Source organism: Macrotis lagotis, chromosome 2 (genome assembly GCF_037893015.1).
Source record: "Macrotis lagotis isolate mMagLag1 chromosome 2, bilby.v1.9.chrom.fasta, whole genome shotgun sequence".
In the NCBI taxonomy this organism is placed as follows: domain Eukaryota; kingdom Metazoa; phylum Chordata; class Mammalia; order Peramelemorphia; family Peramelidae; genus Macrotis; species Macrotis lagotis.
In genome coordinates, this window is record NC_133659.1 from 54723264 (window position 1) to 54867442 (window position 144179).

At 36.9% G+C, this 144179-nt stretch overlaps 2 protein-coding genes and 1 long non-coding RNA gene across 6 annotated transcripts; 1 reads left to right on the forward strand and 2 right to left on the reverse strand.

The window, feature by feature from the left end:
- Positions 1 to 2299: 2299 nt before the first annotated feature.
- Positions 2300 to 35588, forward strand: HSD17B7 (hydroxysteroid 17-beta dehydrogenase 7). Of its 2 annotated transcripts, XM_074221869.1 has the most exons (9): positions 2300 to 2963; positions 14515 to 14718; positions 22426 to 22518; positions 23579 to 23693; positions 28538 to 28732; positions 31035 to 31139; positions 32480 to 32536; positions 34126 to 34224; positions 35102 to 35588. In XM_074221869.1, exons 1-9 carry the CDS (start codon positions 2929 to 2931, stop codon positions 35192 to 35194), a joined length of 996 nt encoding a protein of 331 aa, XP_074077970.1. In that variant the 5' UTR covers positions 2300 to 2928; the 3' UTR covers positions 35195 to 35588. The 2 variants fall into 2 exon arrangements, with proteins under 2 accessions (XP_074077970.1, XP_074077971.1); XM_074221870.1 differs by lacking the exon at positions 31035 to 31139.
- Positions 35278 to 58969, reverse strand: CCDC190 (coiled-coil domain containing 190). Of its 3 annotated transcripts, XM_074221872.1 has the most exons (7): positions 58486 to 58969; positions 51696 to 51805; positions 44792 to 45000; positions 44640 to 44696; positions 42509 to 42707; positions 41668 to 41797; positions 35278 to 39432 (listed from the first exon to the last, which is right to left on the reverse strand). In XM_074221872.1, the coding sequence occupies exons 5-7, from the start codon at positions 42693 to 42695 to the stop codon at positions 38814 to 38816; spliced, it is 936 nt and encodes a 311-aa protein (XP_074077973.1). In that variant the 5' UTR covers positions 42696 to 42707; positions 44640 to 44696; positions 44792 to 45000; positions 51696 to 51805; positions 58486 to 58969; the 3' UTR covers positions 35278 to 38813. The 3 variants fall into 3 exon arrangements, with proteins under 3 accessions (XP_074077973.1, XP_074077974.1, XP_074077972.1); XM_074221873.1 differs by having other exon boundaries at positions 41668 to 41794; positions 44640 to 45000; XM_074221871.1 differs by having other exon boundaries at positions 44640 to 45000.
- A 9733-nt stretch (positions 58970 to 68702) lies between these two features.
- LOC141511000 (uncharacterized) lies at positions 68703 to 96573 on the reverse strand. Its single transcript, XR_012475230.1, has 3 exons — positions 96536 to 96573; positions 69493 to 69534; positions 68703 to 68772 (listed from the first exon to the last, which is right to left on the reverse strand). It is a non-coding gene; the product is annotated as an uncharacterized LOC141511000 (long non-coding RNA).
- Positions 96574 to 144179: the final 47606 nt, after the last annotated feature.

The window sequence follows — 144179 nt, forward strand, 5'->3', positions numbered from 1 at the left end:
TGTTATATTACAGCTTCCTCCCATGCAGATATTTGTTCCCTTTTTCCACATTTTTCCAAAAGACTGAAACCTGGAAACAAGATCGACCAAGGAAGCAGAGGGAATCAAGAAAGCAAGCAAGGGAGCAGAGCAGAATCATGAAAAATGAATCCCTTCTGCATTGTATTTGGTAAATGATCATCCAACCTTTGCTTGAAGATCACCCAGAGAATGGCAACTGCTACCTCCTGAGCCAGCCTGCACTGCCACTATTGAATAGTACATGGTCCTAAATCTGGCACTTTGAAATTCCAATTCTTTTCTCCTAGTTCTGGGGCATAAAAATGAATAATGAAAGCCATATATGAGGTTATATTGTCCCTCACACCTTATAGTTATCCCCCAACCCAATGGGTTTAGTGTTTAGTAAATCTTAGTTTGTAAGTTAATATACATGAATTCCCTACTGTATATCAGACAGTCCAACAGGGACTTACAATCTAAAGGAAAAAGACAATACTCAAAAGGGAATTGAAAAGCTGGGCGTCTTGGGAGATAGTGCAGTGGTGAGGAATAGTTTCTACCCAGGGGGTATGATAAAGAGTCCAGACAATTGGGGGGTAAAAAGAGGTGACTGGCATAGGTACTTTCCTTAAATGGAGGTTCTGGTAGGATCTGTATGTTGTCAAACCTCCATCTCCATCCTTCAATCAGAAGAAATAGGTGCCCCAGGGAAAGAAGATATTGATGAAGCCTGAATTGATCTTGCAGGATGAAAAAGAGATTCTTTGGAATGAAGGAGACTATCTTGAGATATGGTATTCAGAACCAAACACAACAGGTTGGAGGGGGGGGGGAGAGGAGCAGATGGATCAGGAAAGAACACTAATGAAGTATTGTTCCACTTATATACTTTTCTTAGATTGATAAGATTATTTTAGATTCCTTGGCAAGTTGCATCACGGGGTTTGAGTATGTTATAAGAATGTGGAAATGCAGTAGGTGGTGCAGTGGACAGAGCACTAAGCCCTGAGCTCAAATCCAATCTTAGATATATTCTAGCTGTGTGACCTTGGGTAAGTCACTTAACTGTATCTGTTCCAGCTTCCTCATTTTCAAAATGAGCTGGAAAAGTAAATGATACACCACTCCAGTATCTCTGCCAAGAAAGCCCCAAATGGGATCATGAGTCAAACTCAAGTTCAACTGAAAAAACAAGAATGTGGAGATATGGACCAAATATATGGATGAGAAAGAACCTGAACAGATGAATGGAATAGAATGTCATTGAGTGGTGGGGAACAATGAAATATGGGAAGACTTAAATGAACTGGTCCCAAGTGAACTGAGGAGGACAATTTTATACAATCATATCCTCAAGATAATTAACTTTTAGGTTTTTTTTCTCTTTTTTGGCAAGGCAATAGAGTTAAGTGATTTGCCCAAGTCCACACAGCTAGGTAATTATTAAGTGTCTGAGGCCTGATTTGAACTCAGGTACTCCTGACTTCAGGGCTGATGCTCTATCCACTGCTCCATGTAGCCGCCCCTATAAATATTGAAAAAATTAAAATTGCTGATCAAAGTAATAAAGGGTTCCATGATGAAACATGTTTCCATCTCCCATCAAGCAGCGGGACTCAAGGTTTGCAAATCTCTCTATTCTCACAGCAATCTTATTTTACAATTGAAGAAACTGAGGCAGATGGGTTAAGGGATTTGCCATGGGTCAGGCAGCTTGTAAAATGGCTGAAAATAGGATTTGAACTCAGATCTTCTTGATGCCAGGTCCAGCAACCCATCCCCTGCAATCCCTAGAGATCTCTTGTATTTTTGGACATGGCTGGCTGATGTAGGGAGTTGTTTTCCTTGGCTATGCTATATTTTTTAAAATAGTTTTTATTTATTTAAATGCCTACTTTTTATAAACCTTCTCCTTTGATGTTCACCCCCCCCCCCCCCCCGGGAGATAAGAGCTGTTATTACTCCATGCCTCCACTGTACAGGTGAGGAAACTGAGGCAGAAACAGGTTCCAGACCCTAACCATTGCGCCCTCTGGCTGTTTCTTTCTTACAAGGCTTGCTTTTATTTACTTCTTTGAAATGAGGAGAGAAAAACGAATGTTTATTAATTTAAAAATAATTGATTAAAGAAACAAAACAAAGACAGGAGTCTTAGGGGAGAGTCCCTGAGCTCCAGGTGTGGCCATCGGGACCCGCCTCCCCTCTGACGTCACTAGCCCCCGCCCACTATGCCGCGTGTAAGTCCCGCCCCAGAAAGCTTTGCTTCTGGGAGCCCCTTAGGCCCCGCCCCCTCCCCTCCACGTGGATGCAGACCTCTGGGCACTTCGCTGGTGACCCCGCTGCGCGGCTCTGGCCAAATCACTTCCCCGTTTCCCGAAGCTCCCTTGCCTGTAAAATGAGCTGGAGAAGGGAATGACAAACTGCTCCGGCATCTTTGCCGAATGGAGTCGGACACGACAGGAAGAAGGAATAATCCCCATCGCCGCCCCTCCGGGCATCCCGCACACCCCTACTCTGGAGTGGATTTCAGCCCAGACAAATAGCATCGCTGGGCGTGCGCAGGCGCAATGACGTTCCGGAAGCTGAGGCTCCGATTGGCTCCAATTTGGCGCCCGCCTCTCGTTCCACCTGCCGCTTCACCCATCAGCGCTTTATGTAGGCGGGATATTGGATTGCGATTGGTCAGAATGGCAGCGAGGCTACTAAGGGGAGGGGGGACACTCAGAGCGGATTGCCATTGGACAACTAGGAAGCGCAGCGCGTGGTGGGGAGAGGAGAAGCAGGGAGAGCAAGACGGGATTGGTGGGCCGAGCAGGTGGGCGGGGCCAGAGTGATCTGAAGCTTCCCCGGTGGGGTCAAGGGGCAGCTCCATCCCAAGCTCCTTCATCCCTGGCTGCTGTCAAACACTGTCTAAGGTCCGAGGCGATGAAGAAGGTGGTGGTGGTCACCGGGGCCAGCAGGTGAGCCGGAGCGGAGTGTGGGGCCCTCGGAAACGGGAAGAGGGGAGTGGGGAGCGGGCAGGGAGGAACTGGAGGGAAGGGGTCAAAGGTCACCCAGGCCCCCCATCCCCTCACCTTCCCTCCCGCGGCCCCCCAAAGGGCAGCAGCCGCCCATTTGGGGTCAGCTCCAGTTGCAAAAAAAACCCCCCAAAAACAACTCTTAAAGTTAATGTTTTTTCCCAGTAAAACCTGCATTTAACTTCTCCCATCTCCCCACATGTCGCTCTTGTTGCCAGAAACCACTTTGCTCAGGACCTCACCCAGGCGCCGGAATGATACTTGTCAGCCCCAAGAGGGGCTGATTTCATCCTGCCTGGGACTTAGCTGGGACTCTGCCTCAGTTTCCTCACCTGTAAATTGGGGCTGATGACAGCACCCACCTCCCCAGGGTCCTTGTGAGGCTCAAAACCTGAAGGCCTTGGTACCGCTGAAGCAAAACAAAGCCCTCCATTGGCTCTGGCCATCAGTGTGTGCCTCCAGCTGCCCACCCGGTGCTTCACTTCTCTGCCAGGAGCTGGGGGCTTCCTCCTCATCTGCCCCCTGGAAGAAATCCTTTTGGGGATTTGAAAGCCTTGATCACCCTGCCCCCACCTCAGTTTCTCCTTCATGTTATTTCTTCAGCCACTTTACCTCAGAGTAGAGAGCCTTCAAGAGCAGCCAAAGTTCCAGGAAAGTTCCAGAGTCTAAGGGGTGGCTAGGTGGCCCAGTGGATAGAGCACCGGCCCTAGAGTCAGGAGGACCTGAGTTCAAATTTGGCCTCAGACACTTGATAATGACCTAGCTGTGTGGCCTTGGGAAGCCACTTAACCCCATTGCCTTGCAAAAGCTAAAAAAACCAAAAACCAAAAAAAGTGATAATAGTAACAAGAGAAACAAAAACTTTCTCCCCCCTTTTTTATTTTTTTTATTATATTTATTTTCAACCTTCATTTTTATTTATTTATTTATTTTTGCAAGGCAGTGAGGTTAAGTGACTTGCCCAAGGCCACACAGCCAGGTAGTTATTAAATGTCTGAGGCCAAATTTGAACTCAGGTACTCCTGACTCCACAGCATCACCTAGCTATCCTAACATTCATTTTTCCTCAGATTTTGAGTTCCATATTTTTCTCCCTACTTTTCCTAGTACAACAAATAATCTTATTTGGATTATACCTGTAGAATCATTTTAAACTGAAAGAAAAATCAGAACAAAAAGGCAGGTACTATTTTAAATATGAGGAAACTGAGGCAGACAGATCGAGTGACTTGCTCAGGGTCTTCTGAAGTTGAATTGTAATGAAGGTTTTCTTGACTTAAGACTCAGAGTATTGTTCTCCCTCATCACCTTTAACCCAAGTGGACCAAGAAAGACCTACCTCACCCACACCACCTACATCTCCAAGGTGTTCTTGAAATGAACCTTGAAGGAAAGAATGGATTACAAGAAGCTTAAGTGAGAAGGAAATGCCTTGTGGAGGCATTGTAGGTGGGAGATACAGGGAAAAGGTCGGTTCAAGGTGTGGAGTAACATGGAAGGAAACTGGAAATGTAGGAAGGAACAAATGTGGAAAAATGTAAATGCCAAACAAAGGAGTTAGTCTTTAGTCCTAGAAGCAATAATGAGTCACTCAAGTTTATTGATCTGTTGTTGAAAAAAAAATGATGGGTTGGAGAAGGGAGAGGCTTGAGTCAAAGTTACTTAAGAGGAGCTCTGGGCAATAGTCCCAGCAAGAGTTGATGAAATCAGATATTAGCTGAGTGAATAGAGAAGAAGGGACACCTTCAAGAGATGGTGTGGGGTTGCTGGAGTTATTTCCACTTTTCAAGTTATCAAATAATCAATGCAACTAGTACAAAGTTCTAACTATACTACATTATATTATATGACTTCATCAGAATTGCTCTGTAGTTTATCTAAATAAGCTGCAAAGCTGCACATCTGCTTTCCTTTTGTCTGTTTTTTCCTTTGTACTTTTCTTTTTTTATTATATATTTTATTTTTTCTTTTTCAATTACATATAATAGTAGCTTCTACCACTCACTTTTTTTGCTAGGTTTTCAATTTTACAATTTTCTCCCTGCTCTATCCATTCCCTCCCCCCTCCCCCCCAACAGAAGGTAGTCTGATAGAATTTACCTGTTTCCATGATATGCATAAATCGAAATTGAACGTGTTAAGAGGAAAAAAATATCCCTAAGGAAGAAAGAAAATATTAAAGATAGCAAAATTATGTGGTGCTTAAGACAACTTTTAAAAAATTGAAGGTAATAATTTTTGGTCTTTGTTTAAACTCCACAGATCTTTCTCTGGATACAGATGGTATTCTCCATCACAGATTCCCTAAAATTGTTACTGATTATTGCACTGATGGAGTAAGGAAATCCATTAAGGTTGATCATCACCCCATGTTGTTGTAAAGGTGTACAATGTTCTTCTGGTTTTACTTATCTATTTCAGCATCAATTCATGCAAGTCTTTCCAGGTTTCTCTGAAATTCCGTTCCTCCTGATTTCTAATAGTACAATAGTGTTCTATCACACACATATACCCCAATTTGTTTAGCTATCCCCCAATTGATGGACATCCCCTGGATTTCCAATTCTTTGCCACTATAAACAGACCTGCTGTGAATATTTTTGTACAAGTGATATTTTTACCCTTTTTCATGCTTTCTTCTCAGTATAGACCCAGTAGTGGTATTGCAGGATCAAAGGGGATGCACATAGTTAATTGCCCTTTGGACATAATTCCAAATTGCTCTCCAGAAAGGTTGGATCAGTTCACAGCTCCACCAACAAAGCATTAGTGTCCCAAATTTCCCACATCTCCTCCAACATTGATCATTGTCCTTTCTGGTCTTTTTGGATAATCTGATAGGTGTGAGATGGTACCTCAGAGCTGCTGTAATTTGTATTTCTCTAATCAGTAATGATTTAGAGCAATTTTTCATATGGCCATAGATAAGCTTTGATTTCCTTGCCTAAAAATTGCCTTTGTATATCCTTTGACCATTTTTCAATTGGGGAGTGGCTTGTTTTTTTTTTAAATAAATTTGACTCAATTCTTTATATATTTTAGAAATGAGTCCTTTGTCAAAAACACTAGTTGTAAAAATTGTTTCCCAATTTGCTACATTTCTTTTGATCTTGGTTAGAGAGTGGTTTTGTTTGTGCAAAATCTTTTTATTTAATGTAATCAAAATTATCCAGTTTGCTTTTTATAATGTTCTCTATCTTTTCCTTGGTCATAAACTGCTCCCCTTTCCATAGATCTGACAGATAAACTATTCCTTGTTCTCTTATTTTGCTTATAGTACTGGTCTTTTATGTTTAATCCTGCATCTGTTTTTAACTTCTCTTGGTATAGGGTGTGAGATATTGGTCTAAATCCTAATTTCTGTCATTTTGTCTTCCAGTTTTCCCAGCAGTTTTTATCGAAGAGTGAGTTTTTATCCCAGAAGCTGCACTCTTTGGGCTTATCAAACAACAGGCTACTGTAATCATTTCCTGCTGTCTCTTTTGCACCTACCATTTTCCACTGTTTCACCACTCTTTTTCTTAGCCAATACCAGACAGTTTTGATGACTGATGCTTTATAATATAATTTTAGATGTGGTAAAGCAAAACTACCTTCTTTTGTAATTTTTCATTAAATCCCTTGGTATTCTTGACATTTTGTTTCTCCATGTGATAATGATAATTTTTTTAGCTCACTAAAATAATTTGTTTAGGAAGTTTGGTATGGCACTAAATAAGTAGTTTAATTTAGGTAGAATTGTCATTTTAATTATATTAGCTTGGCCTTTCCATCAGTAGTTCATATTTTCCCAGTTATTTAGATGTGATTTTATTTGTGTGAAAGTGTTTTATAGTTGTTTTCATAGAGTTTCTGAGTCTACCAGGTAGACTCCCAAGAATTAGATGTTATATGATGATTTCTCTTTCTAACTCTTGCTGCTGTATCTTGTTGGTAATATATAGAAATGCTGAGAATTTATGTGAGTTTATTTTTATCCTGCGACTTTGCTAAAATTGCTAATTGTTTCTAGTAGTTATTAGGTGACTTTTTTAGGGTTCTCTAGGTATACCATCATATCATCTGCAAAGAGTGAGAGTTTTGTTTTTTCCTTCCCAATTCTAATTCCTTCGATTTCTTTTTCTTCTCTTATTGCTGAAGTTAACATTTCTTATACAGTATTGATTAGTAGTAGTGATAATGGGCATCCTTGTTTCACCGCTGATCTTATTGAGAATGCTTCTAGTTTATCCCCAATGCATATAAAGCTTGTTGATGGATTTAGAAAGATACTGCTTATCATTTTAAGGAACAGTCCATTGATTCCTATGCTCTCAGGTTTTTTTTTTTTTTTTTTTTTTTGTAAGGCAATGGTCTTAAGTGACTTGCTCAAGGTCATACAGGTAATTATTAAGTGTCTGAGGCCAGATTTGAACTCAGGTCCTTCTAATTCCAGGGCTTATGCTCTATCCCCTATGCCACCTAGCTGCCTCTCTCTAGTGTTTTTTGTAGGAATGGAAGCTGTATTTTGTTAAAGGCTTTTTCAGAATCTATTGAGATAATCTTTATTTCTCTTAGGTTTGCTTTTGAACAAACAAAAGACATGAATGAACTCAAAGAAAACAAAACAATCCAAGTAAATAATAGCTATAGCATTCTCCAATTTTGATAGTTACTATCAAAAAAACAGAATTAATATCATATTCCAGGCTCTTTGATCCCTTAATGTTGCTGCAGCCATTTCCTGTGTAATCCTGCCTGTAACTCCTTGGGATTTTTTATTATTTCTTTCTACTAGTTTGGCCACAATATTACTTGGTATTTTCATTTTGGGGATCACTTTCAGGAGGTGATGGATGTATTCTTTCAATGACAATTTTGCCCTCTGGTTCCAGGATATCAGGGCAGTTCTCCTTCACAATATCCTGAAGTATGGAGTCCAGGCTTTTTTTTCCCTCTTCATAGTATTCAGGAAGTCCCTTGATTCTTAAATTGTCTCTCTTTTCAGGTCTTTTGTTTTACCAGTGAGGTGCGTTTTCTTCTATTTTTCAGGATTTAAAAAAAAATTTATGTAACAGATTCTTAGTGTCTCATGAAGTCATTAGTTTCCACAGATTCTGATCTTTTTTTTTTAAGAGAAGAGTTTTCTTCATTTACTTTTTGAATCTCCTCTTCTAATTGGTCACTTATGGTGTTAAAGAAGTCGTCTTTTTCCCATTTGCCTGGTTATGTTTTTTGAGAGAATTATTTTCTTTTTGCATTTGTCCAATTGTATTTTCAAAGAATTTGGTTTTTTTTTTGTGAGATGTCAATTTTCTCTTGTGTTTCTTTTCTCAATTTTTCCATTTGATCTTGAACTGTTTTCTGATTTCTTTTTTTGTATTGTAATGTTTTATATCACCTACCTTTCCCAATATATATTTTTACTACTTTATATTACTTATGATAAAGAAGAAATGGAGTGGTGCAGACCCAAGAGTCGGGAGTACCTGAGTTCAAATCTGGCCTCAGATACTTAATACTTACTTAGCAGTGTGACCTTGGGCAAGTTACTTAACACTATTACCTTGCAAAAAAAAAAAATAAAAAGGAAGAAATAAAAAAAAATAGTTCTGCAAAACTAGCCAACACATTGAAAAAAGTCTGATATAATATAGTGTCATGATCTATTCCTTCTGAAGTTCTACTGTCTGTGATCTATGTTCACTGATATGTTCACTACCTCTTCAATAATATGTTTCAGAATTTTGTCAAGAATTGAAGTTTGTGAACTCCATTCCTTTCCAAAATCAGCAGGTCATTTGACCTTCAGTCCTGCAATATGTTTCTTGAACTCCATAATCTTTTAAAGATGATTGGTAATAGCTATAGTCACATTGGTTAGTTTTTTCAGTTCATTTGGTCCTAATAACTTACACCTGCCAGGCATAGTTGGCGCTTTCTTATTGTCTCCTTGCTTATTTTGAGAATCTACTCCCAATTAGTTATATTCTGCCCTTGCTAAAGAATCAAAACTCATTATTCTTGGTAGAGAAAATAGAACCTGTATGTCAGAACAGTTCTATTTTCATCAGTTATCATTGACTCATCTACACTAACCAGGAAACCTGTTTCTTCTTCAATCTCTCTCTCTCTCTTCTCCAGTATAGTTGAAAATACTTTTTGTGGGAAGTAGGAGAGAGAGGGTATGTGTGTGTGTGTATATGGAGGTGAAATCCTTTGCTTTCCTGACCCCCCTTAGGGCATAATGAGACTTAGTAGTGCTGACACTTCTTATGCATCATTTATCATGCTCTTGGATTTCTACCATTGCTTCTGTCTTCTCTATTTGTCTTTTAAAGATCTATTGTATTGTAAGTTTCTTGCACATCCACATTAATTTCATTAGGGATTCATCTTTTTTTCTTCATCAGAATAATTTCCTTTTGTATCTTCAGAATTACATTCATGAGAACTTTCCATTCCTTCTAGGCTATCTTTCCCCCATATTATTTTACCCATGGAATCCTACCCATCCTTTCTTTGAATCCTTTGAATTGTGTTTTCCCTAAGGAAATATAGGGTTCATGTTAGACTATTTCTGACTTTCCTTTTCTCCTCCTTAATGAGTTGGAGGCCACTACTTTCCATAATTTCCACCCTAGGTGAGAATATCCATAATATTCAGAAGTTTTCACCTTGTGAGTACCTCTGTATGAATGGAATTAAGTCAAGCCAATAGAATATTAGCTACTCCCCTTTTGTCTGAGAGATTAGTTTGAGCAATTGTCCATGTAATTCTTGTCTCAAATCATTATTATCACACCTTGATGCCAAACTTTTGATTTATTTCCTTTTTCAGCCCAGATGTTCTGTCATTATAGTCCATGAGCAATATTGCTTCTGTATCTGCCTTCACTGATGCTAAAAGGATCTCCATCATGCTTCACCCACCCTTCTCCCTTCCAAGTTCCTAACTTTCCTTAAATGATTATAGCTTCTTACTCTGAACTTACTCATTACTCTGATACTATTTCTTCTTCCCTTTACTTTCCAAAAGTGTTTTATTTCCCCAAGTGTCCATGATAACCTCTTAGGATATTTTTTTCCTCTTTGCTTTTAGGCTCTTGATTGTAAGGGTCTATTCTAATCTCAAGCAGTTGCTGTCCCCATCTCATAGATCTAGTATACTTTAAGAAGAAGTAGTCAGTGAAACCATAAATCACCTGTTGATCTCACCCATGGCATGTTTGAAACCATTAATCACCTGTTCACCTGTTGAACTCACTCATGGCATGCTTTAGAGTCTGGAGATAAGGGCAAGAAAGCTGTCCAGAAATCAAGTTATGAACTAACTAAATGACATCATTGTTCTTTTTTTTTTTTTTTGGTTTGTTTGTTTGTTTTTTGCTTTGGAGACCTTTTTGAGATAATGATTGTTTGTTTGAGATGATGAGCCCTTCTGGGAACTCTTATGAAGTAATTTTTAGAGTCTAGGCAAGATCATGAGAGCAGTCTCCTCTCTGGTAGACTAAACAGGTAGACTTTGTCAGTTTATAGTCAATTAGTGCAACAGGTGAGTTGAACTCTTTCCCCAATTTCCTTTTCTTCCTCCTTCATTTGTTTAATCATTTCTGATGCATGGAGACATTGAAACAGAGCCATGGAAGTTCAGGGGAGAGGTAACATCTTGCTTTCCTATGTCATTGTCCAGGAACTCCAGGTATTCTTAGAGCTATTGGAGGCTATCCTCTTGACCCCCAATTTGCAGCATTCCATTTTCAGCCATCTTGATAGGTCTCAGTTGGCTGCAGAGGATTTTCTTCAATCATTTGACTGCTTCAGTTTTGAGCTTGGATTTTTTTTTTTCCTTTGCTACTCTGTATACTCATTTGCTATGTACAAAAGCCACTGATTTTGAACAGCCTTTACAGCAAAATGTAGGAAGTAATTTTAGAGCCATGAGTTTGGTTACCTTGCTTTCCACTGATTCAGAGTTCTAGGTCATGTTGCTTGTTTTCCCTTTTTTTGTATATTTTTGTATTACTGACAGAGGACACAGGTGCCCATTTTGAATTTTGTCTCCTGTGAACTTGTGGGTGTCTCAACTGCTAACCTTTCTGCATTCTAATAATCTAGCATTCTACATCGACTGTTGTCCCCATTCTTGAAGAGGACCAAAATAACCATCATGAAGTCAAGGGACAGACTTTCTGTTTGTGGCTGATCAGACAAATACCAGCCCGGCTCCATTACAGGTTGGGCATAAATAGTCCACATGAACATTTCCAGTGGAGCTGTCTCTTTTGCTTTGCTCATAGAGCATATACCTTCTTTTATGCAGTTGTGCCAAGATGAGCTATCCTTTGTCTTCCATATCCTCCAATCAGATATATTTTTTTTTGCAAGACAATGGGGTTAAGTGGCTTGCCCTAGGCCACACAGCTAGGTAATTATTAAGTGTCTGAAGCTGGATTTGAATTCAGGTACTCCTGACTCCAGGGCTGGTGCTCTATTCACTGAGCAACCTAGCCCCCCCCCCCAATCAAATCTATTTTTATAGGTATACATGGACAGTATTCCTGTTATTCCTTTTTCTTTTTTTGGTTTATAGACCTCTTGATTAGATTCATAAGACCCCAGGTTAATATATCTAGCCATATTTAGATAAATTCCTTCTCTTGCTAGGAGCCTGTCCCTTTTATTTTATGGTCCAGAAATTCAAATTTTATGCTTAGACACCCTCTTCTGAGTTAACTTCACTTCCCAAACCTAATTTTTCTCTTCTGAATCCTTGGGCCAATTGTGATTTAAAAAACACTCATGCCCCTAAGAATTTTAGTTTCTTGCCCAGAACTTTCTAATCCTTAGAAGTACTTTCTAAATTCATTTTTTGAGCATCTTTATGCCTGTGAGAATCACTAAAAGTGAGTAACATTCATTTGGTTTGACAAATCTTGGGATGTTATAGTTACATCTTCGATATATGCTTTTGGAAGACAAAATTCTCTATTAGTGTGACGGCCTCAACAAATATGACTCTAAAGCAGAGATGTCAAACAGGCTGCCTCTTGAGGCCTACCACACTCCTAAGTGCAGCCTGAACTAGATTAAAATGTTATCGAGGGATATTCAACAAAACATAGATAATGCTCCAATTTAAAACAAAGTCAATGTGCAGCCCACAGGTATCCTTTTGTATGGATTTGTGATCCCTGCTTGTATTTGAGTTTGAGACCACTGCTCTAAAGTCCAAGTATCTCTTCTGCTCATATCTCCTTCCTCTCATCCTTCCTGACAGCACCTGTAGTCCTATAATTATTTCTTGGGTTGGAAATAACTGTCTCCCCTTATCCAGCATCCAGCTACCTCCTTTTTAGAAGACCTTCAAGTTTATTCCTTAACTCTGTCGAAGAATTGATTCAGAACATGCTGTATTTTCTTGCTTGGCCAAAACATTGCTCTTTATTACATGGAAGCCAACCTTCAGACACATTAACTAATACCAGAGGCAGGTGTTTCATTTGAATTGAATATCGCTGAGCAGTTTTAGGGGGGTTTTTCCATCAAATTACACACACATTTTCCATTGTCTGCCTAAAGGCAATAGTTTCCCTTGGGAAACCTCTTTCCCAGTCTATCAGGCCAGCCAAGACCCAGCTACCCAGGAATAGTATGCACTTGCAGGACTGTTGAGCTGTCCAGCATAGGTTCAGTTAAGTCAGGTCTGGAGGACTGATTTCCCAGCTCCATGGCCAGTGGATCTCATGCTTTCATTTGTCATTATATTGATTAGGGTGATATATAATGAAGTTCATAATAATAATTTGGTTTCCAGAGATCCTTTTCATAGCCAGGCGCTGGGCTGGGAAAACTGTGAACAGAAGCCAACTGTCAATCATGACAGGTCCTGCCCTGAATGATGTTGCTGGTGTTGTAACATGTGTTAGTTTAATCTGCCCTGTTCTTTTCTATGCTCAGTCAACCTCCTTGGATGGTCACAAATGATAGCATATTTGTATTGTCCTGCAAGGAGAACTTGTCCTGGGAAGATCACTCCAACCCTGAGTCTGATTGTGCTCTGACCCACCTGCCCACTTATAATCTGATATCAGTAAAGTGGAGCTTTTTGCACATTGGTTACTGACAAATAAAGTAATTGATAAACAACTGCTGACTTCCTGGTACCTGTTTCTGTCCTGCTTTGTCATGCCAGGCTCAGAGCTGGCTTGGTAAAAGCTCGGTGAGCAGTGTGATGTGTTCTGCTCGCTTGACTCAGACCAGAATTCTCTCCACCTCATTCAGGCACTATGGAACACATTTCATGTGCAGGGAGCTTTGAAGGGTGATGAGGACAAACAAAAGTAGATCCTGCCTTCTGAGAGCAAAGAGAACACAAGCAAATACATGCAGAATTTATATAAGCGAGACAAAATAATTTGAAAGGCTAGAGAGCTCAGGACATCAGGAGTGCTCTCTGGTGGCAGATCATCATTTTGATAGCTTTTTGTTAATAGTCAATTTAGGTCTGTTTCTATATACTTTGGAAGAAAAGACAATGAATGACATGCTGTCCTTCGTACATGAAGATGATGCTATTGACTCCTCATCCTTAGAGACAAGAGCAGGATAAATAAAATCCAAAACCTGAGGGGCTCTGGTGATTCTTGTGCACCTACAAAGCCATTCAGCTTCTGCAGGACTGTTGAACAGATTGTTTTCCTTTTTTTCTACGATGCAGGTCTGACCATGCCTACCTACCCTTTCCCTCCCTGCCTTTATCAAATTTCAGGGCCTCTCTGTGATATCCAGGATCAAATATAAATTCCTGTTTGGCTTTTTTTTTTTTTTTTTTTTTTTTGGTTCTTGCTTTTTTGCAAGGCAGTGGAACTAAGTGACTTGCCCAAGGTCACAAAGTTAGTAAGGATCATCTGAGGCTGCATTTGAACTCAGGTCCTTCTGACACCAGGGCTGGTACTCTATCTATTGCACCACCTAGCTGCCCCTCTGTTTGGCTTTTAAAACCCTTCATTTCCTGGTCCCTTTGCTGCTTTTCCAGACATTTTCTACACTCTAATGATACCAAGCCCTGGAGGTTTTCGCATGAGAGAAATCATGCTTGAATCCAATTATTTTCATCTATTGTCCCCGCCATTCCTGGAATTTTCTCCCTCTTGGATTTTCTCTGGCTCTTTTGGATTTCAGCTGGAATCCCACCCTCTGTAAGAATTCTCTTCCAGGCCTCCTACACTCCAGTGCTTTTTCTAGGAAATTGTATTTTGACCTGAACAGATCTGGTTTGGTATTGTCTCCTCAGGTAGGGGCTATTGTTGCTTTCTTTGAATCTCAAACGCTTAGCTTAAGCAGGTGCTTCATAGGTGCTTGCTGATGTGACATGGTGTTCACAAAGCTCTTTTGTAGGTTTTCTGTTTGCTCTCTTCTGCAATGGGCTGCACCCCTCTTAGGAAACAGAACTTCAAATGGGCTAATCTGGAACTTTGTCCTGATACGTTGTGTCCCTGACTTGTCATTGCAGTGGCATCGGCCTGGCCCTCTGTGGGCGGCTGCTCTCTGAAGACGACAGACTTCATCTATGTTTAGCCTGCAGAAACCCGGGCAAGGCCGAAGCGACCCGCGCCTCCCTGCTGTCCGCTCACCCCTCAGCTGAGATCTCGCTTGTGCACTTGGATGTCAGCAACCTGCAGTCTGTGTTTCAGGCCTCAAAAGAACTCAAACTCAGGTCTGTGCTTCGGAGCTGGGTCTCTGTTCTGAAGCACAGGAGTGTGTGCTTTTTAAAAAGAGAATGGCCTGGCCAGAGCATCAGCAAGCCTTCAGTTGTACCAGCAGCAATGCTGGTAGCCAGGCTCTGTGCTGAGGCCCACTTGGCAGTGATCGTCTGGGATGTTGTGAGATAAGCCAGGGAGTATATGTAATCGAGATAAACTAGAATCCTGTCCAGCAACATCAGAGATGAAGTGAGAATGTCCATTGTCATTTCTCCCATTTGACGCAGTATTAGAAATGCTGACTATAGAATTAAGATGAGAAAAAGAAATTGAGGGAATTAAGCACAGGTAAAGAAGGACAATTAGAACTTTTTTGCAGATGATATGATAAAGAACCTAAAGAACCCTAAAGACAGAACTAAACAATTAAAAATAAAATCACAAGGAGAAAAAGAATGATTGCATGTTAAATTTTTAACATTGGAATAATATTAGGAAAGTTGGTGCATTACTGCTCTGAAAAACAAGTTAAACCTTAGTATTGGGAAGACACATGACTGAAGAAAAGAACCCTCGCCTTGAAGTCAGATCCTTAGTTTCTAACTGAAATCCTAAACAGTTGATTGAAACAGAACTACAGCAAAGTTTCAGAATATAAAGTAAATCAATGCAGGTCATCAACTTTTCTGGATGATGCCATTTAACCTCAGATATTTGACACCCACTAGTTCTGTGACCTTGGGCAACTTGCCCTCCAAAAAAAAGATAGGTCTTATTTGGGACAGTTAGATGGGGAGTGGATAGAATACCAGCTCTGAGTTCATTTCAATTCTATGAAATGCCTATAAAACCAGAAAAAAAGAGACAAAGAAATTCCATTTTAAAATAACTATGGAATCTGTCAAATTCTTGGTAGTTTACTTGCCAGGTCATATATTAGAACTACATAAAGGCAACTTTAAACTTCTGTTTACAGGCTTAATAGTTGGAAAAATATAAATAGGATTAGTCAATGCAATAAAAATGATGAGATTGCTCAAATTAATTTAGCTGTTCAATGTCATACCAAATTACCAAGGTTTTACTTTATTAACTAGAAAAGATAATGTTGAAATTCATATGGAGGCAAAAAATGTATAGGTGGGATATGAACAAACAGTTAAAGGGAAGAGATCCTGGCTATCTGTAGCCACTGAAATAATACTCATCACTAATTCAAAAATACAAATTGGAGGAATTCAAAGATCTCAACTCCCAGCCATCAAATTGTCAAAGATGATAAAAAAGAGAAAAGACTAGAAAGGTCCCTAGGAGGATAGATACATTAATGACCCTGTTGATGATGGTACCTGTGAATGGGTCCAGTCATTCTGGAAAGCAAGTAAGAATGTTTTATACTTTATACTAAGAAAAGCATACCCTTTGACCTAGGTATAGCACTGTTAGGCCAATACCCAAAATAAATCAGAGAAATCCAGAAGGTCTTATACTTTGAAAATAAATTGTAACAACCTCTTCTCATTGTTTCCCCCAAATTTGGAAGCTAAAGGATGCCCATTGATTAAGGAATGATTGGATAATTCATAATCTTTGAATGTGATGGAGTACTATGGTGTTCTAAGAAATTAGAAAATAAATCATTTCCAAGAGACATGGACGAATTTTCATGAACTCAGACCAGGAGATGTGAGTAGATCCATAATAGTTTATGCAGTCATATCAGTATTGTAAAAATGAGCAAAACCAGATTAATTTATACAGTAATGACAGTGTAAAAACAAAATAACTTTGAAAGATATAGGAAGTATGAGCAATGCAATGACTATTTTAGAGAACCAGTGATGCTTATCTACTTCCTGACAGAGAAGTGATATTTAGGGAGTGGGATTTTATATATTTGTATACAGCCAATGAGGAAATTTGATTTACTCGACTATACATATTTGTTAGAAGGATTTTGTTTTTCTTTCTTTTTTTATCCTCAGAACGGGGAGGGGAGGGTAGTAAAAGGGAAAGAAAACAGATTTCTGGTACTTAAAAAAAAGTGGAGATGGGGTCTGAATTGTAGAAAATATATTCACTTTCAAAAGAGGTCACTATCATTAGTTTTGCCTAATTGTATTAGTCTGTTATATAACAGTTTCTAAGGAATAGTGGTAATCTGAAAATGTTTGTAATATAAAAATGAACCTTTTCAATAACCTTTTGAAACTTATCAACCTTTTTATTTTTTTAAAGGATAATTAGGGGTAGCTAGATTGCACACTGGCCCTGGGGTCAAGTAGACATGAATTCAAATTCGACCTCAGACACTTAATATTTACTAGTTGTGTGACCTTGGACAAATCTCTTAACCCAATTGCCCCACAGAAAAAGCAAAAGACAGAAAAGAATAAACAGCCCAGAGACTCATGTAGTGTAGTAGAGGACTGAACTTGGAAGTAGGAAAATATGGGTTCAAGTTCTGCTTTTAATGTTTGCTCCCTGTGGGTCTACCTGTAAGTCATAACTCTCCTGGAGTTGCGATCAGCAATGGCAACAGTGGAAAAATATGGAAGTAACTTATGTGATGGACATTTCCTAAAGAATGTGATCCACCCATGACAGAGCTGGTGGTGTTGGAACACTGACTGAAGCACATTTATTATTATTATTATTATTATTATTATTATTATTATTATTATTATTATTATTATTATTATTATTTTGGAGGGGGATTTGCAGGGCAGATGGGGTTGGTGGCTTGCCCAGGGCCGCATAACTGGGTAATTGTTGGGTGTCTGAGGCCGGATTTGGACCCGGGTGTCCCTGACTCCACTGTGCCACCCGCACCCCTATTATTATTATTATTATTATTATTATTATTATTATTATTATTATTATTGTTTTATTTTATTTTGTTTTATTTTTGGTTTTTGCAGGGCAGTGGGGTTGGGGTGGCTTGCCCAGGTTTACACAGCTGGGTGATTGTTGGGTGTCTGGGGCCAGATTTGAGCTTCGGTGCTTCTGACTCCAGGGCCGGTGCTCTGCTACCTAGCTGCCCCTATTATTATTACTATTTTTTTATTTTAATTTTAATTTTTCCCTCTTTCCTTTACTTTATTGCTCATGAGTTTCTATATTTTTTGGGGGTAGGGGGTATTTTATTTACTCTTAAACAAGAATATTTTAATAATTATAAAAAACATAATTTGTACAAAAATAAAATAAATATAATTAAAAAAATAAGTTAAATTAATGTTAAATGAGTAAGTTAAAAAACGCAACTAAAATAAATTGGTATTGTTCATATATGCCTCTCCCTTTCTCTGCAAATCTTAAGATAATTAGTTGAGGTCATGATGAGGCATTGATTGGGATCCATTTCAGGATTTCTGCCCCAGGACTTTGCAGCCCTGATGAAATCTTAGGTTCAGATCCTCCAGAGGTAATCATAAGGGTTGGGCCATTGATCTTGAGACCTGAGCCTTGGCCAGACAAGAATAGCTCGTGTTCTCAAAGGACTACAAGGAAGAAGAGGTCCTTTTTTAAAGAAACTAGTTGCAGACTGCTCCTCAGTCGTTGTCTTTAAGTTACAGAACATAAAGTATACTTCAGTTTAAAGGAAGCCCAATGAGTGCAATGAGACCTTTTGGCAGCTATCTTCTAGTTTGCTTACTTATGCCATTTTTTTTCTTTTAAAAAATTTAAATTTATTTTTCATTTTACAAAATTAATAATCATTGTCATATACATAACAAAACATAAGAGAGGATTCATAATATTAAATACTAAATTTTGATTTTAAGAAGACCTGTATAATATGTATTATACATTGTGTTCAGAATTGTCTTTTTGTGTCATTTTCTTTTTTTCTCTACTATGTAGTTCAGTTTCTTTCCTCCAGGATGGCTATAATTAAGCATGGATATTTACATCTCTATTTATCCATCCATCCATCCACATACACACACTAATATACATTCTCATATATACATGTATACACACATATAGATATTTTATATGTCTACATATATGTATACATATACCTGCATATTCATACAAATATTCATAGACATATATTTGTTTTGTGTGTATCTCATTTTTTTCAGTGAAGGATCTAGATTTATTTATTTCTATTATTATATCAATTTTGTTGCAAGAGTAAACATAAACCCCCCTGCACCCCAAGAAGGTGAGAAACCTCAAGAATAATGAGAGAAAAAAATGTACTTCAGTCTGTGTTTAGATTCCAATGGCTCTGTCTCAGGGATGAGTTGCTTTCGTTATCATAAGTCCACCAGATAAGTTGCTTCACTATTTTTCCCACAGTTGCTGTTACTAGCTGTATTTCCCTCCACTCTATTCCTCCCTACTCTCATTTATTCTATTCTCTTCTTTCATGTCCTGTCCAAAAGTGTGTTGTATCTGAGTAACCTCTCCTTCAATCTTCCCTCTCTTCTATCACCTGTCCCCCCCTTCACTCCCCCATTCCCCCTTATCTCATCCCGTTTCCTCTCATTTTTCTCTAGAGTAAGATAAATTTCTATACCCTATTAAGTATGTGTGTGTGTGTGTGTGTGTGTGTTGTGTGTGTTATTTACTCTCTGAGCCATTTCTGATGAGAATGAAGGCTCATTCATTCCCCCTTGCCTTCCCCCATTCCACTCCATTGAAAAAAACTTTTTCTTGACTCTTATGTGAAATTTCTTAGCTTCTTCTTCATCTCCTTTCCCTTCCTCCCAGTACTTTCCTTTATCCTCCATTGACTCCATCTTTTTACTATATTATACCATTGTATTACATTACTTCCTGTGCCTTGTCTATATATGCTTCTTCTAACAGCTCTTATAAATGAGAAAGTTCATATATAAGTTATCAATATCTTCTTCCCAAGCAGGAATACAAACAGTTCATTATCATTAAGTTCCTCATAGTTATTCCTTCTCATCCATCCCCTTTATGGTTCACCAGAGTCCTATACTTGGAGATCAAACTTTCTGTTCAGCTCTGGTTGTTTCAATAGGAAAGTCTGAGAGTCCCCTGTTTCATTGAAAGCCCATCTTTTCCCCTGAAAGAGGATGTTCAGTTTTGCTGGGTAGTTGATTCTCAGTTGTCAACCAAGATCTTTTGCCTTCCAGAATATCATATTCCAATCCTACGAGCCCTTAGTGTAGATGCTGCCAGATCCTGTATAATCCTGACTGGAGCCTCAATAGTTGAATTGTTTGTTTCTGCCAGCTTTTAGAATTTTCTCTCTGATTTGGGAGTTTTGGAATTTGTCTATAATATTCCTGGAAGTTTTTCTTTTGGGATCTTTTTCAGGAGGTGATTGGTGAATTCTGTCTATTTTACCCTCTGCTTCTAGGATCTCAGTGCAATTTTGCTGTATTGTTTCTTGAAAAATGAAGTCTAGGCTTTTTTTTTCCTGGTTGTGACTTTCAGGTAGCCCAATCATTTTTAAATTATTTCTTCTTGATTTGTTTTCAAAGTGAATTGTTTTTCCAATGAGATATTTCACATTTTCTTCTAATTTTTTTTTTTTTTTGGAAGAATTTTATTTCTTCCTGATTTCTTGCAAAGTCATCAGCTTCCTTTAGTTCCATTCTGTATTTTAAGGTGTTATTTTCTTCAGAGAACTTCTTAATCTCTTTTTTCAGCTAGCCAATTCTGTTTTTTAGGCATTCTTCTCCTCATTTGCCTTTTGTTTTGCTTTTTCCATTTGGCCTAAACTGGTTTTTAACACATCATTTTCTTCAATATTATTTTGTATGTCTTTCACCAAGCTTTTGATTTGGTTTTCATGATTTTTCTGCATCACTCTCATTTCTCCTCCCAATTTTTCCCTCCACTTCCCTTAATTGCTTTTTTTTTTTTTTTGCAAGGCAAATGGAGTTAAGTGGCTTGCCCAAGGCCACACGGCTAGGTAGTTCTTAAGTGTCTGAGACCGGATCTGAACCCAGGTACTCCTGACTCCAGGGCCGGTGCTTTATCCACTATGCCACCTAGCAGCCCCCCTTAATTACTTTTCAAAGTCTTTTTTTTTTGAGCTCATCCATAGTCTGAGCCCATTTTCTATTTCTCTTGGAGGTTTCGAATATGGAAGCTTTGATTTTGTTGTCATCTGAGTATGTGTTTTGATCTTCCATGGGAGTAAAGTAATTTTTTACAGTCAGATTCTTCTTTTTCTGTTGTTTACTCATTTCCACAGCCCAAGACTAATTTACAGCACTTCCAAGGGTTTGGGTTTTTTTTTTTTTTTGGAGGGACACCCCACTGGGACCTTTATTCCTCCTAGGTCTTATGCTTTCTTGCCTGTGTTTTGATATGTAGATGACCTTAGCACTTCCCTCTGCCCTGGAGCTGTGAGGAGAGGCCCTGCTAGGCTATCTTAGTATGGAAGCCCAAACTGCAACCTGGAGCTGAGTAGAGTCCTGCCCTCAGGGAGAGCAGAGAAATTTATGCAGTCTCCCCTGACCCTCTTACCAGCTGTGGACTGTGCTGTGGAAGTGCAGACTGGTTTCTCCTGATTTTTGCTGCAGGTTCTGCGGCTGGTACTCCTCACTCCACATTCATTTTGGTAGCAGAATTCTCTCACTTCCCCTTCAGGCTGTTCCCAGACTGTGCTGCAACTGGGTCTTTTTCCAATTCCCCGTCCTGGTGAAACACACCTTTCCCGTGGAACTTTTAAGTTATCTTGGATTCGGAAAATGTGTCTGTCAGTCAGTCTTTCTGTGGTTCTGCCCCTCTAAATTTTGACTGGAGTCATAATTTAACGGCCTTTGGAGTTTTTTGGGGAAGAAGTTCCTGGGAAATGTTGCTTTCATGCTGCCATCTTGACTCTGCCCCCCCTACTTATGCCATTTTTATTCTGTCAAGAAACACCTTGTTTATCCCAGTGCTGAATTTTATTATTTATATGAAAAACAGTAAGAAAATGGAAGAATAAAATAAAGGGGGTTCTAGGTTTTTTTTTTTAAGGGAGATTTAAATATGCAACTTTGAGTGTAGTTAGGTCAACTGAAGTTAGGAGAAAATTTGTGTTGTGGAGATGGAATCTTTATATTACATTTCTAGAAAAAGATAAGTTCCTGGATTAGAGATTATATCAATAACTTATCCTGCATTGAGTAGATGTAGCATTTTTATTCATGCTTTTGGGAGCTCTTTCTAAAATCCCAGTTACATGAATGTGGGCTAAATTAAATAGAATTTGGCATTAAAAATCAATGTTCCCTTTGTCTCATTTTCATATTGACTTTGATAATCAGACTCCTCTGGTTGTCAATTATTGATAGGGAAATCAAGAGTACTTTTGTTCGTGGAATGGAACTCTCACTGGCAAGTTCTTATACATGTGAAGACCTGAGTCCAGGAACTGACAATGATGTTTGAACATTTATTTTGACAATGACTAGGTTTTTTTCCTTTTTTTTTGCAAGGCAGTGGGGATTAAGTGACTTGCCCAAGGTCACACAGCTAGGTAATTATTAAATGGTTGAGGCAGGATTTGAACTCAGGTCCCCCTGACTCCAGGGCCAGTGCTCTATTCACAACACCACCTAACTTCCCCCAATGACAGTTTTTAAGAGAAAAGTCTCATAATTTATGTATCAATTGGTGCCATCTTTTTTCAAGAAGAAAGTTGGACTCTGTGCATTTCTCTTTAATGACCATATTCTAGGGTTTCCAAGGAAAGGAGGTATCCTAGTGATGGATTGATCTTTGTATTTTATTTGTAGGTTTGGGCGTCTAGACTACCTCTATGTGAATGCTGGGATTATGCCAAATCCACAGTTCAATTTAAAAGCATTTTTTTCTGGCCTCTTCTCAAGGTAACTTTGATATTTTTCAGATAAATGGATGAACACAAAAGCATTTGTTAAACTCTTTTTATGAGTTAATCACTGTGTTAAATGCTGGGGCTATAAATAAATACAAAACAATATCTGACGTTAAGGCTCTTATAATAGAAAAAAACAATATATCTAGGAAAGTCATGGTTAGGGAAGGGTGTTTTGGTTTGGAAAGTCACAGAGATAGAGAATAGAACCACAGGACAGTTAACCAGAAGCAGTGTTAATGGTATTTTGATTATTCTTGTCAGAGCAATAAGTAAAAAGCAGCAGAGGAGTTGGAGGAGATGGTAATGTCAAGGCAAGAATATGAATATAAAGAGGCATTTTCAGGCTTCTGAGGCCAGCCAAATATTGTGGGCTCTTCCCAGGCAAAAGGCCATGGTCCTGGGGTTTAAGAATGAAGTTTTTCTAGACTGCCTCTGGCAGTCTAATTCAGAGGGTGTATTAGTAGAAACCAGGTAGTGGGGCAAGAATATGACCAGGGGTAAGTAGAGCTACTCAAGAGAAGTTAAGCTTTCTCATTTTTTTGTGCTCAGTTTGTCAGTGATCAGTATATCAAATTGGGTTGGGGATATCAGAGAAAAGTGGAGGTAACTGGATAGAAAGATCATGGTAAGAGTTGATATTAACACCTTTATGAAAGGGAAATTAAATATTAGCAATCATGTCTTGAGTAAAGTGTTTTCAAGGATCTGTAAAATCTTGATGATGCTTTTAGAGTGGCTATGGATGGTTACTGGAAGGGGTGGTTATATCTATCTGAAAGGAAAAAAGATAACATAGTATGCACAATTAAACCAATTATACCCACTTCCCAGCCCTTGAGATGTGTTTCCAAGGAGCATTGTTAATGGAGGCCCTTCTTTTCAGGCCTTCTTGAGTCATTACCCTTTGAGGACCTTAGGTAAACTGAAAGAGAACCAGACTGTTTGTGGTTTGAACTCTGATATTTGAATATTTGTGAGCAGATTTGGTGTTTGATTTGGCACCAAGTGATCCGGTTAAGTCATTTTGATGTTATTTTGTTCTCTTTCAGAAAAGTAATTCATATGTTCTCCACAGCTGAAGGCCTGTTGACCCAAGAAGACAGAGTCACTGCAGATGGACTGCAGGAGGTGTTTGAAACCAATGTCTTTGGCCACTTTATTCTGGTAAAGACAGACTTTTGAACTTTTGCTTAACTAGTGATGGGAAATTAATACTACTTCACAACATTGGTTTTGTTTTGTTCCTATAAGTGAGGATGAATAGGAGTTGATTGTTAAATAGAACTTTTTTCTAGGGAAGAGTTGATTGGTGCCTGGTTTTCTCCCTTTCATTTCCTGGTCCTTTTGTCTCCTTGTATACTGGGAAGTCACAGTCTGATGTTATTTATGAGTTATTGGCATGATGAATTTAATTGATCTTAACTTTCCTTTTCAGTTACAGAACTCAAAGTAGTTTGTAATTCATCATACATTATTGTTTTTAGATAAACCTACCTTCAATCCCATACTGAGGTAGTTTTAGTTACTAGATGGATCTTTTATGAAATGATTTGCTGTCATGAACCCTCAAAGAGAAACTTAAAGAGCAGTTCTGTGTATTTTGAGGTAGCTAAAGTAGTCATAGCTTGGGCGATTCTATGTTTATTTGTATCAGATTTGGAATTAGATGATTAGAGCAACTTGTTTGCAGAAAGAGGTAAGGAACACATTCTGTTGCTCTTCTTTTAAATGTAAATTATTGCTAACATTACATCTCTTAAATTGTATTTAAAATAGATTATTATCCTCAACACTGGAAAACTGCTTCTCCTTATCCTATTTTAAGCATGGTTGTGTGCCTGTCTCATAAAAATAGGAGTTCTTAACTCTTTTTTTCTGTCAAGAGGATCCTCTTTTAAATCTGGTGAAATTTATAGACCCCTTTTCAGAATAATGTTTTTAAAGGTATGAAATAGAACATTACAGAGGAACCAGTTGTAATGAACTGTAGTCATTATATATGTATGTGTACATATAAAACTTATAAATATATTTTATAAATATTTATATATTTGTGTCACATACACACAAGCACATACATTTTTTTGGGTCCAGATTTAAAAACTTGGACATATTGAACAAAACCATTCATTTCTCAGTTTTACCCACATGTTTTTCATCTTTTTGGTTAATTCTGTCATAAGAAATGTTAAATTCAGATTTCTTTGTGTCCAAAATACTCTTGATCACCTATCCCTTGCAACTTAGGGAATATGTTTTCAAGAAATGGGAACTTTCTGTCTTTTTAGATTTCAGGTTGTAAATCTGCCACCAACAGTTATTGGGATATTGGGTTCTCTGGTTGAATGGAATTTTAATGTCTTTCCCAGTTTTGATTATCCATGTTATTGCTTTTGCCCTACTAGTACAAGGAAATAGGAGAAAACTCTCCTGTTCTGAAATTAATCCTTTATCTTCTCCTCTTACAGAAATAGGACAAAATTAAAGCATTAATATACAAAATGTACATGAATTCACTCCCCCCCAATTAGTTTATCTTATAAACAGGTAGGTCCCTTCTAGTACCCCATTTGTCCTGGACTATGCCCTTCATGTCAGTCAAATAGATACTTATACCTTCTGTGTGATTGAGAATTTTCTAATCCTCTCCAGGCCCAAGACTTTGTATTTCTAGTGCTCTAACTTTTCACTGATCCTGTAGACATGTCTGGCATTAATCCAGGCTCTTTGGAACTTCTGCCATGGTGATATCCTCTTTGTCCCACTAGACATTGTCTGATACAAGATAAATTCTAGTATTTCTCTAGTTGTTCCTATTGTTCAGGTCTAACACTTGATCAGTCTTCTCATTTCCTTGACCCAACAACTCCAGAGTCTCGTTTCACATATTAGCTTTCATTTGCTTGCTTTGGAAAAGAAATTAGATCCCTCAGTGGATCAAACTGCTCAAAGCCATCTCTAAAGTGATACAAATGAGGCAACTCAGACTGATGAGTGTGAAGGATAACCTCGAAAGGGAAAAGAGCTCTTAATATAATCACAGAAGTATGAAGTAACAATTTTTAAGAAGTCTTCTTTTTCCCTTTTCACTCTTGAAATCAATATTCTTCTTCTTTATATTTTTCCTTTTTCTTTCCCCCACTTAATATACTGGGAGATGGATTGTTTTGCTCCTATTTTTCTTACCTTTGTTTTATCATGAATACTATTTGTTTAAAGCATTTAAACATTCACATCCTTAGTGTGGCCTTTTGGTGGGAGAGTCTTCTTCCCCTTTCCACCAAAGGCTTCTTATTTTCTTCAAACAAAATAATATGAAGGCTTCTTATGCTTATTTATCTTCCTCTTAATTTCCCTATTGCTTTTGAGATAGGTTTTCAGATCTCATTTGTGTTGCTATAAAACATTTATAGGAAGTAAAAGTTGTAAAGAAGCATAGAACTATAAATCTTAGAGGCAGAAACAATTTTCGAATTTAGAGGACATTTTATCAAGCTCTGTCTAGTAGGCCTTTCCTGTACCACATCCCTCACAAGTCTTTTTTTAGCCTCTGACTACTTCTAATGATAGAGAACTCTCTGTTACGAGGTAGTCCACTTAAGGATTGTGTTGATTATAATTCTTCCTTATGCAGAAGTGAAATGTGTCTCTTTATAATTTTTTTGATTCTTGTTTTTTCTTCTTTCCAAATCCATGAATAAGTCTAATTTCTCTTTTGTATATTGATGCCTCAAATATACGCATTTTCCAGTGAAATTTAGTATATTTGGTAAATAAGATGCCAAGCTCTCTTGTGTCTTTGGTCTTAAAGGTTAGATATATCCTAACTTTATACCTTCTTCATCTTAACATGATTTTTTTTACTGTTGTGGTGCTCCTCTAGATAGATACTTTCTTTTTTTTAGAAAGATTTTATTTTGAGTTTTACAATTTTTCTCCTAATCTTGCTTCCTTACCCTCACCAGTGTAGAAGTCTGTTGGTCTTTACATTGTTTCTATGGTATACACTGATCTAAGTTGAATATGATGAGAGAGAAGTCATATCCTTAAGGAAGAAAAAATAAAATATAAGAGATAGCAAAGATAACAGTTTTTTTTTTCCTAAGTTAAATGTAATAGTCTTTGGTCTTTGTTTAAACTCCACAATTCTTTCTCTGGATACAGATGGTATTCTCCATAGCAGATAGCCCAAAATTTTCCCTGATTGTTGCAACGATGGAATGAGCAAGGTTGCAGTGATGGAATGAGCAAGGCCATCAAGGTTTTTCATCATCCCCATGTTGCTGTTAAGGGTGTACAATGTTCTTCTGGTTCTGCTCATCTTGCTTAGTGCCAGAACTAATATAGTATTCCAGGGCTGGTGTGATAATTGCAGGGTATGTTGGCAGTATCTCCTTAATTATTGTGTATACTTAGCATGTCAGCCCAAAATCATGTTAAAGATAGCAAGACATCATGGGTAGCCTCAAAGCCAGGTCAGCTTAGATCAGATCTGTCCTCTAGTACATACTGATTATTGGTCCCTGATTGAGTCATTTAATCTTTCATTGTCCTGGATAATTCTCCAAGACATAAAGTTGGGGATAGGGAGAGTTTTCTACCTGGAATTTACTTGCTGAATTGAAGCTACAGGTCCAGACTTAAAGAAAACAGCAAAAATCACACTGATATTTTTAGCAGCCATGCCATTCTTTTGTCTTGCTTAGAGTCTTTCATAAGAATTGCTGTCCAACTGAATTATCTCTATCATTTTATATGGGCAGCAGTGTCTTCAGTGTAAGACATTTTTTCTTTGTATTAGTTTTGGGCCTATCCTATTAGATTGAATTTCTGTTGCCCAGTGCATCAGCTGTCCCACTCAGTTTTGAGCTGTCTGCAGACTTAGCATGCACATCCTTTGTATTGTCTTCATTTAAGATTGATTAAATTGCAGAACTAAACTGGCTGAGTCAGTAGCAAGCCTCCAGGGACCTTCTAGACTCATACTGATCTGTTAATTAGTAGTGTTTTGGTTTGATTATTTCACTTAGTTATGAATCCAGCTACTGTCATACAGACTACAAGACATGAAAGACTAGGAAATCCAGATTTCAGCAAGTCATTTTACTGTGTGCATAAAGCATTCTCATGACCTGCTACCCTAGTATCTCTGAGAAAAAAAAATGAGTGGTTTGGCTTATGTTGATGAAGATGCTGATTCATTGTGATCACTTCTTCCTTTTCTAAGTGCTCACAAACCATATATTTGTTGATCCCTATTAGGGTTTTGCTAGTAATGATTATCAGGTTGTCTATTTAGCAGGCAATTTGCCTTTTCCTTTTTTGAAAAGAGATGCTATTTACCTGATCCAGCCCTCAATGCCTTTCTTTTCTCCATCTCCAAAGACCCTTGACCATAGCTACATGTTCTTTGTCTGGGCCACGTAAACTCATATTGTCAGGTTATTCCTCACAATATTGGACTTAATTCTTTCTGATTTTTTTCTTCTCTCTAACTTTGAAAATGATTCTCCCTAACTGAAGCAAAACAGGTTTAAAAATGTTTTTAATATTGATCCAAACAATGGAATGGACCTTTCTTTTTTTATATAGTTTGGGAAACATTTCTTTTTTGTTCTTGATTGAAAACTTTTCCTTTGGGTTTTAGTTTTCTTGACATTGTTACAGGTCTATGCCATTCCATTCTTCTCATTCTTGGTTGAATGGTCTTATAGCTACTCCATTTTATATGGAAATCCTTTTTCTCTGAGCTCATTAGAGGATATCTGGTACACTCAGACATCTCTCTAAGTATTCTCTTTCTTCTTCATTTATATAATATAATTTATATTGTTGTCAGAATTTTGTTTTGGGAAACCTTTCATCTCATAAATGTTAGAAGCCAACCATGCAGACAAGTTGATAGCTGGAGAAGTGATATTATGGGGACTTTCACTGTGTTGCTTATGAATTGTGTCTAAGCCCTAAATCCAGTAGGCCTCAAAAGTATTTTTTCATTTTTATCTTAGATTCGGGAGCTGGAGCCTCTGCTTTGTTGCCCTGACATTCCATCTCAGGTCATCTGGACATCTTCTAGCAATGCAAGGAAATCTAATTTTAGCCTAGAAGATATCCAACATGTCAAGGGCAGTGAACCCTACAGCTCTTCTAAATATGCCACTGACCTTCTTAGTTTGGCTTTGAACCGGAATTTTAACCAACAGGTAAGGAGGTCCTTAAGAGTCTGGGAGATTTAGAGAGAGAGAGAGAGAGAGAGAGAGAGAGAGAGAGAGAGAGAGGAAAATAGCTTCAAATCCTGGCCTAGACAGTGATTCACTATGTGGCTGTGGTCAAGTTTCTCTTATATCAAATAGGGATAATGATCCCAGTAGAACCTCTCTCACAAGGTTAATTGTGAAATGGGATTAAAGGTGACACTTGGTGCTGGGCACTTTTATAACTGTCACAAAAATGTGAGAGAAGAGATCAGATTGCCTTCCTCAAAGGATTGTAAAAGGCCATTTTTATTTTTATTTTTTTTACTATGGATCTGACCTGAGTGCTCCAATAACAAAAATAACTGAAAAAACAATGGTTTGTAATGGATGGAATAATATCCCTATTGTGGTTCTCAGGTTGCAACTGGTGATTCCTTGGGATCTTAAATTTCTATATTAAAATGTTATGCCTTACTAGATTGTAGAGTACATCCAATAGTTATTTGGCTCTTTCTGTTAATGGTGATTACAAAAGTGACTCCAGAGTCACACTACTGAGAGAGCCACAGGTCGGAAGTTTTGGGAAAGTCGTCCTTGTTATTGGACATGACTGCTGACAAGTTTGTGGCAACTATGACTTTTTAGAACTCTTTGCTCCTGATCTAGATGGGGAAATACAAGGAAGGAAGGAAGCAAGATTTCCCTATGTGCTAGATACTATGCTTACTAAAAACAAACCCCTAAGTGTAGATGAAACCAACAGAACTCAGTCTGAAGTGGGCCGACTGTGGGCCTCCCTGTGGGAGCCAATAATCCAGGCTCTACTCCTAGTGCAACTGTAATCCTGGCCAGGTCACTTCATTTCTTTATTTTTCCATTTCTAAAGTGGAAACAGCACTGTCTGACCTGCCTCACTCACCAGGTGAGGAGTAAATTAGATAAAAGTTGAGAGTGTTGAATTCAATTCAGCAAGGATTGCTGCAACCTACAAGGCAAGAGAGGTAGAGCATTGGCATATAGGAATTAGGAGGACCTTGATTCGTGTCTCAACTGTGTGATCCTGGGCCAGTTATTCATTCTTTCATTTTCTCAGGCAATTGTGTGAGACTGTCAGATGACCTAAATAAATAAACAGTTTTCTCACCATAAATTCCTGGTACCATTGAAATCACAGGAAGTGGGAACTGAAAAAAACAAAAGTTTTAGGTGCTGAGGGTTGCAAAAAAATAAATAAATAAAATGTTCCTGCCCTCAAATGGCTTACACTTTACTGGGTAGAAGCAATTTATCAATAAAACAATTTTCCTCTTACAGGAAAATCAGGATAATACAGTTTGTAGGAGGTGGCTTCTGGAATTTGGAGGACTCCCAGCAAAGTTGAGGAGGAATCAGCATTTTTAGGCATGGGAGATGGCTTATAGAAGACATAGAGATGGGGAAATTGGTTGAAATGTAGAGTATACAAGGTGGACTAATGCATAGTATCTCTGGAAAGATAGCCTGGAGCTAGAGGGTAGGAGGCAAAACCCTCCTCAGGCGTCTCGTGGTGGGGGACAGAAGGCACCCTTACTTCTTTCTTTATTTTTTACAGGGCAATGGGTTTAAGAGTCTTGCCCAAGGCCACACAGCTAGGTAATTATTAAGTATCTGAGGCAGGATTTGAACTTAGGTTCTCCTGACTCCAGAATGCTTTAGCCACTGTGTACCTAGCTGCCCCACACCCTTATTTCTTTTAGGCAATCATGTTCATCCTTGGTATTCCAAGAGGACATGGTGTTTGGGTCAAAGTATAATATATTCAATTGTGGCTGATCCATCTAATATGAGCTCAGAAGACTCTATCTCAGGTTGGACACACCTAGACCATTTGAACTTTTGGAATGGAAATGCGTATGCCTCATGTTTCTTTTGTGCTCCTGTGATTCTGCTTTTTGTGGGCTCTCCATGCTGGGGGGTCTTGTACCAGCATCTCCCTGTCTCACAGTAGTATTGGGTTCTTCAGAGAGGAACATATCCTTGTACTTCTTCTGACCACCATGTGAACTATGGCAGATCCTTCCAGTGATTGGCTGGCTGTTGTTCAAGGCATTGAAAGTTTTTCTGACTACAATAGCTCTTGAAGTCAGTGTTCTATGTAAATGGGAAGAATTACAACCTGCATCAAAGCAGGAATAGTCTCATGCTGATCAAATTATAGATAGAGATGTAATAACTATCAGGAAAGAATATCTTAAAAGACTGTTCTTTCATAATCACTTCCTTCTGCCACTCTCATTTCCCTCATTCTCATCTCTTTCCATATTGCCAGGGCCTGTACTCTAGCGTAGTGTGCCCAGGGACTGTGTTGACCAATTTGACTTACGGGATACTGCCGCCTTTCATCTGGACACTATTGACTCCGATAGTATTTTTGGTGAGAGATAAGTTCTTTCTTCATTACTTTTGCAAATATATTAAATTTCAGCACAGGCAAATGTTTTCTCACTTCAATATTAGTATATCCTACAGTTTTAAGAAAATTCAAAGTTTTTTTTTTTTTTTTTTTTTTTTTTTTTTTTAATAGGGGAACCATGCCTCAACCTCAGCATCCTGGCTCAATTTCATCTGACTGTTTACAAGATCAATAAGCTAGTACCCTACCCTAATAGGGCTCATCTTTTTAAAAAGATAATTACCCTACAATACTTTCCCAATTTCCCTGATTTTTAGCAGTTACATAAATCAGCTATTCAGTGTGTTTCTCTCAGTGACACTTAATTCAGTTGTCTGTATGTACATGTCTCTGGAGAAACCTGTCTCCTAACTATGAGTGATTTTGTTGTCCTGAAGCCAGGGGTTAGAATTTCTGAAACAAGTGAAAGAAATCTAGGTATTTTCCTTTAGACTTTTTTTTCTGTTTTTATGAAAATCTCAAATTAAAGCTTTGTTCTAGACTGGATGTTGCCATTTATTGGCAGATTGACCTTAGGCAACTTAACTCTTACTGTGGACTCTGTTCCCCAATTTTGTAAAATGAGAAGGTTGATTGGGATTATTGAATTATGTGACTTAGTCTTAAAGAGACCCTTCTCCTTTTATTCCTTTTCCACGAATAGAGCTTTCTGATACTCTCCTTGACTACTTATATTAAAATAACAATATGAGTTTCGGGTTTTCTAACCTTTGTCCATCTTCAGCTTGGATAATTACAAGATATTAGCTAATTCTTACATGCAAGATAAGGAATGGAACAAATGTCTGCTTGCTTGTTCATTTCCAAGCCAACTAGATCTCCTTTTTCATAAATAATTGATAATCTGGGGAGTAATAAGGTGTACTAATCTTGTTTGCTTAGAGGAGACTATAGCATGTGAAAGAGATTATTTAGCAGCTCTAATTGAAGAATGACCCATTAAGTCTGTTCTTTGAAAAGATTAAACAAAGATTCCAGAATTGAGCTTAGCCTAGGGTAACAGGACCTGAGAATCCCAAATAGTATTGGGTCAATAATTGCTATAAGTTGCCCTTTTGACTCTCTAGTGAGACCATGTCAAGTAGAGTGGAATTCCCAAGGTGCCTCTCATCTCTGAGGAATGGTCAAACATTCCACTATGAAGAGACCTGAGTTTTATTAAAATCTCATCTACTGGAGATACAAGAAATTCTAGGAAGAATTTGCTTTTTCTAGGAATTTGTGTGCTGTAAATTGAACATTATTGTTTTTCAGTGTCCTTGATAACTTTATTAACAAATGGCATTTTTTTCTTTCCTCAGCTGCGTTTTTTTATAAATTCTTTAACAACCACACCTTACAATGGAGCAGAAGCCTTGGTATGTTTCTGAGGCCGTGATGGGAGATGGTCTAGGAGATAAGAGTCTGAAGTTCAATGATTACTGATGGCACATCTTACTGAGATACAGAACCCTTAGAGTGCCCAGGATCTGGAAGGAAAGAAAAGTAATCTCAATATAGTCATCTTGGGAAATGTTTTTGGAATCAGTTTAAATGGTGGTAGAAGACAAATGAATTGTGTAAGCGTTAACCTCTAAGATAGTTTTCGTTTCGCCATCTCTGTAAAAAAATGAAGTCAGGGAAGGCTGTGGGAACTATGCCTTCTGATGTAAGACCTGGAAGAGATGTCTTTGGGAAGTCAGTGGCATGGGTAGCAAAGACACCCCCCAAAAGTTTAATGTGAAGAAGCACTGCTCTACAATTAGAGAAGAACATAAATGGGGCAAACTGCCTGGGAAACTCTGTTACTTTCACTCTGTGAAACTCTCCAAGCACAGTCAGCAGCAAGATGACCTGCGTGAGACAGGAAAGAGAAATTTGGATGGTGTGGGCACCTCCTCCCAGTCTCCATTTACACAGTTACAGGGCCACATAGACAAGTGTTCTTGAAGGTCTACAGTGGATTTAGTCCAGTGCTAGGCATATGGGGATATAGAAGAAAAAGATAGGAAAGACAGGTCCAGAAAACATTATTTAATCAAGTTTTAATTTGTATGTAATAGACAGTAAGTGCCATACTTTACAGAAGGGAGATATTAGAGTGGGCTGGGTTAGTTGAAGGGGGCTTCAGTGTAGGTGGGATTTGGTTTAAGTCTTAAAGTGTTCACAGATTTAGAAAGATTGGAATGTGAAATCAGCTTCTTAAGTACAAAACCATATTACCTACCCTCGCATCTTCTAATTTATTTCTGTTCTTAGTTTCTGATTTATGGGAAAGATAATTAACAGTTAACATGTATATCATATCTAGAGATTTGCAAAGGGCTCTTATCTTACTGGAGAGAAGGTTACAAGTATGTGAGGATAGCTCTAGTGCCTTGGGTAATTTGATTAAATGGTTTGAAAAGATAAAGGTCTGGAAATTTGGCTTAGCTCTCCTATTTTCAAGTTCAGCATAAAAATGTGACTAATAGTAGTTTTTCACTAAATGATAAAATGAAAAACACTTGCAGTATGTCTAATATATGTATTTACAAATGTACATATGTATAGAATATCTATTTGGAAATAGGTCTTTAAGTCCAAGAGTTGATATTTCATTTTAAAAACCATTTGATCAATGAGCTGTACTGTCTTATGGTATAAACTGAGTATTTTTGAAGAAGGAACTTGACTTCAACCCTGGTATTTAAGTAGACCTTGAAGGGCATCCATATCTCATTTAACTTAAAATAATTTGCAATGAAGAATGGTTGGTCACTCAGTCATCTTTCTTCCTTCTCTTGGATTGAATTACTCAACAATTTCATGTAGCTATTGAGCAATTATAGAATCTTAGAGCTGAAAAATTTTGCCAGATGATGATTGATAGGCTTTTAAAACTTGTTCAAAGCTATTTAAAGTACTAGAAGTCAAGATTTACTTTAAGACAGGTGTGACTTATTCTCTCTTTTCTCCTCCTTTCTAGTTATGGCTTTTCCGACAAAAGCCTGAGTTTCTGAATCCCTTGACCAAATATCACAGTGCTACCACAGGTCTTGGAAACAATTATGTAAAGCCTCAGAAGGTAAGCTCTGTTAAAGACAGCGCGGTAACAACAGGAACTGGTTAGATTAGCTGAAAAAAATATCAGTTAGAAAGTTAGGGAGGAAAGTTAGGTATGATCTTCCTTTCTTTTAAAAAAAATTATTAAAATTGTTTTTCTTTCATTGTGAACATGACAAGCATCAAACATAACTATTTCCATAAATATAAGGAAGAGAATAAGAGGCTTGTGTCTAAAATTGTAAATCTAATATGTATAGTTATTCCCATATATATATATATATATATGTATATTAAATTTTAACTCCACTTTACAATCATTGCCTTGCTTATCTTTGATTCTTCCCAAATTCTTTTTTTTTCTTCTGTGTATTTCCAATGTTTCATTGTTCTTTTCATTCTTTTCTCTTTTAAAAAAAAATCATTGTCTTCCTTACCCATATTCCCCTATTCTCTGTCAGTTTTGAAACAAATTTTTGTTCAGTCTTCTTTGCCTGACTTCACTGACTGCAAAGATTATCTGTTATAATTCCTCAAGTTGAATGAATGCAGAATTGGAAGGATTTTTTCCCTAATAAACATAAAAGAAATTAATGTATTTATACTGGACTCACATTTACAATTCTACACTTTCCCCCCAAATTTGGTACTTTTCTTTTATATCTTAGCAGGATGAAGTTGTACTTCCTGTCATCTTCAGATTGCAATGACTTTTCTAAATGAGACCACTCTGGTGAAGAAACTTTCTTTCTTAAGCCCCATATCCTATAGTGCTGTAGCAACACTCTTTGGCCAACCTCTTCAACTTTCTCTTGCTTGCAATTCTGTTGGCTCCTTTTATCCTATTTTTTCCTTCCCCCATGGGACCCTTAGTATCCCTATTTCTGCTTCTCTTGCAGATGGATCTGGATGAAGAGACTGCTGAAAAATTTTACCAAAACTTGCTGGACCTGGAAAAGCGCTTTGGGGCCATCAGAGCCAAGTCAATCTAGCAAGAGTCAAACATGAATTTCTTAGACCCATCAAATGCTTTCATTCTGAGGGCTACAGCTTCCTTTCAGTTGGGTGATGTGCATTTATAGAACAGCTGAAAGATTTTGTCTGTCTCTCTTTGATCTGTGTGTGTGTGTGCTTGTGTGTGTGTGTGTGTGTGTGTGTTTTGTGTGAGATTTTAAGATAAAAGGGGGGGGGAACTCATTTCTTAAACTTCCTGATAGAAATAACTCTTGTTATTTCTGTCACTGCTTTCAATTATAACCTTGAGATTTGACCTCACCTTGCTCTGTGCCTTATTTTCTCCCTCCATAATGTGGTTAAACTATGTGTAACATCCCATCTTTTAGAAGGGAAAAGGTATTTTGTATTTAAATAAATAGGCAACCATCATTTGTAGTGTTACTTTATTCCATAGCTGAAAATTGGGACTAAAGCAAACCTGACTGGACAGATGTTCTATTCTTTTTTTTTGTGAGGAGTAAAGATACTGGCTCTCCTTTTCTTGCCTGGACTGGTCTCTCAGGAGCCCAGTCCCTATACTGATTGTTATGGAAGATTTAACCTTTTCTGTTTATCCATCAAGTACTTCTCCAGCCCCAAACTTTATAGTGGCAGGGGATGCACAAGCAGGTATGACTCCATCCCTCTCAAGTAAGGAGAGTGCATTACTATGTAAAACCCAAGATCCAAATAGAGTAATGAAGTCTTTCAACTATTAATGTCATCTTCCTGAGCAAATCACTTCCCTATCATGAATAAGATTTCCCAGCTTTGAAAGAAGAGTGAACTTCTCCTCTTTGGAGGCTATTATGAGGCTCCAGTGTTTATGTGTTTAAAATGAAGCTTAACTTTTGTGGTATAAGCTGTTCTAGAAACACTGTACTTCCTGGGGATGATCAAATAAAGTTTTCACATGAAGGTCAGAACGTTGTGGTCCAAGTCACTGCAAAGCAGAGGTCATTGGGTTGATATAAGTTGCAGTACAAGAACAACTTATTTTGGGGATAAAGAATGATGTTTCTCAATATTCAAAAAATGATGTGACCCTTTCTGAACATACAGAGTCTCTCATTTAAAAAAGAATAACACGTCTTTGAGTTCCACGTTGTCTCCCTTCCTCCACACCCTATATTAGAAAAGGACACCATTTGATTTAGCTTTATAGAGGAGCCATATAATTCATCATCTATAATCTACTAAGAATTTATTTTATTCTACTTTGTGCTGAAGATTGAAGAACCTGAAGACACATAGAAACTAATCTTTGTCCTTTTTATGATGTTTAAAATAGCTAGTTCTTTTTTTGGTCTTCTTAGAAGCAGCATATCATAGAACAGAAAAAAAATATTAGATTCAGAGTCAGAAGACCTTAGTTTGAGACCGTGTGACCTCAGACAGGTCTTTATTTCTGAAACTTAGTTTTTCCTGTGTAGTAAAATGAAGATAGAAAAACTATTAATTGTTCCATAGGCTTTTAAATAGCAGGATTCTATAAGATTTGGGTTATTGCATCAGTTGAATTTACTTTTCACATGAGCAAACCAGGTTTTCACCAATTTTTTTCTTGTGCTATTGGTTGTTTTTTTGAACCTAAATTTGGTACTTTATATTTTTCCTTATTAAATTTCATAGGGAGGAGTCAGACTGGGAAGCACTTTAATGATGAATTATTACCTTCATTTCTCTATCAAGGTCAAGATGCCTAAGACAGTTCATGTGTCTTAGAGGGAGGCCTAAAACAACAATCCTGACTTCTAGCACCTTTTTTTTTAATATACCAATGTACACAACTGCATTTGGAAATGACTACTACCTGTCTTTTAATGTACTGGCCAAGACTTATGGATGTCACTTATTCTGGGACTAGAATTTTGGTGACTGTCCTTTATGCTTAAGAAGACTTAGCTGCTTTGTATGAACACAAGCCAAGGGTCTTGAAACATGTTCATTTACCTTGTGGAAATTTACAGCCCCTTGAGTGTGGAAAAAAACAAAGTTCAGAGCAGCTCTCCCTCTTTGCAAGCATGGAAAACTACAAACCTCAGTGTTTTCATGGCAAAGTCTCAACCCAAGTACAGTTATGTTTTGTGGGGTTAACTTTTTTTTAATTGATTTATGACAGTTTGTAGCATATTGTTTGGGTTAGCTGAGATTGAAAAAAAATGTTTTATAAAAAAACTTAATAATCAGCTTTTTTCTGAAGCTTTCTACTTTAAATTTGTTTCTCTGCTTAAAGTGCTGTATTGGAAACAGAATAGAAACACTCCAAAACCTTAGCTGCCAATGAGTTGAACAAAGCCAAACTATTCTCTTCTGCTCTGGTTAGGACTGAAGATTTTTGTCATTAGATTAAGGGGTGGCAGGGAAACTGAATTAGAAATAAAGCTCAGAAATAAAGGCAGCAAAGAAAGGTCTTAATTTATTTATTAAGCAAAGTTCTTTAGCCCAGATCATGGGACAAAGAGTGGAGAAAATTATTTGTTTTTCCCTGAACTCAGCTTTCACCATGAGAGCAGATGAGGCAAATATGCCATGGTGGACTGGGGAGGGAATGAAGGATTTTTGTGCCTGCCTGAGAGGAGTTGCTACTTACTGTTTCTTGAGGAGAGATAAGGAGATTCAGGGAGATTTTCTAGGAAATAAAGAGGTAAGAGAATAGGACAGGGCAACTAGGTGGTATGGACCTGGTCAGAAAGACCTCAGTTCAAATCTAGCCTGAGATACTAGTTATGTGGCCCTGGATAAATCACTTAATCCTATTTGCTTCATCTGTAAAATGAGCTGGTAAAGGAAATAGCAAACTACTCCACTATTTTTGCCATTAAAAACTTCAAATGGGGCTCTTGGAGAGTCAGAAATGACCTTAAGTCAGGACCTTAAGCAGCACATTTTGCTTTTGTGGAACTCATTCCTCAGCTGTAGGAGGGAACAGACTCGAGACTTTGCAAGGTCTTTTCTTCCTGAGATGAGTTCCTGATCTATTATCACAATCAGGCTTGGTGGAAAGAATGCAGAACTCAAATTAGGTAAGGACCTGGCTTATCTGATATTAGCCCCTAAATAGTAGACAAGCCACTTTGGTATTCCTCACCCTCAGTTTTCCTCATTGATAAAATGGGGTTTTATGAATATCTCATTATTGGGAGACTACAGTGAAATACTAGGTGCATGGGACTTTGCTCATATCACAGTCCTGTAGAAATGATAGAAAGTATTGTTAACATAGTCTCATGATTGCCAGTTAAGGAGAGATGTTTTCTCACTTGTCAGTAGATGGCAGCACGGGAAGGTCCTCAAGATGGGCATCGTGGAAGACTAATCAAAATGTTTCAGAGATCTCAATTTAGCTTCTTATTGTTAGTATTATTTAGCATTTGTGTGGTAGTAGAGTTTTTCAGAAGGCTTTTTAATGCATTTTTTAGTATTCTTTCTAGTTAATTCTATTAGTCTAAGAAGAAATGAATGTATGGGATTTCTAAATTAGACTGTATCATTTCCTTGTTTTTCTGATTTTTTTTCCTCCTTCCTGCTAAAGATGTCTTAAGGGTACATCTAGCCAGAGATCCTAACCCATGGTATTGACCGAGTGGACCTAAAGGAGACCAAAGAGGCATTTCAGATGCTTAGGCTTTCATCAGACTCATTTCCTTCTCTGGGTGGTAAGCACGATTCATGTCCAAATATTTCCTCGATACTGAGCACCCTCTCAAATTCAGGGCGTACTCTATGGCGGAGGTATCGGGCATTCTTGACCTTTGCAAAGAGTTCCAGGTAGGTTGGCATTGTGTCCACTGTCCGGAGGTAATTGTAAAGAGTGTAGGTCTTGGGATCAAAAGGAGGCATCTCTCTCCCTGAAATGTCTCTCTGTTTTTCAGTATGACTGCCTGGCTTTGGGTCAACACTCCCACGAGGGCTGGCTATCATGATTTCTCTGGCCTCACTTTCCCCTGGGGGAGCTCCAGAGACTTCTGCTTTGCTGAAGGCTCCAGGTCTCTGGAGGTCTGTAGAGATGCCTTGTGGTTGGTTGATGGAATCTCGGTCCTGGTCTGGGTTAATGACTGTGACTGAGCTTCTCCTAGGGGATTTAGGTACACCTTCAAGGGAGCTAGAGGCTCTGGGGCTTTGAGAAAATGCCTCTTCTTTGTTCTTGATGCAGTCTATGGAATGAGAACTTGATATCTTGATGGACTTGGAGGTTTCATATTTCTTGGTTTGGAGCAGATGAGGTTCTGTTCTAGGAAAGGGAGAAAACACCTGTAAGCACCCATGAAGTGAGTCACACTTCAAATCAACAATTGTGTGACACAATTCAGCATCCTTTAGCACATACTTTGGACAAGGCCCATTGAGCTACAAAAACATGAGCAGAAATTAGTGATACAATGGAAAACATGCCAATTTTGGATTAAAATCCCAATTCATCTTCCTAATATTTATTTGACTTTTAGCAAATCATCCTATGACTCTGGGCTTTAGCTTACTTATCTGTAAAATGAGAGGGCAGGGTTAGATTACCTTTTAAGATTCCCTTCCACTCAAATCTTGGATGGGCCAAAGGAGGTGACAGTCTATAGGAATCAGGGCAAATGAACAAATAACCATAGTGAGAGGTAAATTCTAAAGGGAGGCCCAGGCGAAGTGCAATGATAACCTTGAGGGGGAGGTCATTTTTATCTGTTATTTTCAGTTTTTTTCCTGACTCTGAAAGCCTTCTCCATGAAATCAGATGAAACTAGGATGTGGTAATGGTGGACTAGGGAGGGAAAGGAGGATTTTTCTACCTGCTTGAGAGGAGTTCATACTTATTGAATGAAGCTCTTTGTAACCTCAAAAGAAAAATATATTCAAGGAGATTTTCTACGAAATAAAGAGATTATCCTACCAAGGACTTGCCCTCTTCTAGTTCTTTTATCTTTATTCACATCCTCACCTACTCCCCTGATGGACCTTCCCAACCTCATCTTCATTCTTCAATTTCTTCAAGATTCCACTTGGGTGACACTTCTTCCATGGAATATTCCCTGGCTCCTCTAGTGTCAGTGCTGTTTTCCCTATTACATTTCTCTTAGTCCTAGATGACTCCTTTTCAATTATTTTTCACATCAAAGGAGAATGTGGGTTCCCCTACTTTAAGGACTTCAGCACAAGCTGGATGACCAGATAGGTTCCAGGGGAGCTTGCTTGCATGGATGGGTTAGACTCCCCCGAGGTCTGTTTCAGCTCATATTCTGTGATCATATAACTTCTTTGTGATCACTGTAATTGAAAGGCTGAAAAAAACTGGCCCAGATTTAGACCAACAACTTCAGCTTTATTACCGCTAAATAAATTCATATTATCTGCCATCTTTTCCATGAGCCCCTGAAAAGTGGCCAGGGTCTTGGAAATACCTTTTATTGTACACTCAAATTAATAAAACCCCACCAAACATGGGGAAGGCTCGCACCTGTGTACATACTCTCCAATATAGAGAGCTACTGGCTGCTCTGCAGGCAATGCAGGGTATCCTGAACTTCGGACTTGATATTCTCATCTTCATTCTCTTCAGGTTTTCATAGTCTGACACATCTTTCTAGTCTTGTTGGACATACCAATGACTAACTTCTTTTAAAGAGTTTATGAGATCCTGGATCATAGTGGCAATGATTCTCCAGGTTTGTTCTTGAAAAATTTGAGTCAAAGGATTGGTTCATGCTCACTACCCCCGCCTCCCGAGGACAGGGGGATGCCCCACCTCTGCCTCCCTGACATGAAGCAGCCTTCTCCAAGGACAGAGCCCTTGTGCCATAGTTCTGACCTGGGGGGGGGGGTCCCCAGGTTGGGTTTCATTCCTCCAAATCTATTCCCAACCCTTCAGTCTTTTGGCATTTTTCCTCTTAGTTTCCTTTGGGGCCTTAGAGCTCAACTCTTCTGTTGTTCCCCAATTTTTGGCTCTCCTTAAAGTAAATGGTGCCAGTTGCCAGCTTTTAAGCTGTGTAAGCAGTCAGTAAGTCAACAAACTTTATCCAGAGCTTACCATCTTCAAGATCCTCCACCAAGAGGTGTGGATACAAAGAAAAGCCAAATGGCTCCTGCCTTCAAGGAGCTTATAGTCTAATAGTGTACATAACATATAAAATGGGTACATGCAAATTACATGTATGATGTGGGGAAAAGCTCTGTCTAGCATCTGGTACCTGTGGTGCTGGCACAAGCAGCTCCTTTATGAGTCACATGGTAACCTCTGAATGGCAGAGAAGGGGAGACCTAGGGGGTCAGCTGGTTGCTTCCAGTGCATCCCAGGACCCCAGGACAGGGCCTCGATATCTTTTTGAAATTGTTCTTTGCCCTATCACCTTGTACATTCCTCAAAAACAAACTGTGGTCACATTTGTTTCTCCTTTCACACAGTCAGAAGTAAATGTGTTCAATTCATTTGAATAGCATATCATCATATCTCAAGACATTGGGTTTCTAAGCATTTCCTTACTTAATGCCACCAGGTTTGGCAGGTCTGTGCCTCTGACCTCTCTGTAGGGGATTCATAAGAATTTCTGGCTTCTTCTGAGTCCCATGTAGAACATTGCCAAAAGATGAGAACTTTTTCTTGGAATTACCTGCTTTGAATAGAAAGAGAAACAAAACAGCCATCTAAGAAGTCCAAGATCTATGCCTAAGGGTTGTATGTATATAGAATACTAATGCATATTTTATATATATATATATATATATATATATATATATATATATATAATTCTATACATACATACAACTATATAAAATCTCAAAACTTTTATTCCTAAGGAAAGTCCTTGGCCTATTTCTCAATGAGTGAATGAAACATATAGATACTGGGGGGAGAAAAGAAAAGAAAAGGCAATTATCCAAATATTTGCCTGCTTGATTTCTAATATTTAGGTATGGATTCTGAAATAGGTATTGGAATAGGAGAGGAGACAGGTTGAATCTAGACACTGGCAGATAAGAGAAAATGAAATTGAGTCATGACAGTGAAAAGGAGTGGGCCAATTTGGTGGTTGAGAGGCTAAAAACTGAAGAACAGTGAGAGAGGCTTGGGAGGGACCCTTAGGGGTGGCAGGGCCAGTGAGTTCTCTAGAGGGCAGTTGGGATGAAAATGAAGGCTAAGGTCAGACTGAAAGAACCTTTCTTTTTCTGCTTTGGAGAACTAGAGGATAAGCATGTTCCAAACTGTAAACTCCATTGACTGAGGACCCTGAAAAATCAGCTAGTCCCCTAAACTGCAGCAGGTTTGACCAGGGTAGGCAACATGATTGTAAAATGTCACTCATTTCAGTAAAGAGGGATCTTACCCTGTCTTAACCTCTCCAGTTCTTTCTGCAGCTGCCTCTGCTCCCAGGCCACAGTGTTCATGCGACAGAGCCAGCTCTCCTCCAACCTGAGCAGGTGAAGGCTGAGCCTGGCTTCAGCCCGTTTGGCATCCCTCCTCTCTATCTCCCATTGTCTGGATAGGTCTCTTCCCACCAGGCGTTGCCTCATCTTCTGGATGACCTTGATACACAAAAGAAGGGTTGGGGCAAAGAGGATTTCCCAAGACCCAAGGGCTAATCATAATTCTAAAAGCATATCACATTTATAAAGAGCTTTAAGTTTACAGAACTATGTGAAGTGATAGTTCTACTGTTCAAAAACCGAGAGACTGGTGACCCCCTTTGGTCAGGGATTAGCATTTGGGATATAGAATTTAGTGAGACTTATTGTCCTACAAGGGGAAAAAAAATCACAGAATATCTTATTGTTATATTCTTATCTGTTGTTAACAAGCAGTCATTCTGCCAGGTAGAGGAAAAGGGGGCAGCTCAGTGGTGCAGAGAATAGAGTGCTGGGTCTGGTGTCTTTCTGAGTTCAAATCCAGACTCAGACACTTCCTAGCTGGGTGACCTGGACAAGTCACTTAACCCTATTGGCCTCAATTCCTTAGCTGTAAAGTGAGCTAAGGAAGAAAATGGTAAGCCACTCCAGTATCTTTGCTCAGAAAACACCAATTGAGGTCAGGAAGAGTCAGCCACCACAGGAAGTGAACAACAAAAAGCCCCTTGAGGGTAGGTTTTAGTATCCCTAACCCTAGCATGGTGCCAGTATTCACAGTAGGTCCTTAATAAGTCCTTGTTGAATTTTCCTCCCTCCCCCCTTCCTTCCTTCCTTTCCTCCCTTTCCTCAGTCCCTTCCTCCCTCCTCCCTGCCTTGAATTCCTAGAATTTTGATGGTTTTCCCCACATAAATTACTATCTAGTCCCATTTCTAGTCCCATCATATACTTTTGAAATTATTTTTGGATGAAAATATAGTACTTGTACTCATTGCATTAGTATATTGACATTATATAATAATATAAATGAATTATACAATAAATAATATAGCTAATAAATAGAATTATTTAAATCATATCTTGCTAGACTAAGTGGATCATCCATCGAGACTCTTTCAGAGCTGGATTCAATCTTAGCTATTGCTTTCAGATTTGGGGTCATCTAGAAATTTCATAATCATGTGATCAATTTCTTTCTCTACATAACTGATAAAAAATAACTCTACATAACTGATAAAAAAAAGCAGGTTGGGACCAAAGACAGAATGTTGTGGCATATTATTTGACACCTCTTCATTTATTAATATTCTTTGAACTGGTATCTTTACTTCATAGGATGCTTTATTGAAAGGAACTCTTAATTTGGGATCAAATGTTGATTCAATTATTCAAACCTAAATTGGTAGTCTTAGGGCAAATGCCTTAAAACCTCTAGATATCAGATTCCTTTGTACTAAAATAAGAGGAGTGAATTCAAGATCTCTAAGGACAATTCCAATGCTAAATCCTAGGAACCTCTGATACCCACTCCTTATCACCCAGTCCACAAGTCTCCTTTTTCTTTTTAGGTTTTTTTTTTGCAAGGCAATGGGGTTAAGTGGCTTGCCCAAGGCCATACAGCTAGATCATTATTAAGTGTCTGAGGATGGATTTGAACTCAGGTCCTCCTGACTCCAGGGACAGTACTCTTTCCACTGCGCCATCTAGCCACCTCCACAAGTCTCCTTTTTCAAGAAAATATCACTAGAGACTTGATCAAACACCTAGATGCAACTCACATACACTATATTTTTTTTCAGTATTTCTCTGAGCTGCTAGTTATAGTAAACCTATCAGAAAAGAAAATGGGTTTTTGACATGACCTAGAATCATAGGATCAAAACCCTATAGCTGAGAGGAAACAGAAGAGGCCATGTCAGATCGATTTGTGGCTTGACCAACATCAGACACGGGTGTTAGATGTCAGAAGTGGGATTTGAACCAATGATCTTTCTGCTTTATAGTATTTTAAGGGAAAATATTGCAGCCTATTTCCCTGGGAACTCAACCAGAAACCTCCCAGCTACTTTGTGATTAGAACCTCCCTTCAGTTCCAACAAGTAGGTAGCACTTACCTATAAAACACTGGGTTCTCACACGCCAAAGACTCTCCTTGCTGGGTCAAGCTGAGTCTGAAAAAGGAAACTGGTTTTTCTTCAGTAAACTTTGTCTACCAATGGTGGGGGAGGGGTGGGAGTGTGTGGCATGTTTGCTTTTTAAGACTCACCCTCTTTGTCCTTTTAATTCAGAGCCTTTTCTTGTTTTCTTCCCATCTCCAGGAGTCTGGAATGCAGATTTCTCTGGCAGTGGGAACCAGCCCTTTGGAGGAGAGGCTCCCAATACTTACCAGCTAAGTGGGCAAAGCTGCCAGACTTGTTGGGCCTCAGCTGGCATAGCTACAACTGTTCTCTTCCTCCTCCTCCGTGTCCATGGGAGCTGGGGATTAAGTCCAAGAAGTGTTTTCTCTCTTTGTGTGTGTGTGTGTGTGTGTGTGTGTGTGTGTGTGTGTTTGTGTGTCTGTCTCTCCCTCCCCACTCTCTGCCCCATTGCTTTATTCCTCCATGTCTCTTGTCTGTCTCATTCTGTCTGACACTATCTCCTCTCTCAATTCCTAACTCTTTATCTTCCCATGTCTCTCTGTCCACTGTCTCCTTCCCTTTGTGGCTGTGGGTCTCTCTCACTCTCTGTTCTCTATTTTAATCTGGACATCTGTCTCTGCCTCTTATCCAGGCTACTTACATTCAGGGCATTGCCTTGAGATGAAAACAAGCCCCTGGGAGTCCATGATTCCCCAAACAGAAAACTCCTCTGTAACTTCCTGGATTTCCATTCTGAAAATCAACCCCGCAAGACCCTCTCACTCTCTGCATGAGGGCCATTCCTTCTGACATTCAACATTTTGAAGAGTACTACCTCACTCTTCTGCTCTGGTGGCCAGAAATGTCATGGTTTTATCTGCAAAGTTCTGGGTGTGCTATCTTTCCTCCTGCAATTAGCTTTAGCTTGAAGAATCATTCACTCTGCAGTCTCTTTGGTTCACCCTCAGTTTGTTCAACTCCTCTTTGATCCTCAGTCACTGGGTTACTTTGTCCTTCTTCCAAATCCCTAATTTCCAGCCCTAGTTGAATACCAAAGATGATCTTCTTTTGTCATTAAGTCATTAAGACTATTTCTTTCAATTCTTTTGGCCACAAACCAACCTAGGTTATCCTTTACCTTTCTTCCACAATACCCTAAGCAATCTGTGTCTCCTACCTGGACAAAAGGAAAATTCATTTTCCACATCACTGCTAGACTACTTTTTCCTTGGCTTAAGTCTGAACATTATACCAGTCAAAAAAAATGTAGACATCTTCTCTTTAACTAGAGAAAAAAGGCTAGACAAAATTCTCAGTCTGGCCTTCAAGGTCCTGTGCATTATTACCATAACCCACTTTCCCAAACTTTTTTTTTGCTGCTTTATTTTTGAAGAAGAGTGGCCTACTTCGATCTTAAAGGAATCTCCCCTAAAATATTGAAGACTTCAAGGGGTATAGAACTGATGTCACTATATGTGGCTCCTCCTATATTGGAATGACTCTAGTTGTTACCAACTTTTACCCTTATATTAGGCCTATATTTAGCTCTTTTCCACTCTTGACGATTTCTCATTTTCTCGGGATCCAAGCAGAACAAATCCAATTGATTGTTCATGTAACAACTCTCCAAATATTTGAAGAGAGTGATCAGGTTCCTTCATAAAGCTTGCCTTTTTCTAATATGGCATGAACTCGGGATCCTTCACCAATTTGGCTTCCCTTCTCTGTTACTCATTAACGTATCAGTGTCCTTCCTAAAATGTAACACAGGCAACCAAACACAATATTCCAGATGTGGGCTGGCCAGGGCAGACTATCACCTTGTTAACGTGGGCAGCTAGGTGGCATGATGGATGGAGTGCTGAGCTCTGGTGCCCCAGGAAGACTCATCTTCATGTTTTCCTTATCTTTAGTTTCCTCATCTATTAAATGAGCTGGAGAAGGAATGTAAACCAATTGGGTAATTTTACTAAGAAAACCCCAAATGAGGTCATGGAGTGGGATATAAATGAAAATGACTGAAGAACAATTGTCCTTCAATTCAGGATCGTTTTGGCTTTTGTCCTTGTCTTATCACACAGTTGACTCATGTCTAGTTTGCAGTCAGTCCACTAATGATTTATTTTTTCAAATGAACTGCTTTTTAAAAAAATTAAACATAACAGAGTTGTAAGAGATGTTAAGATTACCTACTTGAACCCTATGTTTTGAAAATGTAGAAACTGAATCCTGCCATGTGAAGTGATTTTTTTTCCCTCAAGGTCAAATCTGTTCACATGATCTGATTTTGAGCCTTTCAGAAAGTTTCCTTGTTATCTCAATCTTTCAAAACATCTCTTAGCATTTTTTTATTCACTCAGTCTACTTACTTTTCAATTTTCTCATTTCTAAAACAAATGTCTTTTTTTCACATCTGTCTCCCATAATCACCATGAAGGGCTTTTTGTCATATCTATCATTGGCATATGATCTTTTCCAAGGAAATACTAATATATTTAATATATATATGTATATATATATACATATATATATATATGTATATATATATATATATACAAACAACATTTTGGTTAATTCTGCTTTAATAGGACCAAGGATTCTCAATCCTGATGTATTTTAGAGAAAGTAAAGAATTTTCTATCTTGCTACTGGTGAACATAACAGCACTCCCCAAAGTAAATAGTACAATGAGTAGATGGCCCAAATTTCTGGGACATCATTCAGTATCTGAAGACACTGATTTCAGAAAAATAAACATATATGAATGCCTGTCCCTGGATCAGGGAACATAGGGTCTCTAGGAGAAAGAGTTAGTCTCAGTCTAAATTATTTGGGGTCTACACTACTGCCAACAATGAATAAAAATGAAGGATGCTTGTTCATACTTTGGACTGGTCATTTTTCTGTTCCTCAAGTGATATCAATTCATGACTATAAAAAAAATTCTATGAAAATATGAAGAATTTTCCAGATAACAGCTAAAATACTAATGACAACAATATTTTTCGTTTCAAACTCCCAGGTTTGATCATTCTTAGGGAGTGAACAGTGAGTGATTATTCAAAAGTAAACTTACCTGAGAGAGAGAGATAAGATCTTATGAGTCCAGTGAGTCTGGAAAGATAGACATAGGACCAGTTGCAAACAGCTTTAATAGCTAAACAGAGGAGTTTATCTTTTTTTTATCTTAGAGACAATAAGAAGAAACTAGAGTTGACTGAGAAGGGGAGACCTATATGATCAGATTTGTTCTTAAGCAAAATTCTTTTAATTTCCAAAAATATAGGTTAGTAAAACAAAACCAAAACAAACCAGCATTTTGCATAGCATCTTAAGACTTACAAATATTTTATTTTATCTTTATAATAACCTGTAGATGTAATGAGGAGAGACTTTAGACTGGGGGACCAATTAATATACTTTTACAGTATCTAGGTGAGAGGTAATGGTCTTGTAGAAATGTGATTTGGTAAAGAAAAGGATGGATGAGGTGAAGATTTCAGGATAATGCCAAAGTTAAAGAGACTGGGAGGATGGTATTTTCTTTAATAATCACAGGGAAATAGGTAAGATTGGGAAAGAAAATGAGTTGAATTGTGGCCATGTGAATTTAATTTATCTTTAGGACATCTACTTTCAATGTCCAATATGCAATTAGTGAGATTGGATTGAAGCTCAAGGGAGAAACTGATGTTAAGATATATAAACATTTTTGTAGGCATCTGCAAAGAGATGACATTTAAACCATTGGAAGAGGGTTTTCATTTTCCCTGTCCCCTCTCCCTTCAATTTAGGTAAGGAGAAAGGATAAATAATCTTTTTTTTTTTCCTGTGCCAGAATCAGAAATTCTCTCCCTACCTCTTTCTCTCTCCCTTGCCCCTCCTCTCATGATTGTTTAAGTCCTTAGCAACTCCACAGAGATAAAAATAGGAACAGAGGTACTAGACTAAATAACATCTGTTCACGGATCATTACCAATGCATTATTGAACACATGCACAGAACACAAGCAAAAGGACAGCAATGAAAGATGAATGTGACTATTTAAAATTTTAACTTCTTTGTGAGGTAGTATGCTATAGAATATCTAGTTGTTATTCAATGTAGAGTCAGAAGGATGGATTCAAATCTTTTTTTTGGCACTTTGTCATAACAGTCAAATGGTTTGTATTCTCTGAGTCTCAGTTTTTTCATTTATATTTAATATTTGTGTGGGGTTTGTTTAAATATAAAGACATGACCCCTGGATGGTATGATTAGATAAGATTTGATATCTGGCTTGCCCAGTAGGAAAAAAAAATTGTAGTAACACCAGCAACAACTTAGCTAGGAGAAAGGGCTAGGCAGGGTCCAGGATCACTGAGAATTTTTCCTTCAGTTTCCCACAGTTTTTTTTTTTAGGTTACCTTTATTTCTATTTGTTATCTCCTCAAAGATCCCTGGTCTAGGGGTACAAGGCAGGTTTCCAAAAGAGAAAGATACTTCCTTGATCACAGTTTATAAGGGATAGTAGTCCTTAGTTTCATTCTCAACAGATTAACACCCCCGCTCCCAGCAAATCTCCAAGGAAGTGACTAAGAAAAAGACTTTTGAAAGATGGATTGAAATCTTCAGATCTACAGACAAGCATAGGTATTGATCTCACATTATGAGCTCTGACCTGCAGAGCTTGTATCTCTAGTTCCACAAAAGATCATCATGAATAGTAAATAGTAAGTAAACCAAGTAAATCACTTAGTAAAATAACAACCCCAAATAAAGGGAATTCCACTGATACCAGCAAATATACAAAAGTAAGTGAACTCTTCATCTGAGAGTGATGAAACATCTTAATTCATCCCAAAACGCTTGTAGCAATCTCTAGAACTGTAAGCCCTGGTGGTCAAGATACAGGATGTGATCAGCAGATGTGCATGTATGTAGCTCTGAGGTTTCAATGCACTATTTTAAAATCTCTTTTTTGATCACCTTTGGGAGGTCCTGAATGTAGGTCTTTCTTTGAAGAGTGTCTTGAATCAACTGAAGTAAATCCTTTGGGTACGTTTAAAGTACCGTCCTAATCATTCTCTCAGCCAAACATGATTCATGTCTCTCTAAGCCTACACCATATATAGGATAGGGCTATCCTATAAAACTACCCCAATCTTGAGTGAAAGTAGACTTAGATATTAAAAAAATTAATAATACTTATCTTACAAAGTTGATATAGGGGTCAACTGAGAACATGTGCATACTTTAAAGCAATATGTTATTTTAAGTTACCTTAAAGTAGTATAAGATAAACTTAGTGTTTAGTTAGATCACATTCTAGATCAGGATTTTTTACAAAAAATGTTTTTTTTCTGTATTTTTAATTAAAATTTATCATTTAAAAATTATCTAGTTTTTTTCACTACATAGTCTGCCTTCCTCTTTTGGAAAAAAAAGAAAAGCAAAATAAATTCCACATTGACTAGGTCCAAAAATTCGAGTCTCATTCTACATCAATTCTTTGTCAGGAAGTAGATATCATTATTTGTTATTGGTCCTCTAGAATCATGGCTGATCCTACCTTGATCAAACTTTGTAAGATTTTAATCTTTATTCATTATTACAATATTGATATAGTAAAAATTGTTCCCCTATTTTTCTTCACTCATTTAACATCAGATCATATAATTCTTCAAAGGATTCTCTGAAATCATCTCCAGTCATTTTTAGAGCATATTCCATTACATGATATGGCATTTTCTTTCATTCATTCCTCACTAGATGGACCCACTTAATTCTTCTCTTTTTCCGTATTTAAAAAGTTTTTATAAATACTTTTGTACATATCAGACCTTACATCATTTTTAAAAAACTCGTTTTGTGTGTCCTTGAAAGTCAATTGTTAGACCTTTGTTAGCATTACCCCTTCATAAACTACATTTTCTTTAGCCATCTCCATTTTGTTTTTAGTTATTTTCTTACCACAAAAAAGTTTACTATGAATATTTTTGGATAAATGAGGGGTATTTCTAGCTCTGATCTTTTTGCAATTCCTCCTATTTGTAAAGAAATCGAGGCCCAGAGAAGGGAAATAAAATGTCCAAAACTTTATAACTAGCAAGTATCAGAACCATGAGCCAAACCCAGTCCTCTGCCACCAGGTTCAGTGATGTTTCTATCATATGCCATTATGTATCATTAGCTATATGATGGTAATTGGCAGCCTATCTAACTCAACATCACCTCTTGATTACTTAGCCTTCATTGAATTCCATGCGTCCCTGGACACTTGATGCCAACACGTAGGATATTTGCATAGCGATATTTAAATGAATGGATATAGCTCATCAGGTGTCTCTTAAGTCTTTGCAACAAATTAAGCTTAGTTCTTTTTAGCAGGTGCTCAATATCCTCTCAGCCAATCAGAACTAATTTCTTTGTATATTTTCTCATCACTGAACTATCCCTCTATAAAACCACCCCATATTTGACTGGAAGCCAGGTTATATATACATGATCTCATCTGATCCTCACAACTCTATGTGGAAGATGGTATTATTCCATTTTAACACACTGAAGAAATGAAATTGGGGGAAGCTGAGGACTTGCCAAGATCACACAACTAGTAAATGTTTGAGAAAGAATTTTTTTTTTTGTTTTTTTGCAAGGCAATGGGGTTAAGTGACTTGCCCATGGCTACACAGCTGGGTTATCATTAAGCATCTGGAGCCAAATTTGAACTCAAATCCTCCTGACTCCAGGGCCGGTGCTCTGTCCACTGTGCCACCTAGCTAACCCATTGAGGAAGGATTGGAACACAGGTCTTCTTGACCGCAGTTCCATTATTCAAGCCACTACTCTCATGTTCCCTTAGAAACACCTGTGTTTAAATTTTCCCTTTCTTGTGAAATAGTCAAGAAGTTTTCTGTTTGTCTTAGTGGGTAAGAATGTTCACAATGATAAGTGTTCTTGGAGTGTTTATCTGGCAGTCTGTCCTCTTGGGAAACAATGATAAATATATTTTGTCCAAGAAACTAGTTACAGCTAAGGGGCTTGTGGTTGTATGCATGGTGGGTTTCTTACGTCATCAGATCTTTCATCATTGTCCCTCTGTCCAAGTGATTCACTGTCATGGATTGAGTGTTCTACCTCCTCCACTTTAAAATGAACCATTGTTTGAGCCTCTCTGTAGACTGGTGAGGGAGGAGGAGAACAGAAAGTGAGTGAAATATAGTAGGAGCTTAATAACTATTTATTGAATTGAAGTATCCCACCACCCACTTCCACTCGTTGGTCACTAGCCTATTCAGTAATCATTTAGAAAAGAGTCCTTACTTTCTTGGCAGTTGGGCTGGATCTGAAGTTAGACAGTTATCAGATAGCAAGAGTATCCACTCAGCTCAGAACACGCAGAGTTGTTTAACTAAAGTCACTCATAATCTCTCCATCTGTTTAATGGACACTTTACACAGTACTCAGATCTCCGTAGTGATATGGATCAGCTTTGCATACACAAAGAGACACTTATTCTACTTTTTAAGTTATGGTTAGGAACCCAGGATCAATCATTCCGGTTCCAAAACTAACTTGCTCTGCCATTTAATTTCACTTAATCACTTTGTCACTTAATTGCTTTTGGCTTCTACTTCCGCATCTGTAGAAAGGGAATAAAATTACCTCCCTCACATTGTTGTAGAATGGAAAGCACTTTGTAAAACCTCAAAGCATACTGTAGATATGAGCTATTATTATTACCTATATTAAAAAACAGTTTCTCAAAATCATCAGTTTTCTCCAACTGCTCCAGATAGAAAAATGGATTTTTGTGTGTGCTTGAAGTCTTCCTCCTCTTTGCTTCCACCACCACCACTACCACTACTACCACTACCACCACCACCACCACACCACCACCATTATCACCATCATCATGATTTGAAGCCCTAATGGCCAACAATAACAATTCATTGTTAGTACAGTAATTTTCAGGTGGTATAGCAGGTTGCTAGAAAATATGACCCTTCTCTTATACAGGCATTGCCATTCTTTTAGTTGTCTTTAATTCTTTTTTCTCCTTTACTCTTTCCATTCAATCAGTTTGTCTTCTGGGTCTTAGTTATTCTTCAGGGTATCTAGGTGACACAGTGGATAGAGCACCAGGTCAGGAAGACCCAAGTTCAAATCCAGCCTCAGACATTTACTTGTTGTTTGCCTTAGTTTCTGTGTCTTCAAAATGAGTTGGAGAAGGAAATGACAGACCACTGCAGTATCTTTACTAAGAACACTCCAAATGGGGTCATGAAGAGCCTGACATGACTGAAATGACTGAACTGCTAACAATTTATTCTTCCAAGAACTTCTCCTTCTCTTCTCGTATCACTCAGACATTTTCCTCTCTTAATTTCTCCTTCACTCTTTCTCACACAAAAGGTCACCCTTCTCTTTGATAAAGAAAAGCCCCTCTTTATACCTTTTTAATCCCTTCCCCACGCTCTTTCTCCAGCAGATTTCCCTATCTTTCATCATCAGTCTTTCCCTTTCTATTGATTTATTTCTTGTTGCCAATGAACACACACTCATGTCTCCAATACCTTAAAAAACAAAACCAAATTTTACTTGATCTGATTATCTTACATTTCTCTTCCCCTTAATGAACTTGAGAAATACATATACTTAGGTGCCTCTACTTCCTCTGCAATCTTTCTTTTTTTGACATTATCATCAAACAATCTTCATATTTATCAATATTCTCTTAATTGCCAAACCAAATTGCTTTTTTCCTAACCCACATCCTTCTTGACCTCTCTTTAATAATCTTTGACTCTATTGATCACATTTCTTGAATCCTGTTTCCTCTCCAAGTTTTTCTGACACTGCTTCCTATTGGATTTTCTCTCATCTGCTTTTTCTCAGTCTGCTTTGCTAGAACTTCATTCTCTTAATACAGATTTAATACAGAATATTAAAGATCTATAAGGAAATAGGGAGCTCACAGCTAGATAGATGATAAAACAAGCCAATATTTTTGAGAGGTGATACTCATTAATGAAGTATGTAGATGCTGGAAACAAGGACCTTGGAGGATATTGGTCATTGTCTCCTCCTCTACTTATCAGGAATATTTTAGAGATGATTCTTGTTGAAATATGGGTTGGATTAGATGTCCTATGAGTTTTTTTCCTAAGTTTGTGATTCTTTGACATTCTGCTACAGTGGAAAGAACACCATTTGATGTCAGGGATCATGGATTTGTATCCTCACTTTTCAATCTGGGTATATGACTTGGAAGAAATCAATTACTTCTCTCATTGAGAATAACATTTATTTTTCTCAACTTTAAAATGATGAAGTCAAATTATATAATTTCAAAGATCCCTTCCAGCTCTAAATCTCATCTTCTATCTCTGTCTAGTGACATCCAATATTCATAAAAATGGTTCTGATATAGAGACAAGGTTCGGTCATCAAAGAGAAAATAAATTTATTTAAATTTAAGTCAGCAAAAATTTATTAAATTTTAAGTAAAATGCAAACTGATCAATGCTGGGGATATAAGGACAGAAATAATTCCTGCCCCCAAGAAGCTTACCTTCTCCAGGGGAATACAATATTTGCATACATAAAGGAATATAAATATATATATATATGTTATACATATGAATCTTATTTATTTTTGTCATTTATCAATCATATAACCCACTTGGATTTTGGGGGGGGCAAAGATACTGGAGTAGTTTGCAATTTCCTTCTCCTGCTCATTTTGTAGAAGAAGAGACTGAGGCAGAGTTAAGTGACTTGCCTAGGGTCTCACAGCTAGTAAGTGTCTGAGGCCAGATTTGAATTAAGGAAGGTGAGTCTTCCTGACTCCAAACTGGACACTTTATCGATTGTACCATCTAGCTAACTGTCTCTCCATATATGTGTGTGCAACACATAGACATGTATATATACATAAATATGGGTACATGCATGCCTACATTCCATTAAATATAAAGTCTACTGCATTACATTTATAGAGTATGGCATAGGCACTGAAAACTTTTCAAAAGTTTAGGTATTATTGGATGGTGGAACAAAAAATCTTATTTGCACACACCATAATTCTATGTAGCTGTGTTTTCCCCCTAACTTTAGGCAGTGGTAAAGGAGGCTTCTAATGGGGAAGTTATTTGAATGAAGTATTGCAAATATGTCATACAGAGACCAGGATTCTGCTTTAGTTGATTCCATTAATCAGCTGTGGAAGGGTCTGTAGAATGGACCCAATGATTTCAATTTAAGAATAGCTAACTTTACAAATAGTTCAGTGGAAAGAATGTGTAATTTCAAGCTTCTGCCTCTGTCAACCACTAACTCTGTGTGTGACCTTGGACAAGTCATATAACTTTTATTTGCCTCAATTACTTCATCTGTAAAATAAAAGAATTAAATCACATGATCCCTTGAACTTCTAAACCCATGACCCTATTAAAGGTATGCTGATATTTCTGGTTGATTTTATATATTCCATCTAATCTCCTCTGCAATGCTAGGTATGAGGTCACAAAGATGGGAGAAAGAGATAAGAGCAAAATGTATTTTATACAGACATACTTATTATAAAGCCAAAAAACCCCAAAGTGAGTCATACAACTGAAATTATTATTTCCTTTCCTATGACTATCTCCTACCAACTTGCTGTATGACCTTGGCAGTGTACTGAATTTCTCTGAGTCTTGATTTTCTCTTAGGTAAAATATTTAAATTCTGTCCCACCTCCCCTCTCATCTTCTTGCTCTCTTCCTTGCCACTGTATCCTGAATTAGCTTTCAGAATTAATCCTCTAAGTAATTAGAAGCTAAGAAGCTGGAGGTCATTCCATCTAGCTCCCTACATTAATATAGATCAGAGTTCCCAGACTTTCTTTTTTCATGCAACCTTAGTATCTTAATGATTGTTTTATGGGGTCCCTAGGTCAAAAGAGCTAACTAGGAGTTCCATTTGTTAAGTACTTAGGAAGAAACAATTTAATATTTATGTTATAATAACTTGGTAGTCATTTGAAAAATTAATGCACATAAATTGAAAGGAAAAATGAGAATTTTTACTTTTTTTTCTAAAATAATCACAATTACTACTAATGGAATGCTTGCATTAGTGAAAACCACATTACCTCTCAAATCTTAGAATCACAAAGGACACCACCACCCTTATTTCTTGTTCCACAGTGATTTTAGTTGCTTTTTATTGCAGCGTTGAAAACACAGTTGCACAAAGATATGAAAAACATTTCATATCAGAAAGTTTGAAAAGTTATTGGCAAAACCTCAAAGGACAAGTAAAGAAAAACATAGCTCAAACATTTGAGAATGTCATGTAAAGTAATCTCATCTGATTTAATATTGAAATTGTGAACTAGCAGTTCATGCTGGGTCTGAGAAATGTTGAATATGACTGTATTTTTCTTGAAAACTTAAAACATCCTTTGGATATTAGAGGAAATTTAAAAGATGCTCGTTTATTGATTCATTCCTGATACACAGCTGAAATTTCTGTGTTGAACACTAGGTGTCACTCCTAAACCATCCACTCCTTATATCCTGCTGTAGAAGATAAGACCTTCGGTGAAACCCAAAGTCTATCAGTGCTATCAAAAGATGCCTTATGGAAGGGTGGTGTTTAAAAAGTTTGAGAGACATGATTTATGAATAATTAATTATTTTTTTTAAATAATGCCAGAATATTATTAGTAAAAAGTCAATTATAAAGACGCCTTATGGAGTCCACACGTATAAGCCCTTAGAAGGGTAGTATTTCCAAGGGTGGCAATTGACTTGGTCTGGTCAGTAAGTAAAGGGATGAGAATGTATTATAACAAGAGGTGATCTAATTTATTGAAAGGTTAGGGGGATATTGATTTAATTATGCCGTGTGCTTCCAAATCATCCCCAGCTTTGAGCACTTTAGACCAAAGGACCTATATCCCCCACCCAAGCCTGAGTAGAACCCAATGGGCTGAGTTTCAGCTTAGATTAAATTCCTCATAAGGCCATCTCCAGTCATTCTGATTCATATCTGGCCACTGGACCCAGATGGCTCTGGAGGAGAAAGTGAGGCTGGTGACTTATCACAGCCCCCTCACCCTCATTAAAAAATCAATTCATGTGCATGTCATAGCAACATCTTGCTGATGTTATGGTCTTCTTCAAGAATGAAGAACAAACATCATTATCATCATCATCAAGGTTTGGTGGAATAGCAATACCTATATTGAGAAGAATATTAATTCTATCTACTATCATCAGTTCTGTCTTTCAGAGACTGAGCCTTGCAATGAGGACTTCAGGAAAAAAGAGGGAAAACTTTGAATTCTCTAAATAATTTCCCTCTGATTATGCATCAGAATGCCATATCTAGATTTTAAAGGCATATCCCTTTATGGAAATTAAATTTTTTAGTATCCTGATTATATTGTGCCTTGGTTGATGGTTCATGCTAAAAAATGTGGATAGGGACTGAATCTGTCCATTTTGGTGTGAGGATCTTCTAAATCCCTTTACCAATTCAGATCTAAGAGTTCTTGGCCACTGAAGAGATTTAAAAAAATACCTAGAACACTATGCGATCAAGTGACTTGCTTCAGGGTCAGATGTGGAACTTGAATCCAACCCTTCTTGACTCTGAGTCCAGCTTTGTAGTACTAAGTCATCCTACCATATCTAGCTGAACTGGATGAGTTTTTGAGGTCTTTTTAGGACTAAAATTCTTTAACTTTAATAAAATTATTTAGTTACTTGTTTTACATTTTAACTTCTGAATTATCTCCCTTTCTCCCTTCTCACCCACCACTAGAGAAGGCTACCATTTGATGCAGAATACACACGCATACACAAAGCCATACTAGGCATACTTCTATTCATCTGTTCTTTCTCTGGAGGTGAATTGCACTTCTCTTCATAGATCCTTGGAGGTTGATTTGAGTATTTATAATATTCAAAATAGCTTACTATTTCTCGGATATCTTTAAACAATATTGCTACTATTGTTTGCTATATTCTCTTGGTTCTTTTCATTTTATATGAAGAATTATCCAATATAAGCCAAATATTTTCCCTTAAATCTTGGGATGTGAAGAAAGACAAGTCTATCATAGAGTCTAGCAAGGGCACCATTTCCAGTTCCTGTCCTCTATGTATTATTGTAGTTCATCTGGGTTTCAGTTCTGAGGAAGCCTGACTTTTCTATAGAGTTAATAGGCTCTCCAGTTCTTATATTTACGAGCTTATCATCCCTACCCTAGCTACTCTGGGGAAAATTCTATTATGGTTCTAATCTAGGGTTTTCCTGAAAAGGTATTTCCTGAAAAGTGTATTTTAATCCAACACAGAAATCAATGTAAAATATAAGAAAATCAAATAGAATAAAATAAGATTAATAAATTCATCTTACAGACAGATTATACTCTACTGAGAGGTTAATAGGATGTTACATGGACATAACAGAATTGAGCAATTTTGCTAATTAGTTATTTCACATTTCACCTCTATTGAATAGTCAGATCAAATGCCAACCATCTCACCATGATCTTTTCCAATGGTTTTTCTTTCTCCATTGCCAATTCTTTCCTTGACAGCAGCTCACTCTTGCTGCTGCTGATCCCAGCACAATCAAGTATTTTCATAGTGACTGTAATCTTTCTGACCTCTGAATACCTTATGATCTATTGAAACTCACAATGTAGGGCAGCTAGTTGACCCACCAGCCCTGGAGTCAGGAGGACCTGAATTCAAATCTGGCTTCAGACACTTAATAATTACCTAGCTGTGTGACCTTGGGAAAGTCACTTGACCCCATTGCCTTGCAAAAGCCAAAAAAAATAATAAAAAAAGAAACTCACCATGTAGCTTAGATTTTGCCCTCTCAAGACTGATAAACAGACACCTAACTGAGGAAAGAAACAAATGGGGTCACCAAGGAAAAGGCTTCCACCAACTCTTGCTTACAGTTCAAAATAGTTCTTATTGTTGACCGTTAAGTATTTGCAAGGAACTCTGGCTCAGGAAGCATGGGAGAGGACATAGCCCAATAATGTTATCCATAGCAGAAGTAGGTAGAAGATATTTGCATGTATTCTTTCATGGGGTAGCCATAAGGCTTGGCAACTGAATATTCTTCTAAGCAGAGGAAGGCACCTGCTGTACACATTTTACCATCCCTGGTTCCCTTTGGACAGATAAAAAGGGTATCAGAATTGTCCAAAGTCACATATATAGAGAAAGGGAATGAATTCAGAGCCATTATGACAGAAATCCCTCGTTTTAATAATCTATGTGAAGCTATCTTTGTAAGGGACCACTGTTTGGCTATTGTTCCTATCTCAAGAGGTGGGAAAAAAACTTTGTTTGCTCTTCTGTGTGACTAGAGGTTGGTTCCCTTCTCTATGACACACAGGGTTCTACCCTATGAGGAAAGAAAGACCAAGATGATGAGCATGGAATGCCCACCTCATAGGGCACTTGGGCAGAACCCATGGAAGAGTTGTTGAAACAGAGTTGTCTATGGATGGGGCACCTGAGAAACAGTTTTTTTTTTTAAAAAAACAAAAATAAAAAGATATCTTAGCTATTGTTCTTTTCTCCTGATTTAATTAAACATTTATGGTAATAGCAGATAAATTCTGAGATTAGTGTACTGGAGCCTGATGTCTCAGTGTCTGAATGAATCTAATTGCTTTGGTGTTGTGCTAAATATATATGCATCAGATTTGGCGTTAGGAGAACTAGGTCATTTTCCTAACTGTGACCTTGAGCAAAGCACTTTCTTCAGAACTTCTACTTTTCCATCTGTGAATAGACATAATAATTGTATTTCATAGTCATCTTACTTACCCTACCACACTGCTTACTATCTTAAAAGAGCACTGATGACTTGGAAGGATCTATTGATCTCAATGAGATTCTCCTTGGAGTTTAGATCACAACCCATCCAGGACTTCTTTTCCACTGTGATTCTTGTCTGTCTTTCCATAAACACCTAAAACTACCTACTTAATACCCTGGAGGCCTTTCTCTAAGAGTATGTTAATGTACTTTAAATGCCAGGAAAATATTTGCCTACCATCTGTTCTCTCTGTTTTTCTTATATGACAGGTCCAGCTTACTTTGATAGTGACTTTAATAATAATAATAATAATAATAATAATAATAATAATAATAATAATAATAATAGGATGAGAGGAATAGCTTGGGATACTGCTTAGGTCAGAACTGTGATTTAATCAGTCCAAAGAACTCTTGTGTTCATAACTGCTTCCATTGGTGAAGATGGAATTTCAAGTCCTGACTGATGCATATTGGTTTTCATTTCAATTGATCTCTCAGTGTCCATAAATTACAGATGAGTAGCTGATCTTCATCAATGGAAGCAGTTATGAACACAAGAGTTCTTTGGACTGATTAAATCATAGTTCTGATCTGAAAGCATAAACACATCCAACACTGATTATACTTATATAATTTTTGTAATAAGTATTGGTTTATCATCATTAACCTTGAAGTAGAGCAATGACAGATCTGGGAATAGGATGAAAGAGACAAGTCAATCTCAACCAGATCTTTGCTTCAACTACATCAACAGAAATTGTCCACGTTACACATCTCTCAGCCTTTCTTCTCTCCATACCCCTGGGAAATAACTTTCCACCAGATGCTTTCTACGTACAAGATTTAGTGTCTAGAGCAGCCAGCTGGGGAGAGATTGTCATATGGAACTAGTATCTAATGTCTGTGTCTTCTGATAATGGTTCATCAATGTCCAGATGGCTGCCTCTTTGGCTAAGTGTGAACTGGATGGAGATGCAGTGGAGCACGTAGCTTGCTGGCTGCAGATGCTCTGTCTCTGGGGAGAACATGCAGACAACCGTTGGGGATATAAGGAAGCCACTCTTTATGTCAGGTTCTCACATGTGCTTGGGAATATCATGAAAAGACAGAAGCTTTCCCTATTGTGCCTGAGTCTGACTGTACCTTTCCTCTTTCCTCCATACAAATCATAAGACCAATGAGCAGAAAAGACCACCTAAGAAATATATCTTCCAGAAGGAGTAGACAACCCTCCTGTTTTTGTTTCTTACCTGGGATGTCAGAGAATCGTAGCTTTTCCTTAGGATAATTGGAAACATTTCATCTTTCATTGCAGATTTATTGAGCTCTTGCAATCAAAAGTCTTCACAGCCTTAAGTTTGTGCATATAATTAAAAGAGCTTTTGCTTTTTATCAAGACTAATAAGATCAATGAAATAAATGAAGACAAAATGAAAAGAGAAATGGTAGAGTGGGAAAATATTTATAATCAAATATCACTCATAACACTTGATATCTAAACTATTCAGGAAATTGATTTAAATATCTAACAGGAGCTATTTTCTAGGAGACATGTGGTCAAAGGTATAGAAAACCATCACTTTAAAAAGAAATGCAAACTATAAATAACCACATGAAAACATTCAAATTGCTATTGAAGAAATTCAAGTTTTAAAGATCTTTTCATTTTTGTCTTTTTTTACATGATTTTCAAATTTTTTTGGACATTTTTACATCATTATACCAGCTTTATTCCTCCTCCCCTCTGAGAAAGATAACCTATGTAACAAATTATATTTCTTGAAGACAAAAGAAAAGGACGAAAAAAATCAATGCAACTAATCAATATACCAGAAAAGTCTGAAAACAGCTATAATGTACAATACTTTTAGACCTCCTAGTTCTAGGAATAGGTGAATTAGGAATGTCCTATCCTATTTTTTATTACAAGTCATTCTTGTTCTTTATAACTTTCCAACATTCATTTTTATTTCTTTTTTTATTAATTATTAAGTATTTGAGGCTAGATTTGAACTCAGGGCCTCCTGACTACAGGACCTGTGCTCTATCCACTGTGCCATCCAACTGTCCCCCCAACATTCACTTTTTTGCTTTAATGTGTCATTGCTTTTTTTCCCATTTGCACTGTTATAGTCACTGTAAATATTGGGGGTTTTTTGGCTCTATTTATTTCACTTTGCATCAGTTATGAAATTATATAAGAAAAGTGACTTATAAAAGTAATTACCCTTTGATCCCACTATTGGAAATATATCTGTGGCAAGTTGATGATAGAAACAAAGGTCCACTTTAGACCAAAATATTCAACAGCAGCTACTCTTTGTTGAAGCAGAAAACTGGAAAGAGAATGCCAGTAACTGGGGAATAAATGAAAAAAAGCAACTTGGTATATGAAAGTAATGAAACAATATTGAGCTACAAGAAGTTACAAAAATCAGAATTCAATGAAAAATTGGGTAAATTTGTTAAGAAACTATGCAGAGTTAAATACACAGAATCAAAAGAACAATATTCACAATGATTTCATGAAAATAGCTGAGAAGATCACTAACAGGAATCTTGATTCTGAGTAAGGGAACTGTCACTATAAGTTACAGGAAATGATAAAAAAAATATATTCCCTCCTTCATGGCAAAAAGGTGGTAGGGCTAATAGGATCAAATACTGTCTACATCTTCAGATATAATTTCTTAATCTGAAGCAGCCAATCTTACTTGTGAGGAAAAAAAGTCCAAATTTCCTCATTTGGAATTTGATTGCTTCTTGTTCTGCCTTCTGAGGCCAAACAGGACAAATCCGATCCCTCTCTCATGTACTATGTGGAAATATTGAAAGCATTTAAAGAAGATCCTCTTCTTTCAAACAATGCTTCACTTGATATTGACTCAAGGCCATTCATCACTTTGGCTGCCTTCTCTTGGGTACTAGGGAGATTCTTGAAATACTTCCTAAAATGTAATTCTTGGGATAACCACAATAGTCCAGGTGTGGTTTGACCAAGGTAGAATACATCTAGGGTATTAACTTATTTTTTTCCAGGAATCCTAGCCTCTCTTGATGCTGCTTTCTCAGCATTTGTGACAGTCATGTCACACTATTGAGCGTACTAAGATTTCACTCTACTAAAACAGGCCATTTTTTTTCCAAGTGAACTTTTAACTAGCTACATATCCCCCTACTTACACTAGTGAAAATTAATTTTTGAACTTTACATTTTTCCCTATCACATTTCCTCTTATTAGATTTGGCCCAATATTCTATCCCGTTAAAATACTCTTGATTCTGTCTTTCAGTATGTTAGCTAGATTTTTCAGCTCCATGCCATTGTCAGTAGGATTTTATCCAAGTTATATGAGAGGATATGAGAAAAAGGGAGAGAATCCGGGTTCCCACCCCCGGTATACAATAATGGACAAAACAAGAACTATTCATTTGAATGTTATTGAGAATCAATGAAGGGGAGCAGCTAGGTGGCTATAGCACTGGCCCTGGAGTCAGGAGAAGCTGAGTTCAAAACTGACCTCAGACTTGGACAAGTCACTTAACTCCATTGCCTTCAATTAAAAAGAAGAATCAATGAAGAATTTTTTTGTTCTAGATTAGAGAATTTACTAGATAATTGTGGATTTTCATGCCACTGTTTTGATTTTAGTGATTTAGTGGTTTCATTTTTAGAAATCTTTTAAAAATGTATTATGTGCTTCATTTTTTTGAACTTAGATGTATTTGTTAATGCTTTAATAATGTAGTGAATAAAATAAATGCCATCTGGATTGCCATGGGCAAATGTCGGATGCTTCTGCATTATGGTAGACTTTGTTCTAGGGATGTTGAGGTAGGAAGACTGAGAAACTTTTCAGAGGTGGGAGCGAATGTACCTTGCCTATGAGACATTGAAGAAGGCTGGCCTTATTAGAGAAGAGAAGGGGTTATGGTCACAAAAAAAAATCAGTTTGATAAACTCATGTAGAGCAAAATGATCAAGAGTGTTGAAAGCAGGCATAGGATTTTAGATGTGACACAATAGGAAACAGGAAGGCATTGAAGGATTCTGTACTAAAAGGAACACAATAAACATTAAATGAATGAATGAACATAATAAGAGAATTCTGAACAAGATGGTGCAGTTTCCACTACTGTACATTTCAATGAGTCATTTTCCTGTCTATTCACTTCCCATGAGGTGAATCTAGCATGTTTTTCCACTCATAATGTAGCAGAGCCCTCATTAGGTATCTGGATTCAGTTGTGAATCCGGAAGCCATAGCTGTAGGCAGTATTCAGCTACTCTGAGTTCTATTGGGCAACCTGGACAAGAGTAAGGAAGTTGTGATCTTTGCTCTGTAACTGGAATGGATTAATTATATAGTTCAGGACTTTGCCAAGATCAGCCAGGAAGGGAAGTCACCCTCATATCAGCCACCAACCCACAAAGAGGGAAATAGCCTTAATTCAATTCTTCTGGATGTTATTATAATCAACTGTTGGTCTTGGGATAGATTAATAGTGTATAATGGAAAGAGGTCAAATGTGGGCAGAGGAAGAGACAAATTGAGCCCTAATGCCTTCTTTCCTAATAATTAGAACTATTCATAAGTGGAATGAACCATTTCCAGAGATCCTGGATTCCTCTTCACTGGGGGTATAGTATCATAGATATAGAACTAAAAGGAACCTTGGGACACTTTATAAATGAGAAAACTGAGGCCCAGCCAGGCTAAATGGCTTTTCTAAAGTTACAGAGGTAGAAGTATCAAAGTCAAGATTTGAGCCAAGGTCTCTAACTGCAAAACCTATGTTCTTTCAATTGTGTCACATTGATCCTTGAATCTACTTATAATGCAAGTGGATGTTTCTGTGGAGGATAGAATTGGCCATCAAGAAGAATTGAACAACAAGGAAATTTCTTGAGGAACAGAGAAGCTTTAGTTGAAGGTTATCTCTCCCTCCTCCCTAGGTCAGTGAACTCCCTAAGCACAGTTGTTTCCATTGTTTGTCTTTCTTTGCAACCTCAGTGCTTAGCATAGAATTAACGTTTATTGACCCAACTTGACTTCAAGATTTTTGAAAAGGGGGAAAAAGTGCTTAAATAGGCAACTATGGGGTACATTAGACTTGGAGTCAGGAAGACTTGAGTTTAAATAATAACTCAGTTACTTGCTAGCTGGATGTTCTTGGGCATGTCATTTAAACTATCTTGCAGTTTTTTTGGCTGTAAAATGGGAATAATAATAGCATCTACTTCCAAGGGGTCTTGTAAGGATAAAATGAGATGATATTTGCAAAGCCCTTTGCAATCCTTAAAGCACTATAAAGATATTAGCCATTATAACTAGAAGAGTAGAATGTGAATTCACCATGCAGTCATTTTTCAATCATGTCAGACTATTTGTGACCCTATTTGGGGTTTTCTTAGCAAAAATTCTGGAATGGCTTGCCATTTCCTACTCCAGCTCATTTGACAGATGAGTACTAAGTGAATAATTTGCTGCTGGTGGCTTTGTTATGAGAATAGCCCAGATGAAAGTAATCCATTAAAGCATTCATTTCACCCCAAGATGTTGACCTCCTTTCTCCTTCATCAGGACCTGGTTGGAGTTCTGTCTCTTTTCTGGTATTCTTGTTTCAGACTAATAGTTCACTTGAGGTTGATAGGGAGCCAAAAAGCAGGAAATAAAAAAAATAGCAGATAGGCAAAAAGACAGGCAGTCATCACCATTTGGAATGGAACAGTCAACAATAGCACTGGATAATTCACAAAGAGAAAAAAAATTAAGGTTTCATATCAACTAGTCCCAGCTCTCTTCCTCCCCACTTGCATGCCTTCATTTGTGTTTCTCTAGAATGCCCTCTCCATTTCCAATTCCTCTTTGTTTTTTCATGCTCCATGTCAACACCTCCCTTCTCCCTGAAGCTATCTACTCCAGGCTTCATTTACTCCCTCCTTCCCCCTTTTCCTATTTCTGCCTTTTAAACTTTAATGTAACTCACATTTCAGGCCCTCAATCTTACAGGGAATTGCTTGATAAAGATAGTATCTGATCAACATGAGTCCTACCCCAAGTGTATTTGATGAAATGACAGACTGTTGATCTTTGTCTACACAAAGGTGTATACCTCCTAGGCTAGCCTTTGTGGAAAGACATGACCTAGCTCCATTCTGGGATGACAAGGAACTTCTTATTGGTCATTGAAAAATTAAAAAGCATACTCTCCCAAAACAGATTAGTCCACTAGCTCACAAAGACCATAAAGACATGGGTCACCTGTCTTTAAAGATGACTGAATTTGGAGATGGGGTACAGGTTCTTGTAGGAGTCTTTACCCCATGTAGTGGTGTTTGCTTCATGTCCTTCATTCTTGAAGAGTACCAAATGACACCATATGTTAGCCTAGTCTAGAATTGGGACCAATGTGTCTAGCTGTGACTGCTAAACCAATAGGAGCTCAGAATGTTCTACCATGGGTTGGGCACAAATAGTTCATGTGAAATTTGGGATGGATTCTATAAATTTGTGTATCTTCTGTTTCTTTTAATCCACTTCAAATTAACTTTGCTCTTATGGAACTTAGCTTTCTTTGATGCTGGCATCCCATATTGGCTCTTCTTTTCCAGCATCTACTATGTCACTTCATCAATTCCAAAGTTTCTCAGAGAAGAACTACCCTCTATGCCTGATAAGAATAAGGTTAATTCTATCTGGTATCTTTCTGCCTTTTTGACCATTAACACTCATCTGGATTTCCAACAGAAATGATTAGAACCTCATTTTTAGGACTATAGAGGACAGAGGCACCTACAACAAGAGGCCATGGTGGCTTATATTCAAGTACCAATCATTTTCTTTAAAAGCAGTCTCTGATGACCAACAGGGAGTTCCTGGGTCATTCTAGTATGGAACTTAAGAGGAAGTGGGGTTGTCTTTCAAGGGTTACTGCAGATATGTACTTCCATCATATTTTTATCCACATTAGTTTACATAAAGATCCAGGTTCTGTAATCTCAAATAATGGTCTAAGGAGACCCAGACTCATGTGAGTTCTTTTTACATAATAATATTATGAAATCATTGGGGGGTTAAATCATTATAAATGAGAGTATTTACTTCAAAAGTAGAGGAATATACCCCTAGAAATTTTTTTTTCTGTTTAGAGAAACATTCTTGCCTTCTTAAATTATTATATCATTTTGTCTTGTAGGCCATAGAGTAGAATGGCTAACCTTAACTATCTTATCATATATGATAGCCAACTTCAAACAGCTAAGTTATACAAACTTGATTTTACTCCCTAGAAATAACTTAGTGGGGGGGTGAGTTTTCTGTTTATGGAGGTATTCAAGGCAGAGACTGGATGGCCATTTATGGGCAGTTATTACAGCTGGGATTCATGGTCTGGATAGGTTTAATAGTGTAAAACCTTTGAAGGTTTACCTCTTTGATTCTCCATGAAAAGAACCTGAGACTTAGCAAGGTTAAATGGTTTCCCTAAGACCACAGGAGGGGTCAGTGTCAAGAGCTTTGACTAGATTTCCATTGTATGAGTATCCTGATGCAGTTCTGATTCTTGCTTTGGCTCTGTCGAAGCAGCCCTTTACCTCCCCCCCCCCCCATAGTGTTGAGCATAGTAAACACTCAATTAAAATGTGTAGATTGGCTTATTATTTAAACTGCACCTGTCTCTAATACTATTCTAATGAACATGACTGTGCTGTTTGCAGACACAGGCCTCCTCGGTGATCTAACAGCTGTCTCAGTGCATGTCACTAATTAAAAAAGGGCTGAGGAAGATAATGTAGTTGGGTTAGCATGACCTATCATCCCTGAACATGAACTCTTTAAGGAAATTATAAAAAAGTTCTGTGTTTGGGGGAATTTCCATTGTGGAAACCTTCCACCAACGCAGATACCTACATTTCTCTGACTAAATAGTTAAGTCCTTGGGAGTTGCTTGAAGTTCATAGAAATTTGCCTAGAGTTGGTAAATGAAAGAGGCCGACTGAACCTTAGTCATCCTTATTCACAGATATTAGAGAAGCAGAGGACTCTAGAGTTTAAGCCGTTGAATCTGAATCAGGAAGACTTGCTTTCGAATTCTGCCTCAGTTATTCACTGCCTAAGTGACCCTGGGAAAGTCATTTAACCTCTGTTTGTCTTACTTTTCTTATCCGTAAAATAACAGAATTATACTTGACAGGCTTTAAGGTCTTTGTTAGTTCTAAATCCAAGATCCTTTGATTTTTAAAAGCCATCAGAGACCACCTAGTTCAACCTCTTCATTTTACAGATGAGGAAAGTCCCAGAAAGATTGTTACTTTCCCAAGGCTTCATGGGTTTTACTTGAGTTTAACATCTGGTCTCAGGCACTTATTAGGTATGTGACCCTTGGAAAGTCATTTAAACTCTGTTTGCTTCAGTTTCTTCATCTGTAAAATGAGGATAATAGCATCTATCTCCTGAGGTTATTTTGAGGATCAAATGAGATGATCAATGAAATAACTAATAATAACATTATTATTAGCTATTATTATTAAATAGAAAAGGAAGGATCCAAAGAAGCTGCTGAACCCATTTCCTTTGATCTAAAAGGCAGTACTTTTTTGCTATATGTCATGAATTCTTTTTTTTGTTTGTTTTTTTAAGGTTTTTGCAAGGCAAATAGGGTTAAGTGGCTTGCCCAAGGCCACACAGCTAGGTAATTATTAAGTGTTTGAGATCGGATTTGAACCCAGGTACTCCTGACTCTAAGACCAGTGCTTTATCCACTGTGCCACCTAGCTGCCCCATATGTCATAAATTCTTTTCCATCCTAAAGGTAGGATAATAAAATATTCTTGTACCATAAGAAATAAAAAAGGATGTAAATATTCAAATAAATCTTGGAAAATTTGGATGAATTAATATGGAAGAAAGTGAGCAGAGCTAGGAGAATTATTTTTATAATGACTGCAACATTGCAAAGGTAAAGAAAAGTTTAAGAACACTGAATAACAAAATGAGAAATTCTGATTCCAGTAGGTTAATGATGAAGCATACTTCCCACCCCTTGGTAGAGAGGTTATGGACTATAAGTCTAGAATGAGATATACTTGACCAATATGCAAGACAAATTTATTTTCCATGGAAAGAAAAACAAAAATAAAACAAACAACATACAACAAAAACTTATTAGATTACTGGTTATTGTCCACCCATGCCATCTCATCTGCATCTCTGGGACTTTGCAGAAGTGGACCCATGTTACCATATGCATCTTTCCTCCTCTTCTTAGCTTTCTCCAAGTCTTGGTTCAGCAATCAAGTCCTATGGAGACATGAAGGAGAAAGATGGCATCATAGTGCATAGAACATAAGCCTAGAGCCAGGAAGACCCAAGTTCAAATCCAGACTCAAACACTTACTATCTATGTAATTTTCTTTGCCCATGTCTGCCTCAGTTTCTTCAACTATGAGGTAGGGATAATAATTGCACCCACCTTTCAGGCTTATTGTGGGGTTCAAATGAAATGATATAGGTGAAGTACTTAGCTTTAATAAATATTTGTTTCTGTCATGATTCTTCCCTTTCCCTAGTTATTAATGCTCTATCCCTCTTGAAATTATGTTGTGTTACTTTGTATTACTTACTTGTGTACAACTTGGGGCATGGCTCCCCAGAAGAATGTAACAGGAAGATAATCTGTTGAAGGGAGGGATTGATTTTGATTTTAATTTTTGAGATTGAAGTTCTGAGCCATGCCAATAGTAGGTATTTAATAACCACTTTTTAGATTGAAGTTTTTAACTAAACTGCTGGAGGAGATCCCAAAACCATGTTGACTCTAGTCATTACAAATTTTTATTATCTCATTTTGACTGAGGCCTCACTGTTTCAGGGAAATCCTTACATTCATTTTTGATTCATTTCAATCACATTTCTCATATTGGCCATTCCAATTTCTCATATTGACCAATTTTTTTCCTCTTTCTTGATGTCCCCATGTCCTCCAAAGTCTGTACTCAGAATATGACCTCATCAACTTACCATAAGCAGAGAAGCTTCTCTCCTTCACTTCTCCAAACTTTTCTGTCAAAGAATAAGCATTTGCTAAATTACTATATGGCATGATGCCAAGTTCTGGGGCTACAAAGAACGAAAAAAAGACAATATTAGCCCCTGCCACACAGATATGTGAGACATCAATAAATAAGATATATCCAGAGAAGAGGGAATGTAGATTTAAAAGCAAAGTATTATTCAGTTTTATGTGTTTGTAGGACCCCTTTTGCAGTTTAGGAAGCCTATGAACTCCTCAGAATGTTTTCAAATCCATAAAACTGATTGCTTAGGATTACAAAGTAAAACAATTATACTGAAATATAGTCCATGGACTCCAGGTTAAGCTTGTAGTTGTTCAGACATGCCCAGCTAGATAAGGAGATTAAGACAAACAGGGTTAAGTGACTTCCTCAGAGTCACACAGCTTGTAAGTGTCTGAGGCCAGAACTCAGGAAGATGAGTTTTCCTGACTCTGGGTCTAATGCTTTTTATTTACTGATCCAACTAGTTACCCACCCCCCACCCAGGTTAAATACTTCACGAGGACTGGGATGTCCTCCTATGGAAAGTGGTATTTGAGCTGTATTCTTAAACCAGAGATATCAAGAAGGAAGTAATGAGGAGAATTCTGGCACAGCCAGAATAAACGAATGGAGCTAAGAGATAGAGTATTATGAGAATAAACTAGAACATATATATGATGATTTAGGGGTAGAAAGGTAGTATAGTGAATAGAGTGATCAGATTGGAATCAGGAAGTCCTAAATTCAAATCCAGTCTCACACACTTGCTAACTGCGATCCTGGGCAAATCACTTAACCCTGCCTCAGTTTCCTCATCTGTAAAAGGGGCTGGAGAAGGAAATGGCAAACCACTTCAGTATCTTTGTTAAGAAAAACCTCAATTGAGATCATATTTACTAGTATTGAATAATTATGTGTAATACAAGTTACACATAACTAAAAAAATATATGATCAAGTCCTTTTGTTCAGTTGTATCTGATTTTTATTACTCCTTTTGATGTTGAGTTTGAGATGCCTTAGGAGCATCTGGCTCAAAATGTCAAACAAGCTAGTGAGTGGTGTTGTGGGGTTGGAGACAAGAACAGGACCCATCTGCATCAGAGATTATCCCCATGGGAGTTGATGAGATCCCCAAGGGAGATAACGAGAAGAGAACTAGGACAGAATCTTGGAGATCCCCATAATTCGGGCACATGATCTAATGGAAGATCCAGAAAAGGATACTGAGAAAGAGGGAGCAATGCTCCAGATTAGAACAGAACCAGGAAAGAATAATGTTCCCCAAACCCTGAGAACAGAGTATTAGGGAAAAGGTGATTCTCTACAAAATCCTTCTACCTCTATCATCATTTTTTAGTCCATGTCAATGCTAACCACTCAAGCCCAACCTTGGAAGTACATTGGGGGTCACTGGACTTCTGCATCTATTGTCTGTGTTATTATGGAATAGACTTGGGCCTAGGAGAGAGAAAATCTGAGTCCTTATCCTAGCTATGTTAATTTCTTCGCAGGATGACTATGGTTAAGGCAACCTGAGACTCAGGTTTTTTCACTAATAAAATAGATATTTAAATCACCTGTCCTGAAGGGATGTTGGGAGATCACATAAAGCCAATGAAAACAGTTGGAAAATTCTGAAGTGAATCACCATGCAAACAGAAGTGATCATTGGTGCCTTGCAAACTGATATATTTAATAAATATTTGTTTAATCAATGGATCTGGAGTTTATCCTGAAGCTGTGCCAGGAGGATGAAATGCATGTGCTCCTGAACAGGAATGACACCCATTCAGAGCCAGAAGCTGATCTCATTTCTTATTTTGTGCACATTTTTATGTCTTATAGAGGTGGAAGATCAAGAGATACTGGGTCAGATTGGTATTTTCATTTTCCAATTTATTACTACTCAGGTAATAATATGATTTGTGCTGCAAGATGAACTTGTATTTCTTCAAGAATCATATATAAAAGACTGTTTGATGGTAGGGAGGTAGATTTCCTCTCCAGGGGTATTTCTGGGTTGTCCATTGTGGGAGAAATATGCCATTAGAATCAAAGGGAAGTTGATCTAAGCCAGTAATCAATTCCTTTGTCATAAGAGTTTGGGAGAGTGCTTCGAAGCTGAAGTAGACCTCACTCATCTCCTGTTTCTGTTTCAGAGCAACTAGAAAAAGCAAAATGGTAATGTCCTTAACTCCAATCAAAAGACAGCAGTGACAATAATTTTCATGAAGCAGATCTGTGTCCTGTCTCTGAAAAAGCTCTGAGATAAACTCTGTCCAGAAATTAGTTGGTTCCAATTAATTGGGCTCCCTAATCTTGAGATATTTCCCAGAATTGTAGTTGGAAGAAATCTAGTAGAATGTCATTTCCTTGAGGACAGGGACAGTTTTCTGCTTTTATATTTGTATCCCAAGCACCTGGTCTTACAATAGGGAAGGAAAGAAAGAAGGAAAGAACAGAAGGAAAGAAGGAAGAAAACAAGGAAAGACACTTAAGAAGTCATCTAGTAAAATGTAAATTCCTTGAGGGTAGGGATCATTTTCTGCTGGCCTGGTTCCAACAAAACTCATCCATGAAAACAACTACCGTCCCTGATTCCTAAATTATTTCCTCCTCTGAATTGTTTGTGGTTTTTTTTTTTCCTTTGAAGTGTTTCCACACTTGGTAATAATTGCTAATATTCTTAGAATGCATATGATGTGTGAGACACTTTACAATTATTATTTCACAACAGCCCTGGTAGGTAATATTATTATCACTCTCATTTTACTGATGAAGAAACTGAGATAAACAGAGGTTAAGTTTCTTGTCCAGGGTCACAGTTAGTAAATATCTGAGGCCACCTTTGAACTCATGACTTCTTGACTCCAGATACACTGCTCTCTTAGCTGTGTCACCTAGCTGCTTCAAATGAAACTATTTGTATATGCAGCTGATTCCCCTGCTAATAGGAGAGCACATTTTTGGAAGCAAATCAGGACACATCGTCTGAAAAAGGGCATGATCTTTGCACAGTCTTATCAAAAGTATTCTTTCTTTTCTTGGATCAAGCTTGTCCTAGATTTTTATTCTTAGTCTAACTATAATATATGTAGATTTATGGCTATGGCATCTTCTAGAGTAAACCATAAAGCCCATGAAGAAAAGGGCCATTTTATGTGTTTTTCTGTACAGAAAATAATGGACAGAGAAATATGTTTTATAATTAATCTGTTCTGAGCAGGCCCTAAATTTAACTCTGACCTTCATCCCATTGCTCAAGGCTATTGATCCACCTTTATACCCCTCCTTCATCTCATTATTTTGGACCAAAGTCCTACACTTTTGTCTAAGCTATGGAAACCACTTGAAACCTGATCATACCAACATTTCATTACCTTATAGATAACTATCCCTCATACAAGCCCCTATCAACAAATAATGAATCCCTGCTAGGGCCTGAAAGCTGTTGTCTCCATGTCCTTAATTACATCATCTTTGCTCTTATCTACAAATCCCTAATTTCCTCACCTTTGATTTCTAGGCTACTTCCCCTATTGACTTATCCCTAACTACCTTGTCTTCCTGCCAGTTAAAAACTTGCCTTCTCCTCAGTTGAGTTTTGGTTTCCCCAGCCTACTCTTGGCAAGTGAATTCCCCCAAATAAACACTCATGCCTTTACTGGCTGCTGTTGCCAATCCCTTCAGGAGATCAGTTGTTTCCACCTGCCTTGATTGTCTTTATTTTCCCTCTTCTTTAGCTTCTGCTAGCCAATATGTAATAAATAAATAAATGTATTTTCATCCCTAAATTCTTCTGGGTCAAGAGTTTGTCTTTTAGATGACTTCATTAACATTTGGTTGAAACCCTGAATTCTTCACCCGGCCACATTTTCTGGCAACATTTGTATTACTCTCTGAGCACCTAGATGACCCAGTGGGCCAATCTAGGAATCAGGAAGACTCCCTCTTTGTGAGTTCAAATCTGTCCTTAGACACTTACTAGTACTGAGATGGGGGAAATCACTTAACTTTGCCTCGATTTCCTCATCTGTAAAAAAAGGAAATGAATGGCATATTTCTCTAGCATCTTTGCCAGGAAAACTCCAAATGCATCACAAGGAGTTGGATGTGACTGGACAACAGATCACGTTCCTGGGCCTTGCACAAGCTAGGTAGTTAATAGATGTTATTTGCCAGTGATGTGTGCCCCATAAAGCATAATTCAGGTCAAGTTTGAATCTCCACAGGACTCTCTGACTTTCTCTAAATAGGACACTAGTAATTATTGTTGCTTGAACAGCAGATATCCATCTTAGTCCCTTACCCACCTGACAATAATAATATGGGGATCAAATGAAATGTGAGAAGTCAAAGTCCTTGGAAAAAATGTTGACTTTGTTACAAAAATGTAGGGCAGGATAATTAATATTTATATATTACACAAAACCTGGAATAAGGTTTCTTATCTACTGGGTAAGGGAAATGCAGTTTCAGGGCTGAACACTTGCTCATAGATTTGCAAATCTCATCTTTCTTATGACCAAGGCTGGTATCCTCAAGTCATCACATTTAAATCCTCCTTGGAGATCTCTAATGACTTTGTCCCAAGGCAATATAGAAGTGAATATAGCTGACATTTACATAGATTTTAACATCATTTGATCTTCACAATAATTTAATTAGATAAATGAATTGAAAAATGAATGAATGAAACTCATTTACTAAGTACTCACACAGAAACGGGGCTAGATGGCACAATTGATAGACCACAGGCCTTGGAGTCAGGACAGGAGTTCTAATCTGACCTCAGACACTTGACACTTACTAATTGTGTGACCTTAGACAAGTCACTTACCCCTGACTGCCTTGTATCTAGAACCATCTCTAGTCATTCTGATTCATATCTGATCTCCGAATTTGAATAGCTCTGGAGAAAGTGAGGCTGGTGAAGTAGCACAGCATCCCCTCACTCAAAATCCAATTCATGTGTTGTCATGGTATCATCTCCCTGATGTTATGGTCTTCTTGAAGAATGAAGAACAGACATCAACATTGAAACACAAATACAAAAGACAGTGCCCTCAAGGGGTTTATTTTTCAGTAATGAAGCAACAAATATATGGACCAGAGAAAAGAATTGTGGTTTCTGAACTCAGATTCATTTAATGAAGGAGGAAACTAAGGCATGGAGATGTTAAGTTCCTTGTTTATGGTCCCACAGGAAATGCCAAAAGCAAGAATAGAGTAACCTCTCTTGAGTCCAATTCTAAAAGTCTTCCTACTACACACTATTCGGCTTTAGCAGAAAAGTGAAATAAAGGCCATTTTTTAAAAAGATTACAGAATAGGAAGCAAATTTAAAGGCTATATTATCCTCTCAAGATTGTCTTTCAACCTTTATTTGAATACTTCCAGGAATAGGAGACTCACTCACCACTTACCAAGGCAGTCCATTATATATATTAGGATAGAAATTCACAGTTCCTTTCTTAAAGCCCATGAAATGAATAGTAATCCTATTTGCCTCACTTTCCTCATCTGTAAAATGATGTGGAAAAGAAAGGACAAATCACTTTAGTATCTTTGCCAAGAAAAACCTCAAATAGTGTCATGAAGATATGACTGAACAATAGATGATCTCCAAGGTCCATTCCAGCCCTAAACCATTGTTCTTTTGATTGATCCTAGGATCATAAGGAATTTAAGAGGTTATCAATTTCAATCCCTTCACTTTACAGAAGAGGAAACTAAGGCTGATAAAGGTGAAAGGTTGACTTAAGTAAGGATATACAGTTAGTAAGGGGCAGGATTTGAACTTAGAGCTTCTTGACTCTTACTTAAATAAAAATATTGGACTTCTAACCTTGAATCACCTTATGGAACATCACAGATCTATCCTTTTATAAGTATAAATAGGCTCATTTCAAAAGAAACCTCTGCATTGCCTGTACCAACCACATCAAGAGATCATATACTTTTCCTTGGGAAAAAGTAATAAGAAGGCAATAGGATGGAAAGGAGTAGTTGGAATATGGCAGTGTAAGGGATAGGTTGGGAATGAGCATGAGGATGGCAATGAGAAAGAAAAGCAAGATGGAACCATCATGAGTTTTGCCTTATTGATGTAGAAGTGAAAAAGGGCTCAATAAACAAGAAGGGAGAAATAATTGCATATGCTCTTAAGTATGAGTTTATTGACCAAAGCAAATGGAGTTCTCTATATTTCCCCCCAAATTCAGGCTGTTATTCTTTTTTATGCTTAATTACAAGTGTTTTTAATTAGATGAGTGCCATTAATGGCCAATTAAATTTCAATTTAGAGGTCACATTTGAGTGCTGGCAGCCCCACCTCAGCCTGGGCTCTCCACAGAGTGTCCGGGCTTTCTTCCCAGACCCTGGAACCCATCTGCTTAATGTTGATTTGCCCCATTAAGGAGACTTAATGCTTTTCTAATTGTCTGCCCTGGAGAGGAGCCAAGTCTCATACTTTATGCCTGTTCAGTAGTTTTCACAGCTAGGTATATATGTGTATTGTGGGAAGGGGTTATGGCTGGCAGTATAGGGATTAAGGGATGAGATATGAAGTGGGGCATAGGAAAAATGTTAGTCTTTTCTTATGGCATCATGGGAGTCATTAAAATGACCTGTTATTAGTTCTTCATTCTGTTGAGCTGAATTCTTTGAGCCTTCATTTTGAGAAAGGACCTAGGTGGACTATCCTGAATTTCTCTCTCACCTCTGCTTCTGATTACCTGGACTTTGCCTATTTGTCTAATCTGCCTCCTCACCCTGGAAGTTCCCTCATCCCTATGGTTTTCTTACCCTGAAACATCTTTTTGCTCCTGAAGCCTTTTCTGTCATTGATAAGTTCCTTTGGTAACTCTTTTAAGAAAGGTTAAACATTTTTGTTCTCCCAATTCTGTTTCTGATTCTCTATATTTCAGAGCTAGAGATTTAAATCTCATTTTACAGATGAGGAAACATATCCAAAACAAGCAAATTTTCCTAGGACCATACGGATAGGAAATGATGGAGTCAGAATTCAAACCCAGGGTCCTTGGCTCCAAATATGTTGCTTTTGTTACTGAACCAAGAAGCAATGTTTTATGTTACATTCTTTAGAATATATAGTTGTAATTTCTTCATCTCCTCCCTTTTGGCCATTATCCTCCTCTACCTTATTGATTATTGTTTTTCTCTGCCATCATCATTGTCATTATCTTTCTCTGTTCTTTTCTTTTTCTCCTTCATTCTTCTTACTTTTTCCCCTCTTTCCATTCATCCTAGCTGACACTTAAATAATGCTTTTTTTAACATGTGGGATCTCATTTAATTCTCCTAACATGCTGTGTAGAAGGTACTTCTAATATTCTTCTTCTTCCCATTTTGCTGATTGAGAAACAGACTCAGTGAGAATGAGTGACATCATCATGGTCACTTGATTAATAAATGACAGAAAAGCAAGTTCATGATTTTAGACCCATTTAGTGGTATATGTGTAACAATTCTCCAGAAAAAATATGCAACACACTTTAAGTTTAATTTATATTATCAACATTTTCTCCATCACTTTCTTAAATCTTCAGTCAACAAAACAATCAACCAAATCCTGATTTTGCCAATTTCTGAGGTTTCATTTCTCACACTGAAAATTTTACAATCAACTCTCATGGCCCTCAACTTTCTTGTGCTAGCACATCCTTCAACCTGCCATTCTTTCCATTATAATCATCATCATTAGTGCAGGCTTGTTAGACTAGGCCCATTCATTCAGAGAATAAATATGGTAGAAGCAATAGTCTCACTCCTCCCTGGACACAGCCTAGATTTTTTTCCTTAAAAAATATTGAGACATTGCTTGAACTTGGCTGTCCTGGGGTGTAAAGGCTTAGGTTGATGCTACTTCTTCATTACCAGAGTACAAAGTAGCCTTAAGTATCAGGACAGTTTCACAGGTGTGAGAATCATATTGGGATCTCTTCTCATCTGAAACATTTGAAGTGTGTTCTCTTTGTTAGGTAATTAGGTAGCTTGGTACATAGAGCCTGGCCTAGGAAGACCAGGGTTTAAATCTGATCTCACTTACTTTGTAGTCATGTGACTAGATAGTACATTTAACCTCAAAAACATTTTTCAACTTAAAAATGGAAATAGTGTTAGCACCTTCTTTTCATGGATATTGTGAGAATTATATGATAACAATGGTAATGTTCTTAGCATATAGTACTTAATAGATATTTCTTTCTTTCCTTCCTTGAATATTCTCCTACTTTGGTTAAGTACACCTTTCATTAACATGGTTGAATAATAACTTATAACATTTTGTGGTTTGCAAAGTACATTACATATATCTCATTTATTTATACAACCTTGGGGAGACAGGTGCTATTATTTTCCCTACTTTATTTCCCTGAGGAAACTGAGATCCATACAGATCTGAGGCTGTATTTGAATTCAGGTTCTTCTCACTCCAAGTCTGGAGTCCACTTAGCTGAATGACCTAGGTACATTTCATTTTGTACTGACTTTGAACTTGAACTACTAGGGGATTGGCCCGAGTCATCCCCAGCACAGAATATCAAGATAGAGACAGATAGAAACAGAGTGACTAGAAGTTCATGAGAATCTACTTTGACTCCAAAGAAATTCTCTTTTTTCTGTTTGACCTTATCGTGGTTAGCACATTCAAAGATGCCTGAGCTCCCCAGCATCAAACTTTCCAGCCCTTAACATCTTCAGGCATCCAGAACTGATATGATTCCTGGATATAGACTCTTACCTGTGAAATTATTTCCTTGAGCTTGACCAAAGTGGCAATCTGGGGTAGCAATGAAGCAGAGAACATATGACTTGTATCTTTCTGGAATGTCCTCTAAAAGAGTCTGTATACTCTTATCACTTGCTTGAGGAGGTTAAGTGATTTGCCTCAAGCAAAAGAAATAGTGTTAGGGCAAACATCAACATCATCATCATCACCATCATCATCATCATCATCATCGTTGTCATTATCATCAAAAATATATATGAAGTATCTAATAAGAATAGAAATTATAAAGAAAACTAGATTTACATGAGAAATTGAACGTATTTAAGTGGCATGTGAGAAAAGAATAAATGTTAATGAATGAGTATATGAATTAAAAAGCATTTACTAAATATTTGTGTCAGATGCTATGATAAGTACAGGAATTATAAATACAAAAAGTAAGACTATCTCTGCCCTCAGAGGGCTTTCATTCAAAAAAAAGAAGATGTTTACTGATAAGTAGCACAAAGGTTTGGGGGATTTAAAAGTTTCAGTGGCAGTCTGTTTTATGGCTTGGGACCCTGGAGGCAGAATGGGCAGTCCTCTATATGGCCAAAATTCAGAAACTTGGTAGGGTGTCAGTGTACTCCTGCTCAATTCTACCCTTCCCAGACCTTCTTATTTCTTTCCTGCTTCCCTCAATCTTTTAAACGGGAACAGAGCTGTTCATTCCACCTTTTGATATAAGAATTAAATATACAATCTCCTGGGGAAATAAGTCTCTTCCTCCTAACAGATTTTGTGATAAAGAAAGGAAGGATGAGAAAATAGAGGATGAAGACATAATATGAGGGTATTGAGCATCTGAATGGGTGAAAGCATGTCTGTGAAGGATGAGAGAGAGGTATGAAAGGAGAGAGGTTGGGTTCACTACAGCAATTTTATCCACTTGATAATATTACTCTGGCCCACTTGGCCTTGACTGTTGGTTCAGGCTCAAGAAATAGAAAAAAAAAGAGTAGTTGATGATGACTAGAAATGAGAATTTCCAGTTTGCCAAATAGGTAATGTTACTTTAAGAGTTTTAAAGATGGTTGTGCTATTTCTGTATGATAGGTTACCCCAGGATATCATATTATAAATCATGTGTATGAAGGTCTAAGTGGCAAATTGAGCCAGAAAATCAAGCCATGAGTGTGCATCCCTAAATGCATTTAATAAAATTTACACATAATTTTGAAGGTTTAAGGACAGTGGGATGCCTCATAGATCCTCACATTCACTCTGAAGTATTAAAGCAAGCTTAATATTCTGATATAATTTTTCTCCCTACCCCTTTAATAAGCCCTTTTCAAAGACAAGAAAGATATTCAAAAGATCAGCAATTTGTCTGGTCAGAGAGAATTCTAGATTTTTTTTTAGAGACCACATAGTTTAAGAGAGAGAAACTGCTTTACATTTCTCTGGTTTCTTTAGACTATTGAGAGTAAGAATAGAGAATGGTTGTCCTATATAGTCACCAAATTAGCCTTCAGACTAGTTAGCTGGGAAGACCTAATTCAGTACAGTCCTTACATTTTTACATGAAGAAACTGAGGTTGAGATAGAAAAAAAGATCTGCCTAAGATCAAACAATTAATAGCAGATTCTCTATTGGAGACCTGGGGTAAGAATCTGTTTCCTGACATTGATGTGATATTGGAAATAATCATTGTTTTTCTACAAGTGAAAAGGTTGGACTGGATGGTTTCTGAGGACTCATTCCACTCAAATTTCTATTCTCTTGTCCATCCATTGATTTAGATTTGTATTCTGGATTACTACTATATAGAAATTCCAGGAAGATGCAGCTTGCTTTGAAATAAATAGCTCTCTGAGAGAGAGAGGAACCTCCATTTCTTTCACTGAAACCTTAAAACATTGTTGGACAAAAATGTCTCTGATACAGAGATATGAGGTTATGGCATCTGGGGAGGCCAATGTCATTAGGTAACTGTACACATTGCCGCTTGATGAAGCAAATGTGATTGACATGTTTTTAATCACTTCTGCTCTATGACTGTTTGCTTTGGCCAACAACATCATTTAAATTGAGTCTACTCTTTACATAATGTCTCATTAGAGAAAGCTCTTTAGACCCTACACTCTTTTTTCTCTTTACTTTTTAGAACAAGGTGGTGAAAAGTACACTGAAGATCTCAGTTCTATTTTCAACTTTATTCCTGACTTACTGATGTCCTTAACCAAATGACTTCCCTACTTCATGCCTCAGTGTCCCATTGTATGTGACTGTGGAGATTTACATGTTTTCCCCAGAGATGTTCCCTTTCTTCAATAACTCTCATCTTTCAACTTAAACTGGTCATCCTGAAACTCTTCTTATATCATATCCTTTAGGAGTAGGATCTATGAGCAAATAGGTCAATTGCAGTTAGCCTGGCATGGCATAAATAGCAATGGGATGGGTATTGTCTCATATTGTCTCAGATCTACCTCCAAGTGGTGATACCACTTCTGTGCTTCATTGTCCTTACTTGTAAAAAGAAGTTTGATAAGATGATCTTAAAGGCTAGACAGTTAAAAAAAAGTCTGATGCTGTGACCCCTCTTCTACTGAGGAGTTCTCAACTACTTCTGTCAACCAATAAATTCAAAACTTTGCTGCCTGACTTTCAAGGCATTCAGTAGACTAGCCCCACTCTCTCTACTCAACTTGATACTATTGCTCAACACATATCATGAACTGAAAGTCAGTCTCCTCTTAGAGTGAAAATGCAAGAAACATCCTTGAACAGAAGGCTGAATTTTATGTTCACAGCTTTCCACAAGTCATGTCACATGGGAATTGGGAAAGTGCTTGTAAATCCCATCTTCTGAATTCATTGTATGGATAAGATTAACAGCATTCAAACTCTATAACCCTGGACAAGTAATTTTTGAGACTGTTTTCTTCTCTGTAAAATATTCTTTACTCTTAATAATGCCATCTAGTTCTTCCAGAATAAGATTTCACTCATTCAGACTCATACTGATTTTCAGAGAAGAAAGGGATCTCAGAAGTTATACAACTTGTGTCTTGAGGACCAGATCAGATATCAAATTCTACAAGAATTTATTAAAAATCTACTATTTCCAGGCCTTGTTCAAGGTGCTGGGTGATAGGAACATGATTAAAGTGCCAGTTCCTTTACATATTGACTTCTTTCTAGAATATTCTCTCCCTTTAGGAATGTTTCCCTAAAGAGGATATGAACTATCTATCTCCTCCTTCAAATTTGGAAGTCAGAAGATCAGAGCTCCTTTCCCAAGCTCCAAACAACTACTCAGATTATAGAAGCAAAAACATGGTTTTGGTTCTCAAGGGTTCTATATTCTTTCTTTTTTAGATTAAATTTACTTTTATTCAATTACATGTAAAGATAGTTTTCAACATTGATTTTTTGTAAAATTTAAATTTCCACATTTTTCTGTCTCCCTTACTGTCCTTCCCCCTCCCCATGACATTGAATAATCTTATATAGGTTTATATATATATATATATATATATATACATATATATATATATATATCTATATACATATATATATGTATATATATATGTAGGTACGTATGCTTAAATGTATGTGCGCTCATATGTATACATATGTAAATATATACATGTATATACATATATATATATGCTTAACACATATCCATCCATATTAGTCATATTGTGAAAGAGGAATTGGAATAAATGATGGGAAGAGGTAGCTAGGTGGCACAGTGGATAAAGCACAGGCTCTTGAGTTCAAACTACCCTCAGATGTTTAATAGTTACTTAGCTGTATGACCTTGGGCAAGTCACTTAACCCATCATTGCCTTGCTAAAACCAAAACAAAATAAAAGGAAAAAATGAGAAAAAAACCAATTTAAAAAGTGAAAATAGTATGCTTTGGTATGCATTCAGAATCCATCTAATTCCCTATAGATGTGGATGCTATTTTCCATTGCAAGTGTTTTAGAATCATAATACTGAGAAAACCTAAGTCTATCATGGTTGACCATCACACAATATTACTATTATTGTGTACAATCTTCTCCTGGTTCTACGCATTCAGTATTTGTTCATGTGTCTTTCCAGGATTTTCTGAGATCTACCTACTCATGATTTCTTACAGAATGACAATAGTCTATCATATTCATATGCCACAATTAATTCAGTCATTCCCCAGTTCCTCTCAATTTCCAATTCTTTGCCAACACAAAAAGAGCTGCTAAGAATATTCTTGTACATATAGGCCTTTCCCCCTTTTTAGTGATCTTTTTGGGTTACAAGGTACACAGTTTTATTGTCCTTTGGGCATAGTTCCAAATTGCTTTCCTGAATGATTGGATTAGTTTGCAACTCCACCTACAGTGCATTACTGTTCTGATTTTCCCACAACAAGGGCTTTATATTCTTTTTAAAACACCATTTTTATTGATATTTTATATTTCCCATTACATGTTATGAAAAATTTTCAACATTCATTCTCTTGCATATTTAAAAGTTACACATTTTCCCACATTTTCCCTTCCCACCTCCCACCCCAGAGGTGAACAGTCTGTAAATGTTGTACATGTGCATTTGTGTTTAATATGTTTATATATTAGTCATTTTGTGTATGAGGAATTAGGACTAAGGGAAAAAGAAAGAAAACATTGACTAGGAAGGAAAAACATATGAGAAGTTTTTAAAAAGTGATCCTAGGATCCATTCAGATTCTGATGGATGGCATTGTTCATAACAGATCTCCCAGGGTTGTCTTAGAGCTCTGAACTGTTGGGAGGAGCTGTATGGATAGTTGATCAATTCACAAAGTTGTTAATGTGTTCAATGTTGTCTTGGTTCTGCTAAGGGTTTTATATTTTAATAGGAGAAGACAAAACACAAAAGCTTAAAAGAGAGCTAGGAAAAGAGGAGTGGAGGTAGAGGTTCTGGGTGGGTGTGAGAAGTGAAAAGGTGATCCAACAAGTTAAGTGGATAATTGTAGTTAGAAATCTACTTCTAGCCTTGCTGTAATGAGGACTGCATCAAATTGAGATTCTTAGAAGTTATTCACAAATCAGAGAAGTAGAGAAATTTTCCATAGGGATGAAAAAACTGCCAGAATAAGAAGGGTTCTGGGGAAGAGGTGGAAAAGTAGTTCAGTCAAAGCCTGAGCTCACTTAGAAATAAACTTGATTGGTATGAAAACTTCCTTAAATGATGGATTCGGAGAGGAACTCAGCATTCTGAAATTCTGTTATTGGAAGGCCAGTACTTTTCCTTCTGTGCCACATTGCCCCTGTCATCATGCTTCTTTATGTAGGCACCTTCTGCCATAGCAAAGGCATCTTCTTTTTGTTAGAATATAGACCTGGCAGCTAAGAGCGCAATCAGTACACCTCTAAATAGACCTCTAAAGACAGATGTCATGCCTTGGTGAGAAGTAATAGAAATGTAGGGCAGTTTTCAAGTACATGCAACAACATTTACCTCAGAGAGAAGGCTAAAAAGGACTCTTTGAACCTGGAATGACCTCACCCAGGGAGGACAAATCACTTCTATTTAATCAGTCTGGCAGTAGAGGCCCTTCTCAACAGCAACTCAACTTTCCAGACATCTCTGCCATTATTTCTGTCCATGTACTCTATTCTCCAGGCAAATTAGATAACATAATATTCCCTAAATGGGAATTACCCTTTCCTGCCATGATATTTTCCATATAACATGCCTCTCCCCAGAATTTCTACCTTTTAGAATCTTGTTTCAAGACTCATCTATCTGGGTGGCTAGGTGGAGTAGTGGATAAAGCACCGGCCTTGGAGTCAGGAGTACCTGGGTTCAAATCTGGTCTCAGACACTTAATAATTACCTAGCTGTGTTCCCTTGGGCAAGCCACTTAACCCCATTGTCTAGCAAAAACCATAAAAAAAGACTCATCTATCTTGATCTTCCCAGTGGAAGTGATCCTTCCTTACCCTATATTTTTTGTATTCATTATTCATTGAGGATCTATGATTTTTGTCTTTGTGGAAATTAATGATAGGAATTATCTCCATGTATAAAATATAGCTTTAAAGAGGTAAGGCTTCTACTCATCAAAATAATCTCAAGTCATAGCAACCTGCTTGAATGTCTTATCCCCAACACCAGACAATAAGTTCCTAGAAGATAGTGATTATAGCTTTGGATATTATGTCTTATCTAATCTCACCTCATCTCATCTCATATTATATCTTTGAATAATGTAATATATCTTTGAATCCCTTACTCCAAACAAGAGTTTAATAAATATTTCCTCCATCAAAATTAATTCAATAGTAAGTTTGACTGGAAAATAGAGTACATGGAAGGAAATAATGGCAGAGAAGTCTGGAAAGTTGAGGAGTTGTTGAGAAGAGCCTCTACTGCAGGGCTAAGGACTTTGCACTGTGTTCCTTAGGCATTGTGACTCGCTGAGGGTTTTGAGCCCAAAGACATATCATTGGAACTAGGATTATCAGAGTGTATATGAGATAAATGGGAAAGATAAAATTGGTATTTAGGAAGATAGAAACCTGGTTAGTCAATGTGAAGAATGAAGGGCATTGTTGGTCTTCACAGGGTGTGGAGGGGGCCCTACTTTGAAATCTCCCTTTGAAAGGGGGAATGGTCCTAGTCAGTCACATAACTGGGAGAGTTCTACTAATTCCATCCTAAAGGTGACAAACTAGATTAGAAGAAACTAGTCCTTAACTGGTCAAGAGTAACCTAGAGTCTGGATCTACTCCTTTGTATATGCTCAGGGAGATCAGTCTGTTCTTGCTCATTAGTATCATGAGCAGGGTGGGGAAATGTATAGGAACCAATGTATCAATTAGATGTGTGACCCCAGCCTATGGCTGGTGTGAAAGGGGCAAGAACAAAGTCTTTCAAAGTGCATAAAAGAGCTTGTATGTTGGGATTTCCTTGTCCCTCTCTCCCACCCTGAGAGGGCCATTTTGTTAAGATACCTTAATAAAAACCATTTTAATCACTCACCATTTTAATCATTCTCCAGCCATTTATAACAGTCAATATAAACCAGAGGTAATGAGGACCTGAAGTACAGAGGGATTGGTGGGAAAGGACAGGAGAGGAGGAATTCGGAAGTAGAATTGTCAAGATTTGACAACTTTATTGTATTTGGTGGTCAAGAGGGAGATATGGCAAAAAATACCTCACAATGGTACACCGGAATGACTAAAGACTGACCGTATCATTATCAGGAGAAAGGGAAATCAAATTTGGGCATAGAGATGATGGGTTTATTTTTGGACATGTTAGAGTTGAAGGACTAGAAGGACATTCAGGTAGGGATATCCCATAGGTATTTAGAATTGCACTCAGAATGCAGGTTAAGTTTGGAAATGCAGATTTGGGAAAGAATGAGGTTGCTTATAGTAGCACTGTGTGGAGAAGAGAAGAACATCAAAGAGAGGAATTTAAGGAAGTTTTACATTGAGAAGGGGGAAGAAAAGGAAGAATGAAAGGAGACAAAGTTAAAATTAAAAGGTAAAACCCAAATTAGTGGAATTTCCTATAATTCAAGGAAGTAAAGAGTGTTCTGAAGAAGGATGTAATCAACAACATCACAAAGGGTGTAGAGATCAGTGAGAATGAAGATTAATAAAATTTTTTGATTTAGTGATGAGTCATTGGTGACCTTAGCTAGATGTTTCAGTTCCCAATCAGTCTTCAAGGCAAACAAGAAACTGGGAAGTTGGTGGGTGGAGAGCTGGTTGGGCAACATGCTTTGACATTTCTTTTATGAAGTTTGACAGTAAAGGATGACAACAAATATAAGGGAAAATTTTATTTTATTTGTTTGTTTGATTTTAGGATGGAGGAGATCCAAGCATATTTTTAGAGAAAAGAAAGGAATCTTAAAAAGATAGTAAGATTGAGAATGCAAATAGAACTAGGAATACCACTGGGGAGGATGCATGAGAAAATGAAATCAAAATTGTCAGGAGAGAGAGAGAGAGAGAGAGAGAGAGAGAGAGAGAGAGAGAGAGAGAGAGAGAGAGAGAGAGAGAGAGACTAGTTCTAAGAAAGAAGAGAGACCATTTTTCATTTTGTCGCTTTGTTCCAGCATGAGAAATTTCAGATTTCTAGAAGCTATTTATATTTATGTTTTTGAAAATTAATTTTAGTCTTACCAATAATTTTTGTATCCAATATCCTGGGTGTTCCTCCCCACCACTATTCAAACTTTACTACCTTGAAAGTTCTGAAATCTTCTAAATTCCAAGAACAAATTCTGAAAACAGCAGTAATAAAAAGCCTAAAGCCTGAGGTAGTGTTCCTCCACTACCTAAACTGGGAACAAAGCCCCAAAATTACATAAACTTCCAGAACAAGAATAGGGTGGCAAAATAAGTAAACAACAACAACAAAAAAGAGTTTGAACATAAAAAGTTTCTGTGGTGACAGGAAAAATCAAGCACAAACTAAGAAGAAGACAATGAAGTCAAAACAATTATTACTGAAATCTCAAGAAAAAGTATGAATTGGATAATGTTCCCCAAAAGTTATTGGTAAAACTAAAATTAATTTTCAAAATAAAATGAGTTGAAGAGTAAAAATTAGGCAAGGAAGAAAGCAAAGACAAATTATGAAAAGAAAATCAAAATCACGATTAAAAAGCCATAAAAATACTGAAGAAAATAACAACTTAAAAATGGAACTGGACAAATGGGGGAAAAAGGCACAGAAATTCACTGAAGAAAATAATTCCTTAAAAAACAGAATTAGCCAAAGGGGAAAATGTACAAAAACCACTGAAGAAAATAACTTCATAAAAATTAAAACTGCGTAACTGGAAGCTAATGTCCTCCTGCGACATCAAGAAGCAATGTCACATGAATAAAATAAATAGAAGAAACTAGGAAATATCTCATAGAAAAAAAACAACTAATATGAAAAATACATTTTTTTCAGGGAGAGATTATTTAGGAATATTTGAATTACCTGAAAGCCATGATCAAAGCCAGGATGGACATCATATTTTAAGAAATTGTCAAGGAAAATTACTCAGATATCCTAGAACAAAAGGGAAAATAGAAATGGAAAAGTCCACTCATCACCCTCTGAAAGAAATCTCAAATGAAAACTCCCAGGAATATTATTGTCAAATTCCAGAGGTCTCAAGTCAAAGAGAAAATACTTCATGCAGGCAAAAAGAAACCATTCAATTTCCATGGATCCACAGTCAGAATCATACAGAATTCCACTACAACATTAAAGGAGCAGAGGGCTTGAAATATCACATTCTGGGAAGCAAAAGAACTGAGATAACAACCAAGAATAACATACCCAGCAAAACTGAATATAATTCTTCGAGGGAAAAATAGATATTTAATGAAATAGAAAACTTCCAAGCATTCCTGATAAAAAGAGCAGAACTGAATAGAAAATTTGGCTTCTGAATTAAAGATGGAAGAGAAGAATGAAAAAGTAAACATGAAAGTGAAATGATAAAGTGCTCAATAAGGTTAAACTGCTTACCATTTTATATCAGAAGATGATATGTACAATTTCTAAGAACATTATCATTATTAGGGCAGTTAAAAGAACTCCAAGGGAGTAAATTAATTATGTTGAGTCGATCTTAAAAAAAGAAAAAAAGTATGAGTTAGAAAAAGATATGTACTGGGATGAGGAAGGGAGAAGAAGAATCAGAAAAATTATCTTGCACAAAAGGCATGCATAGAAGATATAGTAAAGGGAGAAATGGGGAGGGGAGAATGAGCAATGCTTGAACTTCACTCTTATTGGAATTGGATCATAGGGGACAAATACACTCATTTTGGCATGGAAATTTATCTTATTCAACAGTGGGAGGGAAAGGAAATAAGAGAATGGGATGATGATGATAAAAGAGGGATAATTTAAGGAAGTCAATAGATTTTAGAGGAAAGACAGGATGAGAGAGAGAGAGAGAGAGAGAGAGAGAGAGAGAGAGAGAGAAGATTAAACAAGAAAATAGTTTCGAGGCAAATGTACAGTTAATAATTATAACTGTGAATGTGATAAACTCACTTATAAAATAGAAACAGATAGTAGAATAGAAACCATAGAAAATGAAGTAATATCAATAGTAAATATATATGTATATTTTATATATCAAATATCATAGCATCCAAATTTTTAAAGAAAAAATTAAATGAATTATAGGAAGAAACTGACTTCTCCTCTCAAATCTATGTAAATCTAATCCTAAAAAAGAAATAAAGGAAATGCAGAGAATCTTAGAAATGTTACATATGATAGAGTTGTAGAGAAAAATAAATGGGAATAAAAAGGATGATACTTTTCTCTCAACTGAACATATCACCTTCACAAAATTTTTTCCAGTTATTAGGGCAAAAAACCCCTCATAAATGAATGAAGAAAAGCAGAAGTTTTAGATGCATCCTTCTTCAGACTCTAATGCAATAAATTTACATTTAATAATGAACTGTGGAAGCATAGATTTAAAGTCAATTTGAAATTAAACAATTTAATCCTAAAAAATGAGTGGGTCATAGAAAAAAACTATTTCATTAAAGAAAAAGACAATTATAAATTATAAAACTTGTGGGATGCAGTCAAAGCAGAATTTAGGGGAAAATGTGTATCTCTTTTTTTAAAGTTTTTTGTAAGGCAATGGGGTTAAGTGGCTTGCTCAAGGCCACACAGCTAGGTAATTATTAAGTGTCTGAGACTGGATTTGAACTCAGGTACTCCTGACTCCAGGGCTTGTGCTCTACCCATTGTGCCACCTAGCCACCCCCAAAATGTGTATCTCTTAATGTATATGCCAATGAAAGTACATATCAACGAATTGTGCAGGAAATTAAAAAAAACTAGAAAAAAGAACAAATTAAAAATCCCTAATTGAACACCAAAATGAAAATGCTGAAAATCAAAGGAGAGATTAATAAAATTCAATGTAAGAAAACCATTCAACTAATCCATAAGCTGAAACTTAGTTTTATGAAAAATCATTTAAATGTGATTACTTTGTTTAAAAGAAGAAAATTAATAGTATCAAAAATGAATGCATTATAATGAAGATAGAATTATTTTGCCCAAGTATATGCCAGTAAAATTTACCATCTAAATTAAATAGATGGTTATTTCAAAAAGTATAATCCAGATCGATGGAAGAGGAGATAGAATACTTAAATAGCCCTATCTTAGAAACAAGAAATTAAACAAGCCATCTATGAGTTTCCTAAGAAAAAGTCTTCAGAACCAGATTAATTTACAAGTGCATTCTACTAAACATTTAAAGAACAATTAATCCCAATACTATACAAACTATTTGAAAAACTAGGCAAAGATTCCTTTTATGACACAAATATGGTTTTGATAAACCAGGAAGAGTAAAAACAGAGAAAGAAAACTATAAATCATTCCCCTAATGAATATAGGGATTTAAGTTAAATACTAGCAAAGAGATTGCAGCAATATATCACAAACATAATATATTATGACCATGTGGGATTTATACCAGGAATTCAGTGCTACCTCAGTATTAAGAATGCTAACAGCAATAACAAAAACAACAAAAATCATATGATTAAATCAATAGATGCAGAAAAAACCTTGGACTAAACACAGGGTTCTTTTCTAATAAAACACTATAAAGCAAAGGGCTCAAATGAACCTTTCTTATAATGATAAATAATATCTATCTAAAATTAAGAGTAATCATTTTCTATAACGGGGGATTAAACATGAAGTCTTCCCAGTAAGATCGAGAGTGAAACAAGGATATCCATTTGCATGACTATTAATTTATTTTGAACTCTAATTTTCTGGTTAAGGCAATATGACCAAGAAAAATGAAGACATAAAAATAAACAATGAGTAATCCAAACTTTTACTCTTTTCAGATGATAGATGGTATTCTTATTGTCCTCATATAACCTTCACCCTATTGTCCTCATGTAACCTTCCCTTTTGATAAGAATCTTTAACTTAATGCCTTCCCTTTTTTGGTACATAGTTTTTTGTCTGGTGCCTCTCCCATTAGATTGTAAGTCCCTTGACAGCAGGCTTTGTCTTTTACCTTTCTTTGTATCTTTAGTTTTAGCCCAGTGCCTTAAGAATCAGAGATGCTTTAAAAAGTACTTGCTGACTCACTCTCACCAATTTTTTAAAAATTTCCTTAACTTCCTTCTCCAAGTCAATAAACATTTATTAAGAACTTATTATATGCAGACACTCTGAGTAATGATCTCTTGTCTTTTACATGGTTACATGGCTAAAATAATCAAGGGCAGGTTTGGTTGATGTGAAAAAGAGTAAATCCTAGAAAGGACAGTAGGTAGAAACGGGGCAAATGAGGCATCTGAAGAGTAGGGGATAGGATAAAGAGGTGCTAGAACAAGATGCATGAGAGAATTTTGAGGAGAATGAGAGGGGGAGAGGTGGAGAAAATGAAGCAGTTAGAATAGTAGATAGACAATTCAGGACATGGAGTCAGGGAGACCTAAGATCAGATCCAGTCACAGACACTCACTAGCTTCATGACCCCAAACAAGTCATTTAATCTCTATCTGACTCAGTTTCCTCATCTTTACTAATGTACCTCTCAGGGTAGAATCAAATGAATGAAAGCATAATTAAATTTGTAAACAATTTGAAAGTAATTTGTAAACCTTAAAGAAGCATATAAATGTATCTATTATTGTTATTCCTATAAATAAGGAAAGAGCAGTTCAAATTGTAGAGGAAAAAGGCAGAGACTATTATTACTACTAAAAGCTGACATTTAAGGTTTGTGGAGTACTTGACATTTATTCATTCTAGGATTCTAGATTTAGAGCTGGAAGGGAAATTAGAATTCATTTAATCTAACCTCTCATTTTACTGATGAGGAAATGGGAGGCTCACAAAAGTTATTTATCTAAGCTTCCACAGGACCTTTGTCTTATTTGAGACAAGGGACCAAGCAGAGAATAATGCAATAGCAGAACAGATCCCAGGGAATTGGAAGAGATGATACCTGGGGGAGGGGAAAGCATGTTGAATCTAGCATCAGATGGTCATTGGTCCACTTTGAGTTTTATCATTTATTCCCTGAGTGATCTTGAGCAAGTCTCTCTCCAGAGCTAAATATGAGACATAAGGGTATTTATTGATGACCATCATTACTTATTATACAGATGAAAAAATAGAGGCTCAGAGAGGGCAGCAAATGGTCTGGGGTTTAAGTTGTCTCCAGAAATAACTGAGTGGTAGAGAAAATGGTTCAAAGGGGAAGATGAGTTGTAGAAGGGGGTTGAAGAGCCCAGAATTTCTCTCCCCCAAAGCCAAATGTTAGAAGTCACAGGGCACTGGTGAAGTAACAACGAGATCATGGGTGTTGAACAAATAATAAGCTCCTTCAACTGTTCTAGTCTGAAAAGTATTAGGGAGGAGGGTGTAACTGTTTGTATGTGCAGAAGAGAAGAGTGGGTGCTATTGCTAGGAAGCCCATAGCAACCCTATTTGTACAGTCTTGGTGAAGTGGATAAATTGTGAAAGGACTTTTGAAAGAAGGCACACTTGAATTAAGCCTTCAAGAAAACCATATGTTTTGAAGGTTGAGATGAAGGGGGGAAGAGCATTTTTTTAGGCATGGGGAATATAAGTCTTTGCCAAGTCTTGGAAGTAGGAGATACTATAGAAAACAGTAAGGTCAAGATCTTCCAGGGTCTGTTCTAAACTGCCTGAAGGCCAAACTCCACAATGTAAAAGAAAAAAAATAATTTTGTAAGAATGTTATTTAATATGGAGTCATGATGTTTATGGACTTTAAGGGAAATTATTTGCACCAGAATGTAAACTGAGATACTTTCTGACTTAAGATCTATCAATTCATGAAATATTGGGTAAATTCCCAGTCTAAGAGAAGTCAAAAATGACTCCTACATCATGAAACTAGAATGGGAATAGGAACTAGAACTTTGATTTATGGATAAAGGGAATCCCTGAGGGAAACTTTTATCAATATAAGTTATCATCTCTTCTAGAACTCAGGGTTTTGGAGGGCTCTTTAGAGCATGAGAGATTAAATAATTTACCTACAGTCAAAAATTTAGAATGTGTCAGGGGCAAGAATTGAACACAGGTCTTCCCAGATGCCAGATGGCTTGCTATCCATAATTCAAAACTGTTTGTCATTGAAAATTGTGTACTGAAGAATAATTCTAAAAACACAAAGCTAGCAATTATTCTCAGCAAATAGATACCCATTTAACAATTGATACCAGCCTCAGTGGGGAATTCCTAGACATATGGCCCCATGTTTTTTAATTCCTAGTAAAAAAAATGGGAGTAGAAGAGAAAAAAATAAAAAAGATGTCTGACAATTCCTCTCCTTACCTATCAGAAATATTGTTTTCAATATCCCTCTAATTTCAAAGAAGCTGAAGAGTCACAGATGTTTATTGTTCTGTTTATCAGAAGAGGAAAAGGACAAAGATGGTGCCCTGCATCCAGACCCAACTTACACCATCAGTTAGTCAATAAGCTTATTAAGTCAGACTCTGTGCTAAATTCTGGAGAGACAAGAAGAGTTAAAAAGCAAGAAACCAGCCCCTCCCTTTAAGGATTTAACATGCCAATAAGGCTATGCTAAAGTAGATGGAAAGTAATGAGGGTGTGAATACTATCCATTGATGTGGGGAAAAGGAATGGAAAGGACCTTTGCAGAAAGTAATCCAGTCAAATCTTAAAGGAAACCAGTGATTCCTTAAGTTGGAAAGAACATTCTAGTCATGAGGTGAAATCAATAGCATGTAGAACAAGGATGCTGACATATCTTGGAGGACCCTGAGGGAAAAAAGGAAGGACAAACATGGATGCTTCCTTATGGTATGCCTAGACTATATACCGGGGGGATAATCTAAGACTGTCATTCTGATCATGTAGGTTTACCCTTAACCTTTGTAAACTTGAATTACTTGCCATTTTTTTAATGGTCTTTGAAAAGTACCTTGGTGAAAAAAATGTACTGTTGACCTGCAATCAACCTGCTGATGAATGTGCTAGCTCAGCCCTCAGGGAGCCAGCAATATGGCATAGTTGCTGGCAAGCTTGTGTTTTGCTGGTAAAGCCACAAAGTCCCTGGGGTCATTTCTTGCTGAGATGAGACATCGGTGTAGGATTTGAGTGGAGACAAGTGGTTCGAGCACTGAAAATAATCCTAGACAGCTGTCATGTTCTTTGTACCTTTGTGCCTTCTCATTTCCAGTACTTCGCTGAATCTTCAGGTATAATTTTCAAACCTGCTTCTAAACTGATTTCAGTTTGGTGACCTTTGCTGTAGCTCTCCCTCCAGCCTTTTTACACCTTATTCATAATCAGCTGCTCAAATCTAGGGGTATTGGTCTCCTGCCTCTTCCAGGAATAATACTCTGACTCAGCTCCTGTCATTTTATTCCTGGAATGGTCTCCCTCCTCATCTCCACTGACTGCCTTCCCTTCTTCTCATCTTTTATAGGAAGCTTCTCCCAATCCCTCTTAATTCTAGTGGCTTTCTCTTCTAATTATTTCCCATTTTGTTTTTTATATCTTATTTGTTTATTTGCTTTTCCTCCTGATAGATTGTGAACTCAATGGTAGGGACTGTTTTTAATACCAGTGCTTTGGGATAGTTCCTGATGCATATGGGGCACTGAGTGACATCAAAATGCCATGATTATTCTTTGCATCTGGTCATTCAAACAGTTCTGAGTTTACCACTTCATCAACTTTAATGTAGCCCATATCTCTCTACTAGCCTCTCTCCCTTAAAAGCTGTGTGACCCATGATCTAGAGAAGGAAATGGCAAACCACTCCAGTTCTTTTGCCCCCCCCAAAACCCACAAATGGGATCATGACTGTTCACAAGTATAGTAGATAGGGCTGTTAAATACTTTTCTAAAATCTAGGTAAATGATATTTTTGATTTTCTTTCAGTCTCCTAGTGATGTGACCATGACAAAGAGGAAGTGAGGTTACAGTGGTTAGAGGGTGCAATGGCATTGTTGAACAGGTCATGAGATTTCTGGGATCATAATTTCATTTTCTTTGTATCTACCACCAATAACTTAAATATTAAATTCTGATAATTTTTCAGGAATCAAAGTCAACCTTACAGATTTTCAGGCTGTAGATGCTGTTCTCTTCCTCCCCCGCCTTTTTTTTTTGAAAATCAGAATGACATTTGCCCTCTTCTAACCATTGGTATTTTCTTTATTCTCCATAATCTTTTAAAGATCACTGACAGTTTACTTAGTAATCACACCTGCCAGTTCTTTCTATTCTTTGAGTTGTTATTCATGTGGTTCCAGAGATAAGAGCACCAAAGGGAGCTGGATGCTACCTTCCCAGTTTTTACTTATCTAGATCTCCTTTCCTTATTAGATATTTTTGTTCTGTTCCCCCTACCCCTGCCCAGTTCAAAGATCATTTTCCTTGGTAGAGGAAAAAAAAAAGAAAAGTAGAGTAGTTTTTCTTCTCTCTGTCATCCTTTAACCATTATTTCATTTGTCCAAAATAGTGGTCCACTTCCTTTCTTCAAATATCTTCCCTTCCTTTTCCTTCTGTTCTTTTAGATTCCATTTTCCCCAGGCTAGCTATGTGGGGCTTATCCACAGCTGATCTTACCATTGATCATCATGATGATCACCATTTACAATTTGAACATTTACCTTTCCTTAGAAAATCTGATCACTGCTCCTATCTGCAATCTGCTCCTCAGCCCACCCAACATGCAATTCCAGAATTCACTAGCCCTTTACCTCCACCAGCCTTAACCTCCCTGGTAGCTGGGATTACAAGTATGTGTTACCATGCCATCCCTCCTCTATTTACTTATATGGTTTTAGTATCATCTTGACTTTTTTTTTTTTGACTATTGCTTTCCTGACCAGTTCATTCTGAACTTTAGAATTAGTGACACAAGTCCATTAGGAAAGTAAAATAGTTTTATATTTACTCTCTACTACCTGCTCTTGCTTCTAGGTATTAAGTGAGGAAACTAATGATTCTAAAACAATTACAGAGCAATGATATGGATATATGATTGTTTTTTTGTTTTATTCCTAAACTATTCCATAGTCTCAAGCAAGAATCTTGACATATTTCCCTAAGTCATATTCACTTTCCATTCTCAACTTAAACAGTTTGCACAACAAATCCAGGTTGTTATTTAAATTTGAACACATGTACTTTTTAAAACAGAGGGCTACCAAGTGAAAGTTGTGACATTTCCTTAAGGGGTGTGTGATCTCACATCCAAAGAGTGAGAAGATGAACCATGCTCTTTTGCACTCCTGCTAAAATAGTCAAATTTGGGACTTATAAAAATTAATATTTTATTTTTCCCAATTATATTTAAAAAGTTTTTAAAATGTAAAATTTTTAAATTGTTTTAATTTTTTGTTTCACATTCTCTCCCTCTTTCCTCTTCCTTGAGTGGCAAGCAATTTAATACAGGTTTTTACATGTGTCATATTAGTTATTCTGTGAAAGAAAACAAAGACCAAAAAACCCCAAGAAAAGTAAAAAAAATTAAATTTCTTTTTTAAAAATTAAAATTTTAAATGTTGTTTTATGTAATATCATTTTTCTCTCTAATTTTTCCTACTTGAATTCATTTCTTCTTCTTTCATAACATGATCAATATGGATCTATGTTTAGCATGGTTATAAATATACAGTCTATATTAGAGTGCTTTCTGCCAAGAGGAGGGAGGGAAGAGAGGAAGGGAGAAAAATGTAAAACTCAAAACCTTGCAAAAATAATTGAATTGGTAAAAACTACCATTGCATGTAGTTGGAAAAGCAAATGAATACAATATTTACAATAAAAAAAGAAAAATATTTAAAAAAAATTTCAAAGTATGCTTCAGTCTGCATTCAGACTCTAATCAGTTCTTTCTCTGGATGTGAATATCTTTTTTCATTATAAATTCTACAGAATTTTCTTGAATCATTGTATTGCTGAGAATATCTAAATCATTCTCAGTTGCTCATCATACTATATTGCTGCTACCATGGTCCTGATCATTTCACTAAGCATCAATTCATGTATGGCTTTCCAACTTTTTCTGAAATCTGCTTGCTCATCATTTCTTATAGAGCAATAATATTCCATTATATTCATACACTACAACTTTTTTAACCATTCCTCAACTGATAGGTATCCCCTCAATTTCCAGTTATTTGCCACTACAAAAAAAACTGCTATGAATATCACCAAAAGTCAATTAGAATATGAAGCTTACCTGTCAAATTTATGTATAAATCATGCATTCATTGTGACCGTATCTTTGTTAAGGGGGTGAGATATTGGTCTAAATATCCACTCCCCTGTGACCCCCAAAAGCTTATATGCAGTCTTTCTGATTCTTGGTTGTAATCATACTCCTTGCTCTCTGAAATATCATATTCTAAATCTTGTAATACTTTAATGTTGAAGCTGGTAAATCTTTTATTATCCTGTTTTGAATTGTTTCTTTCTTGCCATTTAAAATACTTTTTCTTTGCCTGGGATTTTTTTCTTCAGTGGATTGTTGTATCTCCTTTATCATTTGACCTATTTTGTTTTTTAGAGTAGCATTTTCTTCAGAATTTTCGGTGCCTTTTTTACTAGGTTATTGATTTTTTTTCATTTTTTTCTATTAACTCTCTCATTTCTTTTCCTATTTTCCCCTTTTTCTTTTTTTGATTTCTAAAATTATTTTGAGCTTTTCTAGGAATTCTTTTTTTTTTGACCTGAGATCAACTCACATTTTTCTTTGTTGCTTTAGATGTAAAGTTTTGACTTTGTCTTCTTCTGAGTTTCTGTCTTGATCTTCTCTGTCACCATAGTAACTTTCTATGATCAGAATCTTTTTTGTTTGCTCATTTTCTAGTGTATTTCTGACTTTTTATGTTAAGGTTTGAGGCTTTTCTAAACTTCAGGGTTTTGTATGGCTATTTTCAGAGCTAGTTCTGGGGTACTCTTAAGTTTTCAGTTCTTCTGAGGTATGATTTAAGGAGAGGTATTACTACTTTCCTGGCCTTTCTTCTTATCTGTAAGTGAACATAAGTACCTTTTTACTCCCTCTGCAGCTCAAACTTTGGTGTGCTATTGCTCCTCCTTGTCCTGGACCTCGGATACAGGTCTGTGACCCAGATCTGTGTATGTGAAATGAAATAGAGTCATACACCCATGACTGTAAAGGCACCCCATAATCTTCTTCTGACTGTTTTTCCTAGCCCTTTCCCATATGTCTGTGGGCTGAAAGCACTTGAAGCTGTTGCCACAGATTTCATTACTTCCAAAACCTGATGATGACTTGCAGAGACAGGACCTACTATTACTGTCTTGCTGAGAGTTACTTGCATTAGACAGTGCTCCACTCTGATCCCTGTGAGACAAATATTCCCACTGACCCTCTTAAGTTTTCTTAGCTTGAAAAACTGTTTCACCCTATCCTTTTGTGGGTTCTTCCACTCCAGAATTCATTTTGAGAGATTACTTTAAAGTTGTTTGGAAGGGAATTTTGGAGGCTTCAAGAGTGTCCCTGCCTTTTCTCTACTACCTTGACTCTGCTAGCCCCCCCTCACCCCTGCCCTAACATGAGACTTTCTAAAACAACCATGACTACCCTTCACTGTTGTAGCTCAATATTTCCCCACCCCACACCACACCTCTTTAAGTTTTCCAATTTCTTCCTTCAAAAACTGTATATCTGCTCCTCAGGGCACTTATAATGTAACCCCAACCAGAATACCCAAAGCTCACCACATGGGTATGTAATTATGATGATAAGCTCTGCTTTAGATTTGAGAAAATGTGCTTCCTTCCTTTCTTCAGAGAAATATAGAGCTATAGTATGAAATATCGTATCTTGCTATGGACATACATATAAAAAATACTATCTGACACCATTTAATTAATTGGTTTAAGTGTCATAGGTCGATGGTACCCTGAAACCCACATGTTGCAAATGGATCTTCTAATAATCCTAATGACTCAGATCACTGGTGCCCCCTACTGCTGTTTTTATTATCATCACTTCTTTCTGGGATGGTCCAAGTCCAGTTTAATGTGAAGGAGAAGATACAGACTTTTTCCATTCTCTCTTGGCCTGCTGGAAATAGTACATAACTTCTTCCATTCCTTCATTAAGAATTTTTAAAGGATTTCATTATATGCATTTGGGTGATGTAAGATGGGAGGGTGAGTATAAAGAATATTCCAAAAACCCATTAAAAGGAAAGTTCAAAAATTATAGTATTATCTTAGCATTTATGTACATCTATATGTGTGTATGGATATATATATATATATGTAAAACACTATGTAATTATCAGTTACTGTACTGATGATGAGTTAATCCTGCTCCTCCATGGCAACTACAGGACACTTTATCTTAGTCTTTCTTAATCAAGCAATAAGCATTTATTAAACTCCCATTATATGCCATCCACTACAATAAGGGCTGTGAATGCAAAGACAGGATCTTATATTATAATGATCTTGGCTGTCTCTCCCTTATGGATTGATATCTTCTTCTGAATCAAAATTTTTTTTGTAATATTAGTGCTAAAGTTTGCTTCAGAATAAAACACTGACAAATAGACGGAGGGAAAAGAAATTGTATTTGATCATATCTTAAAGACAAAGCAGAATTTCATTTTATATTACCAAAAAAAGTTACTATGTAGGATATATAGGGTGCATAGTAACTTTCTACTTTGTTCCAGTATAATCCTCCACTTACTCTACTATTATTATTTTTATTTCTTTTTTAGTTTTTTTCAAGGCAATGGGGTTAAGTGGCTTGCCCAAGGCCACACAGCTAGGTAATTATTAAGTGTCTGAGGCCAAATTTGAATGCAGGTACTCCTGACTCCAGGGCCATGCTCTATCCACTGCGCCACCTAGCTTCCCCTATACTCTACTATTACTGAGATATACAAAGACTGAAAATGAAAATTCTACAGACTACTTGCAAATAGCAAAATTTTAGCGAAATGCTTACATTTGTTTTTGAAAACAAAACAATCACATAAAAATGGTGGGACAAGTTCTGCTCTTAGTTGCAGTCACTTCAGATTAAGTATTCCTATAATTCCTATAATTAAAATAAAACAAATCTATAGAAAGTGAAGTTTAACTGAGATGGGAAAAACTACATATCATCTATTAACCCTGGAAGCTCTGTTTATAAAATTATATTTACTAGTATTAGCAAATTATTACCCTCCTCTTCATTGGGGGTTTGACTTTAGGGTGAAGGAAATAACTCATTGGCTGTCATTGCAGTTTTCAATGAAGATAGACTTTTATCTCCAGATTCTTGTGCGATGTGGAACTGAAATCAAAATTCTTTTGAGTTTTTCATACTTTACCTGCTCAGGTAATTGAGTTCCATTTTTTTCCCACCAATTTTCTCTCAGAACCTTTGTCATTTTCTTTGTGCTTATCTTTTGTAGTGCTAGGTCTTTCTACTATACTTATAATTTTTCTCTTCTTGAAAACTATCATTTTATTTCCCTTGAGAGAAATTAGATTTGTATTTAGTTCCTTTCTCCTCAGAATTCTGGGGAGATGCAGTAGAAAAATTTTTATCCTGATCTGCCAGGATTCCGAATTGTCATAATACTGTTTCCTCTGTAGCTTCGAATCTTCAAACTTTCATCTTTCACTGATTATTTTTCTGAAATAATCTAAAGCTCCCCAGTCCCCAATCCTCCCACTCTTCCTCTGCCCTCCCTTTTTCTGTTCCTTTTGCCTTTGAAGTCTCTTTCTTTCTTGTATTAATCTCTATCAAGCAGATCTACTCCAGATGCTTTATCTTTGCACTTTTACTTTTTTTTCCCCCTAATCTTTGAAATTTCCCTATGTCCACATCAGAATAAAATGAAGAAGTCATTCTAGTTTTTTCTCTTGGAGCACTCTATATTGAAATTGTCTTTGTGGGGTTTCTTTGTGTAGTTTGGGATAAACTGGACTATTCTGAGAGGGTTTACAGTAACTAGAACCATTTTCAAGAGACCTAGAACCTAAATGGAAAGTGAAGGTTGAGGAATAGTTTTTTTTTTTTTTTTTGCAGGGTGGGCTCTTTTGAGCATGGGAGCATCTGAACAAGATGAATTCTAACTAGAAAATTGTGATGTTGGTCTATTAATAATATGCTTAAAGACCAGGCCAACTGTCACCCTGATACTTTTGCTAATATATTAAAATTATCAATGAGTTTCAGAAGGTCATACTGAAATATCTCTTTCTGATCATCCTATGATTTGCTTTACAAAGGGCTATTTTTTCACTGAGCCACTTCAGTTTGTTTTGGTCTACTTTTCAAATGATCCTCATCTTTTTGGGAAGACAGATGATTTGCTCTATGGGATTGATAAGTGAGATGAAGATGACTTTGGAGACCTGAAAGATTTGTAAGATGGGTGAGATTGGCTTCTGGATCTCTAAGAGGATCTCACTCTTTATGTTACATTGGTTCTGGCTCTTTAGGAGATACATTCATTGGACAAGGCTATTGGGGTTCTAATCTTTTAGGAATGTATTTTCCCCTTGACCATTTGACACTAAGTGTGAGAACCTACAACCTGGGACAGACCTTTTACCAACCAAATAATTCATCCATTCAATAAGTTTTTGGTAACACCTACTATGCTAAATTACTGGAAATTAAAAAAAACACAACCTTTTTCCCAGAGGAATTAATATTCTATTGGAAATAAATAAGATTTACAGAACTATAAAGAAAAATTTTTTTGGTTTGTTTATTTTTTTAGACGAAATTACTGGCAATCAGGAGCGTGGGCAGTGAGTCAGGAAAGGTCTCATGGAGAACATGGAACTGAGTAAAAGGATATGAATAGTTTTGTGACTTTTCTCACCTAATTCCACAATATTTTTTAGAATGGTAGAACAATTCACAGTTCTATCACAGTTGTAAGTGTTTATGATTTCTTATTGACCTTCCAACATTGACTATTGTTCTCTTTTGTAACAGGAAGTTTGATAAGATTGAGATGAAACCACAGATTTGAATTTGTATTCCCTTTATTATTAATTAATGATTTGAGTGTTTTCAAAGTAATTTAATGTTAATCTGATTTATAGTAATTTTCACATAGTTGTTCATAGTTTCTATTTTCTTGGAAACTTTTTTTTTGTTAATATCCCCTGACTATCTACTGGGTCTTAGTCTTTTATGCTTGTTTCAAGTTCCTATATGCTTTACTTCCCATACTTTTGTCAGAAATATTTAAGGTGAAGCCTTTATTCACTGATAGTATTTCTTATTCTTGTCACATTCACAGAAAGGCTTTTACAAAGTAAGTTATCTATTCTACCTTTCTGTGTTCATCAGTATTTTGGTTATAAATTCACCCTTTATCGTAGTTGTGAAAATTTCTCCTTTAGTCACCTCAATTTCTTTTTTTATATTTATGCTATTTGATTTTTGACTCCACTCTCAAAAATTCCATGTTTAATCAGTTGTATAATCTTGTCAATTCTCCTTTCATGGCTTCTATCACATATGTTCTTTTTTTTTCCTGAATTCCTACCATAACCATCCTGTTTCAGACCATTATTGTCTCTCACCTGGTCTATCACAATAGCCTTCTAATTGACCTAGTTGCCTCACATCTCCTTTCTCCAAGCCTTCTCTATTGAAACTTCAAAATTTGAAATTGGAATTTGAATCATCCTTTCATCATGGTTCTCTTCCAAATTCACTACTAACCTCAAGAAACTTCAGTGACTTCCTATTATCTCTCAAAAACACAGGCAACTAAGCTATTTAAAACTCTATAAAATCTGTCTTTTAATTCTGATTATAATTTTTCCTTCTCATACTTTCTATGGTCTAGCCAAACTGACCTGCTTGCTTATTTCCTTTATTATTTGATTCAACTTATTTCCTCTCCCAAACTTGCAATATTGTCCCTTACCAGCTCCACTTTTTGGGATCCTTGGGTCCCTTTAAGAATTACATCAAGTGTCTTCCTTCAAGAAGCCTTGTCTGATTCCCTCAGTTGTTAGTGATTCTCCTGTATTACATCAGGAACTGATGTTTATTATCAGTAGAAATGGCATCAAAAAAGAAGCATTAACATCTGCTTTGCTGCTGTACCCTAAGGACCATGGGACCTTTCTGTTTAATATAGCTGAAACTTTCCATGTGCATTTCCTCCCTTATTAATGCAGAGACCTTCTTCCTTTTCTATTTGTAGCTCAGTGCATTCTATATATTAAGGGTTTAATAAATATTTCTTTTATTTATTCCATTTTATTTATTTTGTTCATGGATTTTATTTATTTCTCTTTGCAAATGTTGAATTCTCTCAGCAGTATGTAAACTTCTTGAGGGCAGGAATTTTTGTCATTGTTATTGGTTTTATATCCTTAGACTTGGCACATAGCAGGTACCTAAACATTTGCTTATTTGATTGAATTATTTATCTCTTTTTATGATGGATGTGAAGAGGCTGAAATACATTAAAACTAAAATTATGGAGACAGAAAAGGTAGTTATAAAAAAAAGGGCTGATTAAGAGACAAGAACAAGGGATAGCTAGGCAATGGATGATATAATAGCAATGTCACAGAAAGAGAAAGTTACTCTTCCACTACAAGCACCCTGTCCTAAATTTAAAGATGTATATGAACAGGAGACCCACAGTTTCATCAGGCATAGAAATGCTTGGGATCTGCATCAAGGGGAGGAAATAGTCTGACTGAAGCATCATAGATCCTTTTCAATGTTGGATTACAATCCTACGATGACATCGTTTATATAGCTTTTTAAAAAAAATCATGTCTCATGTTTCAGTACAACACAGAGGAGGCAAAAGCAAGGCTAACAGTAAGAGATAAGGAAAAAAAGGGAGCTCAGGATGAAACCAGAAAATGATGAGTTAGAGGGGACAGAATGTGGATCTGTGATTCAGGACTATTACCCCACCACTGATGGTAAAACAGCTTTTATGACTGGGTCAGTGGAGGTGAGATTCAATGGCACCATTCTACTGAGAGAATATGCTTTTTGCAATCAATTTGGCTGAATCCTAGGAGGAAGGCAAGCTTATTGAAAAAGATATTTTCCATCTTTACTTTGGCAATTTCAAATCATAGTCATCTGGTCATAGAATGTCAGAACTGGAAGAAGGGATTATATTGAACTCTCTCATTTTACACAGGAGGAAACTGAGGATTGAGAAGGCTAAATTATGAATGCTTCATTTTAGGAAGTACATTGACAAATTGGATTAGATCCAGAAGGAATTGATTTAAAAAAGTATTCGTTATTTGAACATAAACAATTAGCATTTCCATGTACTAAACTGAGTAATATTATTGGATATGAATCCACACAATTCTATTATGAATAAATTGATTTAAGTATATAAAATTTATTTAGTTATTTCAACCTTCTCACCTCAAGAAGAGATAAAATGAGGACTGAGAAGGAAGTTAATGAAATTCATTTAATTCTACATTATTTTCAGAACTACCCTATTCTGTTCTGTTCTATTCTGGGTATTTTCTTTTAAATACTTTAATGATCTTTTTCTCATTCTTCTTTTATGGGCACATTTTTTTCTAACTACCCTTTACCCTTTCAGATCTTCACTTCAATTGATAATCAAATAAACAAAAAACAAAATAGAAAAAAAACCCCAAAGCCCCAAACCCTCATTTTATCTATGTTTGGGAATATCTTTCTTCTTCTGTAATTTGAGTTCATCACCTGTCAGGATTTATTTTATTCATTCATTAATTCATTCATTCATTTTAATTAATTAATTAATTAACTAACTGATTAATTAATTAATTTATTTGTTTTGTTATTCATTTATCCTGTGGAACTACTGTTGGTTATTGCATCAATCAGAGTTCTTCAGGCTTTCAAACTTTTCCTTATAATTTGTTGAAATGAAGTAAATTATTCACCTGGTTCACTTTGCATCAGTTAATCTAAGTTATCATAGGTTTCTCTAAACTCATCTTTATTATTTCATTTGGCATAAATAATATTCCGCTGTTTCCATATAGTATATATTTTTTCAGTTATTCTCCGAATGATGTGCTACTCACACTTTGTTTCTAGTTCTTTAAATTTGTTTGTACATTTGATTCAGAGTGATATTGCTAGGTCAAAGGGTATGTACAATTTAGTGGGTTTTGATGCATAGTCCCAAACTTCTTTCCAGAATGATTGGACCAACTCACAATTCCACCAATAGAGTATCAGTGTGCTTATCTTTATGTAGCTTTTTAAAAACCACCATTTCTCTTTTTATGTTATCTTTGTCAATTTGAGGGGTAAGAGATGGGACCTCAGAATTATTTTAATTTTCATTTCTCTGCCTTTTAGTACTTTGGAATGTTTCTTCAAGTGGCTATTAATAACTTGGGACTTTTTAAAGAACATCTTGTTCACCTCCTTTGACTTTTATTACCCACTGGGTAATTCAAAACTAAATTCTTTGGGGAACTTTAAGCTTAGACAAATTTCCTTAAATATATCGAATATGTTAATGGTTTCCCTTCAAATTTTAGCTGCATTGATTTTGTTTGTGCAAAGCTTTTCAATTTTATAGAATCAATATTATCCATTTTATATTTTATTATCCTCTTTAATTTCTTGCTTAGTCATAAAATAAAAGTTAATTATAATAGTGAAATCATATTATCTATAAATGTGGAAATGTTTATCCTGGCTAAGGGAAGACCTGGGTTGGGGATAAGGACATCATAACTGTCTTCAGAGACTTGAAGGGCTATCATGTTATTGAGATATTAACTTTATTCTTTTTATCTCAGAGGGTCAAGCTAAGAGTAGAGGGAAACATCTATACCAAAAACTGGCCATGTATTAAGGCACAAAAACCTTATAATAACTTCTCAGACCATGATGCAATAAAAAATTACATGTAATAATGTAATAAAGAATCAGGAAAAGATAAGACAAGAACCAATTGGAAACTAAATAACTTTATCTTAAATTATGGGTGGATCAAACAGCAAATAGAAATAATCAAAAATTATATCCAAGACAAAGATAATAATGAGATATCATACCAAAATTTATGGGATGCAGTCAAGGCAGTTTTGAGGGGAAACTTAATATCTCTAAATGCCAATGTGAATAAAATAGAGAAATAGGAAATAAATGAATTGGAAATGCAACTATAAAAGCTAAAAAGAGAACAAATTAAAATCCCCAGTTAAATATTAAATTAGAAATGGTAAAAAATCAAGGAAGAGATTAATAATATTGAAATCAAGAAAACCATTGATCTCATAAATAAAACTAACAGTTGGTTTTATGAAAACCCCCCAATGAAATAGGTAAATCTTTGCTTACTCTGATTAAAAAAAAGAAAGAAGATAACTAAATTACCAGCATCAAAAATGAAAAAGGTGAACTAACCACCTATGAGGAGGAAATTAAAGAGATAATTTGGAGCTATTGTGCCAAACTGTATGCCAATAAATTGGATAGCTTGAGTGAAATGGGTGAATATTTACAAAAATACAAACTGCCCAGATTAACAGAAGAGGAAATAAATTACTTAAAAACTCCATTTCAGAAAAAAGAAATTGAAGAAACATCAGTAAACTCCCTAAGAAATAGTTTCCAGTTCCAGATGGATTCATAAGGAAATTCTACCAAACATTTAAGGAACAATTAATTTTTATTCTATATAAACTATTTAAAAAATAGGGGAGGAAGGAGTTCTGCCAAACTCTTTTTAATGACACCAACATGGTGTTGATACCTAAATCAGGAAGAACCAAAACAGAGAAAGAAAATTATAGAACAATCTCCCTAATGAATATTGATGCAAAAATCTTAAATACAATTTTTAGCAATAAGACTAGAGCAAGTTATTACCAGGATAATATATCATGATTAGGTTGGATTTATACCAGGCAGTCAGGGATGGTTCAACCTTAGGAAAACACTCAACATAATTAAACAAATCAATAGGAAAAACCAATAGAAACCATGTGATTATCTCAATAGATGCTAAAAAAGTCTTTGATAAAAATTCAACATTCATTTGTATTAAACACTTTAGAAAGTTGAGGAATAAATGGAGTTTTCCTTAAAAAATAAATTGTATCTATCTAAAACCAACAACAAATATTATATGTAATGGGAGTAAACTGAGAGAATTTCCATTAAAATAGGGGGTGAAACAAGGATGCCCATTATCACCATTACTATTCAATGTAAAATTAGAAATGCTAGCAGTAGCAATGAGAGAAGAAAAAAATTGAAGGAATCAGAATTGGCAATGAGGAAGCAAAAGTTTCACTCTTTGCAGATAATATGATGGTGTACTTAAAGAACTCAAGAAAATCACCTAAAAATCTCCTTGAACCAATTAACAAAATCAGAAAAGTAGCAGGATATAAAATAAACCCACATAAATCATCAGTATTCCTATATATGAACAACAAAGCCCAAGACCAAGATATAGAAAGAGAAATTCCATTTAAAATAACTATAGGCAATATTAAATACTTGGGAATCTACCTCCCAAAACAAACCCAGAAACTGTATGAGCATAATTATAAAGCACTCCTCACCCAAATAAAATCAGATCTAAATAATTGGAAAAATGTCAAATGCTCATGGTTAGGTCAAACTAATATAATAACTAACAGTTCACTCAAATTAAATCACTTATTCAGTGCCATACCAATCAAATTTTACCACACTAGAAAAAATAGTAACAAAATTCATCTGGAGCAACAATAAGGCAAGAATAGCAAGGGACCTGATGGAAAAAAAAATGTAAAGGAAGGTGACCTGACTTTACCAGATCTAAAACTATACTATAAAGCAGCAGTCATCCAAATTGCCTGGTACTGGTTAAGAAATAGAGTAATGAATCAGTGGATTAGGATAAGTTCAAAAGAAACTGCAGTAAATGACTACAGCTATCTGCTATTTGACATATCCAAAGATATCCGCTTCTGAGATAAGAACTCAATATTTGACAAAAACTGTTGGAAAAAACTGGAAAACAGCATGGCCGAAACTAGGCATAGATCCATATCTCACACCCATACCAAAATAAGATCAAAATGGGTACAGGATTTGGACATAAAGACCAATACCATAGATAAATTAATAGACCAAGAAATCCTCTATCTATCAGATCTATAGAAAGGGGATAAATTTATGACCAAACAAGCATTAGAGCGCATTATAAATTGCAAAATGAATGATTCTGATTACATTAAATTAGAAAGGTTTTGCACTAATAAAATAAATGCTGCCAAAATTAGAAGGAAAGCAGAAAGCTAGGAAACAATCTTCACAACTAGGAGTTCTGACAAAGGTCTCATTTCTAAAATATACAGAGAATTGCATCAAATTTATAAGATCACAAGTCATTCCCTGATTGATAAATAATCAAAGGATATGAACAGACAGTTTTCAAGTTAAGAAATTTAAGTTATATGTAATCATATGAAAAATGCTCCAAATCATTATTATTAGAGAAATGCAAATTAAAACAACTCTGAAGTATTGTCTCACACCTATTAGATTAGCCAAGATGAGAAAAAGGGAAGATGATCAATGTTGGAGAGGTTGTAGGAGGAATGGGACATTGATGTATTGTTGGTAGAGTTGTGAATGGATCCACCCTTTCTTGAGAGCCATATGGAACTATGCCCAAGAAGCAATAAAACTGTTCGTACTCTTTGGCCCAGAAATTCCAATTCTAGTTCTATATCTAGAAGAAATTATAAAAAATGGGAAAAGTGCTACATGTTCCAAAATACTCATAGCAGCTCTTTTTGAAGTGGCAAAAATGGAAAATTGAGGGTATTCCCATCAATTGGAGAATCACTAAACAAGTTATGGTACATACTATGTAATACTATTGTTCTATAAGAAATCATAAATGGTTGGACTCTAGAGAAGCATGGATTCACTTACAGTATCTGATGCTGAGCGAAGGGAGTAGAACCAAGAGAACAATGCATACATCAAAAACATTATGAAATGAACAATCTTGATGGAAGCAGCTCCTCTTGGCAGTCCAGAGAGCTAGGACAAATGTATTTGTCTGTGGACTATATCATCCCCATCTAGAGGAAGAAAAACAAAGCAAAACAAAACACACACACACACACACACACACACACACACACACACACACACACACACACAACTGCAACCCTTCCAAATCTGATGAACACTTTATAACAATTATCTCTTATGTATCTCTTTCCCTTAATCCCAATTCCTCATGCCAAAAATTACTATTTTTAAACATGTTTATCAAAATATGTATGTAAAATACTAACCCGATTGTTCCACACTGAGGGGAGGGGGGTGGGAAGGGAGCAAGGAGGGAAATTTTGTAACTTGGAAATAAGCATATGTATATGAGTGAAGATAAACAAATAAATAAATAAATAAATAAAACAAAAAAAAAGGAGGAAGAAGTTACAGAAAAGTAGACCAGTTGGATACAATAAAAACTTATTCATGACTAAAGTTATTTGAAATTGAAATGAAACAAATTCAAATGTACTTAGAGGTATTGTAGGAAGCATCACTGGAATTCTTCATGAGAAGGTTGGACAATCATTTATCAGAAGTGTTACCGAGGAGATAATTCCTTTTCATTTACAGTACAGACAATACATAAATTGAATCTCCTTTGAGTCTCATGTTCCATGATTTTATGAATAAGTGACTTTCCTAATGTAACATAAGGAATTGACGATGGATGGAACCTGGCCTAGAACTTTGATTACAAGTTAGTTTGAGGAACCTTCTTGTCCTCAATTTCTTCATCTGTATCTAACCAAGTGACATTTATATCCATTCACTTAAATCCTATTCAGTCCAAAACTATCTGGCACTAGGGAGTCCAAAACTCAGTTCAGAGGTTTGAACATGCATTCTGCTAGGCAAAAGTTGGAGAAAATGTGAATTCTCTATGGTTCTCAGAGAATCAGAGATGAATGCCAGACCTGTCTCTCTCTCTTTGGGTTGGACCAACTCATTATCAAGGAGGTATGTGAATTTGTGGACTTATCCAATCAGAACAATTGGCAAACTCACTTCCTTTTTTGAACTAGATATATTTCAGTAATCCCCACTCTACAGAGAATCAACAAAACAGACTTCGTTCTATAAGCAGAGTTTCTAATCTTATAATTAAATTAATGAGGAAATAAACAGTACATGGTACTAAAAGAAAAATACAAATTAAACACCAGCTGGGTGGCTGCATGCTCACCATTCTTCCTGACCTCAGAAATCCTCAGGCAGAGTGACTGATAAAAGCCCTAGAATTCTAAGAAGTGCACAGTTGGATCTTTTTTTGAACAAGGAAAGAGTGCAAACTATTCCATTTTCACAGGGATTTATATACATGGTTCTATTTTAGCCAGTATGATGAAGACATAAAAATTCTGTACTCAGGACCTTGGCTCATCCTGGGATATGGAACACAGGATGCAAATAGCATGGGTCAGTAAAAACAATGCTGACTTTGGAGTTGGAGGACCTAGCTTCGAATACTGCCCTGCCACATCCCTGTGTGACCCATGCTGAGGCACAATCTCTTTGGACATCCATATCTTAGACTAAATGACCTGCAAGTTCTCTTCTAGCTGTAAATCTATGAGTTTAAGGTCAATGCAAATAGGATCTCATGTATATTGTAGGTTTTCCCATTCTCCTGTGAATTACTGGCAGGCTCCCTCAACTACTTTGGATTTTGTCTTGTACATTGACAATCAGGAGGAGTAGAATGAGTAGTCAACTCTATTAAAAAGCAGTGTTACCATTGTTCCTTCTTGAGGCCTTCCTTGACTTTGACTATGATGTCCCTTTTCACCATCTGCACATTCCTGACTGCTTGTTGCTGCTCCCTAGTCAAAGTTGTACCATTTCAGGGCAGATTAGGAGCAGCCAAAGCAAGGGAGTGGAGGGGTTCTACTACACTATGAAATGGAGCTAGACCAGATGGCAGTCCCTCCAAAATCCTGCAATCCTAATAGCCAAAGATGTTCTACCAAAGACAAGACAGATAACATAGTAGAAGAGGCCCTGAGTTGGAGAATTCCAGTTTTAGTCTTGTCTTTATTCATTAACTGGAAATGTGATTTGGGGAAATTTTAATTTCCTTAATTTTCTTTCCTTCAAAATTAGGGGGTTGGTTTAAATGACCTCTAACTTTCCTCTAAGAATATGGATTGAGTTGAGTGACTAATATAGAACCAAGATCACACATTATCCTGGAGATCATTTTTTAAATTATGAAGTTTTAAATTCATAGGGAGGTATGTTTTCTGTCTTTTCTTTCTTCTTTTCTCTGCCGTAATGGAATCTAAAATAGAAGAGGTAGGCTTTATTTATTCAAACTGTGCCCAGTGAGCAGTTTATAGCAATCCCTGAACAAACACAGTGTACAGCAAATCTCTAAGTACAGATCAGAGAAGATGCATTTCTCTTTTCCTGCTGGGCCTAGATAAGCCAAAAAAATTGGGGGAGGGTAAGGTGAAAGGAGGCAAACAACGCATCAAAGTGCAGTAAAGAACTAGCCTTTGCTATGGTGCTGTGTGATAAGAAAAAAGCATTTCCCTGCAGGTATTCAGGTGATAAATCACTTCTAGAAGATGGAGTCCAAGAGAGACAGCCTGGGTATCAGACATGAGGATTTTTCATCTCTTCCAGGAGTAGGGACAGATTTAATTTTTTTTCTTTTTTGCCTTCACGAGAATCCTTTAGAAATGCCACTGTCATTACCAGAAAAAAATAAATTCACGAGTTTATTCACAGGGTTTTATGTTTTGAGGACTTTTCTATTTTGTTGAAAGTCAGGATCATGCTTGGGATAATTTTCCATTGGCCCTGTCTGCAGTTCCATCTCACTTTCTTTTTTTTTGGGGGGGGGTTATCTACTCCCTCTTTGCACCAGGTTTTGCCAGGAAGTTAGTGCTTTGGGTGTCCAAAAACTTCCTCCTTAAAGAGTATAACCTCCTTGAGAGCAGGGACTATTTTTGTAGTTATATTTGTATAGTACCTAGAAGCTAGGTTTAGAACACTGGTCCTGGAATTAGGGAGAACTAAGTTCAAATCTGGCCTCTCGACATTTGCTGGTGATGTGACATTAGCTGCTGACTGCCTTAGTTTCCTCAATAATAAAATGGGGCCAATGAAATAAAATTAAATGAGGCACCTAACCCTTAGTTATTGTGAGAATTCAACAAAACTATATTTTAAAGTGGTTAGCACAGTGTTCTATGTTCTTTTCTTTTTCCTCCCTAGCAATAGTTTGTTGCCTAGAGCTAAGAAGGTGAGAGAAATTTGGGGGTGGAGGGCAATAGCTCTATCAGAGGAGTTTGGACTCTGGCATTGAAGATTAATCAATGACAGTAATACTAGATGAGAAATTCCCATCGTAATTAATTGCAGAAACCAAAAAGAGAGAAGATATGTTTTCTTGAGATAAGTGGAAACTTGATATTACTTTATCTTTCATGCTAAGCCCTAAATCAAACAACAGTCCTTGGCAGATGATGAGGGAATCCTATTGACCAAGGCCATCCCCCAAGCCCAGGTGAACTTTGTGGGCTTTACCTTAGAGGATTCAAGGACTATTCATTGAACATCTTCTCTGACCATGAATATCTTCCCCACTGACTGCCAGGTCATTCCCTTCCTCCTGCCTTGAACACATACACATATTTAGTTTGAATTTGGAATCACTAATCCTTCTTGGTGATGTTGGCTACAAAATGCACCTTGCACATAAAACTTCAATACTCTAATTCTTTTTTTAGTTTTTTTTTTTTTTGCAAGGCAAATGGGGTTAGGTGGCTTGCCCAAGACCACACAGCTAGGTAATTATTAAGTGTCTGAGGCCGGATTTGAACTCAGGTACTCCTGACTCCAGGGTCGGTGCTCTATTCACTGCACCACCTAGCTGCTCCTCAATACTCCAATTCTTAAATGGATCTGTGAGTATTTTCTCCAAGGATGAAGATCAACCTGTGTAACTCTTTTCTGAAACAAGGTCATCGTGGCTTCAAAGTGGTATGGAGGATAGATAGAGCAGTGGATCTTGACTTAGGAAGAACTGAGTTCAAATACAACCCAAGAAACTTATTAGTTAGCTGACCCTGAGCAAGTTGCTTAACTTCTGTCTGCTCAATTTTTTTCAAGAAATACCTACTTTTGAACAAAGGAAATAATATTTGTAAAGTATTAAGCACATAGAAAATACTTTAAAATGTTTGTTCCAGGGCGGCTAGGTGATATAGTAGATAGAGCACTGGTTCTGGAGTCAGAAGTACCTGAGTTCAAATCCGGCCTCAGACATTTAATAATTGCCTAGCTGTGTGACCTTGGGCAAGCATCTTAACCCCATTTGCCTTGCAAAAAAAACCAAAAACTAAAAAAAAAAATGTGTGTTCCCTTCCCCCTTGTACTTATCATTTCATAAATCTATGGCTGAGATATCCCCAAAGTGTTGGAAGTCTTTGTTATAGTCTACATTGCCTTTTGGGTGTTCTGAATTCTGATTCTTCAGAGAATGTGGCATCCCATGACTCATAGTCATTAGTGTTTATCGACCTGACCTATATATGCACTGAAAGAACATCATTTTATGTCACTAGCTTTATGTTTGACTTCATATAACTCATTCCACCTGCCCCTGCTTCAGATACTTTCCTCAAGGACATTTATTCATAGCTCATATTTTCATAGTATCTTACAAAGGATTTTCATTCTAATACTTCTATGGGGTAGGGAGTCAAAAGTAATATTATTCCCCCCTTTATAGAAAAGGACATGGAAAAACCTGTCTAAAGTGTTAAAGCCAAGACTCCAAGTGTTCCATTACTTACCTAAGATGAATAGGTAGATATGAGTTTTTCTTTGATGATTTCAAGTAACCAGACCAAATGAACTTCCCCCCAGAGTACTGAAAAAATGAACAGGCATGATTGTCAAGCTCGTGTCAGTAATTTTTGAAAGATGATAAAGAACAATTGAGGGGCCTCAGGGCTCCTCAGGGAGAAGAGATGGCAGTTTTCTTAAAAGGATAGAGAGAAGAAGCTACCAGTCAGACTTATGAGCTGGACTTTGATTGCCAGCAAAATTCTGGGATTTTTTATTAAAGAAATAGTAAATGAACCTCTTGAGAAGGAAAAGCTGATTACATTTATCAAGAATGGTTCATGCCACACTAACTTCATTTCTTTCTTTTTTTTCTTTGTGATAGGTTACTAAAACTAGTAACCAACAGAACATCTGATTTTGTTTCTTTTCTCACAAAAATTCTCCCAGTTTTCTGGGAGGAGGAGAAATAGTGATACTAGGAGAAATCTGAGTGATATAAAAACAAAAGATATAAATAAATTGTTATTAAATATCTGAAAAAAATATCCAGCCTGAAGGCATGGAGATAGACACAGAGGATTCTTTGCAAGGAACAGAGAGAATGTTAGTGTGACTGGATGTGCAGGAGGGAGAATAATTAATGTCTAAGGAGGTTGGAAAACTAGACAGGGTCAGGTTGTGCAGAACTTCAAAAGCTAAATGGAGTTGTTTTTATTTGATCCTACAGGCAATAGGGGGTCAATGGAACTGATGGAGTAGGGGAATGACAATGTCAGATCTGCACTCAAAGAAAGTCAATTTTCTTTATGTGTGTGGATGTGTGATGGTCCACTGTGAGCAGTATATGTCATGGTCTGGTGTCAGGATAGATGATGTAGGGAGGTCAAGGAGGGGCCATTGTGATTATCTAGGTAAAAGATTTGAAAAGGGACAAAATATGTGAAGTAGGGCAGAATGAGGAGTTCAGAATAATATCCAAATTATGAACCTGAGACACTGGAAGGTGCATTCTGTTCTGTGAGTTCCATTTTAGAATGGACACATAAGAGGACAACTGTGGCATGTGAAGATTATGTGATGGTCCTGAGGATGTTTTGCTCAAAGAAGATAAAACTTAGGAAGAGATATATGATGGATGTTTTCAAGTACTGGAATGACTGGGAGAGGAGAGATTCTACTTGTCTTCCAGAGACTAGTAGAACCAGGAGCAATGGGTATACCTTAGAAAATGTCAGGGTTTCTTGGGTTTGATGAAGAAAAAACATTCAGTTAGAACTGTCTACAAAGAAAATGGCTGCTTCTGGAGCTACTAGGCTGCCTATCTCTGAGGGTCTTCAGGCAAAAGTCTGATTCTATTTGTCAGGTATATAGTTACATGAATTTGATGACTTATGTGATTTCATCCAACCCTGAGATTCAACAATCTCCTCAATTGATAGATGAAAATACTAAGGCCAAGGTTCTGTTCTGTTCCATTCTATAATTATTTGACTTCCAAGATATAGCCAGAGCTGATTTTTTTTAAGGTTTTTGCAAGGCAATGGGGTTAAGTGGCTTGCCCAAGGCCACACAGCTAGGTAATGGCTAAGTGTCTGAGGTCACATTTGAACTCAGGTACACTGGACTCCAGGGTCGGTGCTCTATCCACTGAGCTACCTAGCCACCCCCAAAGCTGATTTTTAAGAGAAATATTATCCCATAGGCTTTGGGTATAACCTACAAGGAGGGAATTCTAAAATTTACTCTCATATATATAAGATTATAGTGACATACCTGAGGATTATCAACACTCTCAAATGCCTTGCTGTTCAGTCAATTCAGTCATTTCTGACACTTTTCCATAAGGTTTTCTTGGTAGTGATACTGGAATGGGTCACCATTTTCTTTTTCAGTGGATTAAGGCAAACAGAAGTTAACAGACTTGCCCAGGGGTCCCATAGTTGTGGCTAGATTTGAATTCAGGTCTTCCTGACTCCAGGTTCAATGTTCCATCCATTGAACTCATATTGCTGCCTCTTTTCAAATACTATTATTGCATTTTCAGCGTCTTATTTAAAACCAGGAACATTTTAAACTCAATTTTAATTGGTTTTAAATAGTTCATCCCGGTGGAGACGCGCTAGTCTATCTATGTGCGTGGATCTTGAGGTTGGGTTCCCTAAATGATCACAAGAATGTCTCTGTTTCCTTGTTTCCCCTTTGGCTCTTCTTGTTACACTCCCAATTAATTCTCTAAGATGTCTCAAGGCTTTGTGGGCACTGGTGGCAAAGAATACATATCCAAGCACACCCACATCGTCAGGAGCAGGCATGTGAGCATACCCCCCCCCATACACACACGTACACAACTGCTATTGGAAAAGGGCAGCAGATTGATGCAGAAGGCTAGGACTATTCTTAGCCATGGAGGAGATGTTACTATGCCACACGTCAAGCTCTTCCCAACGCAGTAGTGCCAAGAGCGGAGGGGGCGGGGAAATGTCTCAGGAGCCACAGAGACGGCTGACTGAACATTTTCTGTGTGCGTGAATGGAATGCAACCTTTAGTAGCTCAGGCATCCTGATGAGTCCCAAGGGAGAGGAGCATCCCGTGGCAGAAAGCAGTGACTCTCTCCTTTGGCTCTCTTTCCTGTACCCGTCATCCTCAGGACAGTTCTTTACTTATCCTTCCAATCAGCCCAGCTCACCTATCTCTCCAGTATCCTCGGCTCCATAGCTCAACCTCCCATTAGAACCTTCTATATTTCCCATGTCCCCAATTCACCAGTCCCTGACTTACAAAGATTTCCACATGTGACCGCTGTCTTCTGTCCATCTCTATCTCATCCTAAAACAGAACCCTTCCTGATAGTACCTTAGAAATAAGGGGAGAACTTAGAGGGTGATTTTTAAATATAATTTTAGAGATGTTGTGATTTTTAAAAATACAGAAGTTAATGGGGGCGGCTAGGTGGCATAGTGGATAGAGCACCAGCCCTGAAGTCAGGAGTACCTGGGTTCAAATCCGACCTCAGACACTTAAAATAATTACCTAGCTGTGTGGCCTTGGGCAAGCCACTTAACCCCATGGCCTTGCAAAAACTAAAAAAAAAAAAAAATACAGTAGTTAAGAGTTCATTTTGACACATGTTGAATTTGTGATATCCTTAGGACTTCCTGTGAAATGTGAAAATTGGTGAGGTGGGACTATAAAGCTCAGGGGAGATTGGGGATGGATATGTAGATTTGTAATTCATTCACTTAGAGAGGACAATTAAAGCCAGGAGACTTGATGAGGTTACTGACCAATAATGAAAGTGTAGAACAAAAGGTTTAGGATAAAATTTATGGGCAGTTAACTTCGTAATGAGAATGTTAAGACTGCAGAGGAAACCAAGAGTATTCACCTAGTTGGAAGGGTCAGTTTAAGGGGCCCAATGGATAAAGTTTTGGGCTTGGAGTCTGGAAAACCTAAGTTCAAATCTGATTTCACTGACTAGTTGTATGACCCTGAACAAATCATTTCACCCTATTTACCTTAGTTCTTCATCTAGAAAATGAGTTGGAGAAGGACATAACAAACCACTACAGTATCTTTGCTAAGAACACCCATATGGGATTATGAAGAATAGGACATGACTGAAGAATTAACTGAAAAAGAGGACTAGATCTATGATGACTCAGTCAGGCAACTTTTCACTAGTCATTTTCCCTTTATATTGGTACCTTTCCCACTCCCACCACAGACCCTTTTCCAGTTCTCCTACCACAATAAAATGAATATTGTTCTTCCTTCCTTCCTTCCTTCCTTCCTTCCTTCCTTCCTTCCTTCCTTCCTTCCTTCCTTCCTCCCTCCCTCCCTCCCTCCCTTCCTTCCTTCCTTCTTCCTGTAATTGCTTTCTTCTCCTTCCTTCCTATTATTGCTTCTTTCTTTCCTTCTATGCTCAACTACTCCGCATCTTACGTTTTTCATCTCTTTTTCTATTCTAATTCCTGGTCAGACAATTTCCCTAATGTCCATTCATACAAATGCCTAAATAGAAGACATAAATATCCCTTCTTTACTTGATAGGCCAATTTCATTACAATTCTGTGATTGAAGGTTATTTCAGTCCTCAATAAAATCTAACTTCTACTTTACAAGATCATTTCTATAGAAAAATTTCTTCTGTATTCTAAACAAATAACTTAAAAACAAGTCACTCATAAGTTGGGAACTGCCTATACTTCCTTCCTTCCTGCTAGTTCCCAATATAATTTTTAGTTGGAGCTTGAATGAGGAATGTATGTTGGGGAGGTAGTTGTGAAATGAGATGGAAGTGCTCTTGGATGATGACTCATTCTGAGACAATTCATCAGAAGCTCATTATAACTCAGGAGTTGGGGAACAATAATAACATTCTCACAAAAGACTTTTGGTATTGTAGGGAGTGAGATGCATGATATATTTTTCTAGGTTTTTGCAATGCAAATGGGGTTAAGTGGCTTGCCCAAGGCCACACAGCTAGGTAATTTATTAAGTGTCTGAGACCAGATTTGAAACCAGGTACTCCTGAACTCCAGGGCAGGTGCTTTATCCACTGTGCCATCTAGCTACCCCAGATGCATGATATTTCAATAGCTGCATGGGCATATTATTTGGCCCTTAGGATAACTAAATCTTTATCATATTGAAGATCTTGGTGATGGGTTTTCTTCTCCTTTCTGCTTCAATGCCCTCTTTCTGCTTCTGCCAGTCTACACCTACTTCCTTGGATAGATATTCTACCTACTATGTGAAAACCTTTTAGATTTAGTCAAACCCTATAAATATTAGATGTACCCTTTCTGAGTGTCAGCTGATTATTTTGTTGTTTGTCTTCTGTTTTCAAAGAAGACCAATAACTTCACAGATGATGCTTTGAGTCATAATTGGATGTAAATGAGCTGCACAAGATCAATTGCCTGGTTTTCTTTCAGTCATTGAAACTCAGTGGCAAGACAAAAGTCTAGACAACTGTTGATGGTCCAGTATGCAGTGGATGACCTTGGTCAATTTGATATCTGAGTAAACTCTAAGCTATGCCTAGGACCTGCTTCAGACCTTCATAGGCTTTGGAACAAATTGTTCTCATCTGCCCTGTTTTTTTAGTACTTTTGGTAACCCTCAACTTGGTTTACCCATTTGCTGAGATGTTTTAATGGTAGATATAGCAGATGTACATGCAATAGCTTGTTACAGATGAGTATTGAGTGGCAGGTAGACATCAAATATAGATGAGCAGCCCTGAAAAAGGCTCAACAAACTCTCAAATCAGAGATGCTGTCTTCTATGAGCACTTGATATGCCCGAGTCAACTGATATTATAGAGACTAATGAATCTATAGGCACATGATCAGGACATTCTGGAGCCCACAGTCTTGATCAGCCTATAATAGCAACATTAGACCCATTTTACAGATGAGCCCAGAGAGAGTGAGGTGATTTTCCCGAAGTCAAAAAAGAAGAAAATGGAGTCAAGTTTTGAACCTAGATCCTTTCACTCCAAACTTAACATTTTTCTGCTTTACTATTCTACCTACACAATGAATATTAACCAAGTTATTCACTTAGTCCCACAATCACCTTCATGGGAATTCAAAGATCACTAAGAATTTCCATCTCTTTCATCAGTCCTTTCTCCCAATGTCATATATATATATATATATATATATATATATATATATATATATATATATATGGCAATCTTGCTAATTTAACATCACAAAGGGGATTTTGGAAATAAATTTAGAGCTGAACTATTTAGCTTTTTCAACTCTTTCATTTCACAGAGATAATGCTATGTGACCAAAATTCATCCATGTGGTAGTGGCCACTCTGGTTCTTGAATAGAAGTTGACCACCTCCAAGTACACTGTTCCTCTATAGTGTTCTTTGGAGAATGAACTTTGCATGCTGGTGAATATTCCAAGACTTGGATTGTTCCTGCTTTTATCTGATTCCTGGAGGTAGAGGAGTCTGAGTAAGTCCCCAAGACTTGCTTCTAGTTTAGTTACACTGGTATCCTGAATGAACTACGGATAGGGAGCACAATTTGCTAAGAATAACAGAGTTCATAAACTGTCTCCAAACTTCTGAGGGCTCTTATTTTCTTACTCTCTTCTCTCTTTCTGACACTCTCTTGGACTGAAGAAAAGACTTCAAGATTATAAGATGAAGGAATTGGGGATGTTTAGCCTGGAGAAAAGAAGACTTAGAAATATTTTCACTGTCTTCTAGAAGTCAAAAAATATGTCATTTGGAAGAGAGATTAGATTTATTCTTCTTGGCTTCAAAGAACATATTTCAGTGTAATTGGTGTAAGCTATAAAAAAGGTAAATTTAGGCTTATTTAAAAAATAGAACAGAGAGAGAAAATGGTTTTTCCCTCACTGGAGTTCATTAAAAAAAAGGATTTATCATAGGAAGTATTTTTGATGGGCAGTATTGGTTAGTTAGGCAGCTAAGTGGCCCAGTGGACAGAGTGCTGCAATTCTGGACTTAGAATTAGGAAGATTCACCTTCCTGAGTTCAAATCTAGTCTCAGACACTTAGTAGCTATATGACCCTGGACAAGCCACTTCACCCTGTTTGCTTCAGTTTGCCTCAGGTAAAATGAGCTAGAGAAGGAAATGACAAACTACTCCATTATCTCTGCCAAAAAGCACCATAGGGGGTCACAGAGAGTCAGACATGACTGAAAAGTGACTTAGAAACAAAATTAGTTCATTAGATCACCTCTGAGGTCCAAATATTTAAACTTCATTCAGTGACCAAGCAGTTACTAGACAAACTGAACTAACCTACATCTATGAGGTGTTGGTGGAGGAAGCCCCAAAGAAGCTGCAATTCAATAAAGAGATGACTCTTTGTTATCTCAGAGAAGTAAAAGGATTTGATGAGGTAACAGTGAATGCCATCTAATGGAGCTTTTGATCATCTCCTCTTGTAGTTCTCATACTGACTATAGCAAATATACATGATGAAGAAAGCCACATCTGGGGTTGGGGGGAGAAAAGGGGTAACAAATATAGTGGGAGTTGAAGAATTAGGATTATTCTATGGATAACAAAATATATTAAACTTATTTTATGTTTTGAGTGTTAGTGATTTAATAGGTATAATGTTGAAAACTGGATTGGAAAATATGGTTTAAGATAAGGAAAGAGAATAAGCTAGAGACTCTTATTCCACAATCAACGCTTTTATAGCTTGGGAAGAAATATCAGAGCTTGGCTTGAATTGTGAAAGCTTTTAAGGTTTCCTTACATGTCAGCATGAGACATTGGAATCAGGTTTTCATGGAAGGAATGTTTTGATGGGTGGGTTGATGGAATGATTAAAGGTTGAGAACAGGGGTAGTGCAGTGGATAAAGTACTGGGCTTATAATCAGGAAGACTCCTTTCTCTGAGATCAAATCTAGCTTCAGTTATTTGCTAGTTGGGTGACCCAGAACAAGTCACTTAATCCTGGTTGCCTCAGTTCCTTGTCTGTAAAAAAAGGAAATGGAGAAGAAAATGGTAAAGCACGCTAGTATCTCTGACAAGAAAAACCTCAAAGTGGGTCATGGAGAGTCAGATATGACTGAGATGAACTGAACAACAGTTGGGGTCACATATTTCTCTTAGTCAAAAAAAGTTGATCTTTCCTGCCAAGGGTTTTCGTAGCGCCACAGTTTTGTATCAACTCCACTCAAAATTCAATAAAAGCAAAACCCATAAATAAGAGAGTAAGCTCACAGAGCTGACTATGTTAAATTTCCTTTAAATCAGTTTTTCTTTTTCTGGGACACGTGTGAACTAGATCTTGTGCTGATTTCATAGAAAGATGACTCAGACTGGGGATTGTCCAAAACAGGACCTCCTGAGAACAAACCTATTGAGATTTTTTTTTTTGCCTAGTTTGCCTATGGTTTCAGTAAATGCATTAGAGAAGGTGCTAATTACATATGATTTGCCAGGAGAGAGCTCCTGCCTATTCTAGAGATTCTCAACTACTTGATGAAACTGGTTGGTTCTCAGTAGTGGAATACAGTTGACACTTGGAGGGCAGGTTTCCAATGTTCTTAAAAAAGGTAAACAACCTCTCAAGAAAAGTAAGGCAGGCTGGCTGAGGAGAAAGAAAAGTGGACTGAGAACTGGACCTTAGCACCAAATGTCACCCACCAGTTTAGTGAGTGAGTCACTTAATTTAACAAGTTGACTTAGTCTATAGACTGCTAAACTTGGAACTGAGAAGACTTGGAATCAAATCATCAAATACTTACTAGCTGTGTGATCCTGGCTAACTCTCTCCAGGTCTCAGTTTCTCCATCTGTAAAATGAGGGCTTTGCACTAGACAGCATACAAACTCTCTTCCAGCTCTAAGTCTATTAGACTGTGAACTTCTTTTGGCCTCAGTTTCCTCATATGTTGGAGAGAAAGCCCTTTCTATTTAAGCCTCAGCTTTCTAACTTGCTTGGGTGGCATAATGAGTTGCTAAAAGGAGTGACAACTTACACCAATGGGAATATATGAAAACACAAGAAAAAGTGAAAAAAATGATCTTATAAATATTTTAAGTGTCCTCTTTAGGGTCATAGGACCAAAGAATGCTACTAGATTTAGATTTGGAAGGGAACTTAGAGAACATCTAATATAAAACCCCCTCAATGACAGTGGACTTGCCCCAGGTCAGTACTGTGCTAGATGTTATAAAGAATACAAAGCATTGGGCCCTACCCTCAAGTTTATGTGAGGCGACAGTGATAGAGGATCACATATTTAGAGCTGGAAGGGATGCCAGAGATTATGTATTTGATCCTCTCATTTCAGAGTTAAAGAAGCTCAGACTCTAAAGGGCAAGTGGTTTGCCCAAGATCACATAAGGAATAAGTGCCAGATTTCAGATTTCAACCAGAAGATAACAAATCCTTTAAAAAAAATTAGGTGAAGGCAAAAAAGCTATATGACTCCGGGCAAGTCATTTTCCCCTGTTTGCCTCAGTTTTTTCATCTGTAAAATGAATTGGAGAAGGAAATGACTAACTACTCCAGTATCTTGACCAAGAAAAACCCAAATTGGGTCACATGTTGGATGTGACTGAACCAACTCAACAATAACAGCCTTGTCTCTAAAACCTAGTACCACATCACCAGGGTCTCCAAACTGGCAGCAGATTCATTCCTGTGGCTCTCTTTATAGGAGATAGAAGGGACTTCAGAAATCATGTAAATGCAGCTTCCTCCTCTTATGGAAAACTGAGGACCATGAGGCATAGTTTTATACATCCAGGAGTGGCAGAGATGAGATTAGAGTATGGGTTTTCCTGACTTCAAACCAGTATTCTATCCATCTATGTCTTCAAAGACATTTTTCATAGATATTATATAACTACAATGCTATCTGTCTTACAGAGTTATTATTATTATTAGTGCTTTATAAATTGCAACATACTGCAATAAATGCAAGCCCTGAGTCTTGGTTCTAGTATTAACCATATTATATAAGATAATAAATAATAATGTTTGTCCTTTATTTTTGAAGAAGACCACACCGTCAGGGAGTTGATGCCATGACAAGTATATGAATTGGATTTTAGTGAGGGGGGGGCTGTGCTAGGTCACCAGGCTCACTTTTTTCCTTCAGAATCATCTGAATCCAATAGTCAAATATGAATCAAGTTGACTGGGGATGGCTCTGGATGCCAAGATAAGAAATGGCCAAGGGTCAATGTGAACAGACATCAGTTTCATGAATCACAAGGATACACTTCAGAAAAATCATATTGTTCCTGTGACATACCTTGAGAATGTCAGACCTGGAAAGAAAGAACTGAACAAATCTGCAATGTGATTATTCCATTTTCCTTGGGGGGGAGAGAGAGAGAGAGAGAGAGAGAGAGAGAGAGAGAGAGAGAGAGAGAGAGAGAGAGAGAGAGAGAGAGAAAGAGAGAGAATTAGAGAGAGAGAGAAAATGAATGAGAATCTCTGAGGGATGGTGCAGTTGTTGCTGAGCCAGGTTTCAGAGCCCCTCCAAACTCCAGGCTCCCAGACAACCTCCTCATTATTATCCAAGACATGCCTGTGCCTTAAGGGGGATGATTCAGATCTGGAGTTGTGCAGGAGGCTTCCTGCCACGAGGCCCTTCCCTCCCCTGCCCCTGTAGCATATCAATTCAGTCTAATGGGTGCTAGCTCATCAAAGATGATTAATTTCCCTCATTCTCTCCCAGACACACATCAGACATAAAAATCAGGGAATTTTCATACATATTCAGGGAATGGCACTATAATTTCCAACTCATCTCTTGGGAGGTTTATGGAAATGAAAGCCTCTCCCCTGCTGGGAGCACCCACCCATCAAAGAGGCTTGGGAGGAAGCCGGTTTGCTCTGCAAACAGTTCAGATCCACTTTGCACCTGGACTGGATTAAAAGCAGGAACCCAAGCAAGAAACATGACTATTCTTTGCAAACCAAATATTGTCGTCACATTTAATGGCATGGTTATTTGTCTTGTCTTTTGCTGATGATGAGTCTTGAGCTCTACCTTAGTCCTGGATTCAAGTTTCAGCATCATTCCTTTTTTGGCTATATGACATTGGGCAAGACATTACCATACCTCTGTGGGTTTCTGTTTCTTCATAGAAATGATAGACAGAATAATGCTTGCATCACTGACCTCACAGTTATTAAATCAAGGAAGTTCTTTGTAAAATTTAAAAATGCTATATAAATGAGTAGCCATCAAAGTCAGAGTGAAGAGGGTAGGGCAGAAGAAGCACCATCATGAATCATATTGATGCTCTGATTAAAGGTAATTTTGTGCCCTTGAAAAATAAATATCCTAAGATGTTCAGAGACAAAAAGAAAGGTACCCAATTTGCAAACTACTCATGTTATCACTTTTCTTCAACAAAGAAGTAGAAACTAGAGAATTGCTAAGCAAATTAAGACACATGAGTAGAATGGAATATTATTGCCATGTAAGAAATGATAAAAATCTGGAGAATTCAACAATGTAAATGAAACAACAAAGAAAAAGGAAATTGAATGCTGTCTGATTATAATGATGAACCTTGACTTCCAAAAACAATTGAAAAACTCTATTTCCTCCTTCTTTGTGCAGTAATGAGTTACTATGATTATAGAATATAGCTAACATTTTAAAATGTTATTAATTATATACATAAAATTATAGTTGTAAATTAATAAATGTACCAACCTTTAAAATATTATCTAATTATCATCAAAATAATTTTAGGGATAGGTATTATTAAAATACCTGTTTTGCAGAAGAGGAAATTGAAGGAGAGGTTAAATGACTTGCTCAAGATCATACAGCCAATGAGTGTAACATGAAAACAAAATATATAAATATAATTTCAAATATATATACACTATGTTTTTTGAAATACCTAGAGTATTTCATATTCCATTTATATAATGCTCCACAAATTACATAGTGCTTAATTTACTTTTGAGGAGTAGAAAATGAGCATTTTTGCATTTTGCTAATTCCCTCACACCTAAGATATTCTTTACCAATTGAAGGTACATAATAGATAGTTTTTGGTTGAATCTCAGAAACTGAATGCAATCACATATTTTAAAAAGTTGCTTTTAATCCTTATAAAATCTTCAACAGTTTATAAAACTTGGTCTGTTCATGTAATAGTCAAGTTCTGGTATATTATTCATAAAAGTAGCAAAAAGCATTTTCAAGTTACTTTCAGGAAAAAAAATCTCTTGTAAAGAGCAAGATATTGCTTGATATTCAAATCCAGAAATCTATGACAAAATCAATGGAAATCATATAATAAGATTTCCAATTTCAAAGTACATACCAATGAAAAAAATTGCATTTTCATTGATCAGTATTTAATTTTAACTTGCATGATTCCTTAACTACCAAACTAGGTCTTCCAATCAAACTCACTTACTTTTGGTTTTTGTGTATATAAAACTTTTCTCCTGTTTCATGAACCAAGAAAGGGTTAAATGCCAGTCTAATTTTGAAATGAAAGCCTTGAAACTTTCACTGACACAAAACCAAAAAATTGTCTTATTATGATCAGTGATATGACTTTCTTATCTACTGTAAAATATTCAACCAGTCATTCTAGGGGGTGGTAATAGGGGTGATGAAGAGAACTTGACTACAGTTCAGAAATATGAAGGAAGAGAAAAAAATTTTTTAGCTAACAAGACACAGAGACATATAGGTATAGATGCCAGAAACTCAAACAGACCCACAACTTATCAGTGTTGAAAATTCCTCCCTAGTCTAACCTTTAGATCTCCAAATCTAGTTAAAATGCATGTCTTTGTCAATCACAAAGAGATAGATGTGCAGCCCTTATAGCCATATAGCTCTAAAATTTGGCCTGCTTCAGTTCTCCCTAGGGCTAACAAAACCATCTTTGGTCATGATAGTACTCAGGAGAAACACACACACACACACACACACACACACAAACACACACAAACAAACAAAAATGACAACAAAAATAGCACTAAATTGTTGTATTTACAGTTCATATGTCTATCTATAGCTTATCTCCTTTATTTATGCTAGGCATCCAGGGCAACTAGGGCTTCTCCCAAAGCCCTCTTTGCCTGAATCTTCTAGCTAAGGACAACTACAATTCTGTTCAAGCTAGGATGTTTTCTCAAACAGGGTAAATGACATCCTGTCTTGCATATGGATTCTATGTAAGTGAGGCTGGACATTGCAAAGTCCCCAATCTCACTCTCTCCTCCAGCCTTTGGTTCCAGTAGTAAGATAGGGATCTGGACACCTGGAGATGGCCTTGGATGGCATGAGAGACTTAGTCTTTTTAAGCTAAGGTCTTTCACAGGTCTCAGTTTGTCTGAGGTCATGCTTATTTAGTTTTAAGACTAGGTAAGAAATGAAGTTCATTATTGATCAATCAGTGAAAACCTGAGTGATTTGGGGTTAAGGAATAGTCTTGAATTTGAATCCCAATGGACTTTATCAAAATCTTATTTCCTTGTGTACTTTTTCAAGGAATTTATATTCCTTTGGGCAGAGCATCCCCATATAAGAATATGATGGAGGAAGGAAGGAAGGAAGGAAGGAAGGAAGGAAGGAAGGAAGGAAGGAAGGAAGGAAGGAAGGAAGGGAGGAAGGAAACCTAGATAAGGATAATCTTTATCCACATTGCTTGGGATTCCCTTAACTAAACAAAACCTTACTTTTGTCCCCTTTACTACAGGCTCAACCTGCTTTCTCTTATAATGAGGAACTCAACCCAAAGAGAGGAGAATTTCAAAGATGAGTGAGTGGAGAAGTGAAACTCCAAAACCAGAGATCTGACACAGATGGGGGGGAATCCCATGAAATCCTTTGGCTTTTCTGAGTCCTTTCTTTCATCATAATCCACCACTGCCACCAAATGTCAACAGGTGACCAAGGCTTAGGTGAAAACCAGGTTTATTACAAGAGACATGAACAAGCCTGTGGAAACTAAAGGGTTTCTAGTCTTTTCAGAAGCTGACATTTTTATAATAGCAGGACAAAGGGAGGAGAGGATACAGGAAGGGGAGTAACATGGGAAAGGGCATAGTGCAGTAAAGATCATTCCCCACAGGGAGGAACAAGGTGATAGAAAAAACTTTATTCTTTCCCCTTGGAAACCATTAGAATATGAAGATTGAAGGTCCATTTATCTGCAAAGGACACTAATCACACAAGCACTAATGTAGCCTGGCACAGTCTGTGGCCTTCCAAGGACACAGAGGGAGTTCACCTTGGGGTGCAAAACCAAATTATGCAAGCTCAGGGGGAGCCTTGTACTTAACAAGTTCCGGGTCTCTTACATGCTCTGGGTCCAGTATTCCTGGAAAATATGGCAACTTAAAAGACCAAGTTCAGGGGACCCCTTAAGACTCTTTAACAAGCCTTATTTCTCAAACTCAACCAATCAAGAGGCAGGTAGGGCAAAGCTGTTGTAGCCAAGTCCTAGGATTTTACCCAGGACTTTTTCATGAATTTTTCTTTTAATGTAACACAGGAACTCAGCCTGTTCTTGTCTCCTCCAAAGGGAGCCCACCTTTAGAAAGTAGAAAGATGCTCACCAATTTGGATTTGTGCTCAGGTCATTCAGATTAGACTTCTCCAGTTTTTCATATTGTTTTACTTTTATTGGAACACATTTAATTTTATTTCACTCTTTTAACTCCATGGCATTCTGAGTTTTCCTGCTATGGTAATAGGCTCATTTGGTAAAAGGAAAGTCATATCAGTAGGATGCCATCTTTCTCTTCATATCCACATTCATTATCTTTTAAATCCCTCTATTCTGATTTCCTTTGTTATATTTATCACCACAGGCCTCTCTTTGGCTGAAATCACCCCCTGGGGCTCATGAAGGAGAGTAGGAGGACCATATTTGGAATGTCCTCTTTTTAATTTCCATTTCTTAGAATTCCTACCTCCCATCAATGCTGAACTCAGGTACTGCTTCCAAAAGGAAGCTTTTCTTCCTGAAATGCCCCCATGCTTTATTGCTAGTGCCCACCCACTATTCAAGTTAATTGGTATTTGTCTAGTGTAAACACCTCCACTCCTTGAGATCAAGGATTCACTCTCATTTTTGTTTTGGTTTTACACAGCAGGAATTTAAAAACTATAAAATGATTTGAATTTTTGAATTCAAATAGTTTTATAAACTAGATTTTTAACCTCCTTTAGGAGAGTTCTTCTTACTCTACCAGGGATCAATAACCCCACAAACAAATGTATATACACGAACTTACACACATATGTACATGTGTTTATATCTATTATATAAATATCGATATGATGTATCCCTTAAAACTTGCTTTTGAGAATCACTCCATGGGGTTAAACTTGTTTCTCACCAATGGAGATCATGTGGTCATTTTGATGCAGAGAATTATGAATGTAGCAGAAACAAATTTTATAAATTTTCAGTGCTACTAAAATCTTGTTTACTGTGGAAGATTGTTTGCTCCTGAGTAAACTGACCCCTGTTGATTGTATCCTGTTTCCCTTTGACCCCGATTGACCCTAATTTCCCCTTCACCTAACCTTGGCCATAAACCTAGTATAACATGTTGAATTTGAGGGTCATACACCTTGGAACAGGAAGGACCAGTATTTAGCTTACCATTGGTGTACCTGGCCCATGATGCAAGACCATTTCCCGAGTGCCACCCCTTGCCCAACCTACTACAGAAGGGTCTTTAACAGGAAGCGCTGCCTTTTCTAGGCTCTCTTCTTCTTTAACTCCAACTTCCATCTAGCATTATGGGTTTTTCTCACACTCTTTCTTAGGTTACATGGAATACCATGAGCCTCCCCAGGTCACACAGCTAGACTAGGTGAAGCCTCATGGCTGCCTGTCCTTTTCTCTCTCACACTCTGACTCAAATTTGACCTAGCAGGTCATCTTTCTCTGGTCCAGGAAGCTCTCTGACTGTCTTTCCTTATCTCCCTCTTTCTGTCTCATTCTTGGTCTACCTAGCAACTGCCCCAGCCTTTTGTTATTCCCCCTGTCCTTAAGTGTTTGTTGACTCTCCAGGGAGAGAAGTTTCAAACATGTGTACTTCATAATAACTCATAATGAAATCCTGAATAGTTTAAAAAACATCCTTGGGACCACTTGAATTCTTTCATCCTTTCAGGCCTTAAGATCTTCTGACTTTATCTTTATATTCCATTGGCAACAATGCTGTCTCCCCTTCCTCTTCCACATCCCAGGTGCAAAAGGATTAAAAGTGGTCAACAGCTAATTTCCTCATCCTAGACATCAGGTAAACAAGAGTCAAAATTCATGACCAGGGATGGCTAGTTGGCACAGTGGATAGAGCATCGGTCCTGGAGTCAGGAGTACCTTAGTTCAAATCCAGCTTCAGACACTGAATAATTACCTAGCTTTATGGCCTTGGGCAAGCCACTTAACCACATTGCCTAGCAAAAACCTGGAAAAAAAAAGAAAAACAAAAAGAAAATGGAGCCCAGAGTATCTTCAAAATGGATTTCTTCTTTGGGTTTTTGGTTTCATCCAGTCACACTTTCTAACTTCACACATTGTTAAATGTCATTTATACTTCTTTACCATAGAATTAGATTAAGCCACAGTCGAATCACATGGGAAGAGAGATGACAAGAGACATTCTTGACTTTTTAATTTTTTTAAAGAATTGTTGAAGGGGCCTCACCCTACCAGATTTCCAAATGCTTCATGAAGTAATCAATGTAAAGTCTGTTACTGTTAAAAAATAGAAAAACAGATCAATGGGACAAAATAGAGAACCCATAAATAGAATGAAATACGAATAAGATTAATGAATTCCTTGGGAGAAAGAATCATTACTCAATAAAAATTAAGAACACTAGCTGTATGGTGAAAAATGGGTTTATATACAATAATAGTCTCCAATTTGATACAGAATCTAAATCTAAAAGTGTTTTTAAAGACATTAAGAAAAATGAATCTCTTTTTAAAGATGAGATGAAATTTTATGGACAAATGAAATAAATTATCAGAGGCAGAATCAATTGATTTAATGCACCTAAGGAATTAATTAAATGATTTTTCATGACAAAGTACACAGTCTCTAAAAGGATAAAAAAAGAAGAGGAAAACATTTTTAGTAAATAAGCCTGGTAGACATACAGAATCTATAATATATAACAAGGAATTTTTAATAGTGCCCCCTGTCTCCATGACATCTTGGGCTAGAGGCTGAATAACTACTCCTCAGTGACAATACAACAGGCATTTTAGTTGAGATATGGCCTGGATTACACAGCTGTCTTTGATGTCTTAAAATTCTGAAATTCTGTAAGCATTACTCAGACCAACATGGAAAAATGGGGCATAAATGCATATTTTTTGAAGGAGGAATTGCAGACTGTAATTATTTTTTAAAAAGCTGTTCAGATTTCTCTAATAATCAGTGAAATGCAAAGTGGAAGGTGGGAGATTTCATAGGATAAAAAACCATAGCTGAATTCAACTAGGAGAATAGTCCCAAGATTAAGAACAGGAGACACTATGAAAACAACAGCGACAAAAGAATCTATAGAAATCAAGGGATAGGAATGATGTCTTGATTCAGGGAACATTAGGAAGAAGAAATTCTGCCTACAAATTTAGGGTTTATCCTTCTCTGGAAATTATAATCCTTGACAATAGCCTATGACATTGAAAGAATAACTGATTTGAATGTGTAATCTTAGGGCACATGTCAGAATTCAGGTCTTCTTGGCTTCAAAGGCCTATTCTCCATCCACTGCAATATTACTGCTTCTCAAATTGACCAAGAAATGACAAAAAAAGAACAATATTTAATTTTTCTTGGTGGGGGGATGGGAGGTGGGGACTAATGAGGGAATCCATCCTCCAAACCAGTTAAGGTGGAATAGAACAATATTCTGAACACCATATAATCTTGAGGGGGATTCAGGCTGAATATGGTGCTAATTGATTTTCTTTTTTATCTCTCCCCTTGATTTTTTCTCTCACCTCCTTGTTTCAACAAGCATTTTTCATCATTCCTTAAAATGATTTTCATTACTTTATTTTAGTCTATATTCTTCTTTTGCTTCTCCATTTATCCTTTCTAATAATAGTAATAATAATAATAACTATTATTTATATGGGACTTTCTGACTTGTGAAACAATTTACAAATACAATCTGATTTTAATCTAATTATCCTGGAAAGTAAGTGCTGTCACTAGTCCTTCTTACAGTTAAGATACTTAGACAAATATAGGCACAGTGATTGGTTCAGGTTCAGGTTCGTGCAGCTACTAAATGTGAGCTGTCAGATTTGAAGTTGGTATCCTGACTGCAGATGGAGTACTGTCTTCATTATTGGAACCAGTTGTTTCTTCCTGATAAACCAAACTCAGCAACATCAGTGATTATATCATTTCCAAGAACCTGCTCTATGGCACTTAAGGATATAATGTAAAATAATGTCATCTCTCAAAATATGTATATTCTCCAGACTTAAGATGACTTTTCAGGGTGAAAGGAATGTGGCATTAGATTGCCTAGAGCCTTTTTTGAGATTCAAATGAACCTCAGGAGGCAATTTATCATTCTGAACAAAAAAGTATTGAGTAAGAAGATTTGAATCCAGGTAGGACACTTACAAGCTGGATAATCTTGATCAGGTTGTTGAATTTCTTTAAGTCCTAGTTTTCTCATCTACAGAATGGATATAATTATAGTTATACCGGTGTATCTTCCAATGTCGTTATACATTTCCTGTGTAAATCTCAAAAACTATAGATTCACGAGTTATTGTGATTTTAACTGAGACTTTGGGGATCCCCTGGGCTGCCAGTTTATGCCTGTTGTCCTGTCTCTGATGTCTGTACTCCAGAAAGGGATGAGGTGGGCAACTTAGGAGCTGAGGAGAACAACTCAACATCACTCAATGAGCAGGAAGAAAAACATTTAGAATGGCACTGTGTGAGGATGACATGAAAGATCAAAAATTGTCTAGGAAGAACTGGGAACCTGGATACATTCATTTAAAAAGCAGGCCTAAACCCCAAGATGTCCCCTTAACCAATCAGAAAAAGCAACTAAGATGCCCAAAGCATCCTTTAAGCAAACTCTTATAAAAACCATAACTAAACAGATTCCAACCCTTCCTCTTGACCCCAAACAAATCAATAAGATCACAGTATTTATAGAAGGATCTTATCCAGGGAAATACCACTGAGGCATCAGAAAGTTCTATAGGATTGGAGTCAGGGAGTCCTATGTTCCAATTTGGCCTCATATTTGCTAGTAGTGTGAAGCTGGGCAAGTCACTTACCCTTTATTATCTCAGCTATAGAACTGGAAAAGTCAAAACACATTCCAAACTATTTCAGAGTTGCTGTGAGGCTCAAATGAGATTTTTTTACAAAATGCTTGGCACAGCCCTTGGTCTATAGTAGTTGCTTAAAAATTTTATTCCCTTCCCCTTCCAACTCATTTTACAATTGAATAAAATGGGGACTAATAAAGTTAAATGATTCTTCCAAAGTAACACAGAGACTAAACAGAACTAGAATATCAGGTGAGACACTGAAGAATTCATAGTGGACAAACACTAAACAAAGGACTCAGGTCTCAGATCTCAGAGGACAACATGCCAATGCACCAAGTTATTTGACCCTGCAGATGGACAAGAGTTCCCATTATGAGGTGGTAGATTTGACCCCAGAGACATCACAAACTCGTTGAGATGAAATATGTAATTGGACTATGACTCATTTGGAATACATATTATTCAAAAATCAGAGTATAGAGAAAAGGTAGCATTTCTCACCAGGTTGCACTCCTTAGAACTAGACTATCATTTCTTTTGCTTTTCTTTTTCTTTTTTATAAAGCAAGGCAGCAGGGTTGACTTTCCCAATGTTACACAGCTAGGTAATTATTAAGTTCAAATTTGAACTCAAGTCCTCCTGACTCCAGGGCCAGTGCTCTATCCACTGAACCACCTACATGTCCCTAAACTATGATTTCTTATAGGAACTTCATCATCCTGCAAGATTTCTTTTGTCTTCTATCCTTTTGATTTGAAGGTTGGAGGGCAGAGCAAGGAACTCCTCCCAAAGTCTTCATTTAAAAATGGCACTCACTTCAGTCATTTCTTTGTTTCCCAGAGTATTGCACTTCTTTGGGCTGGACTACATCCTGCCCCTCATGCTGGGTACTTTCCTTCTTCTCTTTTTTAGTCTCTTTTTGTATATTGTTTTTCCCTGATAGATTAAAGGTTCCTTGAGGACTAGGAATTTTTTTTTTTGGTATTTGTATCACCAGTGTTTGTCACAGTATCTGGAACATATTGGGTATTTAATAAAAGTCTGTTGACTGGCTAGGGAGGAAGATAGTATGATATTTTCAAAAGGTATACTCATGTGAGGGAGTAGAGGAAGGAACAGAGTGATTTTTGTCATCAGCTTACGTTAAAACAGACCGCCAGGAGAAAATACAATAGGAATTCAGAAACAGATCCCAAACCTGAAATGACCATATGATGTGATGGGGAAATTCATTTATCCAGATATCTGCTAAAAGAGTCTCTGTACCAAAAGATGAGCTAATGTGTTCTTGACTTTCTTTTAGGATAATTTTAGTTTAAAGAAGGGGGGGTGGATCCACAAAATGGAATTGCTATTCTGGATATGATGTTTGGATATAAAAGAAATGGAAAGTTTCTTGCTGGAACCCATATGGATGCACAGAGGACATACCAACTGTTGGGATATAAATGGAATAGAAAGTTTTCTGTGGACCCCATATGGATGCCCAGAGTACTCACCAATCAACTTAGAAGTAAAAATGGCATGTACAAAAGATAGAAGAAAAAGCAGGTAAAAGGGGGTGACTATTAAAGTGAGGCATGGTGTAAGAAGTGTTAAAATTCCTCCAGAATTGGGGCTAGTGAAGCAAGTTCAGCACAACAAAAAAGGTTTGGTTGTTTTATTCTGAAAAGCTTTACTGGGAGAGAGGTGGATCAAAAGAATCAGTGGATCTCATTGAGTCACCATCAGTGATATCTGAAAGATAGTGGAGAAAGGAAAAGGTATCTTAGGATTGTAAGAGGGCAAATGTCCTGATTTTCAACAATGGGGATACATGGAAAAGATAAAATCTTCACATTGTGGATCCCTGTTTTTAAATAGATCATCCTAGAAATGGTTAGTGAATGCCTAAAAAAGAGAATAATGTGTCTTGGTGGCACAGTATCAGACATGAAGTCAGGAAGATTCATGTTCATGAGTTCAAATCTGTCCTCAGATACTTAAAAGCTATGAGATATTGGGCAAGGCACTTCACCCTGTTTGCCTCAATTTCCTCATCTGTAAAATAAGCTGGTGAAGGAAATAACAAAACTACTCCTGTATCTTTGCCAAGAAATCCTCAAATGATATCATGAAGAGCTGACATGACTGAATAAAAAAAGAGAAAAGAGCAGTAATTGCACACGGTCAATATGTCTTCATCAGGAGTGGATTATGTCAGATTCATTTTGTTCCTTTATGTTTGGTTAGATTTAATAAACTGGTGGATCGATGGAATGATGTCATTTACCTACATTTTAGAAAAACATTTGGATAGAGGATCTCATATTTTTCCTGTAGAAAAGATGAAGTGATGTGGAGTCAATGAAATTCTATTTATCCAAAACAGCTTGAATGGCTGGGCTCACAATAGTCATTAATTGTTTGCTATGAATTTGACAAGAGGTCTTCCTCAGGATGCCCCAGGGATTTCTGTTTGGTAATATGCTGTTTTAACATTTTGATTGATGACTTAGATAAAAGCACAAACGGCATACTTACTAAATTTGTTGATGACAGAAAAGTGGGAGGGACAGATACCATACTAGATGGTGGTCAGGTTCAAAAAACATCTTTAGAATATGGTGCTGAATTGAAAAAGATAAAATTCAAAGGGAATAAACATAAAAATCTTATCCTTAGATTTAGAGGGAGAGGTTTGGTGAGATAGTAGAGTATATTAAAGAACACATTTTGGTGGTCTTAAAACCACCCCTCATTGTGAGCTCACTGTAAGTCAATAATATGATGGAACAGTTAGGAAAGGTAATGCAATCTTCATCTGTATTAAGGGAAGCATAACAAGGAGGTCTTCCTGTACTTAAATCTCTCTTGGTTGGATCCCATCTGGAGTACAATGGTTTTTGATGGAGACTACATCTTAGGAAAGCCAAGGATAACTTTGGGAGAACCCAAAGAAGGGCAACCAGAATAACCTTGAATTGCTATCCCATGAAGAGGTATTGAAAAAACTTGGAATGGGGCAGCTAGGGGGCACAATAGTAGAGCACTGGCCCTAGAATCAGGAGGACCTGTGTTCAAATTTGACCTCAGACACTTAATAATTACCTAGCTGTGTGACCTTGGGCAAGTTTTCTTAACACCACTGCCTTGCAAAAACCAAAAGAAAGAAAAAAGAAAAATCTTGAAATGTTTAACCTGGAGAGAAGAATGATGGAGCACATGATGGCTACTATTACCTATTTAAAAGCCTGCCATGTGGCAGAGATTAGACTTCTTTGTCTCAGATGGCAAGATTAAGAGAAATAGGCAGAAGTTGAAAAGTAGAAAATTTACATTTAGTATCAGGAAAAAAATTCCAAAAGCTTAGAGTGACTGGAGTGTCATCCTGGGTGGTAGTTGATTTTTCTCCTTGTAGGCCTTCAGATAGTGTGAAGGACTCTTTGTTTGGTATGTTCTGGTGGAGATTCCTTTTCAGGTATGGTTTGGCCTAATGTTTTTGAGATTCCTTCCAACTCTAAAATTCTACGATCTAAACTTAAGATCTCAGACTTCAAATCTAGGAATCTTTTAACTATTCTTCACTGCATATTCAAGATTGTACAATCCTCCAAACTGAGCTGGTAATAGATAGGTCAGGATTCTATGGGTGATGTTATTCTCCAGTTGTCTTTTTTTCCCATCCTCATGATTTTTCATCGTCTATTCACTCATCTTTGCACCACCATCCATTTTCTTGATATATATTTAGGCATATCTCTTTGAGGCCAACACATCAGTGGGATAAGATGGAAATGCTTAGAAGCTTTATGTCTATTGCTTCTCCATCAAAAATCATCACTGCCAATATTTGGATTCTTATCATTTTCTTTTTACCCTCCTGCCTGATCATTAACTTTTGTTAAAAAAAAATAAGTTCCTAAGAGCTATTTTTTATTTTGCAGCATTTGCAAAATAAATTCCCTTACTTCCTGTTAATATTCCAGTCTTTGTTCTCTTTATCTTGTGATCTGAATAGCGTAATGCTGACTTCTTGTACCAATACCCAATCCAGGAAAAAAAACAACTGCTCATTTTTCTTCCATTGATTTTTTTTAGTACATTTCTCTGAATTGTAGTACAAATAACATGAACTCTGAATTTTAGCATCATCTTTTTAAATATTGATCTCCACAGGTTTTTTTAAAGAAAGAATTTTATAAATGTTAAGGACTTGAATACTTTTAATATCAAATATTAAATATTATAATAAACATGGTAGTAATGGTTTTGATTAACTTTGTTTTCTCCTCAACAGCTCTGTGAGGTAGATTATATAATTATTATCATCTCTATTCTACAAATGATGAACTGAAGTCTAGTGAGGCTGACTACAAAAGCAACATGGACTGATGGAAAGATCACTGGATTTTTATTTAGGAGATCCAGGTTCAAATTCTGACTCTACTGTATATTATCACTATTGTGTTGCACAAGTTCTATAACCATATTGGGGTTCAGTTTCTTCATCCATGATCATTGCCAAGCATTTTATATGATATTATCACGGAGAAATTCTTTGGAGATAGGTAAATGTCCCCGATATCAAAAAAAAGGAGGAGAATTAATGTTGTAAACTCACGTTTGGTAAGTTTGATGTTGACTACTGGGGAAATTCTAGAATGTACTAGTTGATTGATTGAAGAAGACCAAAGTGACACCACTCTGTTAGAGACCAATACAGTGTGTCCAACTGTGGCTGATCAGATCTATATGAACTCAGACTGTTCTACCACAGGTCAGACATAAATGTACTAATAAAAGGATGGGTAGTTTTCTTCTAGAAAAGGAAAAAAAATGAGAATCATGTCAGACAAAGCTTATTTGATAGAATTACTAAACTGGTGAATCAAGAGAATGATGAAGAAAAAGTTTACTTATCCAGTAGGAGTGTTCCATTAGCTCAAATCCAATTATTGTAACTAAGAAACTGGTGTGCAACAAAGTAATTATGCCATGTAAGAGTATCTCTTTGAGTTACAGAATCAATCATAATGACAATCACTAGCATTAATATAATGCCTTAAGATTTGCAAGGTATTTTATTATTATCTCATTTTATCCTCACAATAACCTTGGGTAGTAGGTGCTATTTCTATCCATATTTTGGAGATAAGAAAACTGAGGCAGACTGAAGTTGTTGGTTACTTGCCCAGGGGTATTTGAGATAGGATTTGGACTGAGATCTTTCCGATTGAAGACTTTATGTACTTTATATACAACCATACCTGGTTACTTCTTTATTAATCAAAGAATCAAACTAGATATGAACAATTCCTATAAGCCTCTATTGAATAAATCACTAGTAGAAGCCAAGAGCATATAAGTGCTTATTCAGTTTAGTACGTGTGACAGCTTCTAGCCATTGGATGAAATCAGATGATACCACAAAGGAAATTCATTGGATTGATTGAAAGAATGAAACACACTTCTGGTGCTATGTATAGCAAGAAAAGTATGTGAAGGAAACAGTACCTTTGGGCCTGAACCTACATGAGAGTATCACATGCCTTCTTCCCTCCTCATTGATCATGCTGTCTACCACGAGCTAGTCCAGTAACAAATTATGCATCCAACAACTGTGCTAAGAAAAGACAAACTAGACAGTGAGCTTCAGGGGACATGGCCTTGATAAGGCAGAGAGAAGTGTATTTATGGACTGAAAAACACTGATCTGCCCACACTACATAAATATGGTTTTTTTTATATACATGCCCATCCTTGTCTCTCTCCATTAAATTGTAAACTTCTGGAGAGGAGTATCTACATTATATTTATCTTTGCATTCCCTAATATAGGAAATTTAATTGTACTTTATAGAAAAAAATCTAAGGCAAAAATAGCTCTCAAGACCTACTTCAGACATCTCTTTCATAGGCATTTCCTTCAACTGATGGACAAATGAGTAGCCTTCCCCCTATTGGTTCCATTCTAAAATGTAGACCCTAAATGTCAGAAACCAACAAATTGGTAAAAATGAGAACAGTGTGAGAACAATAATGTAAAGTTGGTGGAACTATGAATAAGTACAATTATTTTGGATAGCAATTGGGAATTAAATACAAATAAAGAAACTAAAATGTCAAAGAGACACTTTGACCTGCTAAGTTCTCTTTTAAGCATATAACCCAAGGATATCATTGACAAAATAAGACCTATGTACACTAAAATATTTATAGTAACTTTTTTATAATAGTAAAGCACTGGAAGAAAAGATATCCATTTATTTGGAAATGGATAAACACATGTGCAATAATAGAAGATTACTATGTTTTAATAAATGATAAATATGATGAACACAGAGCAGCACTAAAAGATTTAACATCAATTAATGCAAAGAAGGTGGCTTACCAATATGGAAAATTTCATGGATCATCAGAATTTCCCATGAATTGATTAGTATGCTGAATTTTTCTCTTCTTCCTCTCTTTTATTTATTTTTAAAAAATACTATTTGGGATAAATCTCTTAGGAAGATTAGGTAGGCTACAGGGGATATTTAGGCAACATAATACAAAAAAATCAATAAAAATGTATTTTTAATAATCATCAAGAGCTAATTAAACAATTGCTAAGTGTTTGGGAATTGTATTAAATGTTAGGAATACAAAGAAAAACCAAATGTTAGAAAAAGAAAAGAAACCAAAAAACCTATCTAACCTCAAGTAATTTACATTCTAACAAGGAAAACTCATTAAACAGTGAATATAAGATAGAAGATAGCTTTAGATTGGAAGGCACTAGCATTTAGATAATCTAGAAATTTTTCTTGCAGAAGTATTTGGGTTGAACCTTAATCTCAATATACAAAACACAGAAAGAGATTGCCAAAGTAGCCAAAAATCTCTAATATATATATATATATACATATATATATATATATATATATATATATATATATATATATATATATATATTTATATACAGCTTGTTTATTTTCCAAGCATATATTACATTTAACTTGATACCTTGATAAACCAGAAAACACATTGTTTAGGCAAGAACTTCTGTTTTGATTATAAAAGCAGTTTGACAAATTAAATTTAGACCAACAGTAATTATATATTCATATTGTATTATATACTCATAATGCATTCTAAACAGATACCTGAAATTATTATTAAAAATCATGCTATAAAATTAGAAGAAAAGCAGATCATATATCTCTTATAGCTTTGGATATATTCTTAATCAAACAAGAGATAGTGAGAAAAGCAAAAAATAAAACAGCTTATTTTCATTACTTGAAACAGCAGTTTCTGTACAGATGGTATTAACACATTAGGAGTAAAGAGAGGAAGGTTTTGATATCAGGACATAAACAATTGATAGATTACATATATGTGTATATATATATATATATACATATATGCATATATGAATAGAAACACATACTTCATTCCCCAATAGATAAAATGGTCAAAGCATATAAATAATCTTCACAAGAAAAGCTACAAAGTATCCCTCTCTACATGAAAGAACATTCCAAATCACTAATAAGACAAAGACAAGTCAAAACAACCCTGAGGTTTCACTTCACTTTTTGTGAGTTGGTAAAGGTGGCAATAGGTGGGAATAGTCAATGTTGGAGGGTTTAGGACTAGATAGACACATTAGTGTATTGTGTTTTTTTTTTTTTTCCTTAGGATTTTGCAAGGCAAATGGGGTTAAGAGGCTTGCCCAAGTCCACACAACTAGGTAATTATTAAGTGTCTGACTCTGGATTTGAACTCAGGTACTCCTGACTCCAGGGCCGGTGCTCTATCCACTGGGCCACCTAGCTGCCCCTTACATTAGTGTATTGTTGATGGAGCTGTGAACCACTATAACCGTTTTGGAAAGCAATTTGGAATTAAGCAAATAAAGTACCCAAAGTGGCCATATCCTTTGATTCTGATATTCTGTTACTAGATTTATAACCAAAAGGTCATTGATAAGTAAAAAGTCCCCATATAGGCCTCAAAATTTAATGTAACACATTTATGAAACAAAGTATTGGAAACAATATAGATATTTCTTGAAACAAGAATGACTGAACTAATTAATATACTAGACCATTACTGTGTTCTAAGAAATGACAAGCATGAGGAAAGCAGAGAATCAAGGAAAGAGCTACATGAGTTGTTACAGAGTAAAGTAAGTAGAGTCAAGAAAATAACATGCACAAGGACTTCAACAACATAAAGAATAGCCCTCACCACCAAAAAATTAAAAGGGAAAGTTATAAAATTTTAAATTTGTCTTGAAATAAGCAAAATGAGAAGATGCTACCATTTCATTCCTTTTCAGAGGTGGTAGATTTAGAAGTGTTGTACATTACACATACTAATACATAAAAATATATTTTATATGTATATAAATAATATACATATATGTATTTGTATTACTCATTTTATTTTTAGATTTTTTTAAACATTGGTCAGTTATGCTCCCCCCCCCCCCCCATCTCTACCTTATTCTTCCTTTGCTTTAAAACACAATATTCATTGTATGGGATGACTTGCTTTGAGGGATACTGGGGAAAATATAATGATATAAAAAAACAATCAAATTTATTTTAAAAAAATTAATCTTATAGTCAAAGTAAGAAAAAAAAATCTTAGAAATGAAATAAATGCCTGTTAAGTGGGAATGGTTAAACATGAAAGTAAAGGAATATTACTGAGCAGACACAATGAATATGATGAATATGAATGTAGGAAAACATAGGAAACTTATTAGTATAGATGCAAAATGAAGTAAGCAGAGCCAGAAAAACGCAGACTATAGCAATGTAAATGGAAAGAAAAACAATTACAAAACAATAAAAATAGTTTGTTTCAAAATTATACTAACCAAGTTTGATCCCAAAGCAAATATTTAAGATGACTACTTTGCTTCTTTTCTTTGTTTGTCTTTTTTTTTTTGAAAGGCAAATGAGGTTAAGTGGCTTGCCCAAGGCCACACAGCTAGGTAATTATGAAGTGTCTGAGCCCAGATTTGAACCCAGGTAGTCCTGACTCCAGGGCCAGTGCTCTATCCACTGCACCACCTAGCTGCCCTACTTTGCTTCTTTTCAGAGCATTTCTGTATAAACAAAGCATAATAGCATTAACCTTTTCCTACATATTGATAACTTACTGAATTTTTTCTTCCTCTTTATTCTTGATGGTATGATTTTCTAGATTACCTGAAATAGTTGGACATGGTCATCATTGACTATTATTTTTTATGTAAAAAGGCTAAAAAATTTCCCTTTTGCCTCTACAATGAATGTGCATTGTTCTTAAATTGTTATTCAAAGTCCTTGATTGTATAGTTCCAGCTTACTATTCTGTTGCTTTCATGTGTCTCCCATATATAATGTACTTCCTCCATAACTGCATTTACTGGAAGGTGCTGGTAGTGTGTTAAACAGATAGTCAGGAAGATCTGAGTTCAAATCCAGACTCAGATAATTACTATTTGTGTGACCCTGGGCGAGTCAATTAGACTCTTTCTGTTGCAGTTTCCTCAATTGCAAAATGATGACAATAACACTTACTTTCTAAGGTTTTAATAAGGATTACATGAGTAATATTTATAAATTACCTAGCATTTAATAAACACTATTTAAATGCTAGCTATTATCTTTAAATAATAATAGCACCAGGGTTGTTGAGAAAAATAGTATTCGAAAAATTACTTGGTATTATATAAATATTTATTTCCTCCCCTCACCTACTGAAGTAAATTGTCTTTTTCAAGACCCCAACTCAGATGCCACTTACTTCAGGAAGGCTTTTCTGATTCCCTTCAGCTAAATATGCTCTCTAGATCCTCCTCAAATATTTTCAACAGTATTTTTTCCCATGGTGATCTTTTATTTTTGTCCTGTGATACTTTTGATGTTCATTGAGTGCGCAATCAATTGTGACCATGTAGGTAAAATGCTTTGTAGACTTCAGAGCACTATATAACTCATAGTTGTTCTTATAATTGTTGCTATTTTTATTACTAGTTTTGAAGTCCCTTGATTATAGGCTTTGGGTTGTTTCCCATAGTAGGACATTATAAATGAACATTAATGTTTGTTAAGTAAGGGGACGTTGAGAACTTGAGGACACATTACCAGTTGGCCGTTACCCATTACCCAGGGAGGAATGGAAGAAGGAAAGATGAGGGGCAAACTAGGGGAAAAGTCACCAGCTGGATCATGTTTGTTTCCCGGGCTCTTTTCAGGTTCAATTCCTGTGCTGAACCAAATGTTCTTTGGCCCTCTCCATCTCTTCCCCCCCACCCCTTCTCTGCCCACCCTACCCCACCCACTTCCTTTCTTTCAAGCTTATCTGTCTGTTTACAATCCAGGATTTAGCCACTATAGGAAAGGCCTGCTGTAGCTTATTTGGGCAGTAAGACAAACACCTCCCCTCTCGCTCCACTGCCCCTTGGAGAGACTTCCGAGAAAGGAAAGCATTTCAGGGGATAAATTGTTCCCATCCTTCAATTGGTGACAGTGACTAGGAAGGCTTCCTCTATTAAGTGACACCTCCCTAGAAATTTTTTGAAGCTCTTTCTCCACCAAAATTCTGTGAGGTTGACAGTTCCAGTCTTATTAAGGGGCACAGAGGCAAAGGGACTTTAGATTAGGAGGAAGCGGCAAGCAAGTGACAGAATCCAGATTCAAACTCATGGCTTCAGTTGGGCTTAGGGGGAAGGGAGGGAAAAATGGAAAGAGGGGAAAGAATTGGGATTAGGAGACATGATCTTGCATCCTTACTCTGTTGCTGCTGTCTTGTGACCTCAGGTAAATCACTTAAATGGGAATTTTATGAAAGGCTTGAGGCTTTTATTTTATAAAGTACAGGGATTGAACTAGTTTATTTTAAATTTGAGGTTATCTTTAAAGGCAAGTAGGTGATTTAGGCTAGAACACCAGTCCTGTAGTCAGGAGGACCTGAGTTCAAATCTGAACTCAGACACTTGACACTAGCTGGGTGAGTTTGGGCAAGTCACTTAATTCTTATTGCCTTGCATCCAGGACCATGTCCAGTTGTCCTGACTCATATCTGGTTGCTGGACCCAGATGACTCTGGAGGAGAAATTGAGGCTGATGACTTAGAACAATACCCCCTCACTCATATCCAATTCACCTGCATATCATGACATCACCTCCCTGATAGCATGGTCTCCTTCAAGAATAAAGGACAGATATCATCATCATCTCTAAGGTCATTTCTGATCTATGGTCATATAATTCCAAGTCAAGTCAACAAATATGTGAAGACTCTACTATGTGATAGGCACTATGCTGAGAACTAAAATACAGAGAAAAGCAAAAAGACAAGCCCTTGCTCTCAAGGAGCATCATCTAAGGGAGGATACAATGTGCAAATATATATGTTAAACCATCAGCCAGTCAGCAGCACTTATGAAGTACCAACCAGTCTGCTAAGTATTGGAGATACAAAGAAAGGCAAAAACAGTCCCTGACCTCAAGGGGCTCACAGTCTAATGAGGAGAACATATGCAAATAATTACATCCAGTTAAGTTGGTTAACAAGCATTCATCATCTACTATGTACCAGATGCTCTGCTAAGTGTTGGGGATATATGATCTACATTCTCTCTGGATGTGGATGATGTTTTTCATCACAAGTCATTTAGGATTCACCTCATAGTGTTGCTATTGATGGTACAATGTTCTCCTAGTTCTACTCACTTCAGTTAGTTCATACAGGTCTTTCCAAATACCTGATATTCATTACCTGTGTAAATTAGGACATATAACTGCCCTTCTCTCACCCTTAGTGTTTTTAAATCTATAAAGCAAGATGGTTTTTAGGTCTGCCTGGGCTTTAGATCTATAATCCATTGATCTCATGATTTGATTGGTTGTGAAGAATCATTAGCAGTAGCCTTACGGTGGTTCCTTCAGGAATACCTGAGTTGAAATCCTGCCTCTGAAATTTATGAGTTTTGTGATCTTGTGCATGTCACTTTAGCCTCTTCACGTTTAAATTAACTCCCCAGAAATCATCTACTAAATGATAGCTACACTTGTGATCCTTGTAGGCAAGCAGTTCTGAGAGTTGCCAGTACAGATAAAATCAATCAACAAGTAATTCTTAAGCACCTATTCTTTGCTAGGAGCTACTCTACAAAGGGAGGGAAAGTACAGTCACTGCCCTTCAGTATCTCATAGTCTTACAGGGTGACAAAGAAAATG

What these genes read in the sequence shown, in the direction of transcription:
- HSD17B7 (XM_074221869.1), top strand. Translation starts at nt 2,929, where the DNA reads ATGAAGAAGGTGGTGGTGGTCACCGGGGCCAGCAG. An exon ending in GTGGTCACCGGGGCCAGCAG is followed by an intron (nt 2,964 to 14,514) that starts GTGAGCCGGAGC and finishes TTGTCATTGCAG; the next exon opens with TGGCATCGGCCTGGCCCTCT. An exon ending in TGACTCCGATAGTATTTTTG is followed by an intron (nt 31,140 to 32,479) that starts GTGAGAGATAAG and finishes TTCTTTCCTCAG; the next exon opens with CTGCGTTTTTTTATAAATTC.
- CCDC190 (XM_074221872.1), bottom strand. Translation starts at nt 42,695, where the DNA reads ATGAGGCAACGCCTGGTGGGAAGAGACCTATCCAGACAATGGGAGATA. An exon ending in ACTGGAGAGGTTAAGACAGG is followed by an intron (nt 41,798 to 42,508) that starts GTAAGATCCCTC and finishes TTCTATTCAAAG; the next exon opens with CAGGTAATTCCAAGAAAAAG. An exon ending in GCCAAACCTGGTGGCATTAA is followed by an intron (nt 39,433 to 41,667) that starts GTAAGGAAATGC and finishes TCCCTTTCCTAG; the next exon opens with AACAGAACCTCATCTGCTCC.